The sequence below is a fragment of the Necator americanus genome, chromosome V (genome assembly GCF_031761385.1).
Source record: "Necator americanus strain Aroian chromosome V, whole genome shotgun sequence".
In the NCBI taxonomy this organism is placed as follows: domain Eukaryota; kingdom Metazoa; phylum Nematoda; class Chromadorea; order Rhabditida; family Ancylostomatidae; genus Necator; species Necator americanus.
In genome coordinates, this window is record NC_087375.1 from 29,791,706 (window position 1) to 29,902,637 (window position 110,932).

General features: G+C 40.0%; 11 protein-coding genes across 18 annotated transcripts; 6 read left to right on the forward strand and 5 right to left on the reverse strand.

The window, feature by feature from the left end:
* Positions 1–2,270: 2,270 nt before the first annotated feature.
* On the reverse strand, positions 2,271–2,609 carry RB195_015637 (uncharacterized protein; the record flags this gene model as incomplete). Its single annotated transcript, XM_064206440.1, has 1 exon — positions 2,271–2,609. The coding sequence occupies one exon, from the start codon at positions 2,607–2,609 to the stop codon at positions 2,271–2,273; it is 339 nt and encodes a 112-aa protein (XP_064062321.1).
* A 9,144-nt stretch (positions 2,610–11,753) lies between these two features.
* RB195_015638 (uncharacterized protein) lies at positions 11,754–25,496 on the forward strand (the record flags this gene model as incomplete). Of its 2 annotated transcripts, none has more annotated exons than XM_064206441.1 (14): positions 11,754–11,816; positions 11,879–11,977; positions 13,936–14,025; positions 19,201–19,466; positions 19,998–20,100; positions 20,886–20,981; positions 21,786–21,882; positions 22,118–22,206; positions 22,300–22,371; positions 22,991–23,119; positions 23,553–23,674; positions 24,217–24,289; positions 24,363–24,453; positions 25,414–25,496. In XM_064206441.1, the coding sequence occupies 14 exons, from the start codon at positions 11,754–11,756 to the stop codon at positions 25,494–25,496; spliced, it is 1,473 nt and encodes a 490-aa protein (XP_064062322.1). The 2 variants fall into 2 exon arrangements, with proteins under 2 accessions (XP_064062322.1, XP_064062323.1); XM_064206442.1 differs by having other exon boundaries at positions 20,001–20,100.
* A 6,795-nt stretch (positions 25,497–32,291) lies between these two features.
* RB195_015639 (uncharacterized protein) lies at positions 32,292–34,556 on the reverse strand (the record flags this gene model as incomplete). Its single annotated transcript, XM_064206443.1, has 3 exons — positions 32,292–32,415; positions 33,727–33,809; positions 34,383–34,556. 3 exons carry the CDS (start codon positions 34,554–34,556, stop codon positions 32,292–32,294), a joined length of 381 nt encoding a protein of 126 aa, XP_064062324.1.
* A 2,405-nt stretch (positions 34,557–36,961) lies between these two features.
* Positions 36,962–39,268, forward strand: RB195_015640 (uncharacterized protein; the record flags this gene model as incomplete). 2 transcript variants are annotated; one of them, XM_064206445.1, is made up of 3 exons in its annotated part: positions 36,962–37,059; positions 38,536–38,662; positions 38,756–39,268. In XM_064206445.1, the coding sequence occupies 3 exons, from the start codon at positions 36,962–36,964 to the stop codon at positions 39,266–39,268; spliced, it is 738 nt and encodes a 245-aa protein (XP_064062326.1). The 2 variants fall into 2 exon arrangements, with proteins under 2 accessions (XP_064062326.1, XP_064062325.1); XM_064206444.1 differs by having other exon boundaries at positions 38,536–39,268.
* A 10,834-nt stretch (positions 39,269–50,102) lies between these two features.
* Positions 50,103–55,796, reverse strand: RB195_015641 (uncharacterized protein; the record flags this gene model as incomplete). Its single annotated transcript, XM_064206446.1, has 5 exons — positions 50,103–50,233; positions 50,296–50,460; positions 50,533–50,661; positions 50,705–50,821; positions 52,018–52,102. The coding sequence occupies 5 exons, from the start codon at positions 52,100–52,102 to the stop codon at positions 50,103–50,105; spliced, it is 627 nt and encodes a 208-aa protein (XP_064062327.1).
* Positions 55,797–67,221: 11,425 nt separating this feature from the next.
* On the forward strand, positions 67,222–72,909 carry RB195_015642 (uncharacterized protein; the record flags this gene model as incomplete). The annotated part of the gene is made up of 5 exons (XM_064206447.1): positions 67,222–67,268; positions 67,335–67,426; positions 72,093–72,641; positions 72,695–72,742; positions 72,803–72,909. 5 exons carry the CDS (start codon positions 67,222–67,224, stop codon positions 72,907–72,909), a joined length of 843 nt encoding a protein of 280 aa, XP_064062328.1.
* Positions 72,910–77,789: 4,880 nt separating this feature from the next.
* Positions 77,790–78,989, forward strand: RB195_015643 (uncharacterized protein; the record flags this gene model as incomplete). Of its 2 annotated transcripts, none has more annotated exons than XM_064206449.1 (4): positions 77,790–77,839; positions 77,898–78,082; positions 78,143–78,270; positions 78,843–78,932. In XM_064206449.1, 4 exons carry the CDS (start codon positions 77,790–77,792, stop codon positions 78,930–78,932), a joined length of 453 nt encoding a protein of 150 aa, XP_064062329.1. The 2 variants fall into 2 exon arrangements, with proteins under 2 accessions (XP_064062329.1, XP_064062330.1); XM_064206448.1 differs by lacking the exon at positions 77,790–77,839 and adding an exon at positions 78,986–78,989 and having other exon boundaries at positions 77,905–78,082; positions 78,843–78,928.
* A 536-nt stretch (positions 78,990–79,525) lies between these two features.
* Positions 79,526–82,072, reverse strand: RB195_015644 (uncharacterized protein; the record flags this gene model as incomplete). The annotated part of the gene is made up of 1 exon (XM_064206450.1): positions 79,526–82,072. The coding sequence occupies one exon, from the start codon at positions 82,070–82,072 to the stop codon at positions 79,526–79,528; it is 2,547 nt and encodes an 848-aa protein (XP_064062331.1).
* A 1,517-nt stretch (positions 82,073–83,589) lies between these two features.
* On the forward strand, positions 83,590–98,859 carry RB195_015645 (uncharacterized protein; the record flags this gene model as incomplete). Of its 5 annotated transcripts, XM_064206454.1 has the most annotated exons (14): positions 85,763–85,800; positions 86,146–86,242; positions 86,334–86,505; positions 87,208–87,309; positions 87,528–87,662; positions 88,698–88,877; positions 88,938–89,094; positions 92,237–92,281; positions 92,484–92,530; positions 92,670–92,720; positions 92,920–93,030; positions 93,097–93,911; positions 93,974–94,055; positions 94,125–94,210. In XM_064206454.1, the coding sequence occupies 14 exons, from the start codon at positions 85,763–85,765 to the stop codon at positions 94,208–94,210; spliced, it is 2,118 nt and encodes a 705-aa protein (XP_064062334.1). The 5 variants fall into 5 exon arrangements, with proteins under 5 accessions (XP_064062332.1, XP_064062333.1, XP_064062334.1 ...); XM_064206452.1 differs by lacking the exons at positions 85,763–85,800; positions 86,146–86,242; positions 86,334–86,505; ... (3 more) ...; positions 88,938–89,094; positions 92,237–92,281 and adding exons at positions 92,351–92,394; positions 97,520–97,711; positions 97,781–97,844; positions 97,924–98,001; positions 98,713–98,859 and having other exon boundaries at positions 93,974–94,078; positions 94,125–94,258; XM_064206451.1 differs by lacking the exons at positions 85,763–85,800; positions 92,237–92,281; positions 92,484–92,530; ... (3 more) ...; positions 93,974–94,055; positions 94,125–94,210 and adding exons at positions 83,590–83,615; positions 84,314–84,413; positions 84,467–84,551; positions 84,750–84,849 and having other exon boundaries at positions 88,938–89,101.
* A 6,960-nt stretch (positions 98,860–105,819) lies between these two features.
* On the reverse strand, positions 105,820–106,640 carry RB195_015646 (uncharacterized protein; the record flags this gene model as incomplete). Its single annotated transcript, XM_013443960.2, has 4 exons — positions 105,820–105,966; positions 106,173–106,250; positions 106,330–106,393; positions 106,450–106,640. The coding sequence occupies 4 exons, from the start codon at positions 106,638–106,640 to the stop codon at positions 105,820–105,822; spliced, it is 480 nt and encodes a 159-aa protein (XP_013299414.2).
* A 2,871-nt stretch (positions 106,641–109,511) lies between these two features.
* On the forward strand, positions 109,512–109,901 carry RB195_015647 (uncharacterized protein; the record flags this gene model as incomplete). The annotated part of the gene is made up of 1 exon (XM_064206455.1): positions 109,512–109,901. One exon carries the CDS (start codon positions 109,512–109,514, stop codon positions 109,899–109,901), a length of 390 nt encoding a protein of 129 aa, XP_064062336.1.
* Positions 109,902–110,932: the final 1,031 nt, after the last annotated feature.

Consider the following 110,932-nt stretch of genomic DNA (forward strand, 5'->3'; position numbering starts at 1 on the left):
CCGCATCTTCCCTCAGAACCCCATTCAAATACTTCGCAGGGTCAATAATCAACGAATGACTGTGTTTTTATATGATTAAATTTGAAAAAAAACGGTCACAAAGTATTCCTTGAGGCAATATCATTCAAGAGTTTTTAGATGTCGTAAGATAGCACATGCAGTTGAAAGTTAATCGAGCGTACTAAAAAAAGAAACGTGGAATTGTCCATTGGGTAGCCGATGAGCTTCGAAAATTCCTAGACTTTTTAGATATTTCAGAAGGAGCTACTTGAATTAAACTTTATTTGAAACTTTATAAACATTTGAAAAGGGTACAAAATAAGCTTTCCATAAATGAACAAAGGTTCGTGTGTAAAGCTCTACTTTATCGGTATGAAATAGTGTCAAAATTTAGCAAAAAAACTTTCATTTCTTATCATTTTAATAAATCCAAAGTGGTAGATTTATTCTCTTGTTGCTCATATTTTTCGCGACAACAACTTCTGTAGCTTATGTACTTTCATTTAAAACTTACTAATTCAGTTATTACAGTTACTCTATTTATTTTTAATCATATGCGGCCACGATCCTAGTGGAGGACAGTCACGGAGGAGTTGTGTAGAGGCATCCTGTTTAATGGACCTCGCATGTGCCAACCTCCACATTCAGGTTCTCTTCCATGAACGGGAGTGCCTACGTTAGGATAGGAAGCAAATATTTTGAACTTATACCTAAAATGTTAAACTTCTTCTTCTACTCGAAGCGTTCAATATTCATCGTCCCTCGAAAATAAGTTATTCAAAATTAACTATACAATTTTTTCCTGGAGAGACTGCTACAAGGCCGCAACAACTTTCTCAAACACAAGAACTGTCGCCTTTATTTGAGAACTCAATCATTTAAAATAGAAACAAAAAACAAGGATACAGTTCCTGTCTTGTCTACTTCCTTGTTTACGGAGCTCAAAGCTCAAGGGTTTTGTCCCAGACGATCGGAAAACATAGTATTTGACTTGACTTAAACGCGGGCGGATGATATGGCCTAAGGCGAATTATCCGCATCTTCGCTCAGGTGAGTCGTCCTTCAACACATTTCGAGCTCATATGCTCAGCCAGAGCTCGCACAGAATATAGTCATTCGTCGCTGTTCCATATCCTGCAAAACTTTAAATTTTCCCTTAAGTGCGTCTCGACGCCAAGTTTCTTAAAGGCATCAGCCCACGAATCTGGAGCGGTACGGATTTCTGGTGGAGTATCGGTACACGAGATCGTAGATTATTAAGAGAAGGGTGATTCCGTTCATTTCTTCCTAAATGCAGTAAAAAGCGGTCCGTAAAAGTAAAAAGATACGACTTCGAGCGTTCTGGCGCGCTATTTTCTACGAAGAGTTTGATTGGAGAGCGCCAGCCTTGTGCACGCGCCGCATCTTCCGAGCTGTTTTTTTACGGCAAATAGGAAGAAATGGACGGAATCACACTGCTCTCCATAATCTACTATTCCGTATACGAATACTCCACTTGAAATCCGTACCACCTCAGATTCGTGGGGTGATGCCTTTAAGGTCCTCCTTCACCACTTCTCTCCAGAACTTTCTTTTACGTCCAGTGGCTCCAAGTAGAGTCTCGAGGCACCTCCGACACGGCGATTTGATGGTCTTCTTATAATGTGACCAAGATAGCGCCAAGAGAGTTGCTGTGGCACACCATTGACAAAAAAGTTTACAGTCATCTGAACAGTTTTCTCTCCAAGCTTCTCCAGCACTCAAGCTTCTCTATCATCATCAACGGCCCTCCTCAAGTTTCCAATCCATGCATCATGATAGGGTAAACTGCGGATAAGTTGACATTGTTAGCGATGGGGATCGACCACAGACACTTCGCTAAAGAGTTGAATGCAGATATGGCCTTAGCGCATCTTTGCTTATTTTTTCTCTCGTAGCTGCTGCCGTTTTTCAGTCTGGAACCCGATTACCAGAACTCGTCTACAAGCTAAATATTGGTTGACCGTTCATCCTGATTTTTGCTGGAGGTCTCACAGAGACCCACCTCTGCGTACATTTATCGGAGCGGAGTCATAAATCGTAAGCTGCAGTTAATTTCGATACAAAGTCGACGGCATGTTAGCACCTCCCATTGCTTGAAGCAAATATCACTACATCGTACTCGAGATCGACCAAGGAACGTGTAGATGGTATTGAAACGGCATAGGCGGGACACTGCTCAACTGTTCTTCGCATTATGTCGTCAACAGCAAGGTTGAACAAGAAAGGTCTCCGACACTCCTTATCTTACTTCAGTTTTCAGAAGTGAGTGCAGCTGCTGTTCGAACAGCAGCAGTTGTTAAGGAATTCATGCCCTTGATTAAACAAATCAGTTTTTCCGGAATACCATCGCCGCAAAGCACAATGAAAAGACGGCCTCGCTTAGGAGAGTCGAAAGCGGCTTTGAAGTCTACGAAGGCTAACTGGGTAGGCTTCGAGTGCCGCTGCCACATTTCATCTACTCTCCTGACAATGAACACCTGATCAATCGTAGGTCGACCAAGACGAAAGCCGACTTGTTCATCACGGGCGACCTCTTCGCGATGTTTGATAAGCCGATCCAGGATGATCCGTTCGAAGACCTTGTACATTACATCCAGAAAAGATATTCCTTCTTGTGTTACGTGATTGATAACTTCTTGTGGGGCGAAATTAAGTAGCGTGTGTCCACGAATCCGGTACCCTCTCGTCAATCCATATCGAATAGATGATCTTCATCATCTCACGAATCCCAGAACAAGGAAAGTTTTATGCCGCATACCGCTAACCGCATCGTCTTTATATTATACCGCTAACTGCATCGTCTTTAACAGAATTTCCATTCTTCATTTCTCAGATACAAACAAGAACCTCCTGCACGGCCGGTGGGTCCTTGAGACTGCGGTGTGCGTTTGTCGTTCGACATGCTCGAGTTCAGGGACTGATGGCAATTGTCAATTCAGCAAGGTGTTGAAGTGTTCCCTCCAGATATGTATGGTTGTCTCACTGACAGCAGCTCCGTTTACAGTGTTTCGGACAGACAAACATCTCTTCATCTGGTTTAGCAAAGCATAAGCTTTTCTCGGAACCTTGTCCTCTCACGCCCTTTCAAACCCCTTCGCTCTTGGCGTCCATTCGTTCTCACGATCTCGCTGCAGTTGGCGGCGCAGCTTCCTTCTAAGGCAGTTCTCCTTGGTAGAATCACTATGCGCGGCATACAAGACTGTATGGCGATATAGTCTACGCAGATGCAAACACGAACGTCTTCCTCGGCACCAAAAGTTGTCAGAAGTCAAAAACCAGTTGGCGAAATTTCTTACTACATTTCTCGTCCTTCAGACCTGTCATATCAATCTTCGGTTGAGATTGAACTTCTCGACTTCCTTTCGAGCTTAAAGTTAGGGTTTCTGGAACCCTAATTTTAAGCTGAGAACAACTGGTGCACTATGGAAAACATAATACAAATACTATAACGATGTTCTCTTAGAAAATCTCTTTCTTAAATGATTCTTGCTCCTGAAGTTCTGTGTCAAATCACTCGGGAAGCAGAAGTTGAAGATAACAGTGAAGTCTGAACAACTGCTCTATTTTTCGACAGACACATGTATCTGCTTTGCTAGTAATAACAATAAAATAATAAAAGACCAATAGAAACAATCTGATACCTTTCCATCTCTTCGATTATTTCCATTAATGTCAACGATAGAAAATTTCAAAACAAACACATATTTTCTCTCTGTCGTTAGTGATCTTCTAAAAAGAGGAGGAGAAAACCTTCTCAGTCATATATTCACAGTTACAGATTCCCCTTGGGAGAACCTGCAAGCAAGATCAGATCCTCTATCCTGTGCTTGATTTTTTCTTCTGAAAAGAGTCTTCCATCATCTGACAATGTCTGTCAGCTCATTGACGTAAAATCCGTTGAGCAGCTGTCATCTGCACTTGAACTAGACTTGATGAATCTTTCCGGATAAATTCTTGACTCCAAAACTAGTTCATGCTGCTGAAGAGCAATTAGCACTATTCAGAAGCAACGGGACTGAATTTCCGAAGGCTTGTACAGCCGTGCAGGTTTCTTGTCGACCATCAATAACGTGATGCCGTCTGTTCATTAGCGCCAGCCGTCCAGCACCGACCAATCCATCGCCTAAGCCAACACAGCAGAAACATCACTCAGATCCTACGCACTGTCGATTGTGGGTTATTTGTTGGTCAGCTCATGTCATTCATTTGTACGGTGATTTATTAGTCGTGCTGCTGAACACATCAGTATACGGATTATATTGCTCTCATTTTTCCTTTTTCTTGTTTTTGGGCCATTTTTTCTACAGCCGCTGCCTCAGACTACATCCAAACTCGATTTTTTTTCATCCAAGAGCTTAATACATAATGGTTGAGATTTCTGAACTGAACCGAAAGTTATTTTTCAAGAGCGTAATGGGTTAGCTATCATATCTCTCTAACATTTGACTTGTTCTTATCTAATCAGAGATTCTTTAGTCTCAGCGAAAATTCTGAGAATTTCTAGCGTTGAAACGAAAAAAAGTGGAGGAAGATCCATCGTGGATTGTCAGGAAATGACCGAGGCCTCTCCGTGGGGATTCTTAAGAAAAGAAACAAACAAACAAACAACAAATAACTTAACAATAACCTAAACATAAACAAAAACTCTAGATAAACTTCATCAATATGAGCACTTAGTTCATGACACAATTACGTTAATTACATTATTAAAATTACATTAATTATTATTTAAAATTACGTGACAAAATTAGTGATACTTGAGCGGTCATCATGGGTTGCTATATACATTGTATGTATTATCGATATTGATCTTAGAGTTAACAAAAAAGAAAAACGAAAAATAAAACAATAAAAATTAAATTAGCTTACAAAACCGAGAAAAACTAGTTTGTAGAGGAGAAAATGCTCCTTCAAATAGCATGCTGCATAACGTTAACCTCATTTTCCTGCGCGCGAATCCAATGAAAAACTCCAATACTCAACGGATCAACATAAAAAATAACTTGGACACGCAGAATCTAATGTACACAGACCTTTCTCGGTCAACGTACTCGAAAGTGGTCTGAATTTACTTTCATTTTCCTAATTGTGCAATTTTTTAAATTACCAGGCAGGATTGAAATCACCTCTTTTATTTTAAGAGTAGAGAAAGCGAGAGAGAAGGAGGGATCCAATATGAATTACTGCCTTCATTTTATGAGTTAAAGTAACGTTCAGTTGGCTCGGCGCTCTCCGAAGAATCGGCTACCTGTGCTCATTTCTTTTATTTATCTTTTATTGGATATAACTTTGCAGCACTCAAATTTAGTAGCTTTCATTATTTTTTGAAGACAGGAGTAAATTCATGATTTTGTTTTGGGTTTTTGTCAGTAGTACACACAGTTGCAAGTACCACATCTAAGGATCGGAGGACCACTTCCAGATCTAGAAATCGTTGATTAGCAACGTGGGACTGATCAATTCAACCGACGAAGCAACGCTTTATGCACATCCAATGACAAAATGGGAGGCGTGTGATATTGCTAACTTGGATAACATAGAGGTGGAGAAAAATCGCTTATTTTAGAAAACGTTTTCAAAGGAAAAAATCATCAGAAATCCATCTTAGCCTTTCTTGTTTCGACATTCCTACTGGTTTTTTTTCTACTGGTGTAGAGAGTTGCTTCGTGGCATAAATTGATCACTCTGATGCTGGTCATCAATTTGACATCTGGATTCGTAGATTTGGTTTTCTTCGTGATGTCTGGAAATTACGTCCCAAACACTCTTCATTAACAGAGAAAACCAATCTACGAAAATCTTCGCGAACATTGTTTTTAAAAGGTTAACTTCACATTAGATACATATGGGTCCCGTGATTTCGCGTTAACCCAGTGTATTCTCTTTTTTTCAGACGGGAGTTTAAACTAGAGACATTGCACGGCTTGTTCATGTTACTGACGTCAGTTAGCCTTTTCACAAAAATGCTCCACTGTTTCTGATTTATGTCATCCAACACTTTTTTGTCCCCGGTGATGATGTGTTCCCTATCAGACCGTGGACCCGCCCATTCATTTATAAAGAATTGGTTGAGCGCTGCAGGAGAAAACCCGAAATTAATCGTTTTCGGGTTTTTTAGAATGATTTTTTTTGCGGACATAAATGAACACATTACAACTGTCAAATCAAAACTTCGTTCTTTGTGTGATGAATCTTTGAAAAATTCCTTTGTATTCAGCAAACGGCGAGAATTTCACCGAAACAAACTGAGAAACCTCTGAAACTCGAGAACAAACTAATATTAGCAACCGTTAGAACGTTAATTGAACATATGGCTGCAGGAAAAATAACTTTTAAAAAAGTGATTAGATATTGGTAAAAAACTAATCGATAATGATCAATGATGTATGACGTTTGGAATGTTGGACGAATGTTCAGTTAGTCAAAATTGCTGCACATATTTTCACTGATCTATCGCTTGGTTTTTTTTTTTTAAAAAGTCAAGGTTCACATTCACCCACTGAACAAAAATCATGGGACGGAAACATTATTGATTAGCTGGCTAGATGTACAACATTTTTTTTACATCCTTTGAATGATTTACAGGTTAAGAATATCTAATTTTGGCTACACTTTTCTTTTTGCAGCACTTTATGAATGGGAAATGCATTTACCCATATTTTAAAACTCTAAAACACTCGCTCAACGAAAGCTATTTCCTTGGAAATGTCGTTAAAAGCCCGTTCGTGCTGCCAACATGCCTCGTGATCTTAGTTAATGCAACCTGCTTGAAAATAACCATCTAATTAGACGTGTGTAATGATTTTACGACATTACGACTCCTCAGAACGATTGTAAATAGGAAAATGTCGACCAGGATCGAGCAGGTCTCCTGAAAAATATTTGGGTAGCTTTAGCTTAGATGCTTACAATACAATAAATGAAACTACCCGGCATTGTTTTCCTTAGGTTGTGAAGAACGTTACGTTTTCACAAATAATTGCGGTGGTTTTTACGTGCACAAGTAAATGCTACTGAGGACGTATGTACTAATAAATGTTCTTATTTTGCGCCTGGAAGAGATCAAAAATACAGAATATTCCCTGGGATGTCCGAGGACAAAGTTGTGAGTCGATCGATAACGGTATTAGTACCTAACCCTACTCTATCTAAACCCTTCGTTAATTCTATTTTTCATCCACTCATCTGCCACCTAATTCATCATTTTATTATCCTGGTCACCAATGCACCGCTGTTCCATGGTTCACTTGACCTCTTGTTTTTCATTTATTCTTCCATTCATTCATTTCATCCGTTTTCTTCTTAATTCATCCATTTGTGGTCTTTCTTAACATTTCTTCACTCATCCATTTCTTCATGTACTACCGTATATCCAGAAAAATAGCTATGTACATATGTTTGTGTCTGTATGTGCATATAAATCGATTTGTTTGAATATCCGTGTTTTATTGATTTCATTCACTGATCGTTTGCAAGTCTGTTTGTTTGTCTGTGTGTGTATGTGTGCGTCCGCTACTGAATGAACCTATTACTGTTTTTTTTCCCGGACAACTCAAGGCTACCATAATTTCACTCACAGAATCAATGTTTTCCCAAATCAAACTCTGGATCAACCAATAATTCATGTAACAGCGGTGTTTCTCAGCCAACAAACAGCACAACTGCTCGTTCGGATACCAAATGTTCAGTTTACGACTTGAGTAAATGGTTTTCTGTGTGAATTTCGGCTGCTACGGAGTCTTTCACCGTAAGAATCCTAGATAAACAGCATTTTTTTTCAACATGTAAATAAACATAAAGAACATTAAGGGATTTCTGGAAGTTAACAAAGCAATTATGACGCGATATCTAGAAAAAAAAACGATAGCCGATCCGCTCTGATTTGCAATCCATCTGCCTTCCAGAACTCTTTTTTGTCTTAGCTCTCATTATGCTAATCTATTCCTGGTGTTGTGCTATTTGCTACGAAGAAATTTTCACATCTGTTTACTTTTCACACATATGATCAGTGGTTTTCGGAATTCTCAAATTTGTGCTTTTGACACAAAGAAAACTGCAAGGTAAATAAACGAATATCGGAGAGTCAGCCGATTTCTTTTCATTTTTTTCTATTTCAATTTTTTTCGACTTCAAAACGTCTACAACTTGTTGGTGATTCTATCCCTGTTTCTCATACTAAAAAGTAAATTTAAATGGTAATTTTGAAGTTAGTAGGTAAGATGTCCGTTCAAAAGTTCGGATATACAGAACAAAAGTAGCAATAGTAACATGGTTGTTGAGATGCAAATTACTGAAGCTCCTCGTTTAAAGGCATTCCACGATAATGATAATATTGGAATCTAACCACGAATAGGTAAGGATGTCGTTCCTGAGTAGTAATGACAAGATACTCCCATTCCAATCCACCTTAGTAGCCCAAGAAAAAGGCGTGTGAAATAGCCCTGATTGCACTAATGTCCTCAACGATGCAACTTATTACGGTGGTAGAACTATGACTATCCGGCCCGGATTTGCGATTGTGCAGGTTAGGAAGTTTCTGTCGCTTGTTTAAGTTACATGAGCCATATTGCGTACGCTGAATGACGACAGCATTGCTTGTTCTCTAGCGTAAGAAGTCGCGTCGTAGGGATGATCGGTGTAATTTTGACTGTTTCTCACGCACTTTTCTGGATAAGTGGACGTAATTGAGTGTGATAACGGTCATAATCGTAACCAACACTCTCACTCTTATCTATTCGTGGTAGGATTTAAACATCGTCACTTTCATGATGTCCTTTCCAACATCGTGGATACCGACGCCATTCGAAAGATTTTCTCAGGATAAAAGAAGCGTGAGGTCGCATTGTAATATGAGGATGATTTATGCTCGTATGGTTGCATGGTGAGAACTGCAAACTGAGCTCCTTTATTTCTATCTCTTGCCTTTGTTTCTCGAAAACATCTTCAGAAATTTCTCAGTAACGCAAAGGAAACATTTTTCCACTTCAATTATTTCTTTTTGATTGTAAAAGTGGTATGAGCAGGCTTTTACAATTTATTCAACAAACTTTCATTCACTTCACTGTTAATTTCATTCTTGACACTAAGAATTCACCTTTAAGCCTTTAAGATGGAAGAGAAAAAAGGATGAATGGGAGTCTGGGGTTTTTCTTTGTAGTCGACAGTAATTTTGCTGTTATGGTTTCAAATTATGTGATATTGCCCGTAAGTTCTTAACTGCTTTCTTAACTGCTTTCTTAACATTATTAGTTCTACTTACCAGTTACGTACGCAAGTACATTGTAAGTAATCATTTCCCCTCAATTTTCCTCAGACGGTGTCTTTGAGAACAGTTTTTTTCGCTGTATTTCTATCTTTCATATTGGGCATTGCTACATAATTTTTCATATTAAGTTGGTAGCTGTCAAAACTACAATGTTATGCAGTTTATGCTTTCTTAGTAACGACTCGTTCCTGGTCATGGTACCCTACAGTAACCCAATAAACCGTTGCCTCGTTGGTTTAGTCTAGGAGAATAGCGTTTTTCTGCAAAATCTTTCTGTTCCTGATCTTTGGGACTTACTCACTCACGGTAAAAAAATCCAGAACAATTTTAACCCTCTATTTTTCTATTGGCAAGCACTTTGTATGCATTTTACAAAGGAATACTACTATCCTGTTTTTCTTTAATGAAGGTTTGGCTGTGTCGGACTCACCAACGGAGGTGGACGTTGCTTACGGTGCTCTGCTCTTAGAATTAGCTCCTTATTCTTAATACAGACGTATAATTTCTGTGAACATCCATCTCTCCGGGAAACGTTTAGGATTTTCCATTAAATTTCTGCAAATGGTCCTGATATACTTGTGCACCCAACGTGAGTGTAAAATTAGATTAAAATGCGACAGAAATTTCTTCTCATCGCTGTTTTTAGATTTGCTGAAACTCATATTCTTGTACGTGTAGTGAATTTCTGCCGATCCAATGCGCTAAATTGTAAATATATTCCGTTTGGAACCGATTTTGAATGATCATTTTTCACATCCACAAAAATCTCAGCGCATTTCACCAGTTGAAATGTTCTTTTTTTTCCGCAACAACTGACAACAAACCTCCACTCCGCCATTCACCTTTGATCTTTGGATTACGAGGATTCGACAACCGAATTTCGATTATTTTAAAACAGTGATTCGCTGGCTCGATTAACCGCAAGTTCACATCCGCTCATCCCGACTTACGGATGCGTGTTGTAATCACCGGCATACGTATGTCAACGTCCGAAACGTCAAAAATCTGACAATAGAGCACGTTTTCTGGCACGCAGCTGTTAGCGATACACAGTCACGAATTAGACATACGAAAAACTCGCAACCCTATGACATTTTGCTGGGAAAAAACGAAAAAAAAACTCTGTCTATAGTAAGGTAACGCGATACAGCAGCATAACGGATTCAGTTACAGGCAGTTGAAAAAATGCCCTCAAGCAACTGATGCCTGATTTCTTCATACCACAAGTGCTTTCGGGAAAGTTTTCTTCACAGAACTTTTCTAATTTCATACTTTTCGTTAGTTTAGCTTTTGTTTTTGTGGAAACCGAATCCATCCTCTTTTTTATAAGATTTTTTGTAATTAAAAAATTATGCTCTATAACTCTATTTTACCGTTTACCATGATGAGTAATAGTGAGATGTATCAGGCCCAATTTTTTTATCTGCTATTTATTTTTTTACAACTTTCAACTTTTCTCTCTCCTTTTTGAATTTTAAAAATGTTTTCTGCATTCATCATAACTCTGTAAAAATCCAAAAAAAATTATCGGTTATTTATTAGTCCACCGACATTAATTCCACTGACATCCTATATGTTTTTTTTCAAAATTAAATTTGGAAAATGCTATGTTTGGATAAACTGAAAAGAAAATGTTGTAAATAAAGTGACTTTTTCAGCTGAATGCGCAAGAAAAGGCGTTTCTACTAAAATGAGTAAATAAAGTACACAAGGGTATCTTCAATCTACTTTATCCTACATTAGTTTCCTCAACTGTCCCTTGTGGGTAGGATTGGAGAATTCGACCGGAAATGACAGACATATATACTTTTATGTTATATTTGTACTTGTATTTGGCGTGTATGTTATTTGTTATTTATTTTGTTATTTTTATTGTATGTATATGTACGTCACATTTATTAATTGTCATATCTTTTTTGAAAAACAATAAACCACACATAAGTGGACAAGGAAAGAAAATTTAATTCAATTTCTTCTTCTTTTTTATTATAAAAAGTGGCCGTCAAAGTCTCAAATAGAGAAAGTGCGGATCACGGATACAGTGTGAAAATCAATATTGAATTTCTTATTTTATTTGGTCCCTCTTCACAGCTTATTTGGGACGCTTAACGAGCGACAAGCGCATGATAATTGTGATAACAGACGCGCTTGTAAGCGATCGGGACCAGTTCTCGTTCCTTGGTTTGAGCCATATTTGTTTAAATATGTTTGCACTTTGAACTAATACATTTCTTAATAATATTTTTTTTGACTTTTTTTCAACGTAGTAGGCCTCTGTTCTGGAAATACTCTTTTAATTACACCCATACGGATTTTGTTGTTAATCCTAAATTTTTGTGTTCTTCACTTGCCTTCTCGTACTACTTCTTCACACCTATTACAGTAATAAGTTTCTTCTTCGAGATTTTTCTTTTTACAGCAGTGGACGTCCGCTCCTGTGCGAAGAACAAAGAAGGATTTCTTATAGATGACTAGTTTTTTCAAAAAACTTGTCGATAGTCGGCATCGCTCAAATTCGCCTCAAAAACAGGTACCCTCTACTAATTGATGTTATCGATTTCTGTGGAATGATTGTATTGATTTTTCTCTTAGCGCCCCCAGTACTCGACTCGCTACATTTATGGATCACCGTCGCAAGACAATCATTATTCGACAGCACAAAGAAGTAACGACTATGTTTCTAATGATTATGTAAGTGATTTGTACTAATCGATAAACTTAAATCTGCTTTTTTCTGGAAACATCGCCAAGCATTTTTGTTTTAAATGTTATAGAATGAGGTTTGTAGCTGAAAACGTTTCTGAAGGCCTGACGTTTTGGAGCTTTTGCGGTCGTCAGAAGTCTAAGAATATGTTTGCTAATAGAGCGTAAATCGTTTCAACACGTTGCGCTGCTTGTTCGACACCCATGCAAGGATCTGTCAATCTAAACCTCCGTGATTATGTGACTTACGGTTACGGCACCCCTCAGATGATTTTTTGCAATTTTTCCTGTATTCAGCAATGAGAAATGCACGGTGCTAGTACTAACACGTTGTTAGTAAATCCTCTCAAAATCTCCTGTTTTCACTACCTTGAACTAAATACTGTTCAAGGATGAATTTCTAGGAAGAAAAGGGAACGAGGATGAACATTGGAAACAATTGAAAGTAGATTTTTTATGCTGCAGTGTCTTTGGGCGAGTGTAGTGTAGCGGTTAGAGGCTCCGCTTCCTGCCCAATCGATCGGAGGTTCGAATCCGCCCCAGTGCTCACCAAGCCTTTCATCCCTCCGAGGTCGATAAATTGGTACCAGACTTGTCTGGGAGGATAAAAACACCGACTTGTCACATCGGTCGGCTAGTCACCGAAAGTCATTGTATAGGCCAGTTACACGTTCGTAAACCTCGAACGATTTTGAATTGAAGTGAACGTGGTGGCGCTGGTCCCAAGCGGATTGAATAACGTCAGACACCTTATCCTTCATGGTGCTTTTATCTTGAACAGAGCCGGAATCAGAGTTCCGAAAAGTGCGAAGAAGCGAGAATGTCAGACAGTTAAAAGTAGTGTGCGACGAAATTGTCGACGTTGGGACGTCTCTCCACTTCAAAGATAGGTTAGAGATGTAGATAACGAGTAGGACGCGATCACTGTTTTCCCTACCTGCCCTGAAAGATGCCGTAGGAAAAAGCTCCGTCGATCGAATTTCCCTACGAGGCGCCTAATAACGCTCCCCATATCCGAACACAGGCATAGGTGCCGCATCTGCGAGCGGACAATCAATGTTGCCGACGCCGTCTTCCTCGCCTGGCAAACACAGGGCGTACGTGATACCCTTATTAGGTGCCCCGTAGGAAAATTCCATCGACAAATGCTTTTCCGCCGCTATTTTTCAAGACAATTAGAAGAAACTGAGCGGTGTCGCACTTATGCTCTGCTACACTCCTAACCCTATCTTTCCAGTGGACAGAGCAGAACATTGTCATCTTCGTGGTACTCTGCTTTTGATTAAGGTTGAATTCCCACATACCTATCTCAAGGTACAAGCACTAGTGGATAACCATAATTTTTAGCACAGTGGAAGATAAAAAAGTTCAAGTATTAGAGTGATACTAAGTCAAACTAGTCCTTGTGCAAAAAGTCATTGAATTCTAGAAGTTAGTAAATCCTAGAACTCCTAAAACTTTGTGATTTCAACGTTATTACAAGTGTTGCCCATGCTGTTTCACACAATCGGCATCGTCTTAGTCGAGTATGAACCGACGAATATTTTTTTTAATGTATGGAGCATGAGATTTGATGAAACTTCTCTACAGTTTCAGCGAATGACAAAAGTGAAGATGATCATTTGAACGATACTGTAGAGAAATCAGTAAGAGTGATACCTATATCTAAATCTCTTTCGATAGACAGATGAAGAATAAGCATATCAAGTGTAAGTTCTTTTAGCAGAGTTTTTACCTTTAGAATAGAATTTTATTTAATGCATGCTCTTATCCGAGAGGAGAAATTGTAGAAGATCTTAGGTGAAATAACGTATATGTAGTGATTTAATAAGGTTAAACATGGCTTTTATGCTTAAATTTCTTGGCTTCAGACGCTAAAGTATGGACATAATCCAACAAATAAACACATTCTCATTTCTGGAATCTGCTCAATATATCGATTTCAGTCGAATCTTCCACCAGTCTGCTATCTGCCGCTACCACCATCGCCAATCGCTCAACGTCAAAACGAATCACGTCAGAGCAACCAATCGAATGTGAGCTGATTTTTTACTAATTTCCTGTTTAAATTAAATTGTTTGCGACAATTGTTCACTATCGGATTGTCATGTGTGGTGCTTCTTCTCCGTCATTGCAATTACTAAGAACGAACAGTTTTTCATGGGAAATAGGTTTTAAGTGATGGATCAGTCGTCTTCAGTGAGTGGTCGTTGCTCTAGTGTTCTCTCCGCCACTTTCTCAGCTTGCATGTGCTATCCTATTTATAATACAACTTTGAAGTGAATGCGAAACCCTTGGTCTGATGCCTGATTACAGTACCAAGCCTGGAATAAGTTGGATAATTTCCCAGTGACCATTTTGTTTGTAAGATTTTTCCATCTTTGGACATAATTTCTTTGAACGCCAACGCTGGATGAGTCAAAAGTACTGAAAGTTTTTAGTAGTTACAGTGGTCACTACGGTGCTGGATTGCTCGTAATCACAGAAAATTTTCCCAGAAAGTTGAAAAAACCGCCACCCATTGATAGGATGATAGTGGGAACACTTTTTAATACTTATTGCTTGGTTTATAGCCCATTTAGAGTTTAAATTGTAAAAAGAGAATAACAATGCTTGTTTTGAAATAATGTAGAAGTCAATTTCATCCGATACTGACAGTACCGCGCATGTGAAATTACAAGAGTAATTCGTCCCTCGATCTAAAATTATGGTAAGCGGCCGAGATAGTGTGTAAATACATCGAACACATAAAATAAACGTGATACACACCACCTCTCATCTCCCTCCTATCTCATCCGCTGACGGCTCTCATTAATCGTCGAGGTGTGAGTGATGCACACCTGAGCAACCTTGGACATCTGGCCAAGCTATTGTTCATTTTTTTTCAGTGTATGACAGAAAAAGCGCATGATATGCAAAATTCTCTAAGGACTATAAGATTGATCAGTAGCATTAGCATCACAGTCCACAGCCGAATCTTTGACTATCGACTGTAATTTCCTCTTTTTATTCGTCGACATCTCCTTCGGCACTCGATTTCAACTCGTTTTATTTTCATTATGAACTCTTAAGTTCTCATAAAGGTTTCTGTTTTTCATTTCTGCTTCCACAAAAAAAAGACGTCCGTAATTTGAGGTTATTCGATCAGTACTCTTAACATTTATTTTTTGTAGCCAACCACTTAAACCTTTCAGATTTTAAAGATGCGCTAACAATTGGCTGAAAACGAAAAATACAAATTATCAGGGAAATTATTGCCTCAAAAACTGTTTACCACTGTTATTTCTTATTATTCTTATTGTCGTACATTAATTACATTACATTCACCCTGCGCCTCGTAAGAAACTCCAATTATATCTCATAATATTTCTCAAATGTTATCTCAGAGCTATAGTCCTATGCACCTCGCATGTCTTTTTACATTGACTATCAGATTTCGATTTATATCGACCTTCATATTAATTGCGACGGTCCACTTAGCGCATATGTTTCTTTTTGCAGCTAAAGCACCTAAAGTCCATAGTTACCGGGTCTGTGGTATATTTATGATATTATTATTATTCACGACATTATCACGTTTTTTTTGTTATCGAACATCTCTGGCAGCAATAGCTAATTTTATTTCAACGTTCGGACTGTAAAATTTCCTGAAAAATTATTAAAGTATTTTGTACTTTTCTCTACAGATTGTTCATATCATTAGTCTGATCTACCACCGTAGTAAAATTATCCGTGGACCAATTTGTTTTTTAAATGATTCAGTACATGGTGAAATATAGTAGTCAGATAAATTTGATTTCCAAGTGCGTAGATTAAAATCGATTGGGGATCTTTCACTTTCGAGGTATCCAGAACAGTGTTCGTCGCTACAGCCTGTGCCAGTGTTTTATTCCAACACCACAGTGAAGCAAATCTGTGTGTGTCTGCACATCAACTTTGTGATATGTATGTCACATAAACAATCAATCATCATTCAGACGTCAATCGTTTGAGTGCGTGCAGTTAATGACACCTTTCAACGTTTGGATACGGTACACAGGCACACCTGTGCGGATTCTCAACATACCAGTTTTCTTGTCTGTTTTACCGCTCATGATAAAACTACCCAAAACTACTTTTTATTCGTCGCAATGCAAATTGGGACAAACCTTGCGGAACCGACGGCTGCACTGGTGGTCCCCGGTGCAGCCATTTCCGGGTAGGATTTTCGGAATCCGGAGCTCTAAAAAAGAAAGGCAAGGGGGCTTGAGTAGCCGCTGTCCTATTCCCAACAAGTATTTAGATACAGTAATTACTCAATAATATTAATAGTAATAATGATAACAATAATAATAATGGTAATTAATTAATAATAGTAATAATAATAGTATTAGGCTGGTTACTAATTTCTATTGCGAGATTTAGAGATTTCGATCTAGGAATTTATTTAGTTGATTTGTTAGCCCAAAACTCTAGATTAGTCCATCCTAAGTTTTTCATATTCTGTCACTACGCTCCCCTTTGAGGTAATGTTTCTGGCTGGGCCATTCCTCCATCACGTGATGGCAGTCCCAACACCTCGACCGGAGTCCAAGAAGATCATCTTGTGTTGCTCGCGAGCCATTCGTTGGGACCCACTGCCATATGGTTCTACTACCAGTGCTGAGAAGTACTGCGAGCAGTTGGTCCGGGTAACTGCAAAGGTTAGAGGGATGCAGAGGAAAACCTTCTTCCTGGATAACGATGACGCAGGCCCATATGTCGTCACGATGTTGGCTAAGATGATGCTGCGCTGTCTCGGCTCGACCATCCGCTATAAGTACACAGTCCGCACATTGTCCCACCTGATCACCCTGACCACCACTTGCTCTGATCCTTGGGTCATCTCCTGGAAGGATGCTACTCAGTTGATGAGGACGAGCTCAAGTCGAAGCTTCAGTCATTCTTTGATTTTTTCTACAAGCAGGCTGGCTGCACCTTGGCAATATGTCGTCGATGCCGATAGTGGATACGTCTGTGATTGAAAAGAAATCAGTTGCCAGCCTAATGATATGTAATAGTAATAATAATAATAATAATAATAATAATAATAATAATAATAATAATAATAATAATAATAATAATAATAATAATAATAATAATAATAATAATAATAATAGCGTATAATAATAATGTAATAATATGTACAATAGTAATAATGTAGTAATAATATCGTTAGTTAAGATGTAGATGCATACACCCGAACACGTGCGCGGAATGGGCTAATTTTGTTTTATTTTTCTGGGAAGACTTCGGTAAATAGACTATTATTCCACTTGTTGTACTGCTATTATTTATTTATTTCTTTATTTTTTTTTTTATTTTTATTTATTTAGTCATTTTAACATGAATACACAAACGTCACGATAATTCCACATGTGCGCATTGATTTTATCGATTTCTCCCATGAAAACGACTGGACTACGATGAACCAAAGGGTTTGTAGGTGGATATATGTAATGTTGAAACCAAAATATTCTTCTTTTGTACAGTAATGGAATAACATCAACTCGAAGATCAAATATGAAGATGTCCTTAAATTCGCAAGCGCTTCACGGCAATATGTAAAATCTCTGCCGTTTATGGATAACGATCTTTCCTGATCAAATCATTACGTACTTCAGTATTCCATTAATTTCTCCTTTGTTCTCACTTAAAAACGCGAGAGATCACGTGAGGTCCATCGTTAGCCCTGGTATAATGGTTAAGTTAGGATGACCCTTGTACAGTACTCCTCCTTTTGAGAAACTTTATCCAACCAATTTGTCTCCGAATCCACTACTCGAGTCCTGAAACGGAAATGAGGTTACATTTTAAGAATAAACAAAAAAAAAATGCTTCTTGGAAAATTTATCAGTTTATAATTATTGCACTTTGTTTACACTATCCGTTATGTCACACAAAGGTGATTCTTCTCTGGAAGATGAAGTTGCTCCCCTCTTCCCTTAATTGTTGCGTCTCACTTAGAAAATTTTGTAAATTCTGACTCTAAATTTTGACTAATGATAGGAGAGACATAGATCATACCTGATCTAACAATAAGAAATGTACTCTGTTACCCTCAAATAAATAGAAAATCGATAAGCTCAATGCTGCTCGTGGATAATTTATTATAATCGATTAGCACTTCCAGTCGCTACCGCGTGCAAATTTTTTGGAAAATCTTTCTTTTTCGTTCTTCGTGTCATCATTTATGATGCTGAGGTGCAGTACATACGTTTTTTTTTCCAATTTTAATGTTGAGGATAAGATTTTTAAAAAATAACAATTAAGAATTACCGTTGAGAACTTCATAAATAGTCCAAATATGTCAATGAATTTGTGTCTGAGAGTTATTTACAAACTCCACCATTCATCCGTTCATTCACTCACATTCATTTCATTTACTCATTCATTCATCGATCATCATTCGTCCATAAATTGAGGTAGTCACCAAACAGCGAGGCAATATGTTTAGTTGAATGATTAAGTATTTTGAATAAACGAAGTTACAGCAGATTGTGATATCGATTAATTCAAAATCATATCAAACCTACAATTACTACTGGAAAGTGCGCGATTTTTTCTTTTCAGATTAACATTTGCAATTTTCCTGGAACGTGATCTTGGAAAGATTACAGTTGCTTTCGAAGAAGAAAAAAACATTTAAAAAGTAGGCAGCTTTAGAGAAAATAGCGGATGATAGGCAATAAATTTTCGGCCATGTCGTCATCGAAACACTTGTTACGCGGCTACGAAGCATGAATCCATGAATTTCTTAGGTCAGCCAGGATTGTTTTGTGCCCATCATCGTTGTCGTAATCGTTGTCATTGACTTGGTAAATTTTAACTATGGGATCGTATACCCGTAAAGTTTCGTGGATCAATCAGCTTATTGGACTGACTAGCCCTAATCAATTAGTCGGCCCTGATCAATCGATGAACTTCGATGGAAGAGAGGGGAATCTACTCATTTGATTTTTATTACATTTGCTTCAATGCGGCTGCAAAAATGTCCGATGCTTAGTTATAGAATTATTCTACCATCGAGTGAAAATTCAAGCTTTCACCCCGCTATAGTTATGGTCCTGCAGAGAAAAGTGGATGAAATTTTCTGGAGACCGCACCAACAGAATTGCTTCTCACAACGTCGTTCGCATCACTTTCCGTCAACTGAAATTCGTCCCCTATTTTCATGCGACTCACAATTCCAGGATTCTGTTGGCATCCATTCATGGAATACTGAACGCTCCGAACCGTTTCTTGCACGATCCGAGCCATGGCGTGAAGAGAACATGCTGAGAACGTCACGTGAACGCACTACGGATACCCCACATCACTATTACCTGCCGAAGGATCACAATTCAAATTTCGACGAACCCTCATTGTTTGAGGGTCCCAGTATGAACGGTGGAGTTCATCGAACCCGCTCGCATTCGCCTAGGAAGGAGCGACGGAAATTCGAAGAAAAAGTGTCTAGGTGAGTTTTTTTTTTCTGAGCAGAAGTCACAGTTAGCAGCAATATTTTGATAAGCTTTTTATTTGGTGGTCAACTGTTCTACCCGGATTGGATCGGGGCCAAATCTTGGGAACAAATCTCTTAACTCTTTGCTCGACACGTTACCTTCACATAGCATCGGGATTATTTATTTATTTACTTTATTATGATCATTATTTATTTATTCTATAATTTGATGTTATATATTACTATATCGTTATCTATACATTTATTTTATTATTTTTATCATTTATTTTCTCATTATTTTACTATTTTGACTTGACCATGATTATTCAAAGGTGTGATGGTGGTAGAATATGTGCAGTTGAAGTCGACAGTTTTTTTCTGCTCGTCATAATCCTTAAAGAAATAATCGAAGTGGAATTGCTACAATCCAGAATTTACTGTTTTCAAATTTTGTATGAAACTGGAACTTAAACTTTAAGAGAGCAAATTTTGTTGAAAAGCTAAACGCTACTATCTCACATGGAAATCAATAACAAAAGTTTACAGCAGGTCAAAATCACCGCAAAAACGGCGTACCGTGAACAACTCATTCGACTACCTCAACAGCCAATGCCATCTGGAAGGATGCTCTGCTAGCATTGTGGTTCAAGTAGGTTCCTAGTTCATCCGGTGTTAACGATAACACTCGTTAATTTCTCGGTCGTTCCACTGTCAGAGTGATAGGGATTTTCTGAAAATTCTGAAGGATTGAACTAAGCTCTATATCTGCATTTTACGTCAAAGCTGGATTTTTTTTTCCACAAAAAAGCGAGTGAGGTTGACTGACGGTGTGGGTAAAATGCATTCACTTTTGACCAGTGATAATTCGATCACTGCAGTATTAACTGGCTTATTTCATAGAAATTCCAAGCTAGCGTTCATTCTTTTAAGAGACTAAAGTTAACTTCTTTTCTATATTTTAGAACTAAGGAATGTTTTCTGAAGTAGGACAAACCCGTCTATCTTCGCATATGACTTTAATTCCGTATTTCTTATTTGTTAATCCTTCACTGCATACAATTACATATACTCTTAGTTCTCTTTTTACTCATTTACTTAGTTGGACACGGGACGGGTGTAGTGTAGCGGTTAGAGGTTTCGCTTCCTGCACGATCGATTGGAGGTTCGAATCTGCTCTTGTGCTCACCAAGCCTTTCATCGCTCCGGGACCCATAAATTGGTACAGACTTGTCTGGGAGGATAAAAACGCTGACCTCACACATCGGCCAGTCCTGCAAGTCATTTTCTGGGCCAGTTACACGTTCGTAAACCTCAAATGATTCTGAATTGAAGTGAACGTGGGGGCGCATCCCAAGCGGATTGATTAACGCAAGAGACTTTATCCCTTATCTTTCACTAAGTTGGATTGTTTCCTTAATGTCACAACACTTTCAGAACACTCGCTTTTTGCTCTGCCGACATCAATTATGTCATGCCTCTGACTATTTTAAGAATTTGTTTTTGACGCACAGAAATCACGAAGATATTGATGTGAGTTTAAATCTATATTCATTCTATTCTATTTATTTTGCTACATCATTGTTCATTTCGAATTGTGAGATTTATTCCTTTCTTCAAACATAAATTTGGCTTTAAACAGTTTCCTCCTTGATTAAACAAACGAAAAAACATTCAAACGGTTTCCTTCCTTGATTTTTCGTTCATTAACCCTTTGATGACAGCGCGACTTGACGGTGAGCAGCATTCTTTTCAACGGTTTTTCCCTTGATTTCCTTAAAAAGTTTTTTTAAAAGTTTTTTTGTAGTTATTGAGTTCATCATCACTTATTATCATTGGCCTGGCCCCAACTACTGAAAAAAGGAAGGCGCTGCCATCCATGGGTTTAGAATGTTACCAACATTCGTAGCAGTGTGGCCTCAAACACTTGCCCTCTTAGCGGCTGCAGACTCTGCTAGCAGCCTGAATACACACATGTCGTTATATAGTCACATTTTGTTAAACGGCGAGAACTGGTCCCCGCTCTTATTAACTGCCACAAACCGCCTGGACGGGGCTCGAATCTCGCCACCTCTCTATTCCACAAAAGTACACATTTTGATAAGTAGTACCGAAGTACTCATGAAGCTTGCAGCATTTTATTTCGTTCTTAAGATAGTAAAGAATAAGCGTTACACACTATAACACTGCAATATAATTTAAATAAATTACTGATAGCTTTTTCATTACTTTATAAGCAGTGGGACTTTATAAAAAGAAAAACCAGTAAACATAGCAAGTGTAAAATTGCTTATCGTGTATTTATGATATAATTCTATTTTATATTTTATTTAACAGATAGCTGTGTCTGGAATTACGAGTCCATCGCCTGCAACACAGTTCCGATGGTTCGTCGAAAGTTGCATTCCATGCCCAGCACTGCGGGACATAACCGGTTCGTTTAACCACGGACTACGTTCTCGATTACTGCTCACTCCATATCTTAGGGGGCGGTCCATTTGCTGGTTTGTGATTGGCCAATAGGGCACATCACTCAGTAATTTTGTTAAAGCTTTCTAAATAGAGCAGTTCAGTTCAAGTTCATTGAGTTCAATTTTAATCTGTTTCTGCGTTTAATTAGCTGTAGCAACTTTTTTCTCCATTTCCATTACTGATTTATTGCTTCTAAGATGATACTTTGGAAACTTGCATGCGCCTCGCTCGACGGTTTCAAGCGAATGGTCTGGTCGTGCGATGTTCCAAATTTATAATAGAAAATGTGAGTTTGTCGAGTAAGAACGGATTTTTGAAAAAAAAAAACTAAAACTGGGCAAATGGCCAATCTCGATTTTTTGAAATTTTTTTTCTGCAGGTATACAATCATCAGCCCATTGTAGCGTTGTGCTGGTTGAACTGGTGCCTCAAACATCGATTTGATGAGCAGGTTTGGTTTTTTTTTGCGTCCTGGAAATAAATGTCACTTATTTAGGAAATTTATCTTTCTCAAATCCGACGTAGCCACTAGATTGGTAGAATTTGGTATTAGACAGCATATTAGAGCACAATATTCAACCTAGTTGTAATATATGGGGAGGGAGGGTCCAAACGTATGAGGCTCGGTGCAGTTACGTAAGCGATTGCGTTCGAAGCGGCGCGGAGCAGCTCGAGATTTGGATCGAGGAGGGACCATCGCGAACTGCAACGAAGAGTGAAGATATCAGGACTCCTCCGTCGATCCTAACCTCTACTGCAGCGCTTAAGTACATGTGCCGTACCTCATGTCGTTTTGAACCGACTATGTCAGCTATGGCAGTCTGTTTCATACGTCTCTTTACAAAATCATCCAGCTTATCATCCTATCATCCAATAAATATTGGTCACCAGATATTTCATTCGTTTTGGAAAATTAGGAGACGTTTTTTGTTGCATGACCAAAATTGATGACCAAATTGAGATTGTAGTGTTTCTATACTCATTGTCGAAATGGATTGCAGTGAAATTTGTGGGGATTCCGTTTATTTTCTGACTTCTGTTTGTTTCATGTGTTCAGCACCCTGATTCAGGTTCAATCTGCTTGCTTGCCAGTAGTTGCCCGACTTTCATTGGCCAGCCTTGAACAACATCGTCACATGATGAGCGAACGAGTATTTGCCAATATCTTAGCGGCTAAGTTGAGAGGTTGCTATGAAAAGGTGAGTTATCTCAGCTCGAGGTTACACTAGACCGCAGAACTTACTGTATCAGCGTGAATACGATACGTCCTCGGCGGGCATTGGTAACGCCTCCATCAATCGATGGAACGACAATCGATAGCGCGAATTTTCCTACTTTTTGACAGCTTTACCCTTTTCATAAAGTTGTGAAACGTAATTGTGCGTAATTAAGATAAATTTGAAATGTATTCATGTCAAAATCCTTCCTCTTCCTAAGCATCGCTGCCTCAGCATCCACGAATTTGAAAAGAGGGTACCACTGCCCCACTTCCACTAAGGACCTAACACACCACTTCGACACGATATAATCGGCGACGACTGCATAGGCGTTGCTGAATCTCCTCCCAAGCAGCATATGTCGCGGCGTCCCATGCGCAATTTCTGAGACGTGTCCTCATCATTGTCATTCTAGGCGGTTCATGTCTTTCGAACAATTCATCAAATGGATCACTTCTCCGTGGATGTTGACCGATGTCCACGATGTGGCCGAACTAAAGAAAACATGCGAGTAAAGGTCAACGCCGACCCTTGCAGGTGAGAAACAGTTATTTCTGTTGGCGGAGGTTAATGTTAATTAATAGATCCAGGACCTTTGGGGTATGCTGGATTCGTAGTCCAAATTCTTCTTGACTGCGATTCTCCAAATGATAACTAAGCCAGGAGTAGGTGTAGCACAGTCTGTAAAACTTTCGGCTGGGAGTGTATGATTCGATCTGGCCAATGGTTCGAAAACGCCTTAGTATCAAGCAATTCTTTCATGTCTTGGTGTCAAGAAGTTGGCACAAAAAAAGAAAGAAAAGAAGACGAAAAAAAAGAAAAGAGGAGAAAAAGACTGACTTGACTACATCATAAGATCATCTTTTTCCGCTTTTTTACGTTCATAAATCTCAAGTGATTTTGAATTGAAGCTGAACGCGTAGGTGCACCTCCGCAGGGATTGATCGCTGCATTGTTCTACTTTCCTTCTTGCAGAGTGAAGCAGCTACCAGAGAAGAGATCTTTTAGTTGCTTTATTAAAGTTCTCGTCTACTCAATTTGATTTATTCTCGTCCGTATACTTCAAGGAAGTGTTCCAGAAAACAAATCGGTTGTGATCGATGTCATCGACAGGGATGTGAAATCGAAGAGAAAGCTGGAGAAGATCTACAGGTAAATTGTGGAGAACTGTTACATTTTCACCTCTTACTTCAACCAGATATTGTAGGATTTCGATGGATTTTAGGCTTTTTATCAATGTCCACATGCTCTGCTGCCATTGAACGATACCACAGACGAGTGTCACTGTCAAAGTCGAATGCTGGCTGTCCATTTAGGTGAATGTCCGAGATATCATCAGATTAATCAGCTATCCTAAATATGTATTTAACTACACAAATGGATCAAAACAATTCTGATTTGTGGAGTAATTTGTGCGGAATCACTGCAAAATTACTGATCCCTGGATCGTACGCTTAAAAGCAGCATTGCGCGAATTTGACGTGGTGAGGGAATCCAAGAGAAAAGCTAAAGATGGAGTTGTAGATTGCGAAATCAGGGGTAGTTGTGCTCAACTCTCCCTAATCCTCCTAAAATACGGCGTGGAAACCGCTTTATTTCCACCGAGAAAAGTTAGAACGCTCCTCTGTATGCACGTTCTGGTCCCCTCAGCAACCTATTCATAGGTTTCACTCGAATAAGCGGTCGAGGAGAACTCACTGGCTTTCGACCGCTGCGCAGCTGGATGCGGCGCGTGCTCAAGGGTGGCGCGTTGCAACTGGAATCGTCGTGAAAATCGGAGTCTTTGACGCCGTTTTTTTACAACGATAAGGGAGAGATGAGCGAAACCACCCCTGATTCCGCAATCTACGACCCTTTATTGCGTTTGTCCATCGGAAATCCATAACACGTCAGATTTATGGGGTTATCCCTGTAATCAAAGGCTTGTGGCAAAGTTCAGGCACATTCCCAACGTATGCGTAGGGATTTTGAAGAGCGCAACGTCGCCTCTGCATGCGCTTACGAGCAGTCAAGCTCCTCGCTCAAGAGCTACTAATTTTTTGTGACTATCTTCTTGAAACTGGCGATATGGAGACTTTTTGTGAACTTATGAGGGATTTCAGCTAGACAAATTGCTGCTCCAGATTGATTTCTGGATAGATCCATGTGAATGATTTCGGTAGATCTTATCATTTACTGCGTGCTGATTTTCATTTTTTTTTTCGAACTGAAATTTTTTTTCAACTTTCCAACGGATTTTCGTTACATCGTCGTTTGAAGAAAGTGTACAATTTCAGGATCCGCCTACCCTCCCAAACGACCAGAAGATATGACAGATCTCAAACCTTCCACTAGCTCCTATTCTCGAAGGAAAAAATAAATGACATTCTACTTAAAATTGATATTCGTATAAAGATTTTACTCTCTTCATACGTGTGGTTATCTTAGTATGTCATGAACGCTGAGGATACGAGAAGAAATCACGATCCCAGTCATTTCACAACTGTGTTTACGTTGGGAATATTTACGCGTCTTCATTCCATTACCATCAACGCTGTTTCTGGCTGTTGTCGCTCAGGGAATGGGATTCTGTATTTCCTGAACGAAACTGCCATTCTGATTGGATGAATAATTCCATTTGTGATGAAGATGAAACAGAAAATTCTTCACCAGGTAAGAATAAAGGTGAACGTGTCTAGGTTTAATCAATCCGCTCGGGACCAGCGCCACCACGTTCACATCAATTCAGAATCGCTTGGAGTTTACGAACGTGTAACTGTCCTATACAATGACTTGCGGGGGCTATCCGATGTGTCAAGTCAGTGTTTTCATACTCCCGGAGAAGTATGTTACCAATTTATCGACCCCGGAGGGACGTAAGGACTGTTGGGCACTAGAGCGGATTCGAACCTCGGATCGATTGTGCAGACAGCGGAACCTCTTACCGACTGCGCTACACCCGCCCGACCTACGATGTCCTTCAAAATTGTAATTTCCTTGATTTTAATATGTTGTAGTCACTCATTTCCTCATCTAGGTGACATTGTTGGTGTCGAGCTCAACGCTCAGCCAGGGGAAAACATCTACGCACCTAGGGAAGCTCGACCGGAAATATGGATTTTTGCTGCTTCTAGTAGACTTTTTTAAGCATTGATCTTCACCGTTTATGCACCTCAAAGGGTTTTTTTAAGCACAGAATGGATTCCTTATCGAGTCGCACATCATTTCCATTAGTTCACAATCTGCGCATAAATACTCGCCGAAACTCACATGCCTGTAGGTCCCGTTCCCGAGCCCGGGCTGACGAACAGTGAAAGCGCGGAAAAAGAGTGTAGAGAAAGAAAAGGTCGAGGAATCGCAGGTTGACAAGAAAGAACTATTCTCACGTGCAGAAACAAGTCAGAAAAGTGGGAAATGAAGTCGAAAAAAGAAAAATGGGACAGGTTTGAAATCGTATTTGAACAGAATTTTCTAAATGTTCGTTCAGAAGAAGATAGACGAAAGGACTGTAAATTTGGTGGATTTTCTTTGAGCTGTAACAATGTTCATTCAGTCGGAAAAATTCGGGCTACGGATTGGTATGAAAGTTTCGGAAGTGGAGAATGTTTACTACAATACCATAACAGAGAGAAACATATTTTTTTAGTACTGTAAGGCCTGCCAAGAGAAAAACGCCGGAATAGAGAAGTGGATCCTTGCATCCTAACGATTATTTTGCAGCATTTATTTTGTAGACGTATATTTTGTAGGAAGCTTGAGGTCAACAGCAACGGCGGTGGTGTTCCTTACGATCAACCTCCGATTAATGAGCACATTACTCGCAAAAAGCGCGGGTGTGGCGCATTCGGTTAGAGGTCCGTTGTAGCCACACGGTCGATGGTTCGAAACCGCCCTAGTGCAAACCAAGCCTTTCATCTCTCCGGGGACGATAAATTGGTACCAGACTTGTCTGGGAGGATAAAAACACTGACTTGATCATCGGCTGGCCCCCGCAAGTCAATGTATAGGCCAACACGCGTTCCAAAACCTCAACGATTACGAATTCCAGTAAAACGCGTTGGCGCATCCCCAGTGAATTGATACGCCAGTGACTTTATCCTCTATCCTTTTTACTCACAAAAAGCTTCAGTTACTCTAATCGTTGACTTTTTCAAGACTTTGGTCTCTCTCTCTAATTACTTTCGCCGTTTTCCTGGCCGAGTACAAATTCAGTTTGTGACTCGGGACAGCGTTAATACTTGGAGGTATATACTCCGTATGCCGATAGAACGTAAATATAGTTAACGATCGTACGCTTGTATATGTAGTTGCGTACGTATAGCGTACGAGATTGAAGTGGAATTCAGCAGATTTATCCACGAAATTTGAACGTGAACAAGTGCTGGAAAGTGATGGTAGAAAAACTTGAACTATTAAACGGGAAAGATACTTCTTTATTTCACCCTCTTCACTTCTTCACCGCTTCTGTACGATTCGATCGTTTGCCTGTGCAAGTGTTGTAGTCGTAGTGATGTTAATGAGTTATATAAATGTATATAATCGACATATTATGAAATTGGTAACCCGTGGCAACAGAAACGGTTCATTATCGTTCCCGTTTATGCTTCAAACTCTGCATTCTTTAGATGTGCAACGCTATAATGGGTTGTTGTCATGTCAACGAAAGCATATTATTCGTTTTTTTTTTTGAAATCTCATTACAGTCGAGGTGTTCGTATCATTTAGCAAATTCAATCTTTCGTGCTGCTGTGCCTCCTGGAAACGTCTCTTCTTCTCTCTTTCATCTTATCCCTCCTTAAAAATGATTGACTCTTCATTATCCGCCACGGATAATGCGTCGCGATGCCGTTCTGTAGGTGTACAGAATTTTCAGAGTTTAATATCTTAGATAGCGGATGTATAATGGAGTCGGTAGGTGCTTCCCCTATGGCTTCATCATTGACCGGAGGTTGGAATTCGTCCTGATGCCAACTAAGCCTTTTATCATTCTGAGATGTCCGATAAATTTCTATCAGACTTCTCTGGAAGGATCTGAAAAAACCACTGACGCCTAAGGTAACCGCCGCAAGTCATTGCATGGCTGCACACACGTCCATAAACCTCAAACGGTTCACAAATAAAAAGTGGAACGCGTGGGCGCATCCCCATAAGGATGGATCAGTGCTTGCACTTTGTTCTCTTAATATCTTACTTCACTTTCTTTTTGAATGGGTGTTGGTGGTTCCGCCGTGCTTTGCCCGGTCTATGGTTCGAAATCGTCGTGGACCAGCCAAACATTTCATCCTACCGTCGTCGATAAATTGCTGTCAGACTTTTTTTGTTGTTTTCTGAAAAACACTATAAAGTTGCCATCTTCCCACAATCTCTATCAAAAATCCTTGTCATTAATTGTGTAGGCCGCGTATACGTGCCTCCTTATTCCGCTTTATCCTCCTTTCTTCATCCTTATTTTCTGGCGATGAAAGGAAAAAACCATATAATTTAAGTAATTGTAAGTAATGTAATTAGTAATTCAAAAAAATCAAATTAAATAAAAAATTAATTAGTAATTCACCTAGTGATAAAATGTAAAAAAATCTTTCTGAAAATGCAGTCACTAGTAATTGAAGAGTAAGCTTAGAGTTTTGGTCTGTCCTGCCGTGGAGAGATTTGATTGTGGATCGAATCAATTCAGGTTCTAAAAAAGGCGTTTCTTTTGGAAGCGGTAGACAATAAAATCGATAAAATCGACTTGTAATTAACAACTCTGTGTACACTACAGTGTAGACGGACGTATCGCAGCAACCTGCGCAAACATAAGTAAAAACGAACTGACCAACCAAAACTTTTTAGTGATGAGTACAATTTCACTCAGGCAACATCTGATTTCCCAACACTTCAACTCATTTTGTCTTTAAAAAATTATTGCTCGGTTCCTTCTCTGAACAATTTTTTTCCACAGATAAGATCGCATTCTTCACCATTTTTGGTTCTTGTTACTGCGAAAATCCATCTTCGAACCAAAAATTAGATCCATAAAATTTCAGTTATGCACTTTCCACTGCTGTTCATTTTCTTAATTGGACCATTTTTATTGCAAAACCACAACGTGCATGCACAACGCAGTTTTAAAGCAATATAATCGTGAAACGACGACACCGTTTGCTTCCGTTTTTATGGAATTTCACTTCTCCTCATGTTTCAAATAACATTTATTTTATTTTCACTTACAGTATGGATTCTATGAAGACCGTTGTCGAACAGCTACGACGTGAGACTCAAATTCAACGGAAAACTGTTTCGGAGGTGGCAAGAGAGTGAGTAGTGACGTTGTTTTCCCATTTCTCAATTAGAAAACACCTATTTATTTGTTTACTTATTTATTTAGTCAAGTACATGTTTGTTTATTTCATTTGTTTATTCGATTAATCAGTGAATAGGCATTACTAATGTTTGGTTAGACCAAACACGTCGAATTGAGGTGTGTAAGCGAATCAGAGAATGAAGAGAAGGAATCAGTTGCAGCAGACGCGTCACGGTCTTTAAGGCTTACATAAGTCCTACGTAAACCCTAATATGCGCTGTAAAAGAGCATTAGATGGAATAGATATTCACATCAGTTTTCTAAAGAACCAAATAGATTTTTCTTAGCGATTATTCCCCGCAAAAAATGAAGGAATATTTTTCAAAAACACCTCTTACTATGAGCTGTTCAATCATCAACAACATTTCCCCCATTTTCCGTTTATTTCATAACATTTATTTATTTAGTATTAATTTTCAGTCTGCTCGACTATTGTGAAAAGCACAAGACCAGCGATACTCTCGTGAGCGGCACCACAGATGCTCAGAATCCGTTCCGCGAGAAGAAAGGCTGCACCTTGATCTGATCAACCTGCGATCTCGTGTAGTTGTTCTTAGTGACTATTTTTCCGGATAGTCGTTTACCACTTTTAGTTACAAATTATTTTTTGCCAATGTTTCTCTTAGAAATGAAAATAGAAATGGCTCTTTTAGTGCGCTCCAGTACGATTTAACTCTTTGTTTTTGGTGGTTTTTTTGTCGCTGTTTGCCAAATGTTTCTTACTTTCCAAATGAATCCCCATGACAATCGTTTTTCTTTGTTGGACCGACACAGAGTTGTGCAGTGCATATCGTACACAGCTAAACTGGAATAATTTTCCTTACTCTTAGCTTTCCGCAGTTTTTTTTTTTTGGAGATTATGCAGGGCGTCGACCCGTTGTGGTGGTAACCCGATGGTTTCTCACTTTCTTTTCTTTTTTTACGTTTACGTTCGCCTGTTGAAGTTGTTATGATTGCAAAAAAAGCGGACATTTCTCGAAAATCTCATTTCACTCAAATTCGTCTTTGATGTTTTGACATATTATTTATTTATTTATTTATTTACTTATTACGCTCAAAGGCGTGTCCAGAGTAAGAGGCAAGGAATGAATACAAATAAACAATGGAAAATCCAGCAACGAGAAAAGAGCAGAATGAGAATAAGCGAGGGACTTTTTATTAATTTATTTTTTTCCACTTTCTTATTTCTACTTAGCCTTCCCTCTGCGTGCATCTGCTCAAGCATGACTTTTTTTTCTTATTCGAGAAGTTATTCATTCAATTATGAAAAAGAAATGATAACTGATACTTGCCTCCATCAAGAGTTCCTCTCCTTTATACGGAAAACGTACCTTCAGAAGAAGTTGTGAAGCGTCGTATAGTCGGGTCATACCGACCTGAAGCTCGCTCGATGCAGTTGCGTAGGCGGGTGCGCTCGAAGCTGTGCGGTGGAGCAAGCGGTTGCAATTGTGGTGGGACCTTCGCTTGCTTCACTCGGATTCCAGTGGTTAGCGGTGCTAGTAAAGGTATCCTGCATCTCGGTCCGAATTGTTTCATTCGGCACGTCGCTTCGAACTCAGCCGCCCGTCCAAATGCACTGAACTTGAGGTCCTTTGGTGAGTGTGTTTAGCCGGTTCGACCCGACTATATTCACCAATAATTTCTGTCCAATTTCACTCAATTTCTTTTTTTATTTTCATTTCTCTGAAATATTTTTTTTACTTTTTATCTCTATTCAATTTCGCGTAAGATGATCGTATATTAGAGGAAAGAGCTAAAGATGAACTCGCATTTGAAAAAGTGAATCCGTTCCAGGATTTGTGCCTCACAAGCGTCCGAATCTGAGGCTTAGAAGAAACCGTAGCGGCAATAAGTAAAGGAGTTCGTACTGCACTACTAATAGTCACAAAACCAGTTCACATGCCACATTGGTTTTACGGTACAATTTTTACGATCTCTAGTCAAAACGCCATCCGATTACGATATTAAACTTTACATAAAAGGATAAAGTCGCTGGCGTCTCAATCCACTCGGGACGCGTAAACGCGTTTTACTGGGATCGTAATCGTTGAAGTTTTGGAACGTGTGTTGGCCTATTCAATGGCTTGCGGCCAGCCGATGACCAAGTCAGTGTTTTTATCCTCCCAGACAAGCCTGGTACCAATTTATCGACCCCGAACGGATGAAAGGCTTGGCGAGCACTTGGGTGGATTCGAACCCTAGATCGTGTGGCTACAACGGACCTCTAACCGGCTGCGCCACACCCGCCTCAACATTTACACAGGTGAAAATAATAAAATAAAACATAGCTTTACATCGTTCCAAATCCATTCCTATGTGCACGAATTCAACCCGAAAGTTCAATCATGTTCTGGAAAACGATTCTCGCGCCTCTACTCTGATGCAGCACAAAATTTTCGAACATTTTTTGACATTATGGGAAATGGATTGCCGTTATGAGAAAGATGGAGAAAAAAGTAAATGAACCTCTCGTTTTCCAGTAATAATTTCATAGTTTATAACACAGAAACTAGTCGGTATTCTCAAGCAATTAGTTGTCTCTAAGGAAAAAAAAGGATAGGAGAGACGTATGTACAGTTAGTTACACTGTATGTATGTGCAATGAAACGAATTGAATGACGTTGTACATAAGAAATTCATACAAATAACGAAGAATCATTAGTACTGTCAGAATCAGAACAAACAATTTGCAAACTATTCCTTCAAGGAAAATTTTTTTCTAGAAATTTTAATACTCTCACATATAGTATCCTTAGAATATCACATTGAGGTTAACAACAAGTTAGAATTAAACGCATACAAAAATTACTGTAAGATATTCTTCAAATATTTCTAATTTCTTCCAAATGTAAACAGAAATAAGGAAAATACAGTCATAAAAAATGTTGTATAGCTGAACGACTCTCGGGTGCTATTGCAGAGATCACCTTCGCAGAAGCATTGTTGTGCAGAAATCCTGAAAATGTGTTGAATTCAAAGGCAAATCGAACAAAAGCGTTTCGCTAGCGTCCCCCCGGGGAAATACACAACGTTTACGACTCATTTTCAGTATTGCTCCTTCGGCAAAGTGTTGCTTAGAAACAAGTTGTTCGTGGGTCAAATTGTTATGAGAAGGAGCACATTTTTTTTGCACAAGCTTTTTCCACAATCCTATTCAGTTCGCTTGGTGTAGAAGTGATCGCAATCAAGTGAATTGAAGAAAAACAATATAAAAGCAGAAATTAAAATAAAAAATGGAGAATAAACAATAGGTTGAATTAGGTATCTTGTGACTGAGAATAAAACTACCTGCTCAGTAAATAATTTCGAATGAGCGGAAAGTGCACATACTAATTTTATTAGGTATATTAAAGGCATCACCCCATGAATGTGAGGTAGTACGAATTTCAGGTGGAGTATTCGTGTATGAGTTCGTAGATTTTGGAGAGGTGAGTGATTCTGTCCATTTCCTTCTAGTTGCCGTAAAAAACGGTCCGTAAGATACGGCTTCGAGCGTTCCGGCGCACCATTTTCTACGGGGAGTTCGATTGGAGCGCGCCAGAACACTCGAAGCAGTATCTTCCGGGCCGTTTTTTACGGCAATTAGGAAGAAATGGACGGAATCACCCACCTCTCCAAAATCTACGATCCCGTATACTCTACCGTAAATCCGTACCACCTCAGATTCGTGGGGTGATGCCTTTAAGTGAGATCCTTCACAAAATCATCGTTATAACACGAATTTGGTTTTCGTGAGAGTTTCAAAGTCATCAATCTCTGCATCAATCAATACCATATAAGAATGACCATTTTGTTAGTCACTTCATCAAAAAAATTGAAATATTATTTAACTTTTGAATCATTCGATTTCGAAATCAATCTAAGTTGCACATCACGATAGGTTTGAGATCGTTGTAGCGCTACAGTGTAGATTATTTTTCCCTTTGTTTTTTTTCTGTTCTTGTACAATACAGTTTTTTTTATTGTACTTTCTGATGGGAACTGTACTATTAGGAATAAAAGTTGATTTTTTTTGATAACAATTTCTTAATAGTTTAAAATTGAGCGGTAGACGTATGCCCTCAGCGCCCACCGAAAATCTGATCTCAAAATTTTACGTGGGAGAAAATTGTACTAATAGTCCAAGGAGGCAAAAAAACCGAGGTTCTGATTTTCCGAAGGGACTTTGACTTCGAAATCATTGAGAAATAACCGTTGACGCATAGTTGCAACTTCATGAATGACCTACGCGACAATATTGGAAAAATCAACACTGCATTGCGCTCACCCTTGGATCCCTATCTCTACGCATCCCGGCGTTCTCGTATCGCTCTTCTCGGCACATCGTTTTTCCACATAGAAAGTACCATCCTTAAAAATCACAAATCAGAGGTTTTCAATTACAGTATCGATTTGAGTTTCCCGAGAACAAAGTGAATTCAAAATTTCGCTAAAGACAAACATTAACTACTTATAAACAGAAAATGTCATTATTAAGAAGTGGATCAAGAAATTGTTCTTTTTTTCTGCTGAAGCATACATACATGAACAAAAAGTCACGGATTGCAGCTGAATCAGCCCTTGGCAGCATATTAACAGAAAGAAGGACTAGAGTATCTCTGCAACTTTTTTTCTTTGCTGAATCTCTTTGAATCCATTTTTACAGGGTTTTACGGTTACAGAAACCGTTACGCTTTCAGTGTGACGATAAATAGAGGGACGACGCTGTTTTTCGTCATAAATGAACAGGAAATTGCGATTTAATGACTCGGAGAGTAAAAATAAAGGAATGGTGGAACAAAGAAGAGATTGGAATGAAAAGTGCTAAAACAACGGGACGCTAAATTAAGTGCTCTGAAGAAAGAAGGAACGAAAGAGACATTAGCGAAAGAATAAAAAAAGAGAAATGAACAGAACGAAAAAGACTAGAGAAAAAATACTCACCTTATTTTTCCCATTTATACTAAGGCAACCAAAATGATCCGGATCACATGAGATATTTTTCGGTGCGCCCTGACAATTTGACGTGGGAGCGGAGAGGAACACACCACACTGATAGCAATTTAACCCGTAGCATAGAGGCAGTGATGAAAGAAGTAGAAGGACTCGTTCGAGCATCTGAAAGAAAATAGGAGGAGAATATTCCGGCGATGAGATATGCAAAGAAAATTAACGGAAAGTATAAATTGGTAAAATCGATATAGGGCCTGAGGAACAGGTCCGGAAAATGGGTACAGCGTTATTTCGTGGAAATTTCATCGCCATGAAAAAAAGAAAATCTATCATTCGTAGCGGGGTGAAGGCGTGAAAGATGAAGAAATTGAAAGGACAATGGCGGGCGCGCGCAAAAAAACGAATAACTGACGAGAGATTGCCATAGGTCAAAGCTGTCAATAATACTGCCAAGAGTACTGTAGTAGTGGAATTACTAGTTTTCCCGTGGAAATATTTTACAAACTCTATAGTTACATAAAACCATCTAAGAAGTTCGAAACCTTTACGTTTAAATGAGCCACTAACGTCGTTCTTTAGATGGGACCTAAAATGCGGCAAAGACCTATTCATAAGAACCTCCATTTTTATTTTTTCTCGTTTCGCAAAAACTGAAAATTGTTCATCAGTCTATGCATGTCACGGGCTGCCCGTAGAATGTCCATAATTTAAAACCTATACATCATCGTAATGCGACGCGTGTTCTGCCTTAGATACGAAAAGGATCGAGAAAGATATTTAGCAATATCCTTGGATACCACTTCAACAGAGCTCCCGGTGCAGAGTTGACGTCTAGATCGGATCGTGGATGGTCTCTTTTAAGTGGTTCCAGGAAATTACCTTCCTAACTTTGTCAGTGTATTCCCAGTATGTGGAGTGAATTCGTTGTCTGAATCCTCGTAAAAAAAACAAGAATCCTATGGCGGTGTCAAATGAGTGGATACGACAAAATTTCCAATTGTACTCGGATGAAAGAAGGACACTTGGACCCTGTCTTATTGTGAAAACTTTGATGCTGATCCATTTTATCCGAGAACTTGTGCTGCCGATTTTACGAATACTGTTCTTTTCAGAAAACTTAGAAGAATTGATTGAGTCAATTCAAAAGGTCATTAAATAAATTTATCTGAAAAATTCACAAATTTATTTCATACATTGGAACCAAATAATAGAAAGAAATAATGCCAATATTACTGTTTTAGGAGAGGACGGGTCCATGAAGTTCATTCTAGAGGAGCTTTTCCAGAAGCAAATCGATAAGGTGCGATATTGTTTCTAAATTTTTTAAATTGCATGCGCCAAAAGGGTCCAGTAGGTATGGAAGAAATGATTTGTCGCTTCTGAGATTTTTTGAAAGATTTTTTTGAGACTTTCCCTTCATTTTAAAAAGTGATAGGAAGTAAAATGAGAACTGAGGCACTCATTTCCGAATTTGCAACGATGCAATTTCAGCTGCATCATGAAAAGAAATGGAAAAAGAAATTTCAGCTACTTCATAAAAAGAAATTACTCAAATTTTTCGAAAAAATTTTACCAACTTTGCAAATTCAACCTTTCCATTTTACCGCCACTTACTTTTAGTCCAATTTTTATTCCAGACAGGACTCCGCCGTTAGTTGATGGGTTACAAACTCATGATGTATGCTTGGCATCCAGAGAATATTTGTTAACGAAAAGCATGTTGGCCTAATTTGGCCGATCAATGATGACTGGTGAATGGTACATCGAAAGAAAGAAGAATGAATGGCAACTGTCATGACTGAGCACTAATTGAATGTTCCAGAAACGAAGGCATGTCAAGTTCTCCTCGGGTGCCCTTTATTGCAATACACGTAAAAACTTAACTCGAAACTGGAAACGCGCACTTCTAGAACGGGTTATCGAAGCGTAAGCATAAAATTTGGGGGAACATATTGGAGAGAAGGAAAAGTGAGTGGAATTTTTTTTTTCGATTTTAAGTTTTAAGTAGAAATTTTGAGTAAATGTAGAAGTATTTCTATAAAAAATGTGGTTTTAGACCATTAATCTCTTCGAATTCACTTTCCAAAAACACCAATCTTGAGGTGGTTCCGGGCTTAGATAGAATACATCTACATGGTAGGGAAACCAAGAAATAAAATGTTAGTAACGCACAAGGGACAAAAAAGATGAATTCTCGACCTGCCAATGAGGTTTGGTGAAACTTTATTTGCATTCTGACGCTTCTACAGTCTCATATTTATCAACAGGCTGAAAATGACATCACGACCTCGGATTTTCACGAATTCCACCAGGAAAATGCTGTCTGATACGCAAGTTCAGCATCGTTTCAGTCCGATGACACCATTGAGACGACACGAGAATGAGGTACATAAACGATGGAAATGAATATGAAATGAAGTGTACGATTCCAGCCAACAAAGAATGGGATATCTGCTAGAAAGGGATTTGAAGCATCCTTGGATTTCTCCCAGGTATCCGTCCATAGATGAAAAAAATGAGTGGTTATCAGTTACTAATGACCTTGTGCCGTTAGTAACACTCTGTAAGCAATGGGACTGTCCCATATGCAGTTCTTTACCACCATCCAAAGATCAGTACTCGAGGATACTTTACCGTACGTTATCTTGTTGGCTTTAGGTGAAAATCTGTAAGAACGCAATGGCTCACCGGACCCGTTCGTCGGAGTCCTTGCGTACTGTACCTAGAAGGATATCGAGGGATGACAAGGAGAGAAGACGAGTTTGATGGAATACGCTCGGCATCGAAAAGCTCGACCTATTTTCAGAATTTTCATAAAAACGAGGTTTTCATAAAAACGTTACGGCACTAATGAAACTTTGCCCAAACCTCGTTGGAACAACAATAAAACAAACAAAAAATACAACTTTTTACGTGAAATGGTACCATTCCTTTTTCGAATTTTCGAACTAAAAATATTCGTTGAATTTTGGCATCCTTCAGACATTTTCAAATCCAATTTTAAGTTTTATAAGATGTGGTGCATCAAAGACCTAGAACTCTCCTTAGACTTTGCCGAAGATTAAGTTGGCACAACAACAAAAAAAAAAAACAAAAAATGTTATTATAACTTATTATGTTAATCTTAGTCCCGTTCCACTGGCGAGTTTTTCGTATTAAATATCCTAATTAATAATATTAATATTGAATTCGTCTGAAGAACCACCACATTCATCATGAATAACATTTATTTCCGAAACTTATGATTTTCCTCCTCCTCCACAACTACAACAACAACCTGGTTTTTGCTTTTCCCAGACGACGTCAAGCCCATGGATGATTTCGATTGGAGCTGTAGCAACGAGTGCGGCGAGAAGGGTTAGAAGGATTAGTGAAGCATAGAAATTCATTCTGGAATATATTAAAACATTTTTGGAAGCGTGTTGTTAACTGATGCAAAAAAAAATAATGCTAAGAAGTTATGCGGAAATGACTACATAGTTACGGCAGTGACTCGCGAAGGAATTACTTCCCATTCGAGTCAGTAAAGATCCGATACGCTGTCTCCAAAACGAGAGAGAGATTTTTAGAAAATTTTTAGGTTTATGGTCATTGGCGATGAAAATTCGGAATGGAATAAAATAACCCTGCCAGAGTTCCTTTTATGCACTCTTCTTATCATCCATAATGCTCTATTACTTCAGACAGTGACGAAGAAAATGGCATTAATGGATATGTTTTTAAAATGGGACGCTTCGAAATGAAATGATAAATACGCACGCGATTGAGAAGCACAAAGTTCTGTTCAAACTTTTGGATTAGAAGCCAAGATTAAAAATTGAAGCATTGCTTTTAGTGTTAAGAATTATTTTTGCTGATTCTTGGCTCAAACCTACACAAACCAAAAACGTCACCATACAATTTGACAGTATAAGTTTATCATTTACATATGTACTGTGCTCAACAACGCATATATTAAGTTGGTGCAAAAGAAATGCAGGTCTTTTTGTTTTATTAGTTCAACACTATTTTTTTTGATAAACTAAGGCTTTTTTACGAGGTATTATACATTGTTGGAAAGCTTATTATATGAGTTTTCTAAATATTTATATGAAATTTAATTCAAGTCGCTTATTATAAAAAAAAATCTGGTTTCTGTTTTCAGATGTCTAATCGCGATTTTCGTCAAATTTACTTCTACGAGTTCAAAGTGGGCCGCACTGCCGCTCAAACCGCTTGCAATATCAACGAAGTATGGGGCCAGGGAAGTATCAACGTATGCACAGTACAACGTTGGTTCCAAAAGTTTCGTGCCGGCAACACCAGCCTACCAAGACGAACCTCATGAAAGCCGTCCACCAATACTTGATCACGACTTATTGAAGGCGACAGTCGAAGCTGATCCACGCAAAACCACACGAGATATTGCCAAGGAGCTCAACGTCGATCACACTACAGTTGTTCGCCATTTGAAACAAATTGTTATGACCAAGAAGCTTGACAAGTGGGTTCCACATGAATTGACCGAAAGTCAGAAAAATCGTCGTTTTGAGATATCGTCGGCCCATCTTTTGCGCAATGAAAACGATCCATTTCTCGAACGGATTGTGACTTGCGATGAGAAATGGATACTTTATGATAACAGGCGACGATCTGCCCAGTGGCTGGACCAAAAAGAAGCTCCACGACATCACCCAAAGCCGAAAACTCACCAAAAGAAGATTATGGTTACGGTTTGGTGGTCTGCAGCGGGTATGATCCACTATACCTTTCTGAACCCGGGCGAAACAATTACAGCAGAAAAGTACTGCCAGCAAATCGACGAAATGCACCAGAAACTGCGAAGAAGAGGAACAATCCTACTTCATGACAACGCTAGACCTCACGTCTCGGATTGATAACACGGCAAAAGCTGCATGAGTTGAACTATGAAACTCTGGATCATCCACCATACTCGCCAGACTTTTCGCCTACTGGCTTTCACTTTTTCAAGCACCTTGATAACTTCTTGCGGGAGAAACACTTCAGAAACCAAGACGATGCAGAAACTGCCTTCGAGGAGTTCATCGCTTCCAGAACCCCAGACTTTTATGATATTGGCATTAAGAAGCTCGTTTCTCGTTGGCAAAAGTGCGTTAATTGTAATGGAGATTACTTTGATTAAATAAATTTTGTTAGATCTGAGTTATATTAATTTAGATTTTAGGTAGAAAAACCTGCATTTCTTTTGCACCACCCTATTATTGTTAGCACTAAAAGCAACGCTTCCACATTTGAAATCCACATTTGAAATTTAAAATTTTGCATACAACATTGTGCTGAAAGCGCATTTTCTATTTTAGTTCGATGTGTCCCATTTTCAAAACATAACCATTAATGGCTTATTCTTCGTCAAAGTAAGAGACCATTAGAAATGATTTTAAGAAATGTGGAAGAAAGGAACTTCGGGCGCGTCTACATTATTTCTTTCCGAGTTTACAACCGTTCCCTTCCCCTTCCTCAACGATCAGCCCGAAAATCGTTCAAAATTCGCTCATTTTGAAGACAGCCGTTTCGTTTTGTTTCTTCACTGGCTCAAATTTCGATTACTATTCATTTATTTTATTTAATTATTAATTTCAAACGAAGAATATTCTCTTTCGAAGTTACTTCTATAACTCCTCATTTCCTCATAATTTCTCAACATTCTTTTTTTACTTTAGTCAACAGCTCTCTAAAAAAATATCTTAAATCTTTCAGTATGAATTTGTTCGCCTCGCTAATCCTTTACGCTTTACGGTCTCCACAGACCATTGCAGCGAAAAAGTTAAAGGTGTGTTGTTTAAATAATTATGAAATTTCTAAATAGTTCTAAATAGTTATGTTTCTGAAATAGTGGTCATTAAAATGGTTCATTTAACAAAATTTGATTTGAAAAATTTTGAAACATGGTAAGATTCCATGAATATTTAATCTGAAAATTTGCTAAAGGAACGGTACCAGTTCACGTAAAAAGTTATGATTTTTTCGTGCTTTCTTCTTGCCCCAATGAGCTTTTGGTGAAGCTGTAATAGTCACAAAAATACAGCGAACGTAGAAAAAACTTTTTCCCAGAAACTAGAAGATACGAATTCGAACCGGTGACAGACGTCTATTTAAGTAAGAATGTTTAAGTGATAAGGGTGTACTTTAATTTTAAAAATAATGATAAAATAATTATAATTTCAGTAAATTTAGGTAAGTAATTTAAGTAAGTACTTAAGTAAAAGTAAAAGTAAAAGTAATAAAGAAAACAACAAATATAAAAAGTTCACGAGAGATTTATTTTTGGTATTGTGTTCTCGCTCTTGTTCTCACGAGAATCAAAGGCCAAATTAAAACTGCGAGAAATGCTCTGTTTAGGCTCAGATGCTTTATCCTTGCTCCCGTAGAATGTTGGTTACGTGAATTTCAAAGCAAAGCACATTCATGCGACGAAAAAATAAAAATAAAAGAAAAAAATAAAAATGAAAAATAAAAAAGAAATGGAAATTTAGAAATAGAAATTAGAAATAAAAAGAATGAGTTCCCGCCGCATTCCTATGTTTGTTAGCATATGAATAAAAAGTTGCCAATAACGGATGGTGGACTTTATGACCGGCCGGTTGATCGTTGGAATGTCGTAGTAAACAAATACTGGTAAGAAACCGGAAAAGCGGAGGCTACTCGAATTCCGCACTGGTACACGCAAAAGTCAAACAGTCGTTGGAGTGGTGGAGTCAGCAGGTCTTAAGGATTCAGTATTTGGGAAGCATCCAATTTCAGCTTCAATCCAGCGGAAAGAGTTCGAGAGCAGTTCAAAGCGTTGAACGCTACGTAAATGTGAAGGTCTAAATGAACTCTTTAACAATCCAGAAATACTAGCAGGATTATGTCAGTTGTGAATGCGGATTCGGTCATGAGTGCGTGACTCAGAAATTTAAGGAGTTAAACACGACAAAAATCAAACTTTTAAATTTTGTGTGCCACTCGAAAAACAAAAAGATTTTTTAAAAACTTGAGAAATGAAAATAAATGAAGGTGAGCATGCCACCACTGTCTTACACTTCGGTCTACCAGATGTGTGTAAATAAATGAAAATTTTCCAGAGAAATACCCGTAACAGTCAATGAAGACGGAAAACGAATAATAAACGAAATAATTACAAAAATAATAGATGAATAAATTAATTATCCAACGTCTGCACGCATGACTCAACGATGAGGGCGATGAGCGGATAAAAGAGGAATTAACGGCTAAGTAAAAATAAATCTATGAGTGAGTAAAAAAATAAAGGAGTTTTACCGGAAGGAAAAAGGGGAAAAAAAAGAAAGAGGAAAGAAAGTTGAAGAAGGACACATTTCATTGCGAAATCAACAAAAATCCGAGAAATAACATCGGGAAATGTAAACATTGAGAGTTTTAAAGGACAAAATGGTTCGTATATAAAATAAACGAATAAAATCCGTACTATTAGGTCGGACAGTGCATGAACGCAGTAAGAAGATGGTGAATGGAAGAAATATGACGCTATTGGCGATGTTTCGTGGGTAATTATAGAGGGGAGACGTCCCAAATTACCCAATTATAAAGTTAACGCAGTTATGCAAATATCGAATACTTTACTGGCAGCGAGCCAACTGCTCGAGGTCTGAAGAGGCAGCACTCCAGAATATTTGACTATAGAATTAAGCTATAGAATTTACTATTTGTAGGATTAATACACAAAATCCGGTAGCTGTCCGCGCTAAAATCAACAGAAAATCGAGTCAAACAAGAATGCGTAGAGGGAAAGAGCGTTGTAAGATTGGTTGGAGGTTGAGGTAGGGAGGCGGAAATAGGCTAACATAATCCTATCTCTCTGCTTGGTGATTAGCTTGCCTAATTTTGCCTCATTTCTACCTAATATTCCCTTTTCTTGCGAAAATGGGTGTAGATGGGTCCCGGAATATGTAAGTAATGCCATTAACAATGAAATCTACAGTACAATGCATGCTGTTAATAATTTTATAGAAAGAGATTCACCTCTAAGGAATTCAGTGGAAGAACAAACAACATGTTAGCAGAGAAAGTCCCAAAATCCAGGCAAATTGTAGCTAATTCACTTCATTACAGGGATTTTCCATAATAACAACTTAATAATGATGCTAATTATTATACTTATTAGACTCCAATTTGGTGGTAGTAATAATATTTTCGTCTTTTCCGGTACGTATGATCTACTTGACATGGTACCTAGAAGTAGCGACATGATTCTAATTACAATTATCATTCTGAGGCAACGAAAGCTCTAATTTCAAAAAAAAAACATGTACTTCTTCTAAAAGGTAAAAGGGTAAAAGACAATTTGCGATTGTATGTGACACCTCCTGCGGAAGTACCGCCGTTTAATGTTTGACAAATTACTCTATCGTAAAAGCTATTAGTGTACACCTCCTTACGAGATGCTAAAACATTTGAACTGTCACGAATGGAGGTAACAAGGTAGTAAAGAGGAAAATTGAGGAAAGTTTTGTGCCCTACTAAGCGTTTAAGATTGAGGCAAGATTGTGGGACCTGTCTCCTGGGGACCTCGTATAGTTGTCAGGAAAAATAATTCGGGATTTCTTTCTCCAGAGCCAGTGAATGCAAATTCAATGAAGTGGGTGGTGTCAGTGTGAAAAATCAACAAGTTCCGTAATACCCATTGAGTTACCGCTATATTGTTGTTTATTATTGTTATTGTTGATTACACTGAGTTGCTCACAATAATAACGGTCCCGCTACTAATAATGATATATGTATACGATGACTATCCAATCCGTGAAGTCCACAGACCAGTGTCGGGGCAACGCACGAGTGCTGGAGTGCTATGGAATGCAGTTAGTGAGCGGGAGGATGTAAGTGCTCTTGTGGGAGTAGTCGGCCCGGTGAAAAAGCTCATAATGGATAAGGGAGAAGGTGCACAGCGTTGAGCGAACATCTCTTTCGGATACGCCCACGCTTTCGAGTTTAATTTAAAATCGCTTGATGTTAACGAATGCATGTGCAGTCCGCATGCACCGATTAGCGGAGTCCCGCCAATGTTTTTGTTCTCTCGAACAAACCCGGTAGCAATCCACCAATCCCGGATGGATGAAAGTCTTGGTTGGACCCGGTGAGCTTTTGAACCATTAACCGTGCAGTCGCGGCCGAACCCCTCGCCTACTGCGCTACTCGCGCCGCGACAGAATAAGCATGTGAAAGCCACAATTTGAAGCTGTTTTATTGAATTGACAACTAATTATTGTCATTTATTATTTATTGTTGATATTTATAATTCATTATTATTGTATTTATTGTTATTATTTATTATTCATTATTATTGTTTTTTTTACTATGAGTTATTTTGAATCTCATAAATTCACGTCAGTTTATGACATTTATGACAACGTTGGGTTCGTTCGAGAAATTTTCTCAAGAACACAATTTTTCTCTGTCATTGCCACCGATCTAAACCGTCGTCTTTACGCAGATTTTTGTGAAGAAAAAAATCTTTTTTTATTTAAGACCACTGAAAATTTTCTGAAACAAAGTCACATTGCAGATTAAGAAGTTTTTGCTGTGGCTCATGTCAGCAACAAAGCGAAAAAGATCAAGACGCGAGAAATAAACCTAATTAAATTGTGCGAAAAAAAGAAGTAAAATCTATAAAGATTTGGGGCAGGAGTAGTTAGGAGCATCTAAAAGAAAAAGGAGAAAGAACGGTAGAAAAACAGAAAAGGATGAACGAAAGAGGAGTATTTAGAAAATCTTCGTCAGCACAGAGCATCAAAACCACTTCAACGTAGAAGAGTAGGACTGTACCGTATCCTCAACTAGGAATGTTTAGAAATAGGGAGTGGGGAACAGTTCTCGCGCACAAGATGTTTGCACACTAGAAATGCGTACATACATAGCGCAAATTCCAACTAAACATCCGGACTTCAAGTATTCTATTACATGATGAACAATTCCATTAGTGGCGGCGGTGAATGCGACGCCGCGCGAGTACATTTCTTCGTTTACGACCGAGAGGCCGAAAATCAACAATATGTGGAATCGGATGTTGTTTTTATTGGCTGGAACGGATTTCCCTTGAGCGTTGTAGAGTCAAATTTGCCTATGACAAGCTGTCATAAACGAATAAATTGGAAAAGTTTCCTCTAGGTTGGTTTACTTCGACAAAAGCTTCTGGATTTCGTCCAAATGTGATGAAAGTTATAGAGCTGGAGACTGCTATAAGTTTAATGTTATGTTTTTATTGAATCTGAGAGAACTGTAATTAAATAATTTTTGAACTTTTTTCTAAATTCATACTTGGCATGAAAATCCTTACTTTCATTTGCCGAAGAAACTAAAATTGTCCAATGTCTCAACGAGCTATTTTGAAAACAACAGCAGAAAGGGAAAAATCTCTTTAGAAACAGCAAGAAAAGGAAAATAGTAATGTTAGGCACGGTCTTACCGTGTTGTTAGAGCTATTTAAGGGGAAATTTCTGGTAAACGACCTAATAAAAGCCAAGAATCTCCTTCGCTCACAAATGATAATCCGAGGAAATAATGGGCGGATTTCGTGAACAAAAGCTCAATTTGTTGCTGTGAGGGAAACAGGATAAGCACCGACGGAACCTCTTTCGAGCACATTCACAATTGGAAACGTAACGACCCTCCGGCGGACTAATGATTGCAGGTCCTCATTTCGGAAGGCGACCGGAGCTCATTAGTGAATCGTAGGGTTGACTCGTTGAGTGTGAGGCGATTTTAAATTAACATTGAGCTTCTTTTAAAGTGTTCAACACACGAATTTCTATGAATTATTCAACAGCTAAATTCTTGGAAGTTTTTAAAAAATTAATGACAATGTTTTAAAAAAATAATACTGAATTGACATAAAGAACAATAAAGAAACGAAGACGAATAGCGGATTATCAGATTGAAGAGAAAAGAAGAAAGAAAATAGAATGCTCCGGAAAGAGAAGTAGTCGAAAAATTGGGATGGAGGAAAAGTTTGTGAGAACTTTGATTCTCCAAAATATCTCTAGAAAAATATCTAAAAAACATTCTTAGAGAGAAGACACAGGTTTTGCAATCAGAGATCTTTTTTTTCAGGAGAGGAATCTCAAATCGAAAACTAAAAAATATTCAGATGTGAACTATGAATATGAACCCGCAGATTTGCAAGGGCCGGGACCAATGCCACAATAATTCCATGTACGTCTACAGCAGCAATTACGTCTATAGCGTAATGCAGATTTAAAGATGCATGAAATTCCTAAAAATATCCTTGGAGTGGTGAGAAGAGCACTTACCTATCTTCTTCCAGAATTCTATCAGAACACGTAAAATAAAAGTAGAATGAAAATGGAAGAAGGGGAGAAAGGGAACAACAATGCAGCACTGAAAAGCTGTTTGTTACAGGGATGCATGCAGATCGACTGAAGGATTATTTTCGGAGCACTGAGGAGTTACAGAATAAAAGGAACAAACGTGAATATGCAAGGGAAAATAAAGCCGCGAGTTTCGGAAAATGTCATAAAATAGTTGGAAAAAAGTTCTGCCGGGCATGACGACGTGGATACTGTTAACCTCACTTGTCGACTGCAGAAATTACAACAAATTTCATTTCTCAAATTGATTCCAGGCGGAAAAATCGAAAAGCCGCCGTCATAGCAGTTAATTACAGGAATTACAATGAATTTCCAATTTCAAATTGATTCCAGGCAGAGAAATCGAATGTAGTATCGAGTTTGATAAGCTGTACACGAGGTTGAAATATGAAAAAAAAATGGAAAAAAGAGAAATCGAAATCGAGCAAGGAAACGACAACATATGTATTTGCCCCGGAAATTTCTTTTCCTTCTTAATGAATATTATAGCCTGTGATTTCAGGATTTTCCAGCGTTTATCTCCTGAAAAATTTTCCGAATTCAGTTAAACTGGAAAAAGAACTTCCGTCCTCACAGACCCGTTCTTTTTTAGATCCCCAAGTAAAAAGTACTTGGAAAAAATACTCCTCTACCGTTTTTCTTCTGAATGTGCAGTTTTTCTTTTGGAATTTTAAAACGGGAACCTAACACCTATCAATAGCATACGTTGCTATTTCCTATCATTTCGATTCCAAAAATAAAAAATAATCGGAGGGGATGCATCCACGAATTTTTCAGAAACAGACTAGAAATGGATACAAAGTTTCTGTTGGAAGACTGCAAGGGTTTAAGTTAAAATTTTTATCAATTCAATCATTTTCCTATAATTAAAAAACACCAGATAGATTTTTTTTTTGCGAAAAATGACAGATTTTCTGAGGCGGAAGCTTAGCTTAGAACCTAAGTGCTTATTATACAAAGGAGTGGTAATCAGATTTGCAGCAGAAGTGTTCGTTGAGCAAACAACACGCATGTGATGTTTCTTCAGGGCTAATAGCTCTTAAGCAACAAAGCAGCAAAAAAATGGAAAGCATGGATCAAGGAGTAAAAATCGCCGATAAAATACGAAAAATGCGTTCAAGAGCACTCAAATATTTCTTAATAGGCTTTCATCGAATTTCACCTACGAGGTCTTTGAGGAATTGAACGAGGATCAATATGATGCAGCTAAAGCATGCGTAAATAAGTGCCGTCAGCGCGTGATGTTTTCGGCTTTGAAGCCGAAAATGAGGTACAAGACGAGAAAAAACCCCGAAACAAACAAATGCAGCGAACAAAAAAAAAGACGCCTAACGACTTCGCAAAGCGGCTTTGTGAGAATGCTTGGTAGCTGTCTAATTGATCTACACACGGCTTTGATATCCACAAAATAATCCCGAGTATACCTCGGTTGAAAGGGAATATTAGGCACCATATACTAGTCAAAAAAATGAATCAAAAATAAAAAATTACAAATATTCCTCTTCCTTTTCTTAAGAGTATATTTTCCAATGTATTTTATTTTCTAGAACATTCATTACATAGTCGCATTTCTTTTTTCCCCAAAATATTTTTTCGTATCAACATTTCTTTGTTTTTTTTTGGAGCTGGACTCGCAAACTAATGACGTATATATAACAACTTATGCCGGATCTTAGCAAATATTGAATTCGCCGATTGACACCCCTCAGGTAAATAAGAATACGAAACTTTCAAAAAAGAGGCAGGAAATTTAATATTGTCTAATGGAGGGCAAAGCAAAATTTAATTTGGGTATATTGAGTCATGTGTTCAACTTTATTCACATTTTTTTTTCGAAAAAACATGTGCGAAATATCCCCAAAGACTAAATTTAAACAGATCAGTAGTTGATAAATAACGCCGGCACCTGTAATAAAAACCGCTTTCAAAGCGCATTGAGTTAATCTAGGATGATTTTCCAAGGCAGTGTGGACCTAGACTTCAATAACTATGAAATTAGACTCAATGCAAGTTCTCGTTCTGGTGTTTGTAATAAATTTGGTCTGATACACGCGTTGACGCATCCCACGTGGACCGATACGCCACTGGGTTTACTGTACTTTAACAGCTAGTTTCGGGATTATCACTTTTGTCAGACCCTGAAAAATCAGCGCTATCACACTGATTTATCCTCTCAAGCGCCTTGTCACCCTAGAGAAGGTAGTCAGGTGATAGACAATCTCCACAAACAATACATCGGCTAGAAGCCACCTTATCTGCTGAAGCTGGTAACAAAACGGGCTACCACGTACCACAACTACGATTTAGAAAAGTTTTCATAAGGGACCTGTCGGCTTGCATAGATCTTGGTATGGGCCGACTCGTTTGTGATTGTGATCGCCATCTTTCTGCATGCTGTAGAACACTAGAGGTATTTTGGATAACCTCATTTTTTATGACGCTGCATGACCTCGGGCTCGAGAGATCGTAGGATCTCAACTTCCACCCCTATTGAAAGCTTCCATGACGTATTCTACGGCTTTCCGAGTAGAGTGGAAAGCTATTTCGTGAGCCCATGTAGATGCTCATTTACTCGAATACATAGTGTTTCAACCTTGTGGTCATCCCCACATGACTTGTACCTGATACGATAAACCAAACCTGATACCTTGCAATCACTCTTTCGGCCATCACGCAGCTGCTAGCTGACGCTAGAAGTCCACTGATGGCACCTCTACAACGTCATTCTATGAACCGGCTTTGCGTAGACAGGTTTGTACTGCTTTGTTCGTATCATCAAAAAGTAGATGAGGTAAGGTAAGGTGGATAGAACTGGATATTTTCTGGGCTCTCAACTACGTTGAATCCTGGGGAGAAATGTGATGCTTGTCGAGTAACGCAGTCTCCAGACAAGCTACTCATTGAAGATTTCCGCTTTAGAGGACAGACTTACTGACTATGCTTTTCCATGGCTACTCAATGCCACCATTGCCGCCGTCCTGTGAATGCCACTTATAATGGAGTTTTTCATTTTACTGGGATGCGCTGAAAGATAGTGGATTAAGATGTTTTCACCACTGTGTTTTCGATACCACTTAGTGTTCCACAGCCGATTTCGCCAGTAGAAGTTAGCATTCAAGAAAGATAACTGGTTGTCTATCGCTTTTTCTCTTGTGAACTCAATGTGTGAGATTTTGGATGTGTTGGGCGGAAGATGCAGCAATCATATATGTAGCGACAACACAGCAGTGTTTTGCAGTATAGGTCTTCCTGTTCTGGACGCAAAAACAATGGCAAAATTGGGTGTCGTCCTTTGGCCAATAGCTAGACCTCTAAGTTGTTGGTAATACTGTCCTGACCACTGAGAGATAGGGCACTTCAAGCACTCGTGTATCAGCGTCGTGGTCTGCATAATGCTCTGCATGATGCTCAATCCGTACATGTTTCATGAAACCTGATGTTGCAATGGCAGTTCGTAAACAGTCAACATCACAAAATCTTCCGAAACGTTCGCATAGAGTGACGTAACGTCAAATGACTCTACGACACATTCACGGTTCCACGCGGTACCGCGAAGTTGTTTGAGGCAGTTGTTGGAGTTACTGGGGTGGGCAGGGACATATGTGAGCAACTGGTTCAGGACTTTCTTAAGGAACCAGGAACTTCCATGGCAGTTCTGAACACCACTTGTGATAGATTAAAGTCACGCGGATTATTCAAATGAGACCATTTCTAGAGAGGTTGTGTGCTTTTATTGAAATGTATAGGACTGGTCGTGCGGGAACTTCGTTGAATGTTTGACGCCGTTGTGGTGCAGCAGATAAGGGGGAATGATGTACAGGCTCACACATTGATGTGTGGGAACAGTGTCGGAAAAATTTCATTCTTTGTTTTCTCCGAACAGGAGAGTTGCAAAGGGTCAATAGTGAACAAAAAAGAAAAAAATCTATCAGAAATTAGGGGGAAAGGGTTCAAGAATGCTTTTCCTGCTCCTACTAGGTGCAGCTATACTAGATACTCGCTTATTGAAAATCAGGTTTTCATTACGGTCATTACGGAAATGATAAGCTGAAATGACCTTTAAATTGAACACTGAAAGAAATTGAAAGCTTTATTGACGAATAAGCTATTAATAAACACTTTTAGCTGTGCAATAAGTACACGTGTCATTGGACACTGTTGCAATGGCGTGGACGACACTTCTATTACTGGATTAATTAAATTCGAACAGTCTGAAAGCACGAAATATTTTGAGAGATAAATCGAGACATGGAATTAATTGAATCGACAAAGCATCCGCTAAAACTCACTAATTGAATGAGGACCACATGGAAGTGGAGTAGTTGGTTCAAAGTTGAATTGAACTGAATTAGGTGCATCTCTTGCAAGTGTATGGGCACTGATCTGTCATCAAATTGTAATAAATGGGATTCTCGCATAGATATGTGAGTCTTGAACAATCTGACGTCTGAGTCCGTGGATTCGTTTTGTCAACACAGTCTGAATAATGAGTTTTTAACTCATTTTTATGTGAATAGGAAGGAGACCGAATGAATTGTTACTTTTGTTTGGCGATGGCGAATCGTCTGAAGCAGAATCTTTGCATTTTCTGCATGTCTTCGGGCATTGTTCGATCATTAATTTAGAATATATCGGATTGTAGCATAGATACTGTACTCGTGGACAATCTGAGACTTGAGTTTTCGGATTCAGTTTGTCTTCACAATCTAAACACAATATAGTATCAGGACCAGTTAGGTACGATGGTAGTGTGGAAGAAAAAAAAATATCAAACTTACTCTCAGGTTTTGGAGTCGTAGAAGTTGTTGTTGAAGTTGAACTTGTAGTAGTCGATTCGGAAGTTGTAGGAGACGTTGTTGTTGAAGCAGAACTTTTGTCATCAGCTGGCCGTTTCGTCGTTGTAGTACCTGCAAGCATAAGGACCTATGTGTATGACATTTTTTTTGCTACCTTGAAATAACGAGCTCGACGAAGTGGAGGGATTTTCTTTTGCGGGTTTTTCCTCGTTATCTTTATTTTGGTCGTCTTCCCCGCCATATGGATCCTCATCTGCTTCGCGTGCAGCTCCTAGAAATAGAGCATCTTAATGATTGAGTGGTAAGTACCTATTTGAGAGGGGAATCCTTCCCAAAACAACTCTATAAATAAAATCTATTGGATTATATTAGTTTTTCTGCATCACTGTTGCATAAAAGTGATATTTTCCGTAACGTACACGCACTACGGCATGACATTACATTACTGCTGGAACGAAAAAATTAGCTGAAATTGGAAACCTCTAAAAATAACTGATAAGTGTTTTAGTCGAGAGTTATATCATTGCTAAGGTGAGCTCTAATCTGTTTGAAGCTTATGAACTCTCATCAAAGAACTTATCTTCTGGTAGTATTCGCTTCCTGGGGAAGTGCAAATCCCAAAAATTTTTCTTCGATTCGTAGAGCGGGAAAAGTTTTTTTTTGAAGATTTGTGACGTCCATTTGCTAATTTCTATGTGAAAATGTTTTTAAAGTGGACGTCTCTCTTGACTAAAAGATAGTATCTTACACTGCTGTTCACCTACATAATGCTCTGACTAAAGATACAGCTTGTGCTCTAATTATGAACTGAGTACCGGTTCTCAAAATACATGCATTCACTTAATTTTGGGATTTTCAGACGAGGTCATGGCGAGTTCGAACGGCTAAAATTAGCTGAATTACTTAGTTTTCAAATAGAGGAGTGACAGAGAGGTCGTGGCGCAGAGCAGATGTTGCTCAGCAGAGATTTATATCGATCAATTTAATTAAGGTAATCGACTTTAAGGCTGAAGTCTGTGGATATCTTGCTCTTCTTCAATACGTACGTAAAATACTAACAAGTTACTTTAGTGCGTTAAAATACAATAGACACATATTTCATTTGATGGGATAACAATAGCTGCTCAAATCATGTAAAAAATTGTATTTTCACAGTGAAGTATAAGATTTTGCCCACTTTATTTTCATGTCAACAAACCTTGTCCTCATCGCCGTATGCCTAAAAATCCCTAATAAAGTGGGCAAAATCCTACAATTCACTGTGAAAATACAATTATTTACATGACTTGAGCAGCTGTTATGATACAAATCGGTGAGTGGAGAATACTGACCAATGAATGATATAAAACAAAAACTGTCTAGCCACACATTCGTACAGATTCGTATTTCGCTTACAGATTTTTAAATACTACTGTATCTAAAAATCTATCCAGAAATATCGTTGAATCATTGTTAGTTCTCACTTACGGTGTGCTATAGAACTTTCGTAGTGTAGAACATGGGAGTTCACATACAACAGAGTGAGTAGCATCGCAATCCACTGAACGTCCATGGAGAACTGAGAACTGAGGATGAACTTTTGTTTTTGCTTCTACATATATTGGCTTTCATTTGATTAGCTGGGTAAATTCAGGATGTTTACGTGAACTACGAGACGGATGTCTCCGCATACGCAGTACAATGAACATATTTAGTACGTTCAAGTACAATGAACACGCAGATCCCTTTTGGTGTCCTTTCTGCAATTTCTGCAGAAAAATCGCAATCAATAATCACAGTTTTTGATGGGGGACTTCTTTTCAGAATTATTTCCGCTGCAGTAAAAATGAGCATGTTGGTGGATTTCTGATAAACATAAAGGATAAGGTGTCTGGCGTTAATCAATCCGCTTCAGAGCCACGTTCACTCCAATTCGTCGCTTGAGAATCATTTGAAGTTTACAAACGTGTAACTGGCCCATGCAGTGACTTGCAGGGTTAGCCGATATGTCAAATCAGTGTTTTTGTCGTCCCAGACAAGTCTGGTATCAATTTATCCACCCAGGAGGTATGAAGGACTTGCTGAGCCCTGGGGCGGATTCGTACATCCGATCGATTGTGTAGGCAACGGAACCTCTGACATTCGGCTTTGATTTCTGATAGATTATAGGATATCACCAGTCAAGGTGAAGAAAGCAAATGCACTGTGTTTCGGTTCGTGTTTTTATTCAGTCGGACTTAGCTGAGGTATAAACTTCCACAGTAATAACTGCGTTTAACTATAAAATAGTAAAAACCATAACATTATCCATGAAATCAATTAGAAGCAGAGTCCTTTGAAAGTGTTCTCATGTAGTTTTCTACAAGCCTAGTTACTGTTTCTGGACACAAAACTTCCATTTTTAGAGCTGCTACTTCGAGAGAAAACAGCCGTCCTTACGCCACTTGGTTGGCGATTTAAATTTTATAAGATGAGGCTGTGCACTTCAATGGCGCCGGTTTCAAATTGAGTCCGATAACCCCAACATTCTGTTCGCCTCACGGATTAAAGGCAGCATACCACGAGTCTCGGGTGGTACGGATTTCAGGTGGAGTATCCGTATACGGGGTCGTAGATTATGGAGACCGGGGTGGTTCCTCTCCCTGAATCACTGCAAGCAGCCGGCCGCTGAATGCTGTTTTGTACGACGCCTTCTTAAGCGCTCCACCCTTGAACGCGTAGCGTCCCTTTCTGCCTATCGTGGCAGTCCGAATTGATTTTCGACGTATCGCAGGGCGGAGGCGGCGCAAGGGGTGGAGCGTTGCAATAGATGGTGTCGCGTACAAAACAGCATTCTGGAGGCGGCTGTTTGCAGTGATGCAGGGGGAGATGAGCAGAACTACCTCCGTCTCCATAATCTACGACCCCGTATACGGATACTCTACCTGAAGTCCGCACCGCCTCAGATTCGTGGAGTGATGCCTTTAAATGCGACTACAGAACACCTCTGAATGACTTCGCTGTGGTTGATAGAAACGGTTGGAAAGCCTTCACATAGTAGGAGTCCTCATCTCAAATGATCTTTGCTAATGCGCATTCACTTTCAGACAAAAAAATTCACTTTTGCAGAACTCATTCGTGGAGAAAAAAGATGTCGCGTCAAAAGATGAACAGTAGATTAAAAATGTCGCCATCAAAACATTAAAAAGTGTGAATAATAGTAAATATGTATGCAAACAAAAGAATTTTTTGACTTGAACTATGGATAATAATATGTATGCCTCATCTTCTTGTATCGCTTCGCTTTATTCAGGCAACATACAAGGACACCGGCATGAGTACATTTAATTTGTTTTCTACGAGATTTCCCGAAATTAGCTTCAATTTTTCACTTTTTTTGTGGATTTGTTCCTTATATTTCAGTTACACTCCTAAGAACGCTCTAAAACACTTTCTTGACATTAATGATTTGTATATGGGTAAATTCCTCTCACTTTACAGAAATCGTGGATTTATGGATTTTTGTGGGGCTTGAGTACATAGATTGACGGTCATATTTGTTCCAGGAATTTCTGGTCATTTTATTACTTATTAACCGAGGCTTATTTAAATTTCTGTTCCACTTTCGAATTAGGAATTCTCTTTTAGTAGAAAACTTGGGTGAGTAGATTCCAACAATTAATGCCCTCTGGAGCCTCGCTTTCCCTAAAAACTGCCAAAAATGTCCACTTCTAGCAATTAAGTTAAATTATACAAGGTTGCTACTCGACATAAAAAAAACTGCGAATCTTTTGAACAAGTATATAACGACTGTGCAAAAAAATAAACAGGTTTATTCGTCAAAAAATAATTCAGTGCTTGTTCTTTTTCATGACCTTCCTTACTTTTTTCACTTTTCTGAGTTTCTTGACCTTCTTGACCTTCCTGACTTTCTTCGCGAGGTTCTTCCTCAAGGCTTTCATACGTAGTTTCCTTGCGCGCATACGCGTACGCATTCGTCTACGGTAGCCTTCTGCTGAAAAAGGAAGGAAAAATTTAATACTTGCTTTGATCTTATAATTGATTTTTCCACAGGAATATAGACATAAATCTATAGAATTTCTACATCGATTAACTCCATCATTTCACAAAAAAAGGATATTTTGAAGTTATGTTGATTATGTACTCTTCTTCAGAAAAAAAATCCTAAAATGATCTAAGTTCGTAGATCCCGGCAAGACTTTGTTTTGTCTGATATTTTACTTATTCTGGCGTACAATGACCAGCTACCGTTTCAAAACATTGCTTAAGTTAATCAATCAATAAACCTACATGTTTCTGGAGAATACGAATCACCTTCTATCGGCTCGGATTCCACCTGAAAATTTATGTGATTATCTCCACAAGGAGCAAGTTTTCCATTTGGTGGGTAAATTACCACAATTAGTGCACTTGAGATCTTCTCACCACCTTCTCGGATGAACCTTAGTCTTAGCCCAAGTGGGCGAGAAAAGTGGATTGGGTGGGTGGGAGGTACAGGGAGAGGAAAAAATCTAGTTGAAAGAGCAGTGGAAAGAGTGGATTCTTCTGCTATGGAGAGGATGCGAATCACTTTCGATGTTAAAAGTTTTGCTTTTAATGCAAATCACTTCCGCTTCGTTACAAAAATGAGATTTACACACCTGTGTGACTCCATTAGCTGTGGCTGGATAACATTTTCCTGAAATCCAAATGTCATTAGTAAATTTGTTGTATCATAGCAATACTATGTCCTTTAAAGATGTCCTTTAAAGGAAGTGTTTCGCCGACCTAGGAATTAGATTCAAAAATGAGGTTTTGCAAAAGTGTTTTCTAACTGAATCGATGAAAGAGGAGGTAGAACCGAATCATGAGCTCCCAGATACTCAGATGTTGTCCTCATCGTCTTTTTTTCTAGGAAGTTGTATGCGGCGATCAGCGAATTTCGTATACAAGCGCACTGAGTCCATTTGAGGGTAAGCTTTGCAGCTTATTTACGATTTTCAAAACTAGTTACCAGTCAGTTACGACAATCTTCTACACCTGGATACTCTACGATGTACGGTAATTCTAAGATTTTTCAGTTTTACTCAGGTTTCACCTTATCTTCCTGATAGAATACTAGCCTTACTAGATAAATTTGATCCTTACCAGCTGAGCTTTCCACAACCGTCAGAAGAGTCCTACAAATAGATAAATGAGGTCAAAATTATTAAAATAAGTGCAATTTTCAACCGTAAAACTCACGCAATAAGAAATATTACAATACTTAACAGTAGAAGGAAGTTCATGTTGGTTGTTACTATCTGTTCAAACGTCTCACTTTTATACACTAACTCAGACCGTTTTTTTTTATCGACTCGAGAATGTCATTGAAGGGAAGTAGTGGGAAGAAACGTGCTTGAGTTGTCTGTGAAGCGCTTTTGGAGGACTTTTTGATTTCTTCTCCATCATCTCGAAGTACAAAAGTTTTCAAGGTTTTTCGTGGCTCACTGGATGCTAAAGTGAACAGAAACCTCCTCAGTTTTGTTTCCGGCAATGATAAATAGGCTCATGGAACTTGTAGCTGTTTTACTACTCTTAAACAACTACTACTTTCTAGGTGCTATCAGGTATGTACTTAGTGTTCCTGAATATTTCGGCACAAATTTGGAATTTGTTTAATTTCTTGTAGCATTACTATTACTATTATTATAAATCTCAACTATTATTGTTACATTGTATGTAAAGAAGCGGTCAAAATTGCAGAGACTTCCTCAGTGTGAAAGAATTTTTGCTCAATCTCTTATGATTATTTTTTCGTTGCCATAATATTTTTCTTGAAGAGTGGACGCACTTGCATCAGATCAAATTCATGTTAGACTTCTAGATTCTGGATTTTTTTCTGTGCATGTCTACCACCACAGTGGTCAACTAGATTTTTTACTTACGAATTCCAGCACTTTTCAGTGATATTTGGAGAGAACCAGGAGTAACCCTCCAATTTTTCGGGAAATTTTGGATGAACACCTAGCCATCTGTGCTATTCCAAAGAGCTATGCAGCCCTTCTGAGCCTGCGTTGAAAAATATTTATACTAGGATCAGAACGACATGAAGTACTTGTGTACACGGCTTCTCTCGATGCGCTTCGGTGGAGCGTACCGGCTAGGACCGTGATGAAACTCTTGCTGGGACCACTCACCGATGCAGTTTGTGACGGTCCCAACTCGGTTCAAACTGCTGCCTCCTCCGCGTAGTTTCGAGCGCGTACGCAAATGCACCGCAACTACACTAGTGATTCATGTTGTTTTGACCCGACTATATAATAGGTGAATAAATGCGCCAGAAATAGAAACGTTCTTTTTCCATTTTACTCCTTTTTACTCGACTTACTTCCATATTACTCGGCCGACGTGCCGGCGCTTGCAAGCTCGATGCCCTGGTAAATCGTTAACGGACCAATCTGTTCGATAAATCATTCAAATACAAAAAAAAACATATGGGATACATGTTCTCTTCATGTGATACATTTATCGGCGATCACTGTCTTGTGAGATAATAATGGATGTCCAATCCAGGCTGATTTATTTGCCGCGGCGCGTTTTTCCAGTTGGTCAAATAGTATTGTCGTTTTGCACATGTCATTCGGCAATGGCTTTCTGCGAATCCTGACTGCGATCCCATTGCTTCTGTTGACAATTTGCCTGCCGCATGTGCCGCAAACTGAAGTAGTCTGTTGCTCAGTGATAGGCCAAGCGGATGTAGTACGCGAATCTCAGCAATGAAAAATACGTCGTAAAATTAAGCTTAATGCAAGCATATAAAATTACATATGTGTAGTACAAATGAGTATACATTAATGTGAAAGTGAACAAATCAAGGAAAGGATCCATCTAACAGCGGTGAGACATCGTAGTGCATGGATGGATTTGGGTGCTGCAATTAGGAATGTGTGTATGAACCCATGTCATGCGTTATTTCCAACTTTCTCAACAGCCTGAAGCAAAGGTTTACTGTAACCTTTAGCAGAGAGTAGTATACATACACAATAGAACAGAATGTCGAGGATTTTGTTTCTTCTAACTAGTTTTCAATGCACAGCAGCTCACTAAAACACGATCGCTCTCTTATTAACTACATCTTAGATAGTTCCTTTTTTAATTACATTTTGTATTTGATAAGAATTTCGTCATCATACGCAGTTACTTGCTTGGAATCAACATTTGGAGCCACTCTGTCTCCTTCTACGGATCGAACTGTGTTGCAGTATAAGCTCATACTCTTCAAGGCGAGCTTGGTTTGTTCGGGAAATTCTGCTGCCGTAGCGCATACAGTACACGCATGTGGATACTTGTGTGTGTTTGTGTGTGTGCTCCGTCTCTCTAAGTGAGTTAAACGGTTTAAAAATGTGTGGTGTGTATGTGGAATAATGCTGCATGTTATTGTCACACATTAACTATTCTTTGTTGACAGCAAAAGCATGATCAAGAGAAACTCTAGCGTAAAAAAAAGTAGACGGAAATACTCGTTTCCTGTGGAAGCTGATTAAGTAGCCTTCTTAGTTGGAAGTTGAACACTGTTAGGTAGCCGGAGATTTTCCTACAGAACTAAGACTTGGTTTCCTTTTTTCATTCCTCGTGTTTGTCCCTGTGATTCTAATAGAGCTACTTTTGTGTTGTTGTTGAAGAAAAAAAAGTAGAATGTTTACTATCACACTTTATAAATTTACGTACGTTTAAAGATGCTAGAAATACCAGGACGCTCGTTTGTTCACATTAGTACGCAACATACATTCCAGAGCTCTTGCGCAATAAAATTCTTGTAGTTGAATAAACGAGCTCTAGCGGAAAAACGTGCCCTAGTAAGAAACATTGCAACACAACATACAGTAAAAGATTGTACCCGGATAAACAGAAATGCGTTCGTTTTAATTCTATTCGTTTTAGCAAAAATATCTCTGTAACAAACGGTTAATTTAACAAACGGTTAAGCAAAGTGGTGTTGCACCGAGGTTTTGCCAGTGAACCAAAAATATTGAATAGTACTGGGAAAAGGAGTCACCGATTCGGTTTCCATCGTATTTGTCCTCTCGTGGACAGATATACTGGGAGCAGGGTCAGGATTGGAACTGTTCGCCCCGGATAGGCGCGCGGCGATGCAACTGTGTCACCGAGTGTTCACCAGTGGCATGGTTAGGAGCACTCGACCTTACAAAATCCTCGACTTTTTGATGTTTTACATTAAAACGGTAAAAACTTTGTTCTTGAATCTTCGCAACTGTTATGCCTCTGCTTTTACTTCTTTTTTGAATATGTGTTGGATTCTTACCCTTCAAATCCTTTCCTTATTATAGTAAATTTTAATTTGGAAATCTAAACGTGGTTAAGGCGCAGGATTGATTGAAGTTTTCCTCAACCTCTTTGTTCTTTTCTTTTTCTCAAGGTTCTTGATGAATTTATTTTCCTCTCTGATTACTTGGGCTGTTAAAGTTTTGATGTCAACCTATTAAAAGTGTTTTTGTGATGGGGGGAAGGATTTCGGTGGTGGACTTTCACTGGAGGATAATCGGGAAGTGATTTTTTTGTGAGCACAACGATGTCGCTGACGTGGACGTGAGTCATTGCGCTAGATTCAATTTCTTTTGTGATGAACTTCTGTTCATACTCTACCGGAGGGATTAGTGCAGTTCTTTCAGCTAGTGCGCTGAAATGGCGCGGTGAAGATTACGGTTACTACTGAGGTGGGACCCTCAATTGGTGGAATCTACAAATGTTACCAAGGCCGCTTACGCAATTGCAGCAGTTGCGTTCATGTATTTATAAATAGCTATAAATATATACATACCAGTCTGAAGGTCCGACAAACACCGAATTCCAGACTTCGTGTTATTTTCGCTTGGCTCGCGTTCACTAATCAATAGAAAATAGTTTGTGACAGTTTCTATGAATTTTTGTGCAGAGTTGAATTTTATTTCTCTAAGCAACGTTTTTTTCGTTCTTTTTTGAAGAAGTCCGAGCATTGGTAAAAGTACTTTTGGTACTGGTACTTTTGTTCTTAAAGGGATCAGTGGTCCACATTGAGAATATTCGAACGTGATTTTATGCCTATATTCCTTCGCTATCGCTACAATGTGGAAACAGTGTGGATTAACGGAGCGACTGCACCACGCGGATATACGCAGCACTGACGAAGGTGACAACGCCCAAATGTTAGCCGTCATAAAGTTTGTTAACAATCTTGGCTGTTGCTTAAATTTGACTGTCGACAATGTGGAGATATTATTCGAAGTATTAGATACTTTCGTTCTTTTCTCCAACAATTAACCTACATAGGATGATGTATTAAACAAAAGTGACGTGAGGGTAATTACGGTACTGACAAAATTAAGGTTCTTCTTCAGATTACGTGATTTGTTAGCCAGTATTTAAAGGCATCACCCCACGAATCTGAGGTGGTACGGATTTCAGGTGGAGTATTCGTATATGGCATGGTAGATTATGGAGAGGAGGGTGGTTCCGTCCATTTCTTCCTAATTGCCGTAAAAAGCGGCCCGGAATATGTGGCGCCGCACAGGGCTGGCGCGCTCCAATCGAACTCGTTGTAGAAAATAGCGCGCCGGAACTCTTGAAGCCGTATCTTCCGGGTGGCGCGCCGCAAGAGAAGGCATCCTACAAAACAGCATTAAGGGACCGGCTGTCTGCAGTGATTCAGGGACAGATGAGCGGAACCACCCCGTTCTCCATAATCTACGATCCCGTATACGAATACTCCGCCTGAAATCCGTACCACCTCTGATTCGTGGGGTGATGTCTTTAAGCAGCTGTTTGTACGTCTGCTCCGAATTCCCAAGAAAAGAGTGTTACCAACCTAAAGCAAACGTGTAGGGGAATTTATGTGCGGAGCATAACATACAGATGATATGCACAATTTTCACAGCTAGGAAACGATTCATTCATTTTCTAATGAAACCGCTTAGAATTATTTCCTGCTACTGCTGAAATAATAATTCGCTGATTCCAGTTTTTGTACCGCACCCACTGTGCAGTTAACTGCATCTTCTGGCCCCAGTGCACCAATTCTACGCCGTCGGACCCATTACACCCTATTTTATTTTACCCTTTCAGGAATTAGTGCACCTATTCGACGCCATTGGACCAGCTTCTTCAGAATTTCGTTCAACACACTTACATACATGTGACAGGGTAAGCTCTTCATTAAATAGCATAATATCAATTATTTCTTCTATGCAACTATAATATCGAAGTTTTTCTCGATTTCTTTCCGGAAACTTACTTTAGCATGGAGTGGTAGTACTAAATAACGCAAAAATCATCATCGTAGTGATAAAGATGATGGTCCAACGTCAGATCACGTGAATAGTTAGCCCCTACTAAAGTGGGTATGTATGCATGTATAAAATTTCGTACTCTTCCGTCTTGAGCTCGCCCCCTTTTTTCTAATTTCTGGTACTGGCGCATCTACAAGTCGTGGAATACGTTCCAGTGGTTTCTGGTGCAACATACCTAAGGGCCCAATCGCATAGGTCAGCTTAGAAAGCAGAAAGATGGAGTGGAACCCCATCCACAACATCACATCCTAGCATTGGCGCATCTATTGGACGCTGAAAAATCCTCTGACTTTGTGGGACTCGTACAACCGTACTCTTTTGGCGCTGGCGCACCACTTCAACATCGTGAAACTCGCCCATACACAAGCGCCCATTTAACGTCGAGGGATTCGCCTACCCCGACCTCATTTTTTCGGTAGAAAAATATGTTCAGGATTTTACCTTGAACACCACGAAAAAAGAAAGATGTAGAAACGAAGTATTGTTGTACATTTAGACCACCATGTTTTTTTACAACAACAAGAAAAACTGGAACAGTGAGAACATTGCAGTTTTTAACAAAAAAAAACAGAATCACACGAGGAACGAAGTAGCCTGCGAGTTTCACAAAGAAAAAGTTACGAAAAAAGCAAAAAAATTCTTTGTGCAAGTGCTGAAAAAATGAAAACATTCAAAAGAAAGAAGGCAGGGGTCTACTCTAGCGCGAGAACTAAAGTACAACAAACTTTCACATTTAATTCTTTTCTTTTTCGTGTTTAACTGAAACTTTTGAACACCATTGAATGTTCTCTCTGAAACGAAATTTAGAAACACAATTGTTGTTTTTAAATAGTATACCATATCAATAAGAATTATGGCGAAAAGTCATTACAAAAGATATTGGCTAGAGAAGAATTATAGGTCACAATTTCTTAGTTTTTGAGTTCTGAAAGAAAATAGTGCTCGATCCTTGAAAAAGTTCAGAAGTAATATTTTGAAAGAGGTTTGCGATAAGTTTGTGATTTGTTATTGCAATAAACAAAAACAAAGACTAAAATCTATCTGTTTATTTAACTGACTGACCACTTTTACTGCTTTCCAGGAGTGGAGGTGAAGATGCTCATAAAAAGTTATGTGCTCTCCCTAACACATGTTTATAAAAGTAACCTGTCCTATCACTTGTTTCACGTACAGTACGAGAACCTTGTAAACAGTTCTCGACAGTGGCTCAGTTTCAGCGACAGAGTGCTCGCAATGATATACAGAAGTAGGTAGTAGAGTGGATTTGCCTAGACGTATAATTTGTGGCATGTTCCACTGAACTCGAGCCGAAGTCATTACTTTAAATGTAAGAAAAAAAAAGAATTCCAGAAGAAAATAGTGCTCGATCCTTGAAAAAGTTCAGAAGTAATATTCTGGAAGAGATTTGCGATAAGTTTGTGATTTGTTATTTCAGTAAACAAAAACAAAGACTAAAATCTATTTGTATATTCAACTGACTGACCACTTCTACTGCTTTCTGTCCTATCACTTGTTTATTATCTAGATTTTTTTTCCGTAAGGGGGAAAAGGAGGGGGCAGTAAATTTCTGCTGATACTGGAAGAGTTTAGTCTAGTTTGGAGTCCACCCTGAGAAAAAGTGGTGTAGTCAGCGGCGATATTTCTACGGAATACGTTGAACAAAGTCATAAATGCTAATAAATAATTAAAGTCTTGCAAGGAATTTGATTTCTTTGCGTTGATTTGCAGAGGAGACAAAATGATGGGACGTGAATGTTTCTTTCAGAATTGTTATCGTTGGTATGTGCACTACTGCTGTATGTGTGGTTTTTCTCGAATCTGATCACGCGCAAAGATTTTGCGTACTATACTCTCAGCAAGAAATAACTTAGAAATTCTATTTGCATGCGTTGAATTAATTGAATTGAGCAGTGTGACAAGGAAACGCTTAGGAATGTGAAGAGGCGTTGATTGAAATCCTAACACTGAAAACGCTCCTGCCCACATGACCTTGATCGTTCAATAGTTTTCTGCAAAGACGATTCCTCTCCAATCATTCAACTCTAACCTCGCACGATATTTCTTTTCTTTTTTCTCTCGAAGCATGACCCGAGAAGGAAACGTTACCTTGTCGTTGGTAAATAGCATCTGATCGAGGCTCATTTCAAAGAGTTTCGCAAATCATTTTAGTAAATAAATGTTAACAGTAAATGCAATGATTCAATAGGAGAGCAAGCTGTTTGGAAGTTTTTAGTATCTCTGTAGATAGTTACTTCTATCAGAAATTTTTGATAACCGCCAACAGAATACAAATTAGATGAATTCAAAAAGTACCACCCAGTTTTTGGGCGAAGTTAACGCACCATATAAAAATCAAACGGTCTCGAGAACTTCATCAAATTCTCTTTTCCTAAAATTTTTTTTTCGCACTGAGTCAGCATACCATGAAAAGGACAATTTCGGGATCACTGCTGGAGAAAATGGGGTAGAAGATATAGACTATTTGTGCGGATGTGACCACGCACAATTCTCCTAATCGTCCTGAAAAAAGGCGTGGTAAACGTCATTCTAGTACAAATTTTCCTACGAGACAGCTCATAACGTGCTACTCCTACACAAGCCCCGTGTCTGCGAGAGAGCAGACAAAGATCGCTAAAAACCAAAAAAATCCCTGAGCAGCCTATTTAAGTAGGAAGAATGAATGTGCTGTTGAGAGAACCGAGAACGGGGCGAGCACAACGGCAACACGTTATAAGGTGCTTCGTAGCGAAATTTGTACGCAAAGGGCTTTTCCGTCGGCCGTGTTCAATAGAGCAGGGAGTGAAAAACTACAGTGAGAACTACAGCGTAGAATATCAAACTAAGTGGTCATCAATCCCAAGCCTATTTTTTCGCGGAGTGACCTCGCCGATGTCAATTTCGTTGTGTGACTCTGAATGCGGTTTTGTCATTCTCATGACTTTCAGATTTTTCTTCTAACGTACAAACTCCTATAAGCTTTCTGGGGGAATGAGGTCAAAACTATTACTAAGAAAGTAATACTGTACAAAGTGACCCTCTGGAAAAAAACTTTATAAATGGCTTTTTCTCTTCCTTTACGATATTTGGTTTTTATGTCAGCAAGTCCACGAATAGTTATTGGAAAAATAAATACATCTATCTCCGAGTGCTTCATATTTTATTTCTCATTTAATATTTTAAGCATTCTTTTCCAAAGTTCTTCTAAAGGCATCACTCCACGAATCTGAGGTGGTACGGATTTCAGGTGGAGTATTCGTATACGGGATGGGAGACTATGGGGAGAGGGGTGACTCCGTCCATTTTTTCCTAATTGCCGTAAAAAAGGGCCCAGAAGGTACGGCTTCTGGCGTTCTGGCGCACTATTTTCTACAAGGGGTTCGATTGGAGCGCGACAGCGTTGTACGGCGCCGCATCTTCCGGGCCGTTTTTTAAGGCGATTAGGAAGAAATGGACGGAATCACCCCTCTCACCATAATCTGCTATTCCGTATACGAATATTCCACCTGAAATGTGCACCACCTGGGGGGTGATGCCCTTAAAAGCTCAAAAATTTATTTCTAGTTTCTTTTTTCTAGTGGGGACATGCAGATCTAGCTGATCGAGAGAATCGATTGATTGCTGACATTTCAAATGTGATCACCTTTTTTTCGCTTCTGTCCTTGTATATTATATATAATATGCTTTTGTAATAAGTAAGTGAGAAATGTGAAATGTTTTCTAGTGCTGCCACTTAACCGACTCTTCAGATGGCACCCTATTTGTTTTGTTCCACATAACCAAACCCTAATACTCATTGATTGCGTTTAGTTGCTGAGTAACTAGTGTTTTTCTTGACAAACAATTAAGCAGTTCCTTCTTGGGGTAAACTTTATGGACCATTGACATGACGTTAATGGGTTCTCAATGTCAAACATGACGGCGAAGGGAAAACCATTAGAGGCACCGTCGAACCACTTCACCATTTCATTTTCACCTGAAACTTTTTAGTGCGCTGAATAACAGCACACAAATTAACTCCAGGAATTTGTAGAAACTCATCGTTCCGAGGAATAAAAACACAGAAGATAGCGGAAGTTGAGCAAGAAAGCGAGCAAAAAAAGGCTAGGACCTTCAAGAATTGCTAAATGTTAAAAATAGTACAGAAATACTGCAAATAAATACTTGAAAACTATATATTGTCTTCATATATGTTGCGTGTGTATATCTACTAAAAAAAATATCTACTAAAGGATCATAAAATGTTCAAAAATATTCTTACACATCAAGTTGAACGATGTTTATGAATGGCTTTGACGGTCAGTTTCATCCATACTCTTGTGCTCGTTCCTGGACAACTGAATTCCCTACAATAATCGGCAGATCGTCTTGTATCAGCAAAAATCAGCGGAAAATCAGAGAATATCGGAAAAAGTACAAGAAATGCGACTGTCACTTCGTTTTATGTCACTCGAAAGCTACTTTAAAGGCATCACTCCACGAATCTGAGGTTGTACGGATTTCAGGTGGAATATTCTTATAAGGGATAGTAGATTATGGAGAGGAGGATAATTCCGTCCATTTCTTCCTAGTTGCCGTAAAAATGACCCGGAAGATACGGCTTCAGGCGTTCTGGCGCGCTATTTTCTGCAACGAGTTAGATTGGAGCGCGCCAGCTTCGTGCACGCGCCGCATCTTCTGGGCCGTTTTTTTACGGCAATTAGGAATAAATGGATGGAATCACCCTCCTCTCCATAATTTACTATCCCTTATAAGAATACTCCACCTGAGATCTCCACCACCTAAGATTCGTGGGGTGATGCCTTTAAATAATCTTTAAAATCGGAGACGAGCCAACTACATTCGAAGTGTTAGCGAAGGTGCAAAGCGACGGATTTGCAGCGCTATTTGGATACCTCTCCGAAGAAATAAGTTCACATTATCCTTAATGGTAGAGTTAAGAGTTTTAACACTCCCTAATGTAAAGAATTTGCTCCGAAATTAAATATAGAGTGTAACGTCGTTAAAAGCGAGCTAAGGAGCAGAAAAGTGTGCGGCAAAACGAGTGTCAGGGTCACACGGCTGGCACAACGGTGCAACGAAAAACAAAGTGCAATGAACCTCCTACAAGGTTATCCGAGATCGGTTGATGAACGCTGACACACCCACGCACACTATTTTTCTTTAATGGAAAAACAAAGGAGAAACAAATGGAACTTTTTACCTTTTTTTCAGAAAAACACCATTCACAACCGCCTTCGTGCAACAGTCTTAGATCCTCAGCTTGAATCAAACACCCTATGCAAAACTCTGGAGATTCCTGAACGGAGCACCTCTGTCCATTCCTTAAGGTAAAAAAAAAACACTTGAAAATATCATTGTGAATTGATATCAACAAAACCCCAAAGGACCGCAGTAATTTCCGTGTTGGTTCGATAGAGAATCTTTGAAAAAATTAAGGAAATTTCCGCTTGCATCGGCGCGTGGAAGGTGGCTCCCGGAAATACGCGAAATTCGTCGCAAGAGCTGTGCACGGTGTCCACGAGAGCTTCTAGAGCATAACCCGATCATATTTCGGGAGACAGCTTGTGCCACCGGTCCTGGCCAGAACTGCCGTGAGTCCTGGACAGTTTGAGCATCGACATCTACGACCCAGCCACGTTTTTATCCCCTATAATGCTTTCAGTTAAAATAATGTCGTTAATCAAAATAAGTTAATTAGGAAAAAAAGTTAATTAAAATAATGTTAAAAGTTGATTAAAATACTGTTATGCCTTTCTTTAAATACTGCCACTGATTGTCACCAGAATCTAAAAGTGCCCTGCAACTTTGTTCTCCGGAGGGTCAATAAACCGCTCGCACAATCCCGAAGTGAAATAGGTGCGGTTTCGTAGGAAAAATGTGAAATCAACTTGTTACTTTTGATCAACAGGAACGTAACGAATGAATAAACAGTTGCTTCATTAGGTAAATAATGAAGTAAATAGTAAATAGCCTCAGGTGCTCTTAAAATGAAGTCTCATGCGTTGATAACTAATTTTTTTTTTGTCAACGAAATAATAGACAGAAAGACATACTCCTAATTCAACTCCTAACTATTCTAATTGTCATAATTACGTCTATGGGCTTACTAAATCGTAACCATGAAAAATTTGTTAGGAATCATAAAAGGAGCAAGCATTCGATGCATAAAAAAATGAGATTTCTTTGATCAGTTTAGGGCGGGGAACGTCGAGATTTTCTTCTCTGCTTACCGCGCTCTGATACGTTCTCGTCCATGCGCAGTGCAATCAAATTGCGTCCTGCACCTCACTCGCAATGTCCACTTTGATTGTTTTCAAAAAGTACCCAACAACAAGTTTTCTCAAACGCTATAAATAGGCGGCGCAAAGGCACAACCAACAACATTCACATGCGCGCACACATTGTACTTGCTCTTTTCGTTGTATTCTGGCGATGGTGAGTATGGAATATCGGGTTACTGGTTACCGTACTCCCCTTCATTCATACATTTTTTCTTTTCAGTGATTGTGGCTATCGCTCACAATATGGGGGTGGAGGACAATATGGGGGTGGAGCAGGATATGGGGGTGGAGCACGATACGGGGGTGGAGGAGGTGAGATTACTGCAGTTTATTTTTTTTCTGGACAGTTGGAATTGTTAATAAGAAAAAAATGTGGAGTTGGCATGACATTTATTTATCCTCTATTTATCCTGAGTTTTTTTTTCATGGAAAACCCTTTTTCATCCTGGTAAATAGACATTGGAATTCTGTCTACTCCCGACTCTTCTCCAGGTTTTCGCATCTCCATCTGCGTCAGTAAATTATTTGCTCAAAAAAAATTTGTTCATGAATTTAGTGAAATTCTGGTGAGTTTTTAATTTAACGAATAACAATTTACATCTGTTTTGATATTTATCAAGTCAACTTAAGACAGTTTGTGTCATAAGGCGCTAAGGTGCGGGAATTGAGCGTTCATGAACAACGGAGGTATTCTACAGTGGATGCTAACTTAAAAAACCGTATAAAGAAATTTTTCTCGCATGACTCCACCGTCACAATTCTTTTGTGATGATGGCTATATTATTTGGTTGTTCTTTTTTTTGAGTTACTCTATGGAGAAGTTCATAGAATTCGTAGGTGAACTATTTTCATTGTGCAGCATTAAAGGCATCACTCCACGAATCTGAGGTGGTACGTATTTCAGGTGGAGTAATCGTATACGGGATGGGAGACTAGGGAGAGGGGAGAGTTTCCGTCCATTTCTTTCTAATTGCCGTAAAAAACCGCCCGGAAGATACGGCTTCAGGCGTTCCGGTGAACTTTTTTCCACAAGGAGTTCGACTAGAGCTCGCCAGCCTTGTCCAACGCCGCATCTTCCGGGCCGTTTTTTACGGCAATTAGGAAGGAATGGACGGAATCACCTCCCTTTCCATAGTCTCCGATCCTGTATACGAATACTCCACCTGAAATCTGCACTACCTCAGATTCGTGGGGTGATGCCTTTAAGTAAGTTCTGGTCAAAGTTTTGGAATTCTATTGACTGTCTTTCTCTTTCAGTGGAGGGAAACCCTGTGTAAGATCTTATCTGTTAATCTTATCTGTTAATTCGTTTTTTTTCAAAGCGATCATGGCAACTTTCTAAGATATTCGCCTATCAGCATCAGAATTCCAAAATCAGAAGTAACTAGATAGATATGTAAGGATTATTTGAAGATGCTAATGGATTTGGAAACGTCAATTTTTGTTCAGTGTTCGAGAAGATTCTTACACAGGTGTGGAAGCGGGAAGCATGGAAGTTCACTTTCACTCTCCAGACTTTGCACTAACTACTCCACTCTCTTCGTCCACCCTGGAAATTCCAGGTTCCAGTGAATGCAACTTTGCAACTAAAATTCTAATATAATGAATCGAAAGTGAAAGTGATTTCTATTGTATAAGAAATTTCTAAAAGTTTTGTATGAGATATCCAGAAATGTGCCAAAATGCCTTATATGTTAGACAAAACTCCTGCGTATCGGGTTAAATGTGAACGGCAGTTCATTCATAGAAGCTATTTCCTACGTGAAATTAAACGAAATCAACGGGCACACGGTCTGTTTACGTTTTCTTTTAGTGGAACTACGAATTTTTTAGATGGAACTTTTATTCACCTCACATCCGGACTTTTTCGCCGTCTTCAGAGTCGTAAATAGAGGTTGACTGGAGCAATCTCACGTTTATTCCGTCAAGTACCACACCGCACATGAGTATTTCGCTAAGGGCTCACGGCTCAGTGAAAACAGAAGCAATCGAAATTAGGCTGAGCTGGTGTTCCTCCGTATGTGCGGTCGTTGATAGTACGTTGCTGTTGCTGCTCAGTGTCCTCTGGTGACGAATACCGGTGCGTAGGATCACCAGCGACGACATGGATGATCTTCTCTACATTACTATGTTTAGTGCACCAACAAATACAATGAAATTTCAGTTTATATAGCATCTTTTCTCACTCCCCTGGATCATTACCGAAGCATCGGGCCCCAGGTAGTGTGGAACGTGACGGAAAACGACCCAAAAAGATTTTTCCAATCACCCTCTATTTAGGCCCCTTCGAAAAAACCGAGACGCAAGGCTGATAGAGATTTCATCTAAAAACACTGACGGGGGGAGGGAGGAAGCAGACTAAAAGAAAACAGAAACAGAAGCTGTGCTGAGGCTCCAAGACACCAGAAGATTCGAACGCCACCAACTATTTCGCTTCTTCTTCTCAAGCCGGAGCATACTAGTAACTACACCAAGCGAATCAGTCGCTACCTCTTCCGCCACCGAATAATGTCATTGTTTCATGAGAAAAAATTGAGTGCTAATACAGAGAAGTATTTTTGATTACACTGACAAGTCAACTAACTAAAAAAAAGATTAAATTAATACATTAGTTAAAGTACATCAGAACCTATTGGAAAGAAAGTATCATTTAGAAAATAATGTTCATGTCAGAGAAAATATAGCCACCGGTGACGGAAAAACAGAGTCGATTGCATACGTTATGTTAAAAGTTTCTAACTATCACATCTAATACAGAAATGGATCAGCTGCTTAATTTAGGATTAGGTCAATTCAACTTTTGCTATTTCGTTGTGGCTGTTAGTGGAAGAGATAGGTCAATTTTTCAACATTTCTTATCGTAGCATATCAGGAAGACAGTTTCTCCGAGGAACGTAGTCATCGTAAGGTCGAATTCCTTGAATTTAATTTTTTTCAACCAGTCGGTAACAAACAATTGAAGAAACAGAAAGCTAGTGGCCATTGAGCAACGTTGACGGAGGAGCGTTGGGCTGGATTCCTGTCTGCAAACTTTCCTGATCTGAGGTAATTCTACATAACTACTTCTGGAGGTGATAAGAAAATATTTTTGATTTGACTTTTTTTGACCTTGGATTCAACCAACGACGACGAACTCGAATTTTGCTGCGAAAATGATAAAAAAAAGTGCAAAATTCCATTTGAAGGAATGGGATGGGAAATCGTTGAACGATTTCAGCCAAGCAAGAAAATGAAAACTTAGAACAGGCAGACAACATGAACATGTTTCTCAAACCTGTCTTTCAAAAGAATATTCCAGAAACATTTAGGCTGTTTGAATTTCTATGCGATTGCTATGACAAAAAGTTACATTTTGGTAGCATTAACTTTCAGCGCTGTCTTGATGTTTATTGCCTGTTTATACTTCGATGATTAATATTATGGGTGGCATAGAAATTCGTCCATGCAGTTCAACATTGTACGAGAATTCAGCTCTAAACAATGACGATGAGGCACTCCCAGTACTCCGAAGGATCTAATACAGTAATTCTGAGAAAAGACCTTACTACCTTGACTGCTTTACCTGAAAACACTGACTTTCCTTTGTAAGTAGGTTGCAGTTGTTTTTCGTAAAATTTTGAAATTGTGTCTTTTCAGCTGCTCCTGAAACATACTATACTCCTTAAAGGCAGCGTATCATAAAATTAACGGGGTGCAGAATACCTAGAAAAACGTAGTCGTTCGGGTCGTACATGGTCGTAAAAAATGGAAGAAGCCGTTGTTTCCTACGAAAACAGCTGCAAAGCGCCACTTTTCTGCACGTGCTGCTTCTACGAGAGAGCGGTCAGAGATAACAGAGGTCTCCTCACCAGCATGTTTGAGTAAAACGAATGAAAAAGTTGTTGAATGGGCCAGAAAGCATACAATGGTGCTCGTTCTAACGAAAATGGTAGGAATTAAAGCGGTTCCCAAATTGAATTGGGGGATTTAGGCGGGGCCGCTGTCCCTTTCGTAATCCGTAACAACCCGACCTCTGCGTTTTCTCCGCCGTTTCCGTAACGCGTCAATTTCGTGATACACTGCATTTGAATAAAAGTTTGATTTTGCTTTTTATGTTCGAAAATCCGAACGCGCCAGATTATCACGGAATTTCCATCACTAAAATGTGATCAAATCAGAAATGGATTATGATTAATTCAGCAATTTAAATGCTCAGAATAAGAAAAAACAGATTTTTAATGTGCTTGCAAAATTATTTGTATAATCTTCAGGATCGTTTATGTTTGAATCAAATATGTAGTGGAGGCGAAAATACAAAAATCGCTTTTTCTTCATGTTACACTGATTTTTATCCATTTTATTCGTATATTATATTATATTATATTATATTTTGTTCATACGTTTATTTTTCTCTTTCCTTTACTACTTCCTATGCCACGTTTTTTTTTATTCTGATTCCATTTTGTGCTAAAGCCAACACTTTCATTTCTCCTTGTGCAGCAGTGAACCTCACCGACCCAGCAGCTTATTTCTGATCGTTTTACGAGTTCATTCAGTTTATTAGCACTCTTTAACAAAAGGAAACCATAGAAACTTTGCAGTAGCATTAGTTCGAAAACTTTTAATGGCATCTTTTCGAAAATTTCTTTTCGAAAAGTTACGAAAACAATTAAAATTAGAGGACTATTACGTATCAATTTTCTCCTTTAATTGCCCTAAATCCGTTTTTCTACTTCTGCAATTCCCTTTTTTTACTGCAAATGCTCCGTCAAGTTAGGCATAGAATTCGTTACACCATCATGTCCTGTCATTGCACCAGCTTGAAAAGTGCAATTTTGTCAAATACAGTGTGAAAAACATCTTCAATGACTCCCCCGGCCGGTTTTTCTTTGACAGATGCAAGATTTTATGGAAGTACTAGCACAACGGAAATTCGCTGTTTGGACTATTGCCTTCTTTGCCGCGTTTAATTTAGAGTTATCGAAAGTTTATCGTTTAGGTGATTCTTATGTACTACCACAAGCACCAGTGCAACAACCTATACCGTCGTATTCCCCGCCTGCACCACAATATCCACCTCCACAACCGCTTCCTCCTCCTCCGCCGCCGCCACCACCTCCACCACCACCGCGGCCATCGTACACGCCACCAGTGGCATCGCCACCCCTCGCCGGTCCGCCCGCATCCTCTTACGGACAGGGACCTGTGGCACCATCGCGACCATCGTACGCGCCAGCATCGCCACCTGTGGAAGTTCCAGCTGCTTCTTCTTATGGACAAGGAGCTGTTGCACCAATGCCGAGCGTGCCAGCATCGCCACCTGTGGAAGTTCCAGCCGCTTCTTCCTATGGACAAGGAGCTGTGGCACCAATGCCGAGCGCGCCACCATCGCCACCTGTGGAAGTTCCAGCTGCTTCTTCCTACGAGCAAGCACCTATGGCATCACCGCCTGCAATAAGCACTGAAGGAAGCGAAGCCTCTTTCGTACCAGGACCATCTTCGCCAGGTGGAGGTACCTATGGCGGTAACTCCATTACCTATGGCGGAGGTTAGTACAATTTCTGGACTTTCAAAATTTACCGCAGAAATAATTCTTTGCAGAAGGTTCTTCTGGTGCAGGCGGATACTCACAAGGATTTCGCAAGAAATGCAAGTTTCTCGTTATTGCTATTCATGAATATTCATAAATAAGCGGACTCACATTTTCAGATCAAAGACGATATAATTCGAAGAAAGTGTACCGCAAAGCTAAAAAAATGAAGATGCAACGCGTGAATCGTGCACGTCATGTACAAGCGGCAAAGATAATGCAATAGTTGTAACTCTTTAATTTTTGTTGTTGTCTGAGAATAAATTGTCGTAAGTTGTAACATTCTATGCTTTCCTTCCTTTGCGCGTCTGCCCCTGAGTTGCAGGATTTAATTCCGGATGGATCATCACATCCAGGATGTAACCATTCAGTGACGAGAACGTCAGGAAAGTTCCATGTGCTGAAGTTAGGTCGGCTAAACAGAAACTAAATCACGTATCAATCCAGAATTGGACATCCGAGTGGAAAACACGACTGAAAATAGTTTTTGGAAGAGTGAATAACTTTTATAAAATGGGATTTCTGAGAACATAAATGAACGGAAGAAGAAAAAGTAGAAAAAAGAGAATTAAGGTGAGTTAGCTAGTGTATGGAAGATCTCTCCTCAGCCTTCAGTTCGGAAACCATCAGCTGATGTGAATTACCCGAAGTAGTGAAGGAAAGGCTTCTGATTTCATTAATAGATTGGATCCGTACAGCTTAAATGCCACATAGTACGGAACGGAGTGTGTCTGATCCCCCTATGTATATGTAGATTAAATAAGAGGTGCCCTTACGAGTATGAATGCTATCGCGCTCAATTTTCCCTAATTATTTAGTAAGGCGGCACGAAAAACGGCATGGTAGAACCGAGTCCCACTACGAAGCTCCCACTGATCCGCAGGCAGACGCGCCGGCTTTGCAGGGAGAGACAGCGTCATCAAGCCATTGATTGATCGCTCTCACATGTTGTTAGGCGCCTCGTAGGATGATTCGGTGCGACCAGGTAATTTCCCCAGCTCTATTTATCTGGGAAGTTAAATGGTCATTGCAGTCATACTCGTGAACTACACCCGTCATCCTGTGAGAGATCCTAATTCTCAATTTTGTTGTGTGGTGGCTTTTTGAGTAAAGTATATACGTACAAATGACATTTTTTCCAAATATTGTCAGACGGGAGCGTCGGACGAGTCCCATTCATAGTTTTTGCAGCAATGCGGTGTGGAATAGAATCAGTTCCATTGGTTTAAGTGATGATTCCGTACTTCTGCTCCCTGAGAACCTAGGACCTCAACACACAACTCCAGCTTTGAAACTCATTAATCTGAACTCGAGGGTTACGTCTCATTCTTCGCCTGAAGCTTCTGGCGCTGAGTCACTGCTCGGACTCCGCGAAATCATGCTCGAATCTCTTCAACACTCTCGGGGAGAGTTTGAAGTTTACTTTCAGTTGCAAATTAAACCACCTCAGTTAGAGATTTAAAAAATAAATAGATAAAATAAATGAAAATAATAAAAATATTAGAACAGTACATTTGCACTGTTGTTGTTTTTTTTTTGTTTGTTTGCGTGGATTCGCTAGGTGGCTTTTGCGATAAAAACACAACTAGTAGCAGACGTGTTCCCTTACAACTTCTATTATCAATTGGGTAGAATGGTGCTAAAATAAAAGAAAAGTGTGATGGAACAATAAAAACTCACAACTTGGGAATATGCCATGTACATTTTTATCTGCGAAGAATAGGAAACACTTTGCTACAATAAAATCCATGTCTCCATCTACATAAACCATTCCTACGGACTATTCCTATAAGTCAGTCTTGGCTCACGAATCATACAAAATTTGAAACATTTTATTAGGCAGTTAATGGTGTAGAGGTTAGAAGTTTCGCTTCCCGAACGATCGATCGGAGGTTTGAATCCGCCCCAGTGCTCACCAAGCCTTTCATCCCTCCGGGGTCAATAAATTGGTACCAGACTTGTCTAGGAGGATAAAAACACTGACTTGACACATCGGCTAGCCACCGCAAGTCATTGTATGGGCGTTAGTGAACCTCTGAATTGAAGTGAACCTGGTGGCGCATCCTAAGCAGAAATTACCAGAAATTAAATCACCAGAAATTTTATCCTTTATCCTTAACAGTTAAAAGTCCAATAATAAATCGCAAAGAAGAATGCATAATTGAGACCAACGAAATGAAGCCGTTCCAAAATTTCTGCTGGTTTTGACCCATGTGGTGTAAAGAGCATTTTTATTAGTTGCTATTAGTGGAGCAACTCCAACAACCGGTGGTCCGCTAACTTCACGGATTGCGGCTGGGTCGAGGTGAGCGCTATTCTAGTCTGCTTCTCTGACGTCGTCTTCGACCCATCTCTTTCCTAAGTCACATCTCGTGGGGAGACGAGGTGTTTGAGGGTGTAGATTACAAGACTCTTTGATTTTCCAGGCTCTGAAGAGGGCGACGACGCTTAAACGTCAGTCAGACTAAAGAACGAGCATTAATTTTGGTTCTTCTCAGAAAAGCGATACAAAACTCTGCTTTAAAGGCATCAAGTCCGTACCACCCCACGAATCTGGAGTGGTAGGGATTTCCGGTGGAGTATTCGTATACGGGATCGTAGATTATTGAAAGAAGGGTGATTTTGTCCATTTCTTCTTAATTGCCGTAAAAAACGGCCCGGAAGACACGGCTTTGGGCGTTCCTGCGCGCTACTTTCTACAACGAGTTCGATTCGAGCGTGCCAGCCTTGTGCACGCGCCGCATCGGCCGTTTTTTACGGGAATTAAGAAGAAATGGACGGAATCACCCCCCTCTCCATAGTCTCCCACCCCGTATACTCCACCTGAAATCCGTACCACCTCAGATTCGTGGGGTGATGCCTTTAATGTTTGAAACAAGTGACAGCATGGATATTGTTATTCATATCACTTCTTGTCAGTACCACCAAGGACAAAACACATGTGCATTCATACTCCTACTACGTAAACTCCTCACGTTGATTGGTTCCAATTATATTGCCGGTTCATCGGTTCCACCTTATTAAGTAGTAATTTCCTGATATTATGACCAGTTTTGACCCCAGTGTTACACTTCACCCTCTCTCTACCCGGCAGTGTCTTTAGTTCTCAGAACTTCCACTATACGGGAATGATGTTCTCGAAGAATGAAATAATATGCTCTGTTTTTTTGTCTGTCATTATCGTACCAACAATGTGATTCCTTTTCATCCTTTTCTTTTTTTTTTCTCACCTGCCATTTCATGCATTTCATAAGGAATTGAGAAAAATCCGAACAAAGAAAAACTTCGCCATTCTTAGCAAAAAGTTCTTTCAAAAAAAGCAATGTGTTCGTAAAAAAGTGCCAATGAGAAAAAAACTCAGAGGCGTTCCATTGTTTTTCGAGCACGTTCTTCTTCTCAAAGTTCAGATCAACTTCTATTTCACACGGAGGATGCAATTCTTCACAGTTTTTAGTTTATTTCACGAACGTTTTTGTATTGTACTTTGTACCTTTCAGTTTTCTTATAAGATCCTAGAAAGTTCTATCAGTTTCAGCTATTTCCAATGCTGTCGAGCGGCATAACACCGCGCGACAAACGAGACCAAAAACCAGTTTTGACCCATCTGCTCTTTCTACCAGCCATTTCCCAAGTCATTTGTTTAGGCTGTTTGTTGTTTAATTGTTGTATGACTAAGGTGTCAACAAGGTGACATTTTGGAAATTGAGAAAATAATTTCCTTTCCATAAGTTTTGAATAAGCATCGTTTTATCATCTTCTAAGAGTGAAGTGGAAAGTTCGGTTCTCTACGGCTGCGTGGTCGATGCTTAGTTGCATCCATGTCCTAAATCCTGGACTGAGATAATTTTCTGTATTGTCATCCACATTTGTTCTTTAATAGAATAAATTCTCCGATGTCTCAGTTCCCTTTTGGGGAGGACGGAAAGCTACTCCTTCGACTTCAGAAACGTTGGAGGTCAAGGATGTGTTATCGTACACAACTACTTGTGAAAGCCAGCCAAATCAGTGATTTTGTCCTCCCTAACAAGTCTGGAACCAATTTATCGACCTCGGGGGAATGAGAGGCTTTGTCGGTTCTGGGCGGTTTTGAAACATTGTCGATCACGTCGTCGTCGCAGTCAACTCCATACCAGTTGGGCCACAACCGCTACTACTTGGTTTTTACCTGCATGAAAATTGCTTCCTGTCTCTGAAAACAAAAAAATGCTAATTGCTTAAACTGCTAAAAAAATGTTATTTGAACGAATTTTGTGCAGTTGAATCTGAAAATTGATCATACTTCTATGAACGCGATCGAAGCTTTCTTCCCCTTCGAATGCTCGAAGTCTTCAACTACGGAAGTAATTCTCACATAAGTTGTCGATGGACTACCTTTTCGGAGCATTTTCGAAGTTCTTCTATTGGACCATATAGTAATGTTAAATGTTCTACATTTTCCTCTCAAGTTTATCAACTCCAATCTATTCCACAGAAATTGAACTTTGTGTCACTTTACAAAATCGTACATTTAACTTTTTATAAAAGTAACCTTATAAAAAGACAGTTTCTTGTTTGTATTCTCGTATTTTTAGCTGAGATGCTCAGAAAGCAAGCAGGCACCTTGAAGGAAAAGCATTTCTTCAAACAAGCAAAATATTAGACATAAGGAGCCGTAAATATAAGTTGTCGAAACTTTTTTATTCAAATAATTGCCTATATATAAACAAGAGAATGAGGAGTCAAATTTGATCTAAAAGTAGAAGTATTAGAAATTATTTGAATAAAACTTAAGCACAATCCATTCAGTTAAATTTGTATTTTTTGAAGATAAAAATCTGATTCGTTCTTTTTTTTTGCAACTGAAAAAAAACCGAGTTGTCAACCAGTTATAGCCCTTTGCGTCCTTGTGCTGCGTACACGATTTCTCGAAAAAGATTGAAATATCAGAATCCTTCAACACTTCGCATTCCATCTCTCTTCGTCGTCTTTGCATGTCCGCAAACGTAAACAAGCAGCAGCACTGTTTTCATCTCTTATCATACGAAAATACGTAGCCACGAGCAAAAATTTTCTACTTCTATTCACCACTACCAGCCGCTCGCGAAACACCCAACCGTTTTTCCTGAAATGGTGGTTCTCGACCTATTAAAAAGCAGACTTCGCCAGGAAGAATTCCGGTCTATCAGCAGGAACCTTCCTAGTAATTAACCTTAAGGCATCTAAGACATATTTCAGACCTCACATGGCGGCTCTTCTCCTGTTTGCAGCGGTGATTGCCTGGATTTTGTTCTCTTTTCGACGTCAAATAGTGCAACTATACAAACTTAACAGAAGATGTACTGTAACGCTGGAGAAAGTACCGGGACCATCATGTCTGCCAATTATAGGGCTAGCACATCATTTTAAATGGGACAGTGAAGGTGAATAAAGTTACCTGCTTGTATTTTAAAGCACTTTGAATTTTTTACCTGTGTTTTTAGCGTTCACCTATCAGCTTGAGGAGTGGACGAATGAGTACATGCTAAATAATCATCACTTCTTTGGTCTTGCCAAGGTGTGGGTCGGTCCGGTCCCATTGGTTTTCTGTGGGATGCAAGAGTCAATAAGGGTAGGTTTGCGAAAAAGAAAAAGAGAACGGAAGACATCGTGCGCTTTTTCGTGTATTCTTTTTTGACACCAAACAGTAGGCACTCAAAGTCTTCAACCGCATGATCTCGCTGCACCTCCGTTTCGAACGAAACAGAAAAAAACAGAAAGAAAGTGTGTGCCAAGCGAGAAATAACGTGCGTTCCAGCAGCCGCGTCGCTATCACCCGTTTGGAATTTTTTTTTCTACCAGGCTGTATTCCGTTGCAGTTCGAGCAGCTACCTATTCGATCATTCACGACGAAAAAAAAGTGCTCCAGAACGATTTTTTGACTTTGATGAGCGCTTAAGAGGAACATTTTTAAAATTTATTTACTTTCATTATTTCGAATGCTCCCTAAAATTTCAAAGCATTTTAAATGCCTCTAAAATTTCTAATTAATCTCTAAAACCCTACTATAATGAAAAATCCTCACTGATATCGTACTTTACTATAGAATGATGTTCGATTTAAGATTGTCAGAGTAGAAGTTTAACAAAAATGGAAACCATGACTTTGTACGAAACGAAGAAATATCATAAACTGAGTTTTCAGCCAATTTTGGAAAGTAACGTTAACATAACGAAACCAACCCAATACGACATCATTTCCGAATGGATAGGAACTGGTCTACTGACGAGGTAAGGTACAGATCTTAAAGGCTACGTTGATGATTTTTAATATTTTTCATAGCTTAGGTGAAATTTTTGCAACTTACCGGTATTAGTCACATTCGAATCTTGATAATACTTCTTTTATTTATGTTATTAGTGATATATATATATATATATATATATATATATATATATGCATGTATGTACATATTTAAAGTCAGTAGTCAACATCAGCGCGAAACCAGCATTTTCAAATTGCACTTTCGCTTCGGTAACATTTGGTTCGGTACTTCAATTTGATCACCTTGATCACCTTGACTCCCGTTGATCTTCGAACTGGTCGAGCGGGCGCCAGTAATTCTTCCATTTGTCCCGATCGCGTGCCAGAGTAGCCCAGTGGTTCCTCCTTTCGCGTGGGACACGAAGAGCATCATATTTTTCTTTCAAGGACTTCGTGAAGAAATCTGACCATCGGGTCGGCGGTCTTCCTGTAGTGCGCTTAATATCGCGGGGAACCCAGTCGCTCACGGCTCTGGTCCAACGGTTGTCATTAAAGCGCATCACGTGTCCGGCCCACCTTATTTTACTTTCGTTGGCAAACGCGGCGGGGTCTCTATCTCGGGTCTAACGGCAAGCAATCTTCGATCGCTGACGTAGGAGAGAACTTCGAATCCCGTCCTTCACTTGCGTGAAACGGGATACTCCTAGCATCACTCTCTCAATTGCGCGTTCAATGACGCTCACCGCGTTTTCATCCTGCTTGCGAAATGCCCACGTTTCCGAAGCATAGGTCAATGCAGGAAGTACGGTGGTGTTGAAGAGGTGAACACGGAGCCGGGTGTTTCTGGTCTTCTTCACTACATCCTCGATGCTCTTGTACGCTCCCCAAGCCGCTCGTCTCCTCCTGCCCAGCTCGGGGGTCAGGTCGTTCATCATGTTCAGTTCCCGACCCAGATAAACGTAGCTGGTGCACTCGGATATGTTCGTTCCGTTGAGTGCGAATGGGGCATCCGAGACCCATCCGTTCCGCATGAACATCGTCTTTTGTAGATTCAGCTGAAGACCGATGCATCCACATGTTTTGTCGAATTCGGTCAGCATTCGTTCCGCTTGGCTGATGCTAGGTGTTACCAGTACGATGTCATCAGCAAAGCGCAAATGGTGTAGCTGCCGACCATCAACCTTCACTCCCATGTCGTCCCATTCCAACTTTCGCATTGCGTTCTCGAGGGTGGCTGTGAATATTTTGGGTGAAATTGTATCACCCTGTCGGACCCCCCTCTTCACGTCAATGATGATGTTCTTGTAGAATGGCGAAATTCCGGTCGTGAAGTTACTGTACAGCTCTCGAAGTACCTTTATATATTGAGTAGGGACGCCTTGGTTGTCCAAGGCTTCCACGACCGCTTCCGTCTCAACCGAGTCGAAAGCCTTCTTTAAGTCGATGAAGGTGAGACAGAGCGGCATCTTGTACTCTCGTGATACCTCGATGAGTTTCGAAACAGTGTGAATGTGGTCAATCGTGCTGAATCCTTTTCGAAACCCTGCTTGCTCGCATGGCTGTCCTTCATCCAAGACTTTTTCAATCCTATTAAGGATTACTCTTGTAAAGAGCTTGTAGATGACGGACAGTAGGCAGATTGGGCGATAGTTGCCGATGTCATGTGGATCTCCTTTTTTATACAACAACACGGTCTTGCTGGTCTTCCACTGTTTAGGAACCTTGCATTCCGACAGATAACGTGTGAAGAGCCTCGCCAGAGTGTTGATGAGTACTGGCGGAAGGCTCTTCAGGTGTTCTGGTCTTATTCTGTCGGGACCGGGTGCCGTACGATTTCTTACCGACATGATAGCATGTCGTATTTCGGACGGGAGAACCTCTGGAATGACTTGTCCATCTTCCCTCAGATGGTGAGGAGGCAAGTGGACATGGCTGTCGAAGAGATCAGAGTAGAAGTCGTAGATGATTTTCTCCATCCCCCTTCTCGATGCAATGGCTGTTCCCTTTGGGTTCCGGAGAGCAGTCATCCTCGTCTTGCGACTGGCGAAGTCTCGATGGGCATAGCGGATGCTTTTCCCCGCCTCTGCAGCTTCAGCCAGCACTTCTGCTCTTCTCTCTTTAAGGTCTTCCTTTATCGCCTCTCGGCAAAGCCTTGCGAGCTCGGACGTGAGTTCTTGGTTCCCTGCGGCTCGTGCTGCTCCACGCTGGCGTATCAGCTCAAGAGTTTTAAGAGACAGGCGCCTCTTGGTGGTTTTAAAACTCTCAGCCTTCTTCGCGCAGTCGTGAAGATGTTCGACAAGCCGGTCATATTCCTCGTCGATGTTGTTCATTGCGGAATCTTCCCAAAAGCCGGCTAGCGTAGCGAAGAGATCCCAGTTGATGGTAGTCCTGGGATTTCTCTCTCTGAACTTGGCGGCTTTCTCTGCTCTCCTTGTGAAGGAAAATCTTCCTCGGAGGAGGCGATGGTCCGATCCCGTATAGAACTTTGGTACAACACCGACGTCCGTCAGGCAGAATCTTTTATTGACGATGATGTGGTCTATTTCATTACGGTACCCTCCACCGGGTGACTCCCACGTCCAGCGTAAAGAAGAGGGCTTCTGAAATTGCGAGTTCCCATGGATGGTCTTAGTCGTCATGATGAACTCGGAGAGCCTCTCTCCCTGGTCATTCCATTGTAGGCCGTGGGTCCCGATGTGAAGTTCCTCCGGCGTTCTTCTTGGGCCAACCTTAGCGTTGAAATCGCCAACTATGACCTTGTAGAAGGCATGATCTTCTTGGTAGAACTTCTCCAGGTCCATATAGAAAGCTTCGACTTCTTCTTCTTCGTAGCTTGATGTTGGAGCGTAAACGACGAAGATAGTCAAAGCTGGTATTGGGCCACATCTTCTCATCCGCAGACGTCCGATTCGGGTCGTAAGTTGTTCAAAAGAGTCGATGTTCTTTGCCATACTCGTGTTGACGAGGACGCCAACTCCACCAACACCTCTACTGTCGCATGTTCCTAAGAACAGTTCTTCTCCAGTTTCATATACGGCGTTGAGAGGGTGACGTCGTCTCGTCTCGGTCAGTCCGATTACGTCGTACTTGATCTTCTTGGCTTGCATCATCAGAACTTCGATGGCCGCTTCCGATGCAAGCGTGCGTGCGTTATAAGTACAGATCGCCATCCTAGTCCTTTTCCGTTTTGGTAGCCTACATGACTCCTGCAACCCCGTCCTACCTGGCGCTACCGTACCAGGCTTTCCTCCGGAATCAGGAGACTCTTTTCTATTACTGTGTTTTGCTTAAAATTTTAAAACCCATGGGCAGGTTGGAAGCCTCTAGTCCCATGAGTTTCTGGGAGAACTTTCGTTCTCCCGGTGTGGACATGTGGAGCTTATTTGTTGGAGGCGACTCCAAACCGCCTCCCTTGCACCTCCCAGTCACTTGATTGCAGGCTTTTGGCCGGACCGACGTGCGGGATACAAGGATGTCATGAGTCAGTTTTGGCTCAGCAGAAACAGGGAGTCCATCCCCTGAATCCACCTGCGTCTCTGGGCAAGCGCAAGGTCGCTTTTGGTCCGCGATTAGCCCCCTATCCGCCACCCGGGGACGCGCCACGTAGCCTCGCGACTAACCGGCTGTGATCCCTCTAGTGAGGGAGATCCGTGGAACAACACGTATTTTTGGGGACACTAGAAAATGTCGGCACATACCAGAATATGCTTGTGGAGCTTTATTGAATTCCTTCATACCATGGAGCTAAATTTTCAATGATATTATCCTTACTATAAATTATAATATTAGGTTAAAGGCATCATCCCACGAATCTAAGGTGGTACGGATTTCAGGTGGAGTATTCGTATACGGGATCGTAAATTATGAAGAGAAGGGTGATTTCGTCTATTTTTTTCCTCATTGCCGTAAAAAACGGCTCGGAAGATACGGCTTCGGGCGTTCTGGCGCACTGTTTTCTAGAAAGATTTCGACTGGAGCGCGCCAGCGTTCCAGTCAAACTCCTTCTAGAAAATCACCCTTCTCTTCATAATCTACCCAGAACACGCGCCGCATCTTCCGGGCCGTTATTACGGCAATTAGGAGGAAATGGACGGAACCACCCCCCTCTCCATGATCTCTCCATGATCTGCTATCCCATGTACGAATACGGATTCCACCTGAAACCCGCACCACCTCAGATTCGTAGAGTGATGCCTTTAAGTAAAACGTTCTGAGCGTTTTTGCAAGGTGTCTCTAGTAAGCCATATCTGGCGATTTAAACATCACATCATAAGACATAGCCATGAATCATAACACATAGGAAAAAAGCCGAAAAAGATTATAGTCCAATTACTGTGAGCCGAACCAAACGATCGCCAAGCCCGGATTAACAGCCGGTTAGGTTTCGGTGTGTTTATGGGGGAATTGGAAGGAAATTATCCGCTATGAGCTCCCCCCACCCATCGGGCGAAACACTCAATGCGGACCTCAATTGACCAGATTGAAGCAAGAGAGTGACCAGAAGCGGAGAGAATTGGCCAGTAGGAAAGGTGTTGGGTCCCACGAAGATAACGCCATGCCGCACACATCTTTACGTCGCGCTAGAAGCTCAGAGAGCTTCGATGGATGGCTCTACCGCACATGCCGTAGAGTCCAGACCTCTCACCAAGCGGATATCGTCTTTTCAAGCATTTGCTAAACTTTCTTGATGATACAGATTTTGCCTCAAGAGAGGTTTGTGAAAATGAGGTGGTCAAGTTTCTTGCCAATAAGAGCGAGCACTTTTTCAATTACGGGATTAGGAAATTGTCGTCAGAATGGACAAAAATTGTCGAACAAAACGGCTGATCTAAATCGATTTGTCCGAGCTGTGTTAATTTCATGATTGAAATAAAGCTTCTAAACTATAAACTTTTAACTTCACCCAATATAATAATGGTGGGCAGGTGTGGCTCAGTCACAGTCGTATTCAAAATAACACGAGGTTCAAAGTAAAAGGCAGAAATATGCTCACCCTGAGTTTCTTCGAGATAAACCCAGCCACGTTTGTCGATTCAGACGACTCGATCGTGTAATCGAAGCAAGAAAACATCGTAACAAAGTGTTTCTTATAATGCAACTACGAGGACGAAATTTTACGCATTTATACACGTACGCACTTACGTTTGTGAGGTTAAAAATCTACATTACGGAGTTTTCTTCCTGAAAAAATTATTCTGTTTTCCACTGAACGAGGCTACAAAGAAATGCAAAGACACTCTCCAACTGATCACCTTATCTAATCTATCGAGAAGTCCTCACCTTCGAGTGTACTCATCGCTTTGGCGTCAGAGGCAAAATGTAGCAGTCAAACAACAATTCTTCTGGATTCCATCGATGTTTGGTTTTTTTTTGTGGTTTTAGGATTTTACTTATCCGATTCCACTTTTCAGCACCAATAAGAAATGGTTCCATAGAAGAAAAATGCTGACGCCCACATTCCATTTCAGCATCCTTCAAGGATATCATGATATTTTCGCACGACAGGGAGAGGTATTATATTTGGTCTACTGTGCTCTTAGCGTGAAACAAAACGGATGATTTAGGTACTCGTGGACGTTATTTCTGAGGAAAAAGAGGTTTTTGATCTTTTTCCATATATAAAACGATGTGCTCTTGATATTATATGCGGTGAGTGAATGTTGTTTGGATCAATAAGAACAAATCTGGGTGAAAATGTTAGGAATTTTTGTGGGAAATTTTACAAATTTCGCCATTTTAAAAATTTCTTCTTAGCTTTGATTATTAGTACAGTAGTATATGACATCAGAAGTTTTTTTAGTGTTGTAGCGACTGTTGGAAGTAGTTTGATAATTTATTGTTGTTTAGAAACTGCCATGGGTACTTCTATCAATGCTCAAACCGGAGGAAACGACGAATATGTAAAAGGAGTGCAAAGGCTTAGTGCCATTATATGGGACTACCAGAGGTGAGGTCCCCTCTTGCCATAATAACTAACTCGTAGCTTTATTCAACTAAACGACAACAGTCATTCAGCTAACAATACTCATTAACATCCATTCAAATTTGGTGAAAAATACTACCACATTCTGCTAATTCCTGTTTTGTTGATTTCAAAAACAATCATTTCCATAAAAAACGTACATATTATATTTATTCTAAATGGGATGAAACAATCGAATGCAGCAACTTCCCTCAGAGCTCACCGCAGACAATGCCATGAAAATGTTCCTTTCTGCATAGCTGTCACGAACCTATCGCACGAACCCGAAATTATAGCTCGCAGAACTTTAGAAGCGTTTTGGATAAATGCAAAAGGTACAAAAATGAATAGAAAGGAAGAGTGCTTAGCTAAGGTCACGATATTGGGATCGCGCGCCAATGACCTTAGTGAGCTTAAAAGCATCATGCTACGAATCTGAGGTGGTGCAGGTTTCAGGTGGAGTATTCGTATACGGGATGGGAGACTATGAAGAGGAGGGTGATTCCGTCCATTTCTTCCTAATTGCCGTAAAAAAACGGCCTGGAAGATACGGCGTGTGCACACGGCTGGCGCGCTTCAGTCGAAGTCCTTGTAGAAAATAGTGCGCCAGAACGACTGAACCCGTATCTTGCGGGCCGTTTTTTACGGCAATTAGGAAGAAATGGACGGAATCACCGCCCTCTCCATAGCCTCCCATCCCGTATACGAATACTCCACCTGAAATCCGTACCACCTCAGATTCGTGGAGTGATGCCTTCAACCTCAAAATCTTCTCCGTTATGACTCCGCACCCTGTGACCACCTAACGTAGTGGAGTCAGGTGATACATCTAATTTTGCCGTCCATGTGTCCTTTAACTCGAATACATAATGGTATAGCTGCTTCTCCTATGCATTGTATGGGTGCAGTTAGTGCAAGCAAGGACACCGCACTCAGGTAGCACGTCAAGTTTCGATTATGGCAGGCTTTGTTTAGCCTGCGATAATCGAAACTTGACGTGCTACCTTGTTTAGCCTCCTCCCATCATTCTGAACAACACAATAGCCATAAACGCTTTATTGCAAAGGTGACAGGTGGCGAAGAGGACATTAACACTCGTGTTGAAAGTGCAAAAAGGAAAGAACATCCCTGTGATTTGCTTTCTGGTTTTAAACACGTCTGCTGTACTGCAAAATCAAATGGTTTGATTCGCAATTTCTTTAGACAGAGAACTAAAATTTATTCCAATACTTCTTTCGGGAGCATATCTCACCAATCCCTAATTGCATTTCCTGATTGTAGATTCCCATGGCTTTGGATCAAACCAATTTGGTATTTGAGCGGCGTGGGTTTTGAATTCGATCGTCTTGTCAAACGTACGAACGATTTCACGAGAGGTGTAAGGAATGCATGATTTACATTTTCGTATTCTCGTAAGAGACTTTATAGAATAGAGCGATATAAACAAAAAGGTTCTTGACAAATTTCAGGTGATTGCTGAAAGAAAACGTACCTTAGAGGAAGAAGGGCTAATCGAAGGCAACGGAGGTGACATACGCAAGGAAAAGCTTGCATTTCTTGATCTTCTGCTGCGTATGCAACATGAAAATCAGCTGAGTGACGAGGATATTAGAGAAGAAGTGGATACCTTTATGTTTGAAGGTGAGTGGTTTTCATATCTTATCCGAGCACAAATAAAAACTGCACACTTGGGAAACTACTTCATTGCGGTTCGATACATTTTTGCCAGTGATTCGAGTAAAATCGTCCTGTGAACAACTGAGCCTTGTTCAACTGTGATTTATTTTGTAACAGTGCGATTCTACAAGACAACGTAATAAAAAAAGCAGTTATTAACATGAGGAGTAGTTATTTGTCATGATTAGTAGAGAAGACGGAAATACTTAGAGCCTCAAATAGATGATTTGGTGAACAACCACTTTCTAATTCCGAAGATTGTTGAAGAAATGCTCCAAAACAGCCATTTTATTTTTTATTATATTACTTATATTTATAATATTATTTATATTATTTTATTTTATTATATTATTGTATTATTTTTCATTTTATTTCTTTATGTGAAAAGAGTTTCGTCGGTGGTTTCTGGTCACTGACGTGATCATCACCCTTCCGCACTAGTGACCTGTGCAGGTAGCATGTTTTAGCCTTTTTAAAATCCATGTCATCAGCCGTCGCTCATCACTTTTTCGAAGTGACAGAGCACAGCTCAGTATTCAAAAAAATATTTTTATTGATTTCATAGTCTTTTCTCCTTTTCTTAATTTTGTAAATGATTTGGTATTCTCAAAAAAAACTATGATTTGAATGATATATGATATGTCATAGTAGATATCATAACCATAGGTCATGACACAACATCCAGTGGCATCGGCTTCACGGTATGGTGGCTTGGACAATCGGAAGAAAGTCAAAGAAAACTGCATGAGGAGCTCGACCAAGTATTCGGTACGGCCAAGGACTGTTCACTGTTTAGCTTTTTTTATTGCTTGTTTGGTTTTATTGTTTAGTTTTTTATTGCATATTACTACAGAATAATTTCAAAGGCGGAATATTCCAGAAATGCCTTTCAGAAACTTGAGTGCTTACTTATTCACTATATAATGATCATAGAATTGATGTAAATCGCGATAACAATTCATCTATCTAATTGTGGTGATTTTCAGGCTGCTCGGACCGTTCTCCTACGCAGGAAGATCTCAAACAACTCGTGTACCTCGAGAAATGCATCAAAGAGTCTCTACGTCTCACACCTTCTGTGCCTTTGGTCGCGAGGAGATTAGCGGAAGATGTTACTGTTGGTGAGCTTCTCAAGAGCGAGCGCGCTTTCCTGCGCGATCACTCACCTCAAATTTCCTCAACCCTCAGCTCCTCCTCTCTCCGTCCAACCCCAAAATCACTGCCATTCAGCTGATGAATACTGTAGTTCTCTGTTCGAAAAAAGTCAAGCACTCAAGAACCATTTTTTTTTTGAAATTCATCTTTCTAAATTCAATTTTCCCTTGAATTCTGGAAGTCATGCACTAGGTAATGCGACAGGTGCCAAACAGAACACCCTTAACTGAAAGAAAGTGATTTGGAGTTGTGAAAGTCAACCTTTGAAAAATTGCTTTCTAGCGTTGCGTGGTGTTTTAGACTAACAAATATTATCTTAGAAATTACTTCAAAATTCTAACAATCCGATCAATAACTTGAACTATTGCAAATTATTAGAGTTTGGAAAGTTCTGCTGATTTAATAGAATAGTGATAACAATACAAAGTGACGAACTTCCGTTTTTTAAATGAAATGAAAACATTTCCTCAACCTCAACGTTGACCGGACTAAGCAAAACAACAACATGCGTTCAGAAGGTCAGCCCTAAGCGAGTTAGCAAAATTTCACTATGTAAAAGGCACGCATATTTACCACTTCTGGATATATTCTCCACTTCATCAACAGCGGAGTCGAATCTTCCAGAAACTGAGTGGAATAAAAATCTCTGAAAATCACCTTGAAATCTAAGGGATGATGATTCTGCGACTTTAATTTCGATCAATCTTTCGTGAGTATTTTAATGGCGCAGAGGTTTCTCAATCACACATGTTCGAGTCATGGCAATCTTTGAATTTTTGATACAGGAGAACGAGCCTTGAAAAGTGACCGGAGCTCAACAGCTTTAGTAGGTTGTAAATTTAAATACGAGTATCTTCCAGAAAACAGAGAACAGAGAGCGCTCTCCCATTGCGGAGGAAGCAAAAAAGAATAACGAAAATTTGTGAAATCGTCTCTATAGCTTGCTTAGTGAACGCGCCTAAATCACGTCCTTGGAAACGTTCTTATTTTCTTTGCCCCAGGTGAAACCATACTTCCCGAAGGTCTAACTGTTGTTGTTGTACCGGTAACAACCGCGAGGGACCCTCGATATTGGGAGAAACCCGACGAATTTTATCCGGAGCATTTCGATATGGACAAAGTCGCCGGGAGGGACCCATATTCGTACATACCTTTTTCAGCAGGTCCTCGAAATTGTATAGGTAAGATACATTTACTTTTTCTACCTAGTTCAATGTTGATCCAGGATTGATTATTTTAAGGTCAAAAGTTTGCATTGCTCGAGGAAAAGGCTGTGCTTTCGTGGATTTTCCGTCGTTATCATGTGGAAACCATGGATCCATTCCCAGTGAATCGAGCGCTTCCTGAACTGATTCTGCGGCCGAGTAGAGGAGTTCGTGTTCGATTAACAAAACGATGGTCATGAACGATGGCAACGATGTCTTCCAGCCGCATTAACCTCAAACGCAAAACATTCCATGTACATTTTACGTTTATCTCATGCAAACCCGCTCTTTTTTGTATTGATTGGCTTTTGATCTTTCGCTCGATGAAACTCGATCAGACACTTCCATAAAACTGTCGTCTTTTATTCTTTGTTTGTTTGTTTAAATTCTTGAAGAAAATACGATGAAGTACTGACGTTTCCACCACAAAGCGCTTTTTCGCGAAGATATCAGGAGAAAAACTGTATTTGCCGGTAGAAAAGACGTGAATTTGACAAAAGTTCGATTTGTCCACGCTAACGTATAACGATATGTTGTTGTTATTTCAAAATTGACTCTAACTACAACGAAAAAACGGGCTATCCAGCTAACACTAATAAATCCAACATGAAAGAATGAATATTAACATTTTGATAGTGATGTGAATTGGTATTATATATTGTAGTGAAGTGTTCATTTTTTTCCGTCCACATATTTGATTTCTTGGGATAAAATATGCAGTTCACATCAACCAATGGTGCAATAGGCCAGCCTTGGTTGAGGTGCGAAAATAGCCGGGCCGCAGAGTCAGATAGAAAAAAATCTCGAATAACTTTGGAAACGATATCATTCAACTCGAAATGCTGGCAAACTCGATTTTTTGTATAACAAGGAGCATAGTATTGAAATAGTTGCATAAAATTTAGTAGAAAGCTTCATACTCTTCCTTTCTATGGAATGTTATGAAAAGAAGGTGTTATAATAGAGTGAGAAAATCTATTCAGAGGAAAACAAACCTTATAAACTAATGTACATTATCTGTTTTAAACCTTCTGCTTGGGTTCTTTCGATTTGAACTCTGTTCTGGTGATTAACGGAGGTGCAAAGTAGAGATGGAATGAAAGGAAAAAAGGCAAAAAGTAGGATTTTCAAACTTTGCGATACTCTAGTGTACGAGCGGGATTCGTCTGTCTATATGCAATACAAATCTCGCAAAATTCAGGAATAGTTGTGCTCCAACTTCTTTCCTTGCAACAAACGTTCAAAGTAAGGACGAACCGCTATTTTATGCAACAATTAAAATGACTAAAAATGACTCACAAATGACAAAAAATAACAAATCAACAATTTCAAGTACTCGCCCACAGCTATTTCTTGCTGTTTTGACCAAATGTGAAAATCTAAGTCTCTGAACACTTTTTCAAATACACCCTTAGGCTATGTTAGGTTCCAATTATTCCTTTTTGGCGCATATTTGGCGTCATTTTGCTCCTTTCTCAACAATATGTCGGTTCTTGTGTAGATCTCGAAGAGAGGAATCTAAAGATATATAAATTCTCCTGAAGTTTCCAGTTTATGAGCAGTTATGAGCAAGCGACGGTGGCCGACGGTGTCACTCACCGTCGGTTTTTCAATGTTCGTGCAGCGTATTGTACGTACATATTATCCGTAAATGCTTTCAACGATTTCAGAAACTTTCTATCACGCTGGTTATCGATTAGTTGTATCGATGTCAGAAATTTATTTCAAATAATGTAAGCGCCTACAAGACAGAATAATAATTGTGTTCGAACATGGCGATTTCTCGTTAAAATACAATTCGCGTCTCGGAATTAGCTCGCATTTATGTTTTACAAACTTCATCTCATTGTTTACCATTGATACCCTCGTTTTTAAATCCTAAGTAACTGCTTCAAACAATAAATGGATACGGAGTAGCGGAAATAATCCAAATAGTCCAGAGTTCGTTTGCGTGCATTTGAAATGGTACAAGTGACACCCCTTGCAATGAGTTGCCATAAAAGATAAGGGATCGGAGCTGAGTCCTTATGCTCAGACGGCTAAACCGGTGCTGTACTCAATTTCAACGGTGTACTTGATTGCCATTGGTAAATGTTTGGAATCACAGCTGTTGGTAACCCATGGATGAGTATCCGATGAGTTGAAAGTAGCATACCACGAACCTGAAATAATGAGGGAAAGCACTAGACAAGCTAGAAATGGGGTTATAGATTGCGGGATCAGGGTTGGTTCCGCTGATCTCTCCCTAATTGTCGTAAAAAACGGGGTGAAAGACTCTATTTTTTTAAGACGATTTCAGTTGCAACGCGCCACCCTTGCGCACGCGCCGCATCCAGCTGTGCAGCGGTCGAAGACCAGTGAGTTCTCCTCGAATGCCCTGAGAGAATTTATAAATAGAGTAGCGTTCCAACGTTTCTCGTAAAAACTAAAGCGGTTCCCACGCCGTTTTTAAGGACGATTAAGGAGAGATGGGCGTAACCACCCCTGATCCCATAATCTACAATCCCATCTCTGGCTTTCCCTATGGATTCCCTCACCACGTCAGATTCGTCGTATGCTGCTTTTAAATAAGGTCAAGTTGCCGGGATGTTATTTTACAGCAAACAGGCGTAGGCGATTATTTGAATTTGCAAATCTCAGCAGCTTTGGATCTTCTGCAAAAGATCAGCGAGTGTTTGTCTTGGGATATTTCTTCCTAAACATAAGAACATCGTGAAGATACTTTTGTAAATTGATCGCGAAGTACACTTACTTTTTGTAGTAGTTTTTTTTTATCTTCTGGATGAATCTTCATGGATCTGAACCTGATGAGAAGCATAATTCAGGAACTGACAGTCCAGCTCACACTTATGAGTTTCTTAAGTGATTTTATAAATCATGATCTATATGCATTGCTCAATGTAGTTTGTGAATTCGGCGCGATAAACCGGAGTGTGGAAGTCGTAGACATTTCAGCAGTTAATTTAGATTTTAGGAAAATAATACTTTAAAGTTGGCTTCAATTCAACCTTTCCTCGAACCGTTTGTGCTTTTCTGAGAACCTCACAAGATTGTTCACTAAATTGATCATGGAAGCACGGTAGTGATGTGTCTGAATAAATTAGTACAGCCACCTATTTGCAGCTAATGCTCTTTCCTACCTCCTTCAAATATGTTTCTATGGATTACAGTTCTGTATACATGGTAGCTTTTTCAAGTTACTACACACAAACTACAAAAATTTATTTGAACACAGTATTATTTAGACGATTCAATGCGATTGTAACAAGACGTTGCTACCATAAGTTCGCGCCAAGGTTAAGCAATGTGTATGTGCAGGTGTAACACCTGAACAGCTTATTACCATCCACCGTCGGACAACGGCAGCGAGAACTTGCTTGGTAAGCGGATGACCTTTGCTAAAGTAGTATATAAGCGTTGGACGATGGCACTTGACATACCTCCGAAAAATGCGGAGTATCTTGGTAGTCAGTCTTCTCACTACGGCATATTGGTAAGCATTTTCTTATCTTAACAATTTGACCCTAAAATTCCTGACTTGTTCTAGTAATTTTAATTTTTCTTCTAATAATCTTCATTTAGCCAATACGCCACCGGCGGAGGCGGCGGCGGAGGTTCTTACGGAACTGGTGTGTTTTTCATAACAGTTTAATTAAAATTAGGCAGCTACTTCAAAACACTTTTGCAATTCTTTTACTCAAAAGAAAACACTGCTTATTCTCAGAGACAATCCTCTAGTGGTACTGTTGCGTGCACAAGTATTTTTAGGCGGCGGCGGCCCAAACTATGGAGGAGGTGGTAACTCCTACGCCGGAGGAGGTGAGTGCTACTTTTCGATCTTGTCGCAGTCGAAAGTTTCTGCGTACTTTTCATCCTAATGCTCAAGCGCTGTGAAGAAAGCGGGTTTTGGAATATTGTCAATACAGCAGTTTTACCCTAAACTTTGAGAAAGTGCCTCGGAATTGGAAGGAAACAAATACACATGTTGCATGTTTCTTGGTTCATAAGAATATTTTAGGTGGTGGCGGCGGCGGTGGCGGTTATGGCGGCGGTGGTGGCGGCGGCGGTGGCGGTTATGGCGGAAGTGGCGGCGGCGGTTATGGTGGAGGTGGCGGCGGCGGCGGAGGCGGTTAGTTCGTTTCTGAAGCATCCACTTTGCATAGAAATTATGTTGCATGTTAATGTTCTTTCACAGGTTACGTCACTGCTCCGATTTACCCACCAGCTGCTCCTATATCTCCACCTCCAGCTTCTCCACCCATGCAACCACCTCCACCACCACCACCATCATACGGTGGTCCATCAGGAGGATATCAGCAACCGCCACAGGCTTCTCCACCCATGCAACCACCTCCACCACCACCACCATCATACGGTGGTCCATCAGGAGGATATCAGCAACCACCACAGGCTTCTCAACCCATTCAACCACCACCTCCACCGTCATATGGTGGTCCATCAGGAGGATATCAGCAACCACCACCATCAGGAGGAGGATACCAGAAACCCCCACCAATGCCAACACCATACAATCCTCCATCTCCTCCACCACCAGGACCTGCCCCTTATGACCCACCGGCGCCCCCTCCACCACAGCCATACAATCCTCCATCACCACCATCAGGAGGTTACCAACAGCCACCATCACCACCATCAGGAGGTTACCAACAGCCGCCACCTTCTGGAGGAGGGTACCGTCAAGGACCACAACCTACACCATACCAACCTCCTTCTCCACCTGCCCCCCGCTACGACCCTCCTGCTCCTCCTCCACCTCCACCACCACCATCAGGAGGTTATCAACAGCCACCACCTTCTGGAGGTTATCAACAGCCACCACCATCAGGAGGTTATCAACAGCCACCACCTTCTGGAGGAGGGTACCGCCAAGGACCACAACCTACACCGTACCAACCTCCCTCTCCACCTGCCCCACACTACGATCCTCCCGCCCCTCCTGCACCATATAACCCTCCATCTCCATCTGGAGGCTACAAACAGCCACCTCCAGTAAGTGGTTTACCTGATCATAAATAGGCTTGATTTTTAGCACCAATTTTTTGCTATTTCAGCCTATTTCACCACCCAGCGGAGGCGGATACGGCGTTGCTCCTCCACCAATCGGCCCACCACCAGTTGGACCTTCACCACCTTGTAGGTTTCTTCAACGACATTCCGTAAGCAGTTTATAGAGAAGGGAATAAAGTAAAAGACTAAATTTAGCCGGCGGTTATGCTCAATCTGGCAGCTACCAACGACGCTTCTACAATAAGGCCAGATCTATGCATAAAACTGTTGCCAAGATATGAATGGTCAAGAAGGCATGAGCAGCTAGTGTACTGTATTGATGGCAGACAGTTTTTTTAGTGTAAATTGTGTAAATTCAGAAACAAATAAAAATTTAAAACTAAAACTAGTCTTTGCAAAACAACGATGCACTTTTCACAATAGGTGATTTACAGAGGTAGTTCCAGAGAGAGGAGCTACATTGTGGAAAAAACTCAGCTCATAAAATGATGAATTTATTTTGGGAGTTTTTTTTTCAGCTCAACACTTTTCATTTACGATAGCATAGATACAAGTGGGTCGAGCTGTAGTTGCATAAAATATGTTTTGTAGGTGACATTTACAACATAACAATCTGTTTATTAACGCTCTTCTGATGAAACTAGAGAAGCGTAGCATTAAATGTTTACTGTTCCGAGGTGAGCGAATGCACTAGTGAGGGAAAGAGGGAATTGAAGAATCGAACACAACGGTGACGGTCTCCGTAGTGTAGCCGACAAGAAGACTCACATCGCAGTGTCTGCGACTCAGGGGATTTAAAAGGGAAATCAATGATTAGGTGAGCTAACCCGAATAAAATTCCGCATCCTGAGAAAAAATTGTTACATTCTATTTCCGGATCTAATGTTACGTCTACGAGTCTCGACTACTTCCAGGAAGATTATTTTGGGTGAGTCTACTCACCAAAAGCGCCACCTAGGTAGAGTGAGGATTGATCACCTACCGACTACATGCTCTGAGAACGTGAACGAACTAAATGGGGTGGGGAACATGGCGAAATAGAATCAGTTGCCCTTGGAAAGGAAGAAATTTTAGAAAAGAGGTGTCGATTTTTCTACGTGGTGTTTTTATGAGAAACTTTCCTTCAATACTCCCTCGAGTCTATAACCCGAGCCTCAAAAATTCTAACACAAGAACATAAAAGTGCATTGATAGGATAGTCGGGATGGTGATGAGAATGACATCTCATACTTCACTTTTTTCTTGCGCTTCAACAATTCTTTGGATAAATTTTGATTTCTTCGATAACACCAAATGTTTCGTTTGGTTTTGTTTTGTGATCTCAGTGCTCTCCGAATGCGGCCTATGCCGTAGACGTTCTCCCCAATTAAGAACCAATATGTTGGGAACTGTTTCTTATTTCCTAGGACAGCTGCTTTTTGTGAATTGCAGTCCTTATACAGTAGTTTTTTGACATGCTTTTTTACTTTTTAGTTACTCTTTTATTTGTTTACTTTTCTGCGATCCATACGTGTTAATTTTTATTTATTAGTACTAGTTGCATTTTTATTTATTATTACTAGTTACATGAGCGTTTATTCTGGTCTGTTTGCTCGAAAATATGAAAAATCACAGATGTGTGTTTAAATTAGTGACAGTATTGTTTTTAGAAAATTTTTCGGTGGAGCTGGACAAACACAGAATTGGTATTTTGTAAGGAATTAGATGCAGAAAGCAAGAACAGTAAGCAGAAACGTATATGATTCTATCCCTTTGTAAGGACGAGTAACTGTGGAAGCGTTACAGTACTCTGCTCAGAAAAAAGAGACTCTATAAACGAAAAGCACGTATCGGACTGAGTACTATTGTGGCCGAACAACATGCACAGCCTTCATCTGAATCCTTCACTGGCTGCATCCCTTGATTCATGGATTTGAGTATATAGTAAGAGTTCACAATAGTGTCCGCGAACTGTTTCCAATAAAAAATCGATATTTCCGTTTTTGCTGGAATACTCATATTTTTAATGGTCCATCTAGTCCTATGAGGCAGATGTAGCGCAGTCGGTAAGAGGTTCCGCTGTCTACACGATCGATCGGAGGTTCGAATCTGCCCTAATGTTCACGGGCCCTTTCGTCTCACTGGAGTCGATAAATTGGTACCAGACTTGTCTGGGAGAATAAAAATGCAGACTTCACATATTGGTTAGCCCCGCAATTTTATGGTCTAGTTACACATTCGTAAACCTCAAACGATTCTGAGTTGAAGTGGACGTGGAGGCGCATCCCGAGCTGTTTGAATAACGCCGGACATTTCATCCTTTTTATCCTTTATCTAGTCCTATGGAGCCAAAAGAAGTCGTTTCTTGAATAAGTTAATTGGGGATGCAGGATTCTGAGAAAGGAGGAGTCATGACCAGTTATGATGTTCCTGAATCTGGAGTGCTGTCTGAAGGAAAGAAATTTGACACTAGTAGAAAAGGAATGTGTCATTGTTGCTCTTGTCTTCTCAGTCTAATCTCAACGTTACAGTAATCTTTTTCAAATGACGTATTGTAATGTGAGAGAATCTTTTCGCGAAGGAAGCCCTCTTTCAGTCGAAGCTGTCTGCTGCACAATTGTAAAACGTTTGTGGCCTGTTCTATGCTTTTTTTGCCACTGTTTGTGATAAGTAATACGCTGCAGTGTACTCCGCAATTGCACAAGTCACGCATGTAGCTGATGTAGGCACTGAGCGACTAGGTTTTTTCCCCCATCGAGGGCACGGTATCCGATGTAGGCCTTCCCGATTGCACGAACATTCGGACGCATATAAATAGCGCTTTACGTGGACGAGCAGCCACTCTGTCGTCCTTCATTCCAAATGTGTCTTTCCTCTGAACGTTTGAGACTAATACTGTGAACGTTTCTGTAGTCCGAATCGGAAATTCCTTGATTTCCTCACTTTCCTCTTCTCTTCATCCGGTGCTTTCAACGTTTGAGAAATTCTCAGATTTGTTCTTCTCTCTCGTCGAGCACAGGAATAATAATAATAGATAATAGAATAAATAATAAGAAAATAGAAGAATAAATAATAACAATATGATATTAGGAAACAGCGATTGAATCGATTTCGGAAACATAGCCGCACAATCTTAGTTTTAGTTCCAGAATTATGCATCAACAGCGTTGTCTCACACGACCGCCACAGCGCAACCGCAAGGATTTTTTTACTTCTTATCTTTATTTCACTCTATTCTTCTATCTCTGGCAAAAATTCAACATTTTCGTTACTGTAACGCATAGGAGACGACAAGGTGCTATGGTAATTAGCCACAAACGTGAGGATCGTTCGAATCAAATTATTAGTTGGTGAGAAAATTGCTGTAGAAATCCTACTTTTGACGACGTAGCTTCATTCACATTGTTCGTTTAATTAAATTGAATGGTCCTGAGGACGCAAGAGCTCCTCCTTCGCCCCCAACAATATTTTGATTTGAATAAAACTAAGTGTCCCTACCTTTCCAAGTCTTGCATTACAGTATGGGCTTGGTAGAAAACCTGTTTTCGTTCTTGAACGTAAACGGCGAATGTCAGCGTTTACGAAATTGCAATTAATTTTATTACTTCTAGAATGGTATCCTCAACCGAAGTAAAAAAGCACGCTGTTGAATCAATGGGAGTAGTTCCGGTTGGGAAAACACCGGAAAAGATTCAGAATGGCGTAGACTTCTACAAATATTTCTTCACACATCACCCGGAAGCTCGCAAATACTTCAAAGGTGCTGAGAACTTCACTGCTGATGATGTTCAGAAAAGCGAAAGGTACTGAAATTTGAGACTTTTTTTTTGCAGAATTTGGCAATTTTTTTCCCATATTTTTTTCCACCACAGATTCGAAAAACAAGGCACCGCTCTGCTTCTGTCTGTGCATATTCTGGCTAACACCTACGATAATGTTAGTGTTTTTCTACCTACTAAAATTACCTCAGCTCAGAAGAATATCACTAAATTACGAGAGAATTTCTGAATTACAGGAGGAGGTGTTCCGTGCATTCTGCCGCGATCATATTAACAGACACGCAACGAAAGGAATCGACCCACATTATTGGAAGGTTCCTTTAATGCTTAATCTATCATGTCTCAAGTTAAATAAGTAATTAGCTGGATGACTTCAAGTGAGGCGCCATTAATTACTACGTAGGTCAACCTCTCTATCTCCTTCATGAACTGAAGTTTGCATGGAACATCCTAGAAGTCCATATACTTTTCATTTTGTCTGCGTCTGAATTTAGATATTCTTCACTTCTCCGACAAAAAAAAGAATATGTACACATCTCCAAATTTCTCCGGGAATTCAAAAACGGATAAAGCTCTTATCGGATTTTGGGAGATTGCGCAAAAATGTTGGAAGTCGTAACGGTTTCTTTTGTTGGAGCGTCGCCTCCAAATCAAGTATGCAAGAAACGTGGATTTTAATATTCTGCTCCATGCTCGCTTACGGTCTCATCGTCAAATGCACGTGATAATTCGATTCGTTGGCGTTAAGTCCAGATTTGAAATTGTGCATCAAATAACCACTAATTGTTCTCCGCAGAAAAATGCTAAATCCACGCTATGGCGAAACGGTATGTTGAAATGTTGAGATCGAAATTAGCACTTTCTGATCAGAATGTGACCCGCTTCCGAAACAAAAAGCTGTGGAATATCTAAGAAAGAGATTTTTTTAAGGGATTATCCGAGCAATATGAACGTTTCCACTAATCCACTTAAACTGAGAGATGGCGTGCTGCCTAGGATCAGAAGAATTTGATCGAATTTTGCAGACTTTCTGGAGTATCTGGACGGGGTTCCTAGAGAGCAAAGGTGCGACTCTGTCCGCAGACCAGAAGACAGCCTGGGAAACTCTTGGCACAATGTTCAACGAGGAATGTCAATCGCATCTGTCGAAGCTCGGACTGCCCCATGCATAATTGTGCTGCATTTATGGGGATTTATTTAAAACACTCATGTGGGACACTTTTTAAGAGTAGACACTAATGTTTTCTTCTCCTTAATATTAAATTACGTTATTTTTTAATTGTGTTAGACAGTTTTGTTTTTTATGACGAATAAATAAATATAGTAGCAGTTCGCAAATGCCACTTTCCGTCTATGTTGTTGATGTTTATGTTAATGAATGACCTCCACTATTCAGATCGATGTTTTATGAGAGAGAAAAGCAAGGTAGTTGAAATCAACAAATGCGACAGGATTCACTCGAAATGAATGTCATTCCACTCATTCCACAAACTTTTATGCGTTTCCAATCAATCACAAACACCAGAGCAAATTTTGTCCGTTTCGCTTTTTTTGGCGTTTTAAATGCCAGCGAGGAGATAAAATAACTAATTCGATCTAATAACAATAACGGGTACATTTCAACAGAATGGTTGCTATTGATCTTGTTTGGCAGCGATTCGATCGGGGACTGAGGCAGAATAGAACTGAAGTCTTTTACCTACTGAATCAATATACACCTGGAATACACTGATTGAGCCCCAAGTGGGGTCGACCGCACTTTTTTTCTGATTCTGAAATGCCTAAGTATTTGAAGTATACTTCGAAGCAAGAAGTGGGTTGTTGTTAAAGGCATCACCCCACAAATTTGAAGTGGTACAGATTTCCGGTGGAGTATCCGTATACGGGGTTGTGGATTATGAGGAGGAGGGTGATTCCGCTCACTTCTTCCTAATTGCCGTAGAAAACGGCCCGGAAGATACGGCTTCGAGCGTTCCGGCGTACTATTTTCTACAAGGAATTCGATTGGAGTGCGCCAGCCCAGTGCGGCGCCGCATCTTTCGAGCCGTTTTGTACGGCAATTAGGAAGAAATGGACGGAATCACCCCTTCTCCTCTGAAATCCGCACCACCTCAGATTCGTGGGGTGATGGATTTAAAGAGGTGAACACGAAGCCAAATGTTCTTGCTCTTTTCCCTGCCCTCTCATTGCTCTTGTACGGTCTCCAAGCTGCACGTTTCTTCCTGACTGGGTAGTTAGGTCGTTCATCAAATTTACTTCTCGACCTTCACACATATCTGCATTTCTCATAAAAATCGCTTTACCAGACTCAGCTTCAGATCCACCTTTTGCTTCATCTAACTCGTTGCATTTTGTGAATCTGCTTGATGCTCCTTGCTATCAAAACTGGCTCATCTGCGGCATGGAGATCACTCTTTCGAGGAGCCTGCAGATCAAGACAACGTGGATGTGGGGCGATAATTGCATGTAGATTCTCCTTGTTCAGAAGCACGCTCTTGCTGGTTTTCCATCGCTTATTAACCTTGCATCCCTACAGACTACAAATTAAGAGCTCTAGAGCTCTGCTACTGGGTTGCTAAGAAGTGGTAGTATATTTTTCAGAAGTTCAAACTTCTGTCAGACCTTGGAACGGAAGACCTCTAGAATGAAACGTCCATTTCACCTCAAACTGCTCCAACCTTCTTTTCGAAGCTGCAGTTGTTCCATCGGGCTCACTAATAGTAGCCGTATTTGTTCTATGATTGGTGATGTAGGACGGGAGTGGCAATTGCTCTTGTCCAACTATGTTGCTTGAGCCAGTACTGCAACATACCGTTCGATCTCTGAGATCTCCATTAATCGTATCTATCCAAAGGCTTGCGAGTTCGGAAATGAGTTCGGGTTTCTCGCAGCTAGTGCGGCTCCACAGTGAGTTGTTAAATCGAGAGGTACCGGAAAAAGGGATCTTTTCCGTTTTGAAGCTTAGGTGTGATTGGCATCTTGTGCATTTTGAAGCTTCTTGGGTTTGGTTTTAAAGCTCTTGATTTTCTTTTACGAAAGCGAAATTGAAATCGAAAATGCGAAATTGTTTCTCGAACTTATCGTATTCGTCGTCGATGTTCTCCATTGTATGTAGTATCTTCCCAAAAGCTGGATAGTGCAGGGAAGAGGTATCGTTAACGAAGATCCCACAACGTCACCTTCGATTCCCGTGAACTTTGTACTTTGTATGAGATTGGGTCACCTTGTCGTACCCGCTCTATTCATGTCGGTTGTAATGATGTGAAATGGGGAAACTTCGCTTGTGATGATGATATAAAATCACCACCTTTTTACGAATCAAACCCTTTTGTTTTTCATCCGCGTTGACACAGCGGATTTATTTGAAACAGCTATTGATCTCGTCTGGTTGTGCCAATGGTCTCACCCAGTGTTGGAGGGTTTTTGCAACGACAAACGAAAGTACGAATGTTAGACTTTGTTCTTAGATTTATGCCTTTCCCCGTACCATCAGAGTCTTTTACTACTAATTTTATACTTTTTTTTTGCTCCTAGGGCACCTCTTAGACCGCAGTTCCTGGTGGTTGAGATCTTGCCCTATTTTTCTTTCGTTAAATTATTTACGGTTAGCAGCTGTCACATCCGTACCTCTGAATTCGGTGATCTTCGTCCCATTTCGCTGGACGGTCTGCACGCGTTTCGAAATGACCCTCCAGCAGTTATTCCATGTACTCTTTAGCTCACTTGTTGAGCCTTGAACGTTAGACTTAGATGCCTACGTCTTCATGAAATGGCCCGGAAACGTAACGTGGTGGAGCGGCCATTTCATCGTCCAATGAACTCTAATTACGTATCCACCCTCTCCACCTTGTTCAACTTTGTGAGGTTTCATTTCTGTGACAGCAGAGCAAACTTTAAAAAATGGTTTAGGTTTCAATGTCACCGTGAAGAAATAAGCGCTTTCTTCTGTTGATGCTCTGGAAGCCCGACCGAGGGAAGACCCGCATGAGAATCCAAACTTATCATAGGTATGTGAAAAAATTTAGTGAGCCAGAAGTTCTCCAACGCGCCCAGTTCTTAATTATTTGCGGATATCGAACGAAAGAACATCCAGAGGATGCATTGGATAATGATCCCGAATAGAACGTGCGCTAGCATTGAGCAGAAGTGGGGACATGCCGTTAAGCACAGGCAGCTATGGACATTTGTTGGAAATATAGGGAAAAGATATTGGAATACTGTAAAGCGAAGAAAGAAGTCATAGTTATGTTCTATCATATGAATTAATTTGTAATAATTTTGTACATTGCGTTAATTTTTCGCACTTGCAGAGTTTTTCGAAATTTTCGTTCATTGTGTCGAACGGTGTCGGACTGGACAAATTCCCTGTGATCAGAAACCAGTTGATTTTAAAATAATTAGCATGGAAAAAATGTCTCTCTATAATCGGTTAGTACTGATCCAAATCTCTCAATACGGAGCAAGTGATCAGGAGAATAATCCTTACACTACGGACTGCATCATCGATCCATAAGAACGTTTTGGTGAAGCAACACTGCTCTCTTTAATGGATATGGGGGATTCTTCTGTGAGCACTGCAGCATGTCTGTTACGGATTTTTCCGTCGCATATAGTGCGTTAAATTTTATGAGCGGTTTTATGAGTTGCTCCGACTGGTTTTTCAAGTCAACAACACGGCAGGAGGCAAAAAAAGTTGCTTTATGCACCTGGAAAGTGGTACTTTTTGATGGTCTCCTGATCTTTTTCTATTAGTAGGCAGTAGATTCAGATGTAATATCTTCATGCTTAAGTTTAATGTACTTAAAAATTATTTTATTATTTTATTTTATCAACGTTGTCAGACATTTCATCAAAATTTCGAAGCACTACCTACAACTTCGGATAGCAAAGACTTCAGTAGCACTGTGCCATCTTTTTGAAAACAGAGGAGCAACTCTGAACAACTATAGGATTCCGAAAAGGCAAGAAAAGAATAAGAACTGATTTTTTTTTTAGAATTTCCCGATAAAACGCCTTTACTCTTGTGTTGTTCCTATGGGAGTATGAAGTTCTACCGTTCTTTAAACCGTGACGGAGATTAGGACTCGTTCCCGGATTTCTGAAGCATGTCCTACGTTCTAGCAATGAAACTTTCAAACTCCCCTCCAAAGGTTATCTACTTCAAGAAAAAAATCACAGCTAAAAAAAATTCCGGAGCCGTGCATTTAACAATCTTTTGTTCTCTTCGAAATGACAGAATAGAACATACTACATAAGATTATCCAAATGAAACCGCTACATTTTTCAGTATTTGGAATAGGATTAATTCAGCGAAAAACAGAATTTAACAAAGAGACAACGATATATGAAGAAACAAACGAACAACTAGCAATCTCTCATAACTACAGAAGCAGTGAGAAGAAGAACGCTTTGAAACTCTAGATTGAATGGGGAATGAAATGTCATGAGATCTTGTGGTGCCCGTTACGACTTTTCCAGCCAGGAAGCACCATTTTCTCAGACAGCAGGCGGGAAACCTTGCCAGTGGCAACGTATTGCGATAGTGTCCCTGCACCGGCCGCAGTATAAGGGCTTGCTCCAAGCACTTCGTTGTCAATTTTCATTTCTTCCCTTTTGTGGAGTGAGTTCTCGTATTTCGTCGTATTCTATCGTTCGCCACTCGCCACCTATAGCCATCTATAACCATCTACGACCGCAATAAGTCGGCTGGCTGCCACGGAATCATAACCATACACCACCACCCATCTTGGAGCTGACAACCACTACCACGTAACCATCAGACAGGCTCCGATCGATCCATCTATTATGTCGTGTATGTGTTGCTATTGCTGTACATTGATGTCATAATATAAACAACATTTGTCATCCACATACCGCACGTCATACCACAGTGCAGCACTTAATCAGTGTACCATAAAGGTTCGAGCTTGGGACCAGGGAGGCAGCCTCGAGGCCTCTGGAGGGGAATCGAAGTAGGGGGACGGGATTCTAGGCCCGCAGTGTTCGGAGAAGATAGGCCGCCATGAGGTTGCCAGTCAAGCGCGAATCAAGCAGTCGGCCCGAATCCTGCCAACCGACGCTTGGTGCTCCTCCTTGGAACGGACCAGGGCACAATAAGCCCAATTTTGACATTAAATCATTGAATCAGATTCAGGGAGATGAAATATGGGTAAGGAGTATTTGGAACTATTGTTTTGTGTTACTGAGGTCATGAAGTTTCGGGTGGCACCTTTGGAGAGGCAAAAATCTATGAAGCAGTAAGAGGAAATGGGGAATTTCTGTTTAGATCATAATCTACATTTAAAATCGTTGGGCACCAAGCGCAATCATTATTCAGATTATTTCTAGATTATTATCCCTTCCTAGTGAAATAAATATGCACGGGGTGCACGTTCTCTAGCCTATAGCTGCAGAAAGTTGTATCGTCGAGCAAGCAGATGCCATATTGCTAGTGAGGTCTGATTTCTGAGATGAATACGTTGGCATGAGTTTGTTTTTTTTAAATTCGTTTTTTTTTGCATTTTGGGTTTTCATAAAGATATTTGAAAATCATAACCACACACCACCACCCATCTTGGAGCTGGCAACCACTACCAATGAAAATTGAAAATGTGAAAATAAAATGACAAAGTAGGATAATTATATAAAAATACAACCTGAAATCATGTACTTCTGAAACCTTAGAGATCACTGGAGAAGGAGATCGCGTGACTAGCCAGGACAACACATAAAACTACACATAAAATTGAACGGACCTCATTCAACGAAAAACTGTATCACGAGCTGCAAAAGTACTCAAAGAACGATCCCTTAATCCATCAAACGTCAGGTGGTGCCAAACAAAAAGAATAGGATCACGGAACCCACAATGTAGGAAACATTTTCTTGATCCCGCATTCCACACGGAGAGATCGGGATAAGTGCCAACAGCTTATAGAGGAACATTTCTCCATGCTAATCATTTTCAGCGAAGTTGGCTTCTATTCACGGGAATTTGTCGAATTTGATACAGTTAAACACAATGAACGAAACATTTTGGCAAAGTCTGCCTGTGCGAGAAATTAAAGCATTTATGTTTATTTATTTATGTAGTAGAAAGTAACAGTGGTTTTTTTTCTTGGTTCGCTTCACTGTATCCCTTCATTTCTTGATCATAGTTCCAATAAACGTCTGTATTTGATTGTGTTGTTGTCTATTGTGGCTGAGTACCGTGGACGTTGTGACACCCTTTTAAAGCATCAATGTTCGATGCGTTCTGTGGATGTCTTTTCGCTCAATATTCCTGGATGACCGAGGACTGAGCACTTCGGAGAAATTCTGACTTAACTTTTCCGGTCTTAGAGTACATAGGTCTGGATTCTCATGCACGTCTTGCCTCTGTCGAGCTTCAGGGACACCAACAAAAGTAGGCACCTGTTTCTTTACGGTGAGATGAAAATCTAAACAATTTCGCCTGCTTTGCTCATCTATCACACAAATGAAGCTGAACATGTGAACAAGGTGAAGACTGTGGACACGCAATTAGAGTTCGTTAGACGATGAAAGGTCCGTTTCACCACGTTACGTTTCCGGACCATTTTAGTCTTTCTATTGAGGCTGACATTAGCGAGAACGACATGAGGATCTAAGGAAATCTAAGTGCAGCATGATTATGAGATCACCCAGTTACTGCTACTCCATCACCTTGAGGACCACCCAACAGTTCCATACGAAGATTTTTCAGCGCTTTCGGAGCACGTATGCGGCGAAATAATGCCAATCATATTTCAGCTTCAAGCTCACTGCATTTTCATTTGTCTTTCCAGAAATGCCTCAGTGTTTTTGATTCATTGAAAACGTCTGAACTCTATAAAATAGCGTTGATTCGAAGTAAATCATTGCTCATTTGATCATTTCAGCTAAAAGGGAATCCTTGTTGTTGTTCTTTAACAAACATCATTATGAAGAGTGGATTCCCATCAATGACGTAAATCCAGTATGAAGTATGTGATATCATTACTCTATTTATTTAGTTATCATGGGGATCACAACTATCAAGTACATACAAAAAATAACGTATTTAAATATTAAAAGAAACCAGAAATAGTATCCCACATAAGGTTTATAAATAAAGCTCGGTGAACGCAGCACCCTTATGCATGAGGCAGTCCGAGCTTCGACAGATGCGACTGGCATTCCTCGTTGAACATTGTGCCAAGGGTTTCCCAAGCTGCCTTCTGGTCTCCAGACAGAGTTGCACCTTTGCTCTCTAGGAATCCCATCCAGATACCCCAGAAACTCTGCAAAATTCTATCGAATTCTTCTGAACCTGAGCATACAGCCAAATATATGAGCTTGAACGATGCTACATACAAACGTCTGCTGGCAAAGAAGATTTAGTAACTAAGTTACCTAGTAACTGATGAGACTTCACCTTGAATCTTCCGATGTATCCAGCTAATTACTTATTTAACTTGAGACATAATAGATAAAGCATTAAAGTAACCTTCCAATAATGAGGGTCGATTCCTTTCGCTGCGTGTCTGTTAGTATGATCGCGGCAGTATGCACGGAACACCTCCTCCTGTAACTCAGAAATTCTCTCGTAATTTAGTGATATTCTTCTGAGCTGTGGTAGTTTTGGTACGTAGAAAAACACTAACATTATCGTAGGTGTTAGCCAGAATATGCACAGACAGGAGCAGAGCGTTGCCTTGTTTTTCAAATCTGTAGTGGAAAAAAATAGCCAAATTCTGCCAAAAAAAAGTTCCAAATTTCAGTACCTTTCGCTTTTCTGAACATCATCAGCAGTGAAGTTCTCAGCACCTTTGAAGTATTTGCGAGCTTCCGGATGATTTGTGAAGAAATACTTGTAGAAGTCTATGCCATTCTGAATCTTATCCGGTGTTTTCCCAACCGGAACTACTCCCAATGATGCAACAGTGTGCTTTTTTACGTCGGCTGGCGAAACCATTCTAAAAACAATAAAATTAATTGTGTAGTCTTACGCGCTAACATTCGACGTTCCCGTTTGAGAAAGAACGCAGTTTTCCAGCGAATCCATAATGTTGTACAAGAACCGGAGAGAGGCGCATGGTTTTGCTCAATTCAGAACACTGTTGAAGACTAAGGAGTCCTTACGTCTGCTGAACCCCATATTTGAATTGTTGAAGCAGTATGGGTGTAACCACAACGGGGAAGAAGAGGAATACCGAATATTTTCTTGCGAAAACGATTTGATGGGTCGATGATGTGAGAGAAGCTTTTTATCCAGTAAAATTGTGCTTCTCTGGCTATGTTCCCGAAATTGACTCAGTAGATTTTTCCTATATAGTTATGTCCGACAACAGCACATCTCAAACTTTAGGCATTACCAAATGTTGGAAGTAGTGGGAAAAGAGAAGAGGAAGGTGAGGTGGAAGAGCAGCCAAATGACGGGCTACCGACACACCGACGCTGTTTAGACGTTTTATTTCGTGAAGTGTGGAAGGTCTGCGCTTTATACTCCCCTCTTATCGGCAAAAAAACTATTCTCTTGGTCTCCACATGTAGCGTTACATCAGCTACATCCGTGACTTGTGCAATTGCAAAGTGCATTTCGAGGTGTTATTTATCACAAACGAAAAAAAAAACACGATGGAACAATTGCCCTGGAATTCTGCAACATAAACTGACAGATGGAAAATGACTATTTTTGGAACTAGATCCATCCAAATGACGTTACGTGTCATAATCATTATTGAAAAAATTTGAATACAAAACATTAATGAAAACATTAATGAAAAAAGCACCACATTACAAAATTGAATGTGCTGGAATTTTTCGATTAGATAGGGTTAGGGTTGTTGCCACAACTATGGTTCACCTTATGATAATCAGAAATATTTTTAAAATGGAATTTTAAGCACATAGAGGTGTACAGCAGTACAGTAGTTAAGCGGTTTTTGACACCTCATCGATCCTATAAAGAGCGTGCAACTGAAATTATATGGGTTTAGAAGAAGCCGGGCAGGCCTGTTACGACGTGCGTTACGCTCTTCGGAACTCCGTCAATCACTAAACAAAAAGACCGTCATCAGTAACGCAGATTGGGCAACGAGGAACATCGAGGAGGAGGATGCAGAAGGTCATACAGAATTTCTGCTTCAATCTCTCTTTCCGCTTGTCTCCTGACCATCTGAACAAGGACGGAGAGGTCACCTTGGACGTTCACTTCTCCGAAACCTGAAATATCATCATGTCGGTGAAGAGGATTACTTGCCGAGGTCTCATAACTGATCGGAGTTCATCATGATCAGGACTGAATTCTTTACTATACTCCAATATAATTACTATCATTTTTGTATCTCTTTCAGTGATGGTAAGGACTTGTGTCTGTGAAAAACAACTGCTTTCTTTTTTCTTCTTTCTGCTCTCTTGCGCCGTCTGCAAAAAAAGGATCAGACGCGTTGAGATCTCGTGAGAATCACCATTCCCTCCCCATTAGTTCGTGGGCGCAGAAATGCGGGCAAGAACAGATAACCGTGAAAAATCCCGAATGAATTACGTCTTTTCGATTCAAAAATATCTTTGTCGACAGCTGTGGCTGTCATAAGGGAGGTGGTTAATAGACGGGATTGGTCGAAGGGAGTTGAGATAACAAAACATGGATTTATCAAAGGGAAACTTCATTCAAAAATCAATAATCGAAGGCTAAGAGGAAAAATAAAATGTGCAATGCTGTCTTTCGACAAGATAGATCATTCTGTTAAACTTTTTGATGTCAAGGATATGGACTAGGAGGAATATTTTAGGAACGATTTATAGAAACACTTTGTTAAGGTATCAGTAGTAGTCCTCCGAAAAAACCTCCAAAGAAACTGCTGAACCTATTCTGTTCTTTTACTCAAGGCATTTACTTCGCCTCTGTTCTCAGAGAATGTATGTTGTATTCGTAGCCACCCATGTATGTAACTGTTTATGGTGAATAGGGCCGCCGGGAGCATATAGTCCCCCGCTTGTAGACGTAGGATTAGGCCTTAATGAAGATAGCAGAAGGTGTCATTCCCATTGTCTAGCCTTCACCCCGTCTAGTTCATTCGATTCAAATAATTTCCTTTTTAATTGACCCCAAGGGGCACAGTTGAAGTGTAGGTTTCCTTCGTCGGCTGGACTACAACGAGCGCTACCATTTTACTCAATTCTTTCGCTCCCTCTTCCCCTCACTAGTGCGTTCGCTCACCTCAGAAGAACAAATGTTTAATGCTCTGTTTTTCCAGTTTTATGAGAAAAAAAAATAATAGACACATTGTGTTCAATTTCGTGCTGTTCACGTCACCTACGTCTTACTGTAGACCACTACAGGTCGATCTACTTGTTTCTATACATTTGTAAGTGAAAAAACTGTTGTGCTGAAAAACATTTCTTAAAGGATTTTGTTATTTTTTGAATTTGGATTTTGTTATTTTGGGTTCTTTTTTCTTCAATTTACTTCTTGTCTTTGGGTTTCATATCAATTTCATATCGTAATAATTCAGGAAAAAGATTCAGCACTATTGACCACATTCACACTCTTTCGGAACTCATCGAGGTATCACGAGAGTACAAGATGCCGCTCTGTCTCACCTTCATCGACTTGAAGAATACAATATCACCCAAAATGCTTACAGCCACCAACGAAGGCAATGCGAAAGTTGGAATGGGACGACATGGGAGTGAAGGCTGATGGTCGGCAGCTACACCATTTGCGCTTTGCTGATGACATCGTACTGATAACACCTAGCATCAGCCAAATTCGACGACCTAATTCGACGAATTCGACGAAACATGTGGATGCATCGATCTTCAGCTGAATCTGCAAAAGAAGATGTTCATGCGGAACGGATGGGTCTCGGATGCCCCATTCGCGCTCAACGGAACGAACATATCCGAATGCGCCAGCTACGTTTATCTGTGTCGGGAACTGAACATGATGAACGACCTGACCCTTGAGCTGGGCAGAAGGAGAAGAGCGGCCTGGAGAGCGTATAAGAGCATTGAGGACGTAGTGAAGAAGGTCAGAAGCACTCGGTTCCGTGCTCACCTCTTCAGCAACACCGTACTTCCTGCTTTGACCTATGCTTCGGGAAGCTGGGCATTTCGCAAGCAGGAAGAAAACGCGGTGAACGTCATTGAACGCGCAATTGAGAGAGTGATGCTAGGAGTATCCGCAAGTGAGGGACGAGATTTGAAGTTCTCTCCTACGTCAGCGATTTAAGATTAGAGACGCCGCCGCGTTTGCCAAGGAAAGTAAAATAAGGTGGGCCGCACACGTGATGCGCTTTAACGACAACCGTCGGACCAGAGCCGTGAGCGACTGGGTTCCCCGCGATATTAAGCGCGCTACAGGAGGACCGCCGATCCTATGGTCAGATTTCTTCACGAAGTCCTTCAAAGAAAATTATGATGCTCTTCGGGTCCCACACAAAAGAAGCAACCGCTGGGCTACTTTGGCACGTGATCTGGACAAATGGAAGCATTACATATTGGCGCCCGCTCGACCAGTTCGAAGATCAACGGGAGTCAAGGTGATGAAGGTGAATAGCAGCGGTGAAATGGCAACTACATAAACATCGGTCGGCGTTGTAGCCCTTGTGAGTATTCCAATCCTTCAGAAAAAGATTTTATTTGATTCTTTTGGATGAGCTGAGGTGATAGTTGGTTACTTTTTATTCTGCATGAATATACGGCGGGATCATGGAAGTATTGTTGGTATCGTTCGTTAGCTAAATTTTCTGTGCCTCGTCTTTTTAATTATTTCTAAGATTTTAAGTTTCAAGGAGTAATCCAGAAACTACTGGTTGCAAAATTCTTGCAGATCTGATCATGACGTTTGTTGATCTGATCATGGCGCAAAGTTGAGGTTGTTTTCTTTTTTGTGAGGAATGTTTCTAAAGAGGAAACAGTTAACGTTTGGCTATCGAATACTCGATGAAATGCTGGCGATCAAGTGACATTTCGACAGTGATAGCAACATTTTTACAAGTATGAGGAGAGAAAATATGAGTTCTTGAGGTGTTTGCGATGAATTGGCTGCAGCTACATATAGTAATGTTGAAAATTGAGCTGCATCACCTTTTTAAATAAGAAAAGGTATCCATCAAATCGTTGGGATAGAAAACATGTAAACAATTTTATAAGGTTCTAGTTTCAATGTGCGGAAGATTACATGTTGCCTTCTTCTCAGTTTTTTTTAGAATTATTAAACGATTGTTCATAGTAAATTGACATAATTACAACCTGAATTTG